Below are 143,238 nucleotides of genomic sequence, written 5' to 3'. Positions count from 1 at the left end.
TCGCCAGCAGCCCGGCACCGTGCCAATTTAAAAAATGCTGGTGGACCACCAACTACGCAGACGGCCAGCTACCATCAGGCAGCTAGTGGGGACCACGTGTCGGATACTCACCACTGTATTCTCCCCCCCCCGCATGTTGAATTTTTCCGTGTGAAGGCAATAGGTTTAACCATGACCACGGCCGGCTGATGATCGCCTGCAGCTGGGCGTACGCGCTGGTGTTCGCCTGCTCCCCGCTGGCCCACTGGGGGGAGTACGGCCTGGAGCCCTACGGCACGGCCTGCTGCATCGACTGGGCCTCCTCCAACACGCAGCCCGCCGCCCGGTCCTACATCGTGGTGCTCTTCCTGCTCTGCTACATCCTGCCCTGCGGGGTCATCGTGTCCTCCTACACCCAGATCCTGGCGACCGTGCGCGAGTCCAGGAGGGCCGTGGAGCGTCACATCTCCGCCCAGTCGCACATGAGCAGCATTCAGACCATCATCGTGAAGGTGAGGCGCCCAGCGACCGCAGCGGGGCTCTGCCCAAACCTGCTCCCGGAGATCTGCGGCCCTGCAGGTTCTCACTCCAACCCTAACATGGCACACCTCATTCAACAGATAGAGGGCTGGCCAACCCTGTTCCTGGAGATCTACCATCCTGTAGGTTCTCACTCCAACCCTAACACGGCACACCTCATTCAACAGATAGAATAGGGCTGGTCAACCCTGTTCCTGGAGATCTACCATCCTGTAGGTTCTCACTCCAACCCTAACACGGCACACCTCATTCAACAGATAGAACAGGGCTGCCCAACACTACTCCTGGAGATCTACCTTCCTGTAGGGTCTCAACCATAACACAGCGCACCTCAATCCACAACTAGAGATCTCCTTGAGCTATTGATTAGTAGAATCAAGTGTGGCAATAAAAATAAAACCTACAGGATGGTACTGTAGATCTCCTGGGACATGGTTGGGCAGCCCAACTACAACAACAAAAACAATAATGATAATAATAATAATAACAAGTAAATGAGTGAAACTGTGGAGGGTGAAATTACATTACATTATTGGCATTTGGCAGATGCTCTTATCCAGAAATGCATGGCAGCCATGGCGTGTCTGAATACTCGCCACTTCTCTGCCGAGGTGAAGAGGGAAATAGCATTAACCGAGTGAAACTGTGCAGGGTGAAATGCATGGCAGCCATTGTGTGTCTGAATGCTCGCCACTTCTCAGCCGAGGTGAAGAGGGAAATGGCATTAACCGTGTGAAACTGCAGGGTGAAATGCATGGCAGCCATTGCGTGTCTGAATGCTCAGCTGAGGTAATTGACATTAACCGAGTGAAACTGCGTCGAGTAAAAGGCCCGGTTCTGAGAAACCAGTCTGGGAATTGGAGCAGGACACTGGGGGGCTGCTGTACCCTTTGCAATAAGTGCTACTGAATCTTTAATGACGCCAGTGACTCAGGACCTAGCTTTTACACCTCGCTTTAACAACTATTATTATTATTATTATTATTATTATTATTATTATCATTAATACCTATTCCCAGAAATTGATTCTGAGATGGTATCTAGCTGCCTCGGCTATAGATTACCATCTCCGGGAGATGAAGAGGAAAAAGTCATGTGTGCTGAAATAGGTGGCAGATAACAGCCTTTGAGAAAAAAGAAATCCCTTGTTTACTAGAGCGTGATTATGTTATAGCTTTGCCTTTGAGGTGTGGGGATTGGAGTGCACAGACAGAGCACAGACAGGCTACCGTTCAGAATCCCAATGAGTCAGACCACAGCTTTGCTTCAAAAGGAGATCCAGCCATCTGACTTGGGCAGGATATAGCTGACATTGGAAAAGCACAATAAGCTGTGGTGTGTGTTAGAAAGCGTGATGTGCAGCTGTATTAATCTTAGTGTGAAAGTTGGCATGAAAATCTAAGAGTGTTAAAGTTGGTATCTCTGACACTATACGCCTGACTGGCGACCAGATTAATCCATTCCCGTTCTCGACACACAGTCTGTGTGCCAAGGACAATGGCCATGTTTACATGCACCGTAATATTCCAGTGTTAACTCAAATATCTAAGTAATCTCACTACGAATATGAATTTGATTATCATCTGGAATAGGCTAGTGTCACAGTTATGTGAAATATAACTATCACAGTAAAACAGTGTCACAGTATATGAATTGTTTAAAGAATTGTGCATCATAATTCACTTTTACCCTCATGTCAAACAAAAAAAAAAGACATGGAGACATGGTTTTGTTTTTCTGTTATGAAACGTATTTGTATAATGCCATTTCAGGGCCAAAAGAATGCCTACCAATGGTGGTGTATTGAAGACAAACAGCAGTATCTAGTGGATACTGAAGGACAATGAGAATCCGCTGTTTTACAGATGCGAAAAAAACACAATATTCTGTATAACACTATATTTCTTGGTGCACATACACATCTGGAATAATGTAGGTGCTGTGTATATATTCACTCACTGCATGACATTGTGCACATTGTGAAAGTAACACTGCTGAAAGGTCGCATTTGAACCCTTCCTCAGTGAGTAGTGCTGTGCCCAGCTGAAATGTGATCAAATGGTAAATGGCAGGCATTATATATTATCCAAAGCGCTGTACAATTAATGCTTCTTATTCACCCATTCATACACACACTCACACACCAACGGCGATTGGCTGCCATGCAAGGTGCCGACAAGCTCGTCAGGAGCATTTAGGGGTTAGGTGTCTTGCTCAGGGACATTTTGACACAGCCTGGGCGGGGGATCGAACCGGCAGCCAACTGCCAGACGACTGCTCTTACTGCCTGAGCCATGTCGCCCCTGATCAGCTGGGCCCTGTTGGAAATAATTGAGAGATTGCACGGATCGATTCTGCAAATAATGGGATTAACGTCCACATGGGGAAACACAAAGGCACCAGGAAGCCATTTCATTAGTCTCCCCTTGGGGCTGTCCCTTTCCTGGCGGGCGGCATGGACCCTAATGGCTCGCTAACCCCGTGTTCTCACTGTGAGCGACTTGGTTAATGAGTCGCTCAAGTGTACCAGGCTCAGGGAGGGGAGAGAGCTTATTGTTGTTCCTCTTTGTGGTCTCCTGCAGATACACATTTCCTGCTGAAGTAAAGAACGGCAATACACTATATAACATTTACCATATAAAGTGCCAGTGGTTGTGCAGTGAAACTGATCATTATTATTTGTTTTCGCTAGTTAGCAAATTATCTTTCTCAGTTGCTATTTTACCAGCTACTGATCATCCCTCAATAAATAGATCTCTAGTAGACATCCAGTGCCATTTAAAACTCAGTAGCCTATGAGTATTGGGGTTGGTGCGACTGATTTTGGCAGAGCAAAATACATACATACCCGGCCCTTGTGTTATGACTGATTATTATAGAATGACAATTATCATGTATGCCTGATTATACTAGCTAACATATACTAGCCTTCCAAGCAGTTAAGGGGTCTGCCCCAGCTTACCTCCATTGAATCATCAGCCCTTACACCCCTGCCAGACCTCTTCGTTCAGCCTCCACAGGCCGCTTGGCACCTCCCTCTCTCCGAACTTCCACCTCACGCTCACGACTACTGTCTGTTCTGGCTCCACGGTGGTGGAACAAACTCCCCGTTGAGGTCAGAACTGGAGAATCTCTTCCCATCTTCAAGCGCAAACTGAAGACGCACCTCTTCAAGCACCACTCGCTGTCCCTCCCTACCTCCCTGTGAACCTTAATTGTTGTCTTTCTGTGATTTACTTGTGTGTCAGGATGTTTTAGTTTGGCTAGGTAAGCAGTGTTTGGCTAGTTAAAGGGCTTGTTCATACTTACGTTTGTTTGTTTAAAAAAAGAAAAGAAAAAAAGAAGAAAAATAGGCCCTGGTCCTTTTCTTTGTTGTACAGGTAGCAGTTGAAATTGTACTTCCCTCTAGGGTCTTTCAGTGCATTTATCCTTGGTTATGGGTATGCACTTTGTTATACGTCGCTCTGGATAAGAGCGTCTGCCAAATGCCATTAACGTAATGTAATGTAACTTTAGTGCTGCTAAGCCGATTTTGCCCGGCTATGCTGTTTAGTTTTTTTCAATCTATTAATAACAAGCTATTAAACTTGCCAACAGTCATTGCATAACAAGCATAACTCACTTCTAACATTGTATCATATCAGGTGGACAAATATGAAACCTGAGATTCTGATTGGCTGTTGACATGATGCCCATGGAAAGTTAAGCTATAGGAAACTTTTGTTGTTCAGTTGTCAAGTTGCTGGCCTTCGATCAGCTTCATAGAAAATTAATGGACTTCCGGCCACTGGCCGACCAAATTGTGAATTTGAACTACAACATTGGCTATAGTCTCCCTTGGTGTTTAGCAGCATGAACCTAGAGGGGTTTACTAGCTCGCACCATTAATACGTCCATTTAAAGCCACAACGTTATTACTAATGTTACATTTTCTCTGTTTCCTTCTTGCTGCTGCTCTGCTTCCTTCTTGCTGTCGCTCTGCTTCCTTCTGCTCTGCCTCCTTCTTGCTGCTGCTCTGCTTCCTTCTTGCCGCTGCTCTGCTTCCTTCTTGCTGCTGCTCTGCTTCCTTCTGCTCTGCCTCCTTCTTGCTGCTGCTTTGCTTCCTTCTTGCTGCTGCTCTGCTTCCTTCTTGCTGTCGCTCTGCTTCCTTCTGCTCTGCCTCCTTCTTGCTGCTGCTTTGCTTCCTTCTTGCTGCTGCTCTGCTTCCTTCTTGCTGTCGCTCTGCTTCCTTCTGCTCTGCCTCCTTCTTGCTGCTGCTTTGCTTCCTTCTTGCTGCTGCTCTGCTTCCTTCTGCTCTGCCTCCTTCTTGCTGCTGCTCTGCCTCCTTCTTGCTGCTGCTTTGCTTCCTTCTTGCTGCTGCTCTGCTTCCTTCTTGCCGCTGCTCTGCTTCCTTCTTGCCGCTGCTCTGCTTCCTTCTTGCTGCTGCTCTGCTTCCTTCTTGCCGCTGCTCTGCTTCCTTCTTGCTGCTGCTCTGCCTCCTTCTTGCTGCTGCTCTGCTTCCTTCTTGCTGCTGCTCTGCTTCCTTCTTGCTGCTGCTCTGCTTCCTTCTTGCCGCTGCTCTGCTTCCTTCTTGCTGCTGCTCTGCTTCCTTCTTGCTGTCGCTCTGCTTCCTTCTTGCTGTCGCTCTGCTTCCTTCTTGCTGCTGCTCTGCTTCCTTCTTGCTGTCGCTCTGCTTCCTTCTTGCTGTCGCTCTGCTTCCTTCTGGCCGCTGCTCTGCCTCCTCCTGGCGGCTGAAGCTGAGCGTGGCGGTGTGCGTGGGCTTCTTGGCGGCGTGGAGCCCGTACGCCCTGGTGTCCATGTGGGCCACCTTCGGCCACATCAAGAGCATCCCTCCGCTGGCCTTCGCCGTGCCCGCCGTCTTCGCCAAGACCTCCACCCTCTACAACCCCGTGGTCTACCTGCTGCTGAAGCCCAACTTCCGGCACGTGGTGAGCAAGGACCTCCGCGCGCTGCAGACGATGTGCTTCGGCCTGCGGACCCGCAGCTACAGGTCGGCCGTGGAGGTGGGCCTCAGGTCCCTGAAGAGGAGGAACGAGTGCAGCTCCACGTCCACCCACCTGGGGCCGGGCTGCTCCAACTGCACCTGCGAGAAGTGCAGCGACGCCTTCGAGCGCTTCAGGAACTACCCCCGGGGCTGCCAGGTCAACGTCAACACTGTGCACTTCTGCCTCCAGGAGGGCGGCGCCGCCGGGCCAGAACAGCAGCGCAAAGGCCGCCAGGCGGGGAAGAAGTCTGTGAGGGTCAGCGTCCGGGGGAAGAAGAACCCCGAGATCGACAGCCTGGAGATAACCCTCGAGACGGTGGCAACACACGCCAAAAACTGAATGTCCGTAATGTTACGTTTGTTTGTTTTACAGTAACAGTGTTTTATTTATTTTTAAATTATTAATGTTTTTTTTTTATTTTTTAGCAAAAAAAAAAAAACACTTACATACCTCAGTACTTAAAATGTGAATTTTCCATGGGTGTGTTTTTTGCAATCTAGGCCAGTGTTGATCAGTTGAAAGAATGGTAGAACCAGAAAAGTGTGGTCTTCACTCAGGACAAATTCAACAACACCTGTATCTCTCTTAAGAAAAAAAAAACCATTTGTAGAACACGTGATCAATGGTGGGAAATAACGGATCGCACTACATTTTTTGGAGCTTACAGTATACACTCAGATAGCACTTTATTAGGTATTTATTAGACCAATTGGTCTCCTGCTGCTGTAGCCTATCCACTCAAGAGGTTTGACTAGTTGTGTGTTCAAAGATGTTCTTCTGCATACCACTGTTGTAATTTGTGGTTATTTACATTGCTGTCACCTTCCTGTCAGCTTTGACCAGCTTTGACCAGCTCTTCTCCTTGGACCTCTCTCATTAACAAGGCATTTTTGTCTGCAGAACTACTGCTCACAGATCAGCAGATTTCTGAGATTCTCAAACCACCCCGTCTGGCACCAACAATCATTCCACAGTCACAGTCACTTAGATCACATTTCTTCCCTATTCTGACATTTGGTCTGAGAGACACCTGAACCTCTTGACCATGTCTGCATGCTTTTATTAATTTACTTGGTGCCACATGATTGGCTGATTAAATATTTGCATTAACAAGCTGGTGTACAGGTCTGCCTAATAAAGTGCTCAGTGAGTGTATAATTGCAAAGGAAATTAAATATGTTTATGTGTACATATATTTATGTTCAAGGACACATTTAATGCAGTCATATCTGCAGCCTTATTGTTATTAAGATGAAAGCCCTGTTGTTTCACCGTTTCATTGTTCTGAACGATAGATGCAAAAACAAGTCCCTTTCAAAAGTGTGTGTGTGTCAGACTGCACACTATATTGCATATGAAGGGCCCTTTACAGACTACGGGTTCACGCAGAATGTGCCCTGCTCAACACAGGCTGCCAATGGAGCTGGCCTTTCTCCATCTTTTTAAAATGCCTTTCATCATATACGTGACAGACAAGTACAGTACACAACCGTGAAGCACTTTGTTTGGAAGCCCACGCTGAAGTTGATTTGTTGATTTGTGTCCTGTTGGTTGTGTTACTCAGGGTGTAACAGGCCTTCAGATAAACCAGAGGCTGCTTCACTGGGTGACAAAATAACTATTAAGCTATGAAATCATTACAGGTTAAGGGAGCGATGTCACAGTACATTTTGGGCCAGTTTTGCAGACCTAAACTAAATTCAATTTTGAATGGAGATTCAAGACCAGTTTAGACCAGGACTAAGGTTAATCTGTGTCAGTGTAACCGCCCCTTTAAAATGTAACATGTTTCCTTCATTTAACTTCTTCATTCGATTTCATATCTAAGGTTATGACCTCATTACACAAAAACCTTTTTTGTCTGTTAAACATGACCTGTTTTAACTTCATGTTCATGTGAATTTCTCCGTTCAGGGTTTAAAAGATTCAGCACTCATTTCCTCAGGTGTGCGGAGTTGTGGGTTTACACGAGGCGATCATCTTGTTCTTACTTTCTCCGTAAAAATAAGGTCTTTTCTCACACAATAGTGTGCATTTTAAAATGTTTATAGGCTGTGCAATAGTGTAAATGTTAATTTTATATAAATGTTCATGTGCATACCTTCTCCAATGGAGGAACAGATACTATTTCACATGTGTTTACTTGTCAGTGTTGCTGTACACCACATAATGTGAAGATATTATGTTATTTCATTAGTTACCACACCTTGGCGTTGTTAAGGGGATGTGTAAATGAGGAGGAACAGGAAGCTGTTAACCTTCATTAAGTGTATGGCTGCCGTGACAGTTTCTTCTGTTCTGCTGTGCGGCGTTTATGCTTGTTATAGAAGCGACTGGGTGTTGAAAAGCAATGGGGGTAATCCAAAGGCACAAATTCTGAATCTCAAAAAGGGATTGTTTGCCTTCTTTCTTAAATTTTAATCAGATTAAATCATTTTATCGGACCTCTTTTATGTTTACATTAACCTTAGTGTGTGTATATGGGCATTGTAAAATTGTCATTATTACGCCATTATCACAGATGCTGTATCATATCTTTACAAACTCCGTTTTATGTCTCAGTTAAGAAAAATAATTAAAATGGTTGGTGCTCCTATACATTTGGTACATTAAAGTTACAATTCAGTTAGTGTGATGAATTAAGTTCACATTAAAACAAGGTGCTCACAGCAAATTAACTTTAGCAAGGAAGTTCAGGATAAGCTCCCTGCTCAAAGTTACCTGAGGCTTGTCCCACGCAGATCAACGTTTTTGGTTCCTTTCCCATTTTCCAAACGACTCCATGCCACTGCCCTAAACATCACCCTTACATTTAATCTCACTGACAGAGAAGCAGCTACCAAAGAACAAAGGGTGTGCTCAGAGTTATAGAACCACTGCTGCAAACAGCAACTGCATATACAAAACAAAACTCTGTGGAAAACTCTGTGGAATTCTTATTGCATTACATTACATTACATTATTGGCATTTGGCAGACGCTCTTATCCAGAGCGACGTACAACAAAGTGCATACCCATAACCAGGGATAAGTTCGCTGAAAGACCCTAGAGGGAAGTACAATTTCAACTGCTACCTGTACAACAAAGATAAGGACGAGGGCCTTTTTTTTTTTTTTTTTTTTGAGAACAAAGAAACAAACAAACAGAGCAAAAGTGACCAAAGTTAACTATCCAAACACTGCTTACCTAGCCAACTAAAAATACCGATACATAAAGCAAGTCACAGAGACAACAATTAAGGTTCACAGGGAGGTAGGGAGGGATGGGGAGAGGTGCTCTAAGCCCTTGCATTTCTCTAAGTTGAAATGTATGGTTAGAGTCAATTTTACTAGAATAAATGATGTAATGGGTGCCTGTAGGATAAGAGACCAGATTCTTCATCATCATCATCATTGTATTCTTCATAAACATTTTGTGACAGAATTATCACACAGTGTAGCCTACACTCAGTGATCACTTTATTATGTAGACCAGCTTGTTAATGCAAATATTTAATCAGCCAATCATGTGGCAGCAAGTAAAGGCATAAAAGCATGCAGGCATGGTCAAGAGCTTCAGCTGTTTTTCAGACCAAATGTCAGAATGGAGAGGAAATGTGATTCAAGTGACTTTGACTGTGGAATGATTGTTGGTGCCGGACAGGGTGGCTTGAGTATCTTGATAACTGCTGATCTCCTTGGATTTTCACGTACAACAGCTTTCTGCAGAGAATGCTACGAAAAACAAAAAACATCCATTCTGAGGGCAAAAACGTATTGTTAATGAAAGAGGTCGGTGGAGAAGGGCCAGACTGGTCAAAGCTGACAGGAAGGTGACAGTAACACAAATAATGCACATTACAGCAATGGTATACAGAAGAGCATCCCTGAAGACATAACATGTCAAACGTCTAAGTGGATTTTTTTACAAAAAAATGTAAAAATGAAAACCAAAAAGTAAAAAATGTCTAATAAATACGTAATAAAGTGCTCACTGAGTGTATGCATCCAGATTAATTTCCATCGCAATGTGCACTGAAGCTTCATGGGTATGTGTGGTCACACAGCACTGCAGAGCACACAGTACACTCATGAGAACAGTGAGAACACTGTATACCTTACCATGTCATTAACAAAATGGGCATGACAGTTTGAAAAACAAAACAAATGTGAAATTAAATGGGTCTTCCCCTCCTCCTGTATTTCAACATGTTACTAAGCCAGAGGGCAGAAGATCTGTCATTTAAAGAATGAAAACTACGATAAGTAGTGTCATCTGAACTGGATAAATTCTGCTAACTCAGCTCCTTACAGACTTGGATAATTGTATAATGATTGTGATATTTTAGCTGCATTTATAGGAATATTTAAGTATATTTATAATAATAAGAAGAATTTGTTATTCAGCTGGTGCTTCTATCCAAAGTGACTTACAGTTAATGTGACTAAGGAGACAATCTCCCCTTGAGCAATGCAGGGTTAAGGGCCTTACTTATTGTGGCTACACCAGAGCTTGAACCACCAACCTTCTGGGTCCCAGTCATGTGCTTTTGCCACAAGGCTAATATTGACTTGAATTGGCTCCCAATTCTTTCATTCAAAGACTACATTTTCAATTAGGACTGCTGTATTAAATAATATGAAATAATACAGTCTTCATTGAAAATTAAGATAAAAATAAATAATAAAGTTGCATAGATTATACAATTTCAGACTTAAGACCAAATCAGAGACATAATGACCTGTAGGAACAGAGACTTAAATGTCCCACAAACTATTTTTATTATGTAAAAACCAAATGCTTAACGAGCCAATCTACACCAATTTTTCTGTTATTGTGGTGAGGGACAGATACATGCCCTGAGAGGACTTGCCCAGATTGATCTTTCACCTGCACAGTAAAATGTTCAGTGTTAATTCAGCACCAACAGAGTACGCAAGTTCACACATCACCTTCAAATTCTGAAAAGGGTCCCTCCCTCAGTGGGCCACGATACAGCCAAATATGCACAACCCACTGGCACCCAGCCAATCACCACCACTTATGCCTGCCAATGACACCATTAACTGGAGTCAGTCCACAAACTAGACATCCTTAACACGATGAGTCAGCCCTGATATTCCCTAAAACTCAATGCGGACAGCACATGGTAGGGGTGAGTCAACCAACAGCACATTGCAGCCCCACAGAGTCAGTCTACAAGAGCCTGGTAACTCAGTCATGTGCATGTGGGATTAAAATGTGTTCTAGGTATTATCTGTCTTTATTTAGATCAGTGTCATTTTTATGGTGCTTGTGTAACTTTGGTCTCCATAGCATTGACCTCCCCAAGACAATGACCAAACATTATCAGAGACCCACCTATCAAATATCGATATTTTACTCTGCTTTACAATGCCTGACCACCACTGTTCTCTCATCTCCCTCCACAATGTATTTTCTTTTAGCTAGGTAGGACATGACAATAGACATGTTCAAAACGCCTGTCTCCAAGGAGACCTGGATGTTTGCTCAAGCCTGTCATTTTCACCCCAGAGCTGACAGCAGGTTTTAGGAAAAGAAAAATCCAGAAAAAAATATGCTTCCCATAAATGCAACCTCAACTTAATTCTGAAGCTCTGAGGACAGCAGCACATTAAGTGGATGTGAAGCACTCAGTAATATGACTCATGTTTCATTTCCTTTTACATTAAATAGGGCATGGCCCTGCATTCAGATCTAAAATGTACCAATATTTGCAAGAAAAATAAACACGAGGTTGCTTCCCGTTGCTTGATTGCTGGTTTTCATTGAGCTCAGCGATGAAAAAACAACAAAAATGGAGACACCAAGGAGGGCCCTGGGATGCCCGAAGGAGTATTAATGAGCAAAACGTAAACCTACAGTATCTTACAGTCCATAATCTTTTACAGACAGAGAGTATGGTGTACATGTACATTGCAATATATTTAGGCAACTAGTACAGTACTGCAGTTCACATATCAATAGCAATGTAATTTATATTTGTTCATCTTTGTTCATTACATCTTTGTTCATCTTGGTTCATTACAAGGGCTTATTTCTAAGATCCCTCAGAACACACCACTCACCCTGCCCCACCCCATCCTACCCCATCCCACCCTGGCCTTGACCTTCCGGTTTTCCCCCCGTCTCCAAATATTCAGTAATCAGCTGCTGAAGTGCCGATCCACGGCCATCCTTTCAATGTTTTTGTTAGTAATTCAGCAATAATGTTCTCGAGCGTGGATTTAAAATAGACAAATCGATGAATAATGGAAGAAGCGCGCAAGATATTGCGATGATTATTCTCCTCGCTCAATGCCCCTGTTTTCTGTGCGGATGCGGGCATTAAGCATTCACGTCAGAGCCTTAATTGCGGATTCGTACGGGGGAACGGCAGCGGCCGGAGCCCGTTTACCGCCAGGTCTGCGAGCTGGGGCTGCTTTTCATACGGACGGCTGTGACGCGGAGGTTCACACTCGCCCTACTTCATCCTCAGAAGATAATTAAGCTGAGAGAGAGGAGAGGCGGACTCTTACCTCAGTCACTCGACTGAAGCTCACGTGCGGATAAATATAGCTGCTGTCGAAGCGAGCAGAGCAGAACGTGCCTGCCCGCCCTTGCAACGGAGGTTTTCGGAGAGCCGGCTGTGGGGCTCCATCTCCTTTTTAGGACAGGAGGAGCTATTCCTACTCCTTTCCTTTACCAAAGGAGTTATACTCAACGCACCCGGCCAAACACACGGACACAGGGCCAAAATGCTGGAACCGAACCAAAAACATGCCCAAAAGAGATATTTTCCCCGTTTTTTTTTTTTTTAATCCGTGGGAAATTGACAGGGCTGAGAATAGACCTAATCTAATCTAATAGCCCGCATAGTAATAATAATAATAATAATAATAATAATAATAATAATAATAATAATAATACATAATTATAATAGTGGGCTTTTTTTTTTGCAAATGAGATCAACTCATGATATTCAACTCATCTCATGTGCAAAAAGCCCTCACACCAAAATGCAATATCCTAGCACTTACACCTGCGTGATGTAGGCCTATAATGTGTATACCGGGGGGATACCACAATTCACTTGAGTTTCATGAGCAAACAGGGTAGGGTTAAAACTTAACTTCCAACTGTGGTGGGTATTGGTGATTTGCAGGACATGTATGAACTCCCATGGGTATGAGAGAGCTCATCCCAAAATCTGGGGGCCTCTTGGCAGTTCCGGGTGGACTTGGTCATTTAATTGCACTAACTACGCGTGTCCACTTAGGTGAAGGTCAGGATTTATTCTGCCAAAAATAGAGGAAAATAAGATGGGCAGATGAATGTCATGAAGGACATTTTTCCTGCCCCTGGGATCTCAGTATTCTTTTCGAGGAATACAGTACGACTTTTACCGACTACAGCAAATCAGGAGCTTTGTTTAATACACTTCACCCAAAAGGCATTGATTCATTTCCACCGAGGAGAAGGCTACATAAACTCGCTCAATGTTTCAAACCACCCATTTCTCCTGTCAGAAACATTAGTAGAGAATGGAAGATAAATGGAACAGTTGAAGTCAAGGCAAGGTCTGGAAGTCCAAGAATTTCAGATAGAATGGCCCAAGAACTGGTGAGAAATGCTCAGAAGAACCCACGCATCACTGCAAAAGAACTGAAAAAAGAGTAGCAGATCTAGCTGTTCATAGGATAACAATACAACATACTTTAAACAACAAAGACCTACATGGCAGAGTTGCCAGAAAGAAGCCTTTCCTGCAACCTCAACACAAAATTAAGCATCTGAAGTATGCAAAAGAAAACATTGAGAAGCCTGACACCATTTCAAACAATGTGCTTTGGACTTCCAAAACCAAAATGGAACTTTTTGGCCACCACCAAAGAAGGTATGTTTGGAGAAAAAGGGTGTAGCCTTTGTAGAGAGGAACACCTTGCCAACTGTTAAGCATGGAGCTGTAACCCGTATGCTTTGGGGTTGTGTGGCAGCTGTGGGGACAGGAAAGTTTATATGAGTGGAAGGAAGAATGGATGCCACCAAATTTCAATAAATTCTAGAGGTTAATGTTTGAAGTTGCAGAGAGGTTGGGTTGTCCAGCAAGACAATGTTCCAAAGCATACCTCGCAATCAACCATGAATGAAATACCTCCAGGAAAGACTAGAAGATTGGTCTTGGAATGGTCACCACAGTCCCCAGATTTGAATATTATAAAAAAATCTGGAAGTAGATCTGCAAGAAGACCTTAAACATGCAAGGAGGCCAAATTATATTTCTAAGCTAGAGGTGTCCTGCCAGGAAGAACAGGGAAAAAATCCAGAAGTGAAAAATGAAAGACACAAAGCATTTACAAGCTGTTATAGTTGCCCGAGGAGGAGTTAGGGCTAGTTTAGGGTTAGGATTAGTATTAGGTTAGGATTAGGGTTGGGCTTGGGGTTAGGATTAGTGTTAGGTTAGGGTTAGGATTATGGTTAGGTTTAGTTTAGTATTTGGGTTAGGGTTAATGCCTGGACATAATACAGAATTAAACAATATTTCCTAGGTTTCCACAGTAATGTTTTGTCTTTCTATATTCATCTAATTCATACTGTAACTACCTTTTTAATTGGCATTCTCAACTGCTTTCTTATTCACGTTCTTGTCATATAGTACTGTATGTGTATATTTAATCAAACAACCCAAAACAACCATTCAGAGACACATTTATTTTTTGTTACTGTTAGCACTACGTCTCAAACAAGCTAGAGACGGTGACATGTTTATTTGACTATGAACACTGTGTCTTTCATTGTTCTCTTATAAATGACTTATAAGAAATGCACCATGCGTCTCAGTTGGCCCATTGTGGTTTTGGGCATTCAGCCATTCACTTTTGACTTGAATGGCTGCAAAAGCATTGAAGCCAAGAAGAGTTCCATTCTGTAAATGACAATTGCTACATTCAGCCAGATAAGTATTTATTGACTTGTAACTATGGCACAATGGAGGAGAGTCCAGTTGTGGGTTCATGATGTTGTCTTGCTGAAAAAGTGAAGAATAGTTACTGTATCTTCTTCACTTCACAAAGTTATGACCTTGTTTCAAAACATCTTGTCCTTTTTCCCCCACTTTTGAATAGCTTGTGCTACAGAATGAAGGGGCCATAGTAGACCGAAGGTGACAGCCACATCAGTTGTTGCATTTTGTTTAGTTTTCACAAGAACAGGTTGCTGTGTGTCTGCTGTTTCTTCTGTTAAATTAGCTTTGTTTTAGAACCCAATTGCTTTCAATCACCAGTTCTGATTGTTATATCATCATTTTTGTGATCTTACAATAAAGGGTTTTAAGCAAACCAGCACCTACATCACAAGTAACAAGCTCCAAGCTAGTATGACTGTGATACAGCGAACTGTGTCAACACTACACTGAGACAATGAACACTACTTGGGTTGATAAGGTGCACCACGGTCAACCAAACACTTCCCTGCTGAAGAAAACAGCTCAAGCTAGGTTTTGAAACAGTTTGGTTGACCAGTTAGACCAGCTCCATACTCAACATGATTTGACCAACGTCATGTTGTCCTAGTACCAGTCCCAGACTCGGTGTTCACCCCAGTAGGGCCTCTCTTGGGTTGGCCAGAGAAGCTCTCCATTCCCCTGCCAGACGCCTGATAAGCAGCACACACTAATGACCAATATGCAAGAGGCTGTGTAGACATGGTAAGAGTGAATGATCAGTAGCCTACCGGTTCACTGTTTCTGCAAATCTCTACTGGATCAGAACTACTGTATACGAACACCTAACGCAAGGAATAGAACATGTAATAACATACTTAAAGCACTGACTTTTTTATGGTGTGCTTTTATACACAAATCATGTAATGCATATCTATTTATAATCATACTGGAACATAAGCCATACATCAATAGAGTACATGTGTGGCGACATGGCTCAGGCAGTAAGAGCAGTCGTCTGGCAGTCGGAGGGTTGCCGGTTCGATCCCCCGCCCGGGCTGTGTCGAAGTGTCCCTGAGCAAGGCACCTAACCCCCAAATGCTCCTGACGAGCTGGTCGGCACCTTGCCTGGCAGCCAATCGCCGTTGGTGTGTGAGTGCGTGTATGAATGGGTGAATGAGAAGCATCAATTGTACAGCGCTTTGGATAAAGGCGCTATATAAATGCCAACCATTTACATTTTGATTATTGTGCATTATTAATACAGTCCATTGGCATTGATAACAAGAGTGCTAAGTATACAAACTTTGAATATTAATTTTCTATTAACATAATGCCTTTCTGCAATTGATGATGACCAAGCATAAGTGATTTAATTGTTGAGTGTAACCTTGGAGCTGGTAAGTGGCAAGAGATCAATGGATCATTTTCACCGTTGTCCTGGATTTACAAGCTTGTGCACTGTGTTCCTGTGATTTTTCACTCAATGCGGAACTCAGCCTCATGCAAGAAGACAGAAACAGAGAAAGGAAAAGCCAATTACCATCTGACTGGTTTCACTGGACACAGTGATGTAAAATCAGGCCAGTTTTGATCATGAGAGCGGTTTAATGGCCTTTGGTGGAAACAGCTACTGTGCACATCAAGACTCCTCTTTGGAAACAAAATTATAAATATGAATTATTATTATTAAATTGCAAATCTCTTTAGGGTTATATATTGACTTATGAATGTCATTTTTCGTCCTCGATGTTGGTTTAAGAATTCTTTAAACGACTTTTAAAAAGGGTTAAAATGTGTTTGAGTTACTTCTATGACTCACCACCAACAGCAGCAGCTAAATGGCAAAACAAGATCTCTGGAGACCCCAGCAGGACAGTGAGAGGTTGTGCAGGAGAGTGAGAGTTTGTGCCGGAGAGTGAGAGTTTGTGCAGGAGAGTGAGAGTTTGTGCCGGAGAATGAGAGTGAGAGTTTGTGCAAGAGTGTGAGAGTCAGAGTTTGTGCAGGAGAGTGAGCGTTTGTGCAGGAAAGGGAGTTTGTGCAGGAGAGTGAGAGATTGTGCAGGAGGAATTATTGATTGCGATTCTATAGTTCTATAGGCATTGTGAATTGTGGCACTTGTGGTTTTGGCATACAGCCTTTTACAGGATAGCTCCGCTCAATGAAGTAGGCCTGTCTCACTTCTGGGGCAAATCTTTGTGCTCTTTCTGATTCTCTATGTACAACTGCTAAAATCCTTTCATGATTTCAGATACATAGGGTCTATAATCAATTAAATAATATGATTAAATGAGGTTAATTCGAAGGCTTTTAGAGAACAGTGCCCGCTCTATCTATAGTGTAATAAATTATTGTACATGGCCTCTCATACTGTCTCCACCCCCTCCTTTATAAAGTCTCCAGGCGGTCACTGTACCTCTGTGGGGGGTAAGGCAGAGTCTATCGATTCTCAACTGTGTTTCAGTACGTCTTGTTTTAATTGCATTGTTGTCTATTTGTGTGGGAACAGAAACAAAATAATCTGCACTAATTTAGTCTTTTTATTTGTCAAAAACGTTTCAGCATATTGCCTTCAGCAGTGGAACCATGTCAGGTACTGGGAGCCTTTTGTGACCATTTGTAACACCATTTATTAAATGGAAAAGAAACAAATAAAATTTATAAAATGAGAGTGAGCGAGGAGGCTGCCATAAGCCCAAATTTCAATAAAAAGTTTTTCAGTCACATAAACAATGCTAGCTAGCTCCTAGAGTCTCCCCTCAGAGCTGAAAGCACACGTGGCCTGAAAGGAAAGCTGAGAGGGGATGTGTCCTCATTGTCCTTGCTTCAGAGATGAAAAGCCACCATTAACCTTGAAAAAAAAAAAAAGAGATTGAATGTCAAAGATAATGTGAAAATTGGCAGCGACTTCGTTTATTCTCTTTGTCCATAAATGATCTTAACCTTACCGCGTAAACTATGCGCAAATTGAAGTGGACAATGGTATCAAAACCTCTGACCTGAAGAGTATGGTAGAAGCATTAGTTTGGAGATAGAGACAGGGAGGAAAACATTGCATTGTTCAGCAAGTTCACAACATCCAGTCCAGAACAGGGAGCAGCCTTGTGGCTTAGGTGCTTGACCGGGACCTGGACGGTTGGTGGTTCAAGTGCTGGCGTAGCCACAGTTAGACCAGTGCAGCTGTTGGGCCCTTGAGCAAGGCTCTTAATCCCACATTGCTCCAGGGGGGATTGACCCCTGCTTAGTCTAGTCAACTGTATGTCTCTTTGGATAAAAGTGACAACTAAATAAAGTATTGGATATCTGGATGAGTTGAGATATGTTAAATATGACAAGTGTGGTTCAGGAGAGTCAATATAATCACTGATAAATGTAAATAAATAAATATCATGTAAATAAAAACAATCATAATCATAATAATAATGGGCACCTTGTAAAACACCGCCATCTAGTGGATTACAACTGAAAATGGCTCGCTTCCATACAGCTGAAAGTCTATGAACTCATGAAGGAGCCAGTGTGATCTGTGTACACTGTAATGAGGTTCTTGCAGAGCTGTCTATTCATATTTTGGATTGCAATTGTCCATAAATAATCATTTATTTTATTTTGTGTGTAAAATTAGCATTGCAGGTTTGCTATCACATTTTTATTTTTGTCCTGAATGTTTGATTCCTAAAATTTCCATAAAATTTGTTTCACATTGAAAAACATTTATTAAATCTGGGTATGAATACATATTTTATATATGTATGAGCACACACACACACACACAAGCACACACGTGTACAACTTATGCATCCATATCCATGGTAATGTCCACAACTACAGTACCATAACCAAACACTGTCACACTTTCTATAATATTGCATATGCTCAGTATATCACTTTAACAACAGGGGACGAAAAGAAATGAATGAGATGCAATGACACATTAAATACCATCAATCATCTTTTTAAAAGATAAGACTGTTGGAAATAGTTCTGGGGATAGCATTTTTGGCCTTTGACTTTAGGCAATGTCTCACATTCCCACATAAACTTAATTATATATGCTCGAATAATAAAATTTTAAATAGTAGCAGCAGCTGTTGTGTGAAGAGTGGAATTAATCATGGGTATCAGGTAAGACTTGTTTTGTTGCTAACGTGCAGCGTGTAACCCAATCTGGGGACGCTCAGGTGTTATAACAGGTCACAATGCCGTGCCACCATTCATTTAGTACCAGCCTGAGGCAGGAGCCCATTGGATGAGCTCAGCTCAGCAAAGCAAACAGAAAGCCTAGCTATAAAACCAGATGGAAAATAAATAGACAAATGCTGAACAAGCTAAGGAAAAAAACATGTTTAATATTGCACATTACCACTAGGACCAGTCTGTATCCTAGTAACAAATAATATTTTGTTATGGTGAACTTAATTAATTAATATATAACCATGTATTGGCTGGCTATATAGTGCTATGTAAAGCAACAATATTGCCGTGACATTAAATAAACCTGTCTTGGGTATGACTGAACAGATCCAGATATGCAATAGTGTTACTTTTGTCTTTAGATGTACTACCAAGTCCCATTAGAGGACTACTGTAGGAAACTGACTTCAGCGTTCAGCACATACACAGCAGATGAGATACCACCAATACGCACACATACACACTGCACTGGCAACTGTGTCAATGTAACCTGTACTTGTCCCTTGGCAATTGCTGCAATGGCTGACTGCTTCTGTGATAAAAATACATCAGATCTGTAGGTGGGTAATTTGTCACTGGCAACATACCACAGGTTCCTCAGCTCTTTTTCAACTTTGTTACTTGATGTCACACTGACACAAACATACAAATGCACGCAGACACATGCACATACTCACCCCCCCCCCCCCTTCTCTCTCTCTGTCTGTCCAATTCAATGTGCTTTATTGGCATGAAATACATACAGTAAATATTACCAAAACAAAAAATGCTCACACAAAAATACAAGAATTCAAGAAAATATATATCTCTCCCTCTGTCTGAAATAAATTACACACAGGGTATAGCGCATCCAGCAAGATAGTGATGTTGGAACTTAAATAACAGGTCAGGCTTCAGCGAAGGGTAGTCTTTAAGCTTAAAGGGCCACAATGATAGCACTTCTGGCCCATGCTTGTTCGTCAGTGAGGTTATATTCTCTCTAGTTATTATCCTTTGAGGGCTTCTTCTGTGTGTCTGATTCAGTTTTTACTTCTTCTGCTTACTACAACAGCATATAAATGGAAGTGTTCGCAGTCATTTCAGCTTACAGTGTACCATGATTAAAATAATATACTAGCTTGGCAAAACTGTTGTAAGCTGTTTTTTTCCATGTTTATTCTGCATGCATTAAGACCCTATTCATATCTGGCATTTAAATTATGGTAATTGGTACATGGGAAGCCATACAGTCACCCAATGCAAATACTCCTTTTTTGATGCATTTGCCTTTGGCCATAACCGGGTCTAATGCATCTGCCACCATGACGGGAGGTGGCCACAGACACCTGCCCAGCAACACCAAACATCGCACATTAACAGGTGTAAAAGGTCCTATATCAGCACAAGAGCACAATTTCAGAGCTGACTACATGAAAATATAAAAGATGAAATCACAGTCGATGTATTACCACCATTTTAAGCACTAAGATTTGCATTAAAACAAAAGTCTATATACAAAGACTATGTACACTACATCTGGCTGGAAGCAGGTGGTATACCAACCTTTCATTGCCAATGCCCCCCCACCCCACCACAGCTCCAGCCTTCCCAAATGCTCGTTTGCATTGTATATCGAATTGAGAGGTGTGTTTCTATAAGTGATATTCAATCTGCCCTTTTGTGCACATACCTGTATTTGGTTATGGCTATTTGTGTCGTTCAGGAGAGAAACACCACCCCACATGTCCACTTTTGCTTTTGATAAGTGAGTAGGTTCAGCTGAACCTATGCCAAGTTTAACAGAATTATAATTCTGTTAAAGCACTATGCCAGCAACCAGCTGACTGCATAGCGTTTTAATTGGGGCAAACCTGTCATCGCAAGTTAGAGTGCCCTCTTCAAAAGAGAAAATGCAAACGATGCTAATTTCAATGGGGCTATTTTGCATAAAAACAGTGATAAAGACACACAAAATATGCATAAATGCATAAATAGTATACATATCTTGACTCAATCCATCAAACCAACTTACATAAATCATCTGACTGGAAAATTCTTGAAATTGCATTTCTGGGAAACAGATCCAGCCAATGCACCATGGTTTTTAATGAGACTTCAGTCTTCTCTTCTGCTGTGTTGAAAGAGAGCCAGGGCTGGCATTTATATAGCGCCTTTATCCAAAACGCTGTACAATTCAAGCTTTCAATTCACCCATTCATACACACACCAACGGCAATTGGCTGCCATGCAAGGCACCAACCAGGTCCTCAGGCGCATTTGCAACATACTTATAATCTTTTTTTTTTAAAGGCCTTTTTCAGCTTTATTGGACAGTATATAGTATAGAGAGACAGGAAGAATGGGAGCGAGAGAGAGGGGAAGACATGCGACAAATGTCGGACGGTCGGATTCGAACCGCCGACGTCAGTGCTCTACAGGCTGCGCCACCGAGACACCCCATACTTGTAATCTTTTAACATTACCAGTCACACCAAATTTCTCCTTTCCTACAATATTTGTGACACCCAGATGACTGACTCAAGGATTTAATAAAAGGCATAAAATGATCTACATAGGTCAACTAATGATTCTACCCCCAATATTAATTGCATTGCTTTCCTCTCAAGAGATAAACTTGTCCTATGTCTAGTATCTAGTGGTCTTGAAAGAGCTGCTTTTGCTAATTTGCTCTCATTTAACTTTTCCTTTTTTCTCCTCAACAATGGAATGTCTGTTAGGAGACACGATCTGCGCGTGACACATGCGATCCGCTAAATCTATTCACTACCTGAAATTCCCAGGATTCTTGTAAAACAAGTATCCCCCCGCAACAGCCATCTTATCGCTGCCATGCCTCCATTTTTCTGAACTCCCTCCTCCAGCTAAATGTATTCCATCCAAACCTCGAATCGCCGGGATAACATTAACAACAGTTTCTTCAGCACCATAGCCGACTGGTTTAACACAGGTGTGCTATATTTCTGGGCAATAGATGGGCGTAGGCCCACGCACCGTAAATGTGCCTTTGTAAAACTTAGTCAGATCTCTGTACTAGCTTGCACTCTTCAACCAGCAACTCGGGTTTCTGCAACGAAGTAAATTGTCTGGTCCTCCTAATCACAGTCCCGTTGGCTACATTGATGATGCTGGATATGGGGCGGGGTGATTTGGGCAGGGTACACCCACCGGAAACCAGGTTTGCAACGCCAGCAAGAAATACGTTGGGATAAAAAAAAAGTGAATTTATTTTCGGGACTGTGAGCTAAAGATGTTAGACTAATATACTTTTTTTGGGTTAAACAATTGTAAGCTGCGAAATCTCATGAGTGTAGACCATTTGCCACAAGCAATACGATCTGAAAAGAATACATTTCATTTCGGGCGTGTTTGCGCTGTGTGGAAGTGTGCGAGTGTTTTGGAAACATCAGCGAACCAGCGAGTGGGAGGAGGCAGTGCAGATCCGTTCTCTCGTATTCAATTTTAAACCTTCATTGCCGGCGAAAGAATACAATCCTAAATGAGAAGCAAAATGTTTATTTATGAGAGAGTAACGTTAATAACAATATTTTTGATATTATATTCTTAACGCTTGCAGCATGGCTTGACGACGATGTGTTTGGAGGATTGACGGTGCTTGATTTTAGGCCTGTCTTTCAATCTGGAAATTTCTTGTCCAGGGAAGCAGTAGCTCTAGCTAACGTTTTGCAGTCTATTAAACCCGCTAGCCACAGGAGCTCACATAGCCAACGTTAGCATTTTCGCTGCATCCGCTCACCACAACGATGCGGACACCATCTGTGATTCTCGGATACCCGAAGTAAATCCAGCTTTCAGCATTTCAATAGACGCTATCTGAAACGAGATCGTGTATGGGATTGTTTGCTAGCAAGCTAGCTATCTCGCCTTAACCCGTGGATCTACGCAAATATGATGAATTGGAGGCGACTGCTGCGGATGTCGAACCGCTCATTCCTGGCCTTCATCTTTTTCTTCTCTATGTCTACATCTTGCCTTTATTTCATTTATGTTGCCCCTGGAATAGGTGAGTGGGAGTGGTAAATCTATCTCTTGTTATTTATTTATTTATATATTTTTTTACATTTATTTCAGCCTAAATGAGAATCGCATTTGTCTAGCACAATTCTATTCTACAGACAAGCTTTTTGAGGTTCTGATATTGGAAAATGCACTTGCCCCACCTTACAGTGCAAATTGACTGGCTAAGTTAACGTACCGTTTCTGTTACTGTGTAACGTTAGTTGGCTAACATTAGTTAACCTGACGGCACCGGTAGACAAAATGGTAATTCAACTTATTTAATTGGAAAGCACCTGTACATGCTCGCTTTCCGGCTAATGTTCTTATCACACCATACATTTAAAATCCATCGCGCATCTAGTTAAGCTAACTCTTGAGAAGCCATTCAAAATTAAGTACTTTTTTATATGAATGTATGATACGGTGGCGGGATGCAATGTGTGGTTACAAATGTAATATCATCTGGTTCAAGGTTTAGCTAGCTGGCTCCTTGGCAATTCATGTGGGCACGTGTATCGCAATGATCTTAAGTGTTGATTGGTCTCTAATCTGCACACTGCATAGATGATTATAGTATTGTATCACACATTCATAATTCCCGTCCATGCACTAGCTAACTCCGCTTCAGAGAGTCGGACTGAATATGGCTTAGCTGGCTACTTAACGGAAAGCCGTTTCTTCCACCGTGGTAGTAGCATCTTAATTCTGTTTAGTCTGTCTGTCATTTATGTTTCAAATGAAGGTGATGTGACTATCAAGGTACAGTTTTATGAACTGACTTGCGTAATGCACAAAACGACTCGGGTTAAAACAAATCGCAAATTATGCAAATAATGCTTGTATTTTCTACAAGCCAGTGATTGATGTATTCAGCTATGACCATTGAAAACCTTGTTGGATGCGTGCTGTTTGTCCCTGCACCAAACCAAATAACCCAATCTCTAACCATCAGGTTTGGTCCGCCATACCACACTGCTGCCTACATTTATTATAGCATGGATCATTTAGCTCTTGCACACGTAGGCTAATTCCCCACCCCCCCCCCGATCATTTGTCCTCAGACGTTTAAATTTCAAACTAATCGTGTTGGACCAAACCTATCGTGGTGAGAATCGCCAAAAGGCAAGCAAGGAAAATGTTTTGCGCAAAATAAGGATGAATATGTTAAAAGTTTGAATAATGTTCCTAGTGCGGTTATTAATGGGAACATACATTATGAGGAATGTGAAATTATGACATAACTGAATTCTCTATCTGTGGTGAATGTAACAGGAAAAATCATTGGCATTCCACATGCTTAGGACTTTTAGCATAAATTATTGCTATGTCTTGGCAAACGCAGCTGTTGGGCCCTTGAGCAAGGCTCTTAACCCCACATTTCTCCAGGGGGGGGATTGGCCCCTGCTTGGTCTAATCAACTGTAAGTCACTTTGGATAAAAGCATCAGATAAATAACTAATGTAAAACAGCGTCCCTGGACTTTTTCCATGGCTTTCTGTTTGTCTGTGTCTCTTCCTGTGGCTAAGAAATCAAGGTTTTTTTTTCCAAGCACTTTATTGTACCCCGTGGGGTAATTTGTCCTCTGCACTTCAGCCATTCTAGCTACTCAGGAGCAGTGGGCGGCCACTGTGCAGCGCCCAGGGAGCATGGCGGGGTTAAGGGCCTTGCTTTAGGGCCCAACAGCTGTGTAGATCTTATTGCGGCTACACCTGGGCTTGAAATGCCAGCCCTCTGGGTCTCAGTCATGTACCATAGCCTCTATGCTACAGACTGCCACTTTCAGTCGTTTCAGAATCTGTGGTTTTGGCCTTCTTAGTGTTTCTTTAAACTACCTTACTGAATCATCCGGCTGTTTGTGTAGTCGGTGAGGCGAGTTGCAGCAAATGGGTGTTTGTGGTGCGCCTCGTCTCCTCCCCCGCTCTGTGCCTCCGCGATGCACCGGTTGATAAGGCTGTCGCTGTGCCCTGTGCACTGTGGTGCTACACTGGCTGCGGATGTTCACTTGGGCCAGGACCTGTTTCACACACATCCATGAGCTGGGAAAACCAGCACACTTTATCCTGACCCGTGAAAACCAGAACACTTTATCCTGACCCATGAAAACCAGAACACTTTATCCTGACCCATGGCCAAACTGATTTGTCTTAGTCAGTGCTTAGGTTCCGATATCTCCTTTTTTTTTTTTTTTTCCTCGTTTGTTTATTTCGTTGGTTGCACATCAACCGAGACCTTGTAATACAATAATTGCAACACTTTTGATTTCGGATGTGGGATGGTGAAAGACGCATATTCACCATTAATTTTCAGTTTTGTCATTGCGTGGGCCAGAAGTGCAGGGGAATATATATATATTTTACAGGCCCTCCATTAAGTCGCGTTTACAGACACAATACTTTTGGTATTATGTAGCATTTGTCACCATTCAAGATGGCAACTTGCTTTTTGTTCTTTCTGTGTGTGTTTTGTACTCGTGCAAAAATATCAGTGGCGTAGGTTTAGTTTCTGTTGATCCAATAATTTTTTTCCCGTTTAGTGTTGATAAATGATGCCTGAATCCACCTGGCATAAGCTGATGTGCTTTAATGTGTCAGCATGTCTCTGTGGTTTTGGCTTGGATGTCGCCTAAGGTTAACATTTGTAACTGAAATATGTAATGTTTTGAAAGGGATTCTGGAGATTCACATTGTGTGTGACATTGCAGATATTTAGTGAGGAGGGCGTAGGTGTGGATCTTTAAGGCATGGCAATGTAAAGTAAACAAGTTCAGGGTTTGCCCCAGGTTTTGATGGAAGCGGCGCTGCACCTCAGCTGAATACATGAACACCTCGGCAAACATCAGAGAAAGATAAATAAAACCTCAGAAAGGCGGTGGGGGGCATTGTGTAATCAGGTGTTCACCAGGTCAGATGTAGGTTATAGCTGCCATGAGAAAACCGTGGTTTGCCCCTGCTGCTTCCTTCCTGAAGCACTTCCCCTTCCACTAACTACTGTATTGTCCTGGGGAAAACCCTTGAAATTGGCTGAGAACATTGGCATCATCCGGCACATTTTCTCTTACATTTTTTATACCCTGCGTCTCATGCATGGGTAAGCCCCGTCTTCCCTTATTTTGAGTCGTTGTGGGACTGCTCTTGATCCAATCGGCTTCTTTCTGTGATGCGGTCCTCGCTGGTATTTCGAAGGAAATGGGGTAAGGAGGGAGAAATGGCGTACGGATGCAGTTAAGTCTGTATTGGTAGCCAGGAGGTGTGGCGTGTGAAGGTGGTTTCACTGAAAGCTCTCGCCCGTAGCGCGATGGCACAATTTATGTTGTGTAGACTGTTTTCTACTGGTGACATGCGCTAGCGTGAGAAACGCTTAGTCTGCACACACACATAAACGCCCTTGCGCCTGCTTCTGCCGTGCCGCTAATAAATGATTCACTAAACTGAGGACCGGGCTTGGCTTCGCTCGCTCACTTCCCGGCCAAGAGGAGATCGAGCCTTCCTGTAAACGGTACACTCGGCCTGGTTAGTGCTTACTAATTTATGCTGCGCTTTACAGTAATGCCCATCGAGTGTGAAAGTTGAAGGGTTAAGAGGGGGATCCCACTGTGGGCTTTTCTTTCATTTGTCGAAGAGTAGCCGTCCTTATCAATGAAATGCGCTCTCGTCCAGACTCTCCACCTGTAGTGAGTGGAGCGACACAGCCCCAAAGTACTGTGTGTGCTCCAGATACCTGCTTTACTGTACACTTGTGCTGGCTGCCTATGACCACACCAGTCAAACTGAATGCAAACTGAGGCTTGGCTGGCCATGTCTACTTTTACATTATTGGCATTTTGGCAGACGCTCTTATCCAGAGCGACGTACAGTTGATTAGACTAAGCAGGAGACAATCCTCGCCTGGAGCAATGCAGGGTTAAGGGCCTTGCTCAAGGGCCCAACGGCTGTGCGGATCTTATTGTGGCTACACTGGGATTAGAACCACCGACCTTGCGTGTCCCAGTCATTTACCTTAACCAGTACACTACAGGCCGTCCCCTTGGCATGGAAGCTGTTCTGCTATCTGGCCACTATGGCAATGAAAATGCAGTTTTATGACGATCCTCTCACTTTACGCTCATGTGTGAATGTTTTGTAAGCTGCACGTTCACTGACTTTGTGGGCCTGTAATTGCATGGCAGGAGTCTTGTGAATGCCCTTGGCAGTGCTTTTTTATAAACGTAGGTCCTGCCCCAACAAGGTTTAATTGCTTTGTACATTTCTTTCAGTTGTGCAATATCAAATTGGGTTTTTCTTCTTCAGCAGATGCTGTTACCCTGGATGACCTACTCGGGCTATGCATTTTTCAGTTCCCATTTTAACTCTGTGTGCCTGAGTGGGGGATGCCTGTGGGTAGCCCCTGCCCTGTGTGCAGTGTACTTTCTCGGTTGTTAGGGACACGCTCCATAACGGCATCTTTACAGTCTGGGACTTCCAACCCTGTCGACCAATCGGCTGAGTGGAAGTCTGTGCGTCTGTGGCAGGCGGGCTTTCATTGGCCAGATATAACGAAGCGCTCAACCGCCCTGGCCCTGGTCAACTGCAGCGCCTGATGCATTTTGCTCCCACTCAGAATTTAATTCATTCATTGAAACTTAAGCACTTATTCATGCAGTTGGCTGTGTTCAGTTTCTGATTTAAAAATAAATAAATAAATAAAAGCGTTTTCGGTTTTCTACTTGAACATAAACCGGGTGGGTGTGGGTGTGGGTGTGGGTGTGAGTGCGAGTGATGTACAACAGCATGTATTTTTAAAGCGGGTCATGTTCTATCTTGTGGTGACATCCCTTGCAGTATTACTGCAGGGATTCGGGCCATTACCAATGAATATTTCAGGATTGTCTGGCAGGGGAGCAGAGCGCTGTAAATGGGTTATATTTTCACTTTTTAACGTTGTTCTTGTTTCCAGATTCTGGGTCTCTTCTTGGCTTATCTACGTTTTTTTGCCGTCAGAAATGGCGAACGAGCGGCGGAGAGGGCCGGCTCTGATCTGCGCGTCTCTGAACGCGCGCGTGTGTGTGTACGTGCACAATCGGCCATTGTTGCGTGACGAGCTGGCAGCGCGGGGATGAATAAAACATGAGCGCCGCTAAACCTTGTGCGCCGCTGTGTCCACAGCCAACACCTACTACTTCATGGTCCAGGCCCAGGGCATGATGCTCCGGGACAACGTCAGAACCATCGGCCACATGATCCGGCAGTACACCAACAAGAACAACACGCTCAACGGCACCGGTGTGTATACTGTACGCCTCGGGTTATTCATTGCTGAGGCAGCGCTGACTTCATTTTAATGACTAACTCTAAACTCGCATTAGGGCCGATTCTGCACTCACGTTTGTGTTGTTCATTTGTCATGTCTGTGGACTGCCCAGAGAATGTACTGTGGTAAAGGAAATGTCATGGGTTTTTAGACCGTAGCCTTGTTGAATGCTTGTGATTTATGGAATAACACTTCCCCCCCCCCCCCCCCCCCCCCAACAATGAAGCACCAAGTCTTCAGTACACAATATTGCAGTCAGTGGTGAATGTGTATTATTTGGTTTGTAATGAATGTAGTCTGTGAGATATTACATTACATTATTGGCATTTTGGCAGACGCTCTTATCCAGAGCGACGTACAGTTGATTAGCAGGAGACAATCCTCCCCTGGAGCAATGCAGGGTTAAGGGCCTTGCTCAAGGGCCCAACGGCTGTGCGGATCTTATTGTGGCTACACCGGGATTAGAACCACCGACCTTGCGTGTCCCAGTCATTTACCTTAACCACTACGCTACAGGCCACCGAATAAAGGAGTAAAGGGGAGAGCAGTGTACTGCATCTGTGTTGGCCAGTTTGACCTGACTGTTGGAAATCTTGTTTAAAAAAAAATATGCCAATGTCAGGGGCCTCCGGTATTCAATTATGTGTTAAAGAATAGCAAAAGCGCGATTGTGTGCAGGGTTATTATAATTTCTTTTATATGCATCATCTGTATCTTCATTACAGATTACCCCGATGGCAATAACTCCAGCGAATACATCGTTCACCCCACCACGTATCTCCCAGAGAACTTCACGATTGCGCGTGACCTCCCGTGCCCAGAGAAACTACCTTCTATGAGTAAGTGCTCCGGCTTCACCCAGCCCCCAGGCTCCCAAACGTGGGAGAGGTGCTGCAGAAGAACCGGGCCGACGGTTTGTCCCCCCCTGCGCTTCGCGTCCCCTGGTACTTTTCCAGGCTTCCTCGTTACCGCGGCGAAGAGCGTCGGTGATGACTCAGGATAATTCGGTTTTCTCACTACATCCGCACGTGCTCGGTTACCAGGTACCTTCCCACGCGGAAAGGTGCGTTACCGTACGTATGCGTGCTCGGGGCCAATTTCCACTGAAAACATGTTAGCCGTTTCGTCTGGCCGGGCGCCACGCTGGTGTTGGCAGGACCTTCATTTGGTATACAATCTCCACATGAGTACAGACTAATTAGAGCAGATCAAAGGGTGGCCCTCTGCCGCTTCGTTAAAGAGGCTTAAAGCGAGCGCTTGATCCGGTTAAATTTAAATGACTATTGATCCGTTGGCTCTGCTGTCACGGATAACGAAAAAAATGCAAGTTCAATTTTAACAACCTATATCGACCGGGGGGACATTGACCGTAAAGATTTTTCCTGAATGTATTCTGAAAATCGACGGAGAACCTTCTCTGAGACCGTATGCGCTAATTTGCATGCTAAACAATTGAATTAATTATTGTGCATTATTGCATGTTTCGCAGTGGCATAAGTGATGTTTTAACATTCATGAACTCATTTTAATATTCATGGCATTACTAATGTCTTTATCCTATGTCAAGATCGAAACCTGATCTTTTCGCCCACTCCAAATTAGGCTGCATGGCAGAGATCTGGTACTGCTGTGTTGTCACTAATGCCCGTTTATTGACAAACGCTGCATTTCAAACGTTTCTTGGCGTAAAACGTGAGTTTGTGGCCCGATGTGCTCGCTCGTCCGGTCTCTCTCTCTGGGAGAACGTCCCCGCATTATTCCATGGTATTCCGCGGTATTCCATTATTCCGGCTTACCCCGTCTGGCCCTGAATTTCCTTATCGGCTCTGAGTTTTGAATAGATTCAAATCAACGCTGTTGAGGTTCTGTCTTTAGAGCTCACGGATGGCCTCCGCCTTTGTCCTGTTCAGTTGCACCATGCTGCTTTCATGCATTATGTAGGCCGGGGCTGTCGGCCCCTGCCCCTGCCCCTGCCCCTGCCCCTGCCCCTGCCCCTGCCCCTGCCCCTGCCCCTGTCCCTGTCCCTGTCCCTGTCCCTGTCCCTGTCCCTGTCCCTGTCCCTGTCCCTGTCCCTGCCCCTGCCCCTGCCCCTGCCCCTGCCCCTGCCCCTGCCCCTGCCCCTGCCCCTGCCCCTGCCCCTGCCCCTGCCCCTGTTGGTGTTTCATTTCGACCCTAATTTGGCAAAACCTGATTTGGCAAAACCTGATTCTACTAATGCGTGAGGCCCCTGGCTGTTGAATGAGGTTTGCCTTGTTAGAGTGCATACCTACAGGACTGTAGATGACCGGGAACAGGGTTGGGCAGCCCTGCTCTAGTTGATGAATGCGGTCTGGTTTGTTTGGGTTGAGGTGCGAACCTACCGGTTTTGACCTGCCACATCAGTTTAGGGCGTGGCTCTAACTTCAGTCCGGGTGAACGTGCATGTCGTTGTTGTATAAAATGGCCTGGCTCTGCTTAATTATATCTTTTTATTTTTTAAACAATAGGACTAATTTTATCTATGAAATGGTGGCAAGACTTTATGATTTGCAAAAGTGATGTAATGTCTATTTAACCCTTTTTTTGAGCTGATTTACTGTGGAGTGCTCGTGTTTCAATGGTGTCTATTTCCAGAATGTCCGACTCTCTATATTTGGTAAAATCAGCAATTTATTTTTCTGAGTTTATTACTCTATATTAACAATATCAGAGGGACAAAACGCCTTTAATCTATTTTATTTATTATCGCCCGTATGTTCATAAAACACTGTTTACAAATTCATATTCTGTTGGAGGATTTAATTATTAAACAGGTAATTATTTCAGAGAGCTTGTAGATGCTTTTTTGCAAGCACTGTAAGCCTCTATTGATGAGGTTCTGGAATGTAATATTTAGGAAACCCCTAGGGCTGTATTTTCCGTAGCTTAAAGGTCTTCTGTGAACATGTTTCCCCTGGTTTCGCATTACAGAGGGTCATATCGACGTGAACATGACTGAAATCCCGATGGAGGACCTTCAGCTCAGGTTCTCCAGACATCTGAACATCCAGTTCGGGGGTCACTGGAAGCCGAGTGCCTGTAGACCACGGTGGAAGGTCAGCGCAGTTTACACGTTTTTCTTTGCGTTAATATTTCGAGTTGGGCTTGAAGTAATAGAATTGTTCTGTTGCTTAAACGGAAATTGTGCGCACGTGCAGAAGCCATTTCAGTGTCTTAACGCTTGGGCACCTGCTTGCGCAACATCGACTGTTACAGATACAGCGTAAACGCTGCCGTCAGATCGTTGTTCGCGGTATCGCATGCCAATAACAGGCTTGTCCGTTTGGATTTCAGGCGTTACCTTGTGGTTGTTTCCTGTCTGACTCACGTGACGCAGTGGCTGAACTGCTTGTTTGTTGTCAGGTGGCTGTTCTCATTCCCTTTCGAAACCGCCATGAGCACCTGCCGGTCCTGTTCCTGCACCTCGCCCCCATGCTGCAGAGACAAGGCCTGCAGTTCGCCTTCTACGTCATCGAGCAGGTACTTTCCCCTCTTTCTCCACACTGCGTTCTACACCATCGAGCAGGTACCTTTCCCCTCTGTCTCCACTCTGTGTTCTACACCATCGAGCAGGTACCTTTCCCCTCTTTCTCCACACTGCATTCTACACCATCGAGCAGGTACCTTTCCCCTCTTTCTCCACACTGCGTTCTACACCATCGAGCAGGTACCTTTCCCCTCTTTCTCCACACTGCATTCTACACCATCGAGCAGGTACCTTTCCCCTCTTTCTCCACACTGCATTCTACACCATCGAGCAGGTACCTTTCCCCTCTTTCTCCACACTGCGTTCTACACCATCGAGCAGGTACCTTTCCCCTCTTTCTCCACACTGCATTCTACACCATCGAGCAGGTACCTTTCCTCTCTTTCTCCACACTGCATTCTATACCATCAAGCAGGTGCCTTTCCTCTGTCACCACACTGATTAGTAAGGGCTTCCTTTTTCCATTATTTATTTTTTTCTGATTTCTAAAATGTATTTATTACAGTACTAGAGTACTCCCTAGTTTATTTTCTGCATTAAAGGTACAATAGCTCATTTCGGACAACGGTCAAGAGGGGAATTGCAGCAACAACCGCTCTCAAACCACAACACTGTTTATTCCTCTCCTTCTCTGTGAACTATGCTCGGTGCTATACTCACATTGGCTGTGGCAATTAGAACCAATGAGCTTGAATTACTGTACAGCTATACCATGTTTTGGTACAGTGTCGTTCCATCAACTGTATATTTTAAGGACTATAAACACCGGCAGAGGGTGAGTCAACATTCTAGTGGGTCTTTTTCAATGATAAGAAGGGATTTACAATGGTCTTGACACAAAAAATCTTCCTTTAATGTTTTGTCTAAAGACCTAACATGTTTTGTGTAGCAGTGCTGCCATCTGCTGGTCTTTTTTTGTCAGGCAGTGCAGGTGATTCAGTTTCCAGACTGGTGATAGGATTACACTCTTATGTCTATCGTTGTGGTTAAAGCCTGTTTCGCCTGTTTACTCCTGTCGTAATCCGGTCCTGTTTTTAATCTTACTGGACCTCCGCGGCAGCTTGTGCAGCTTCTCTGTGGAGATTGGGTCTAGTCGGGTTTGTAAATGTGGTCGTGTCACGTCTGCAGACGGGCACCCAGCCCTTTAACCGAGCCATGCTGTTCAACGTGGGCTTCAAGGAGGCCATGAAGGACCTGGACTGGGACTGCCTGGTCTTCCACGACGTCGACCACATCCCCGAGAACGACCGCAACTACTACGGCTGCGGTCAGATGCCCCGCCACTTCGCTGCCAAGCTCGACAAGTACATGTACATGTGAGTCTCTCCTTGTTTGGCTGGGTTTGAGGAATATATAACGCACATGCGCACGCACGCACGCACACACACACACACTCACACGCACACACACACACGCGCACGCACGCTCGCAGTGGCTTTAGAACGTATTCGGACCCCTTCACTTTGTGTTGTAGATTTAATTTGAAATGTGTAAAGTTGCCATTTTTGTCCATCAGTCTGCACTCAATGACCTATTATGACAAAGTGAAAACGTTTTTAGAAATGTTTGCAAATTTACGCAAGAGTGGCTGCAGTACTAGCGACTCTCCACTACTCCAGTCAAGCTAGTTTGGGAACAAGGTGATTGCTGCCCCCCATTATAATATGCCTGTTTGCAGGACCCACGCACCATTCGCTAACACATTCATACCTTCGTGATTATTTAGACTCTCCAGTTAACATAACCTAGTCTTTGGACTTTGTGGGAGGAAACCAGACTATGTGGCGGAAACCCAGGCAGACACAGGAAGAACATGCAAATATGCTGACTCCACGCACGCGCAGTCACACGCACGCAGTCACGCAGTCACGCAGTCACACGCACGCAGTCACACGCACGCAGTCACGCAGTCACGCAGTCACGCAGTCACACACGCGCAGTCACACACGCGCAGTCACACACGCGCAGTCACACAGTCCCACACGCACAGTCACGCGCACGCAGTCACACAGTCACACACGCGCAGTCACACAGTCACACACGCGCAGTCACGCGCACGCAGTCACACAGTCACACACGCGCAGTCACACAGTCACACACGCGCAGTCACACACGCGCAGTCACACACGCGCAGTCACACACGTGCAGTCACACACGCGCAGTCACACAGTCACACACGCGCAGTCACACGCGCAGTCGCACAGTCACGCGCACGCAGTCACACGCGCGCAGTCACGCAGTCACACGCGCGCAGTCACGCAGTCACACACGCGCAGTCACACACGCGCAGTCGCACAGTCACACGCACGCAGTCATGCAGTCACACGCGCGCAGTCACGCAGTCACACGCGCGCAGTCACGCAGTCACACACGCGCAGTCACACACGCGCAGTCACGCAGTCACACGCGCGCAGTCACACGGTCACACACGCGCAGTCACACGGTCACACACGCGCAGTCACACACGCGCAGTCACGCAGTCACACGCGCGCAGTCACGCAGTCACACACGCGCAGTCACACAGTCACACACGCGCAGTCACACACGCGCAGTCGCACAGTCACGCAGTCACACACGCGCAGTCACGCAGTCACACACGCGCAGTCACGCAGTCACACACGCGCAGTCACGCAGTCACACACGCGCAGTCACGCAGTCACACACGCGCAGTCACGCAGTCACACACGCGCAGTCACACACGCGCAGTCACACAGTCCCACACGCACAGTCACGCGCACGCAGTCACACAGTCACACACGCGCAGTCACACAGTCACACACGCGCAGTCACAGTCACGCGCACGCAGTCACACAGTCACACACGCGCAGTCACACAGTCACACACGCGCAGTCACACACGCGCAGTCACACACGTGCAGTCACACACGCGCAGTCACACAGTCACACACGCGCAGTCACACGCGCAGTCGCACAGTCACGCGCACGCAGTCACACGCGCGCAGTCATGCAGTCACACGCGCGCAGTCATGCAGTCACACGCGCGCAGTCACGCAGTCACACGCGCGCAGTCACGCAGTCACACACGCGCAGTCACACACGCGCAGTCACGCGGTCACACGCGCGCAGTCACACGGTCACACACGCGCAGTCACACGGTCACACACGCGCAGTCACACACGCGCAGTCACGCAGTCACACGCGCGCAGTCACGCAGTCACACACGCGCAGTCACACAGTCACACACGCGCAGTCACACACGCGCAGTCGCACAGTCACGCGCACGCAGTCACACACGCGCAGTCGCACAGTCACGCGCACGCAGTCACACACGCGCAGTCACACACGCGCAGTCACGCAGTCACACACGCGCAGTCACGCAGTCACACACGCGCAGTCACGCAGTCACACACGCGCAGTCACGCAGTCACACACGCGCAGTCACGCAGTCACACACGCGCAGTCACGCAGTCACACACGCGCAGTCACACACGCGCAGTCACACACGCGCAGTCACACACACGCAGTCACACACGCGCAGTCACACACGCGCAGTCACACACGCGCAGTCACACACGCGCAGTCACACAGTCACGCGCTCAGTCACACACGCGCAGTCACACACGCGCAGTCACACACGCGCAGTCACACAGTCACCCATGCGCAGTCACACAGTCACACACGCGCAGTCACACAGTCACACACACGCAGTCACACACGCACAGTCACGCAGTCACACACGCGCAGTCATGCAGTCACACACGCGCAGTCACACACGCGCAGTCACACAGTCACGCGCTCAGTCACACACGCGCAGTCACACACGCGCAGTCACACACACGCAGTCACACACGCACAGTCACGCAGTCACACACGCGCAGTCATGCAGTCACACACGCGCAGTCACACAGTCACGCGCACGCAGTCACACACGCAGTCACACAGTCACACTCACGCAGTCACACACGCGCACGCAGTCACACACACGCAGTCACACAGTCACACACGCGCAGTCACACAGTCACACACACGCAGTCACACACGCGCAGTCACGCAGTCACACACGCGCAGTCACGCAGTCACACACGCGCAGTCACGCAGTCACACACGCGCAGTCACACAGTCACGCGCACGCAGTCACACACGCAGTCACACACTCGCAGTCACACAGTCACGCGCGCGCAGTCACACAGTCACGCGCACGCAGTCACGCAGTCACACACGCGCAGTCACGCAGTCACACACGCGCAGTCACGCAGTCACACACGCGCAGTCACACAGTCACACACGCGCAGTCACGCGCACGCAGTCACGCAGTCACACACGCGCAGTCACGCAGTCACACACGCGCAGTCACGCAGTCACACACGCGCAGTCACGCAGTCACACACGCGCAGTCACGCAGTCACACACGCGCACAGTCACGCAGTCACACACGCGCGCAGTCACACAGTCACACACGCGCAGTCACACAGTCACACTCACGCAGTCACACACGCGCAGTCACGCAGTCACACACGCGCAGTCACACAGTCACGCAGTCGCACACGCGCAGTCACACAGTCACGCGCACGCAGTCACACGCGCACGCAGTCACACGCGCACGCAGTCACACGCAGTCACACGCACACACAGATCCACTACACCTTCCTGCTGTGAGGCCACAGCACTCCTCTCCACACCAGCTGATTACACGACCTGCTGAATTTGACCACTGAGTGGTGGGGTCGCCGAAGAAGTCTGACCCGTCGCACATCATAAATCGTAAATAGTGTGCTCTAGATCAAGATCGTGGCGTTCTGCGGTATTTTGAGTCGATGTTGTCTTCGGAATAACGACATGGCGAAGGTGCGCGTCGCCCTCGTCTCGTGGTTCTCCGCGGGGACGTCCTGACGTTCCGACGTTCTCCTCGCAGTCTCCCGTACAGCGAGTTCTTCGGAGGCGTGAGCGGACTCACCGTGGAGCAGTTCCGGAAGATCAATGGATTTCCCAATGCATTCTGGGGCTGGGGCGGGGAGGATGACGACCTCTGGAACAGGTCAGTGACCGATCAGACACCGCGGGCCCCAGGACTGCTCAGCCTGTCCTTTGCAGTGGGCGCCTCAGCCCTGTACTGTACATCATGGTGCATCATGTTACCCTGAACATAAATTAGACGTGTGTATTTGTCAGGTTAAAAATAAAAATGTAATTAAAGCCTGCTCTCTGAAGTTAACCATTTTGTATAAGTCATAAAGCAATGGTACAGCAAAGGCCGTGTATATACTGTGTCTGAAAATCTAATTTTATATTTGTTTTCATTTTTAAAAAAGGTAATTTACAGCAATGGTGCTATCAAAACATCTTAGAAGAATTCTCAGTTATTCACTTTTTAACTGCATTGCTGTTTTAAAACTTATCTGTGTGTGTGTGTACATACACACTATTTTGAACATAATATATTAATAATATAATATATTGTATTAGTAAAGGTGTTTATTGTGATTATTTTTAAAGCCTTGGTTCGTGAACGCAGTAACACAGACACAGGAGGGTCTATAGCTGAGGTTTCCCAGCAACAGGAGTACCGATTCGGGTGTGCCTCCTTACAGGAGAGACCAATGCTAAAACGCTTCCTCAGCATGTAAAACGAGTTGCCATTAGTGCTTTGGGGCTTCGTCTGAATTACATTAGCAAATAAGCAGCCGTGACCGCAGCCGGGTTGAACGCGGACCGTGGCAGGAGTGGTTTTTCCTGTCGGGCGGTCCTGTGTTGGGGTGGGGCAGGCGTTGTGGTGGAACCCGGCCTGAGAGCGGAGCGTGGGGGACTGGCCTGAGACCAGAGCGGGGGATGGAGTCAGCCGCCGTGCAGGGATGCAGCGAGATGTCCCTGAAGGAGTTTTATTTTTCAGGGTGCACTACGCAGGGTTCAACGTGACCAGGCCAGAAGGGGACATGGGGAAGTATAAGTCCATCCCGCACCACCATCGAGGGGAGGTGCAGTTCCTGGGCAGGTCTGTATCCTCTTTCTGTTCGGCAGCTGCGGCTGGGGATGGGTTATGTGCGGGGGCGAAGCTTCAGTTCCTCGTGGGGGAGGGAGGGGGGGAGACGTAGGGGTGTTGTGAGTGCGGGCCGTTACAGCTGTCTGAAAAAGTGCAAGAAACATGCCCCCCCCCCCCCATCTGTATGGAACACAAATCGAAAGCTAGGAAAATGAAAATCTCAAAAACACAAAAAATAAATATACGTGGGCCTTTAATAAAAGCGGTCTGTTGGTGGACTTCGCTTTGGCTCTGGTTCCTCAGTGACCGTGCAGCCCAGCTTCTTCCACAGCTCATGAGGAAACTGGAGAGCCGTAATGGCTACAGCTGAAATGCATATCTCCTGGAATGATCTGGAATGGCTGCCTACTATGCCTTTGTCAGTAGTATGGGTGACCAATGTGACCCCCTGGCTGCCACATAACGTTTCTTTCTTGTGAATTGGCCCCGAATTGTGGCCCAGAGAACATTCTTGTCGGTGAAATGCTGTGGTTGAAAAGGAAAAGGAAAAGGACACGTAGCCAAGCCACATTCATGTAAAAAACCTGAGCTCTATTGCGGTTAATCTGGTCTATTTGTCAAAATGTCTCCCCATCAATGCCTTGATTTCCAGCCACACATACGTCTAGAATCCAGATTTCACTCACTGAGGGCCGAGTGGTTTCACTTGTCCGACACCTGGTTTTGTGAGCCCAGGGTAGGCGTTATTTCTGACCCGTTGCTATATCACAGACCGCGTAGTCGGGAGAGTTCCCACACACACTTGTGACCCACAGTTCATTGGCCCCTGACTGTCATCACTCTCTGTTTGCAAGCATGTCGCCCTTCATGGTAATACCTGTTCGGTCATGTCTGCTGTTTGGACTGTCATGGAACATACTGTATGTGCTGTACTTTTCCCACCCTGTACTGATGATGATGATGATGATGATGATGATGATGTGAACTCCTTGTTCATGCTCAAACGCTTCGACACATCCTGCAGCTACAGACTCACCCCCCTCCCCTCTGAACTGCAGTCTACGTGCCTCCATGTGCACTTTCTAGTTTAACCTGCTAGTTTAATACCTGAACCGGGTTGCACTCAAAACTCCCTGATGGGGGGACATCTCTTCTCGCCCCTGTTTGAGGGTTTTCCCTCCTACTAAGGAGTTGTTTACCTCATGCTATTTGGGGGCTCTGGGCTGAGATTTCTCATTTTTCTTCCCTTCTGTTACTCTGTAAATCGTCTCTGGGACAGTCTGCTGTTAAAAGCACTTTACAAACATAATTGATTTGAATTGAACATTAACGGTGGGAAATGAGTGTTACTGTGTGTAATTTGGGAAGAAAAGTGAAATTAAGAGATTTGTTTTATTTTATTTTTTTTGTACTACGGTGTATTTTGAGCTCGTGCCCCTGATGACCGTCCGTTTGACCTCTCCAGGTACAAGCTGCTGAGGTATTCTAAAGAGAGGCAGCACCTCGACGGCTTGAACAACTTGAACTACACTCCTGAGATCACTTTGAGCAGCCTGTATAAAAACATCACAGTCAACCTGTCTCCAGACCTGGCGCCCGTGGAAGACTACTGAATGCTCCGTCCGTGCGGGTGAATGAACCTCAGCCCCTCGTCCGCTAACACCTTCTGAGGGAAGGCCTAACGTCGGCATGAACTGGGACACGTGGGAGCGCTGCCAACTTACCATGTCTTTCCAAAAGGATTTTACTGGAGGAACTGGGAACTGTGTAATTAAAAATAATCTGTGTGTGTGTGTGTGTGTATGGTGTATGTGTGTGTTGCATGTTGAGTGTGTGTGCTGGCTTCGGCAACTAATTCTACATCATATTTCAAAGTCAAAGGGGTGATGGCATCAAGAACTATGATGGTCACAGCAAAACCTTAACAAATGCATTTAGGCTCGATACTACATTTTGTAACTTATTGAATTATTTCAAAATGTATCAAAACTTCTGTTTGTAAAACGTTTCACATTTACCTTAAAATCCATCTTGTCTTTGTCCTACCATAAGGTTTCGACGCATATCTGCTTATCCCCCCCCCCCCCCCCCAGGGCAAAGTTAAAAGGTCAAAATTTGTACAGTGTATGTCTGATGTAAATTTCCAAAAAAAGTTTTATTTTTTATGTTTTCAAAATTAAGTTTCACAAGCACTCCTCTTGTACTGTATGTATGATAAGCTTTTTCCAATCGCTTGGCTGTATCATACTGTATTGGTGAGACCATTTGCATGAATGCAACATGTAAATATTGGCTTTTAAATTTGCCTAGCATATTAGAATTATGAAGTATGTTCCACAATATCTTTTGTTTTCGCAGCTGTATATTTTGCCGCCCTTCCCCTGTTGGTGTATGAATGATAAAATTGTTACAGGCTTTCTGTAAAGTCTGGGAAGTCAAATTCATGAATATAATGGTGGCAGAGCACTTGAAGGAAATCACAGTTGCTCCTGCATGCCTTAATTTATTTTAACAAGAAAAAATAACCAACAAAATCTGTTTTTGCATGGGATTTTAATTTTATTTTTTGAAGAAGTGCACTGGGTAAAGATCTACTGTTCAGAGGTGGGCATGCTAGGTATGGCTGTGATTTATTTTTATTTTTTATTTTTTTATTTTTTTCCTTGCACAACTGTGCCAGTGCTGCTAAATGCCAGAACGTTTCTGACATCGATATCACAGGTTATATTGTAAGTTTTGGTTCTGTTTGTAACTAATTTGCTTAAGAACTTAAGTGTGCGCCAGATCATTTTAAAAAAACTGGCTAAATGATAGAGCAACCGGTTTTGTTCTTGAACAGCGTGGGAAAAACTATCCTGGGTCATGAAGACTTTATTTCAAAGTTTTGAGCACCAAAAAGTTTAGGAAAAGTCTGCATTGTACTTGTCGTCATGTTGGTGGTGTTCATATTTGTATTTATTTTTTTTACATTTTTGTGATTGTTGTGCTTGTTCATTTGCCGGTGTATATGTTTAAAGCCTTCTCTGAATAGAACCGCAGTGCTTGGTTGCTCGGTGGTCTCGATTGCTGTCGCAGCAGAACCCTAACCTAACCACTGACCTCCAGTTATGAGTGAGCGGTACGGTTAACTGTTTTTTGGACTGTCCTGGGCAGCGAGACAAACAAACAAACAAACAAACAAACAAAACAATAACCTGCCCCCAGTGTGGAGCGTTATTTCAGATAAACTGTGAGTTGAGTCTTTATTTGATTTCCCCCCTTCATTTCTGTTATGCAAGCCTGGATGTACATATATGCCCATAAAACTGAAGGAAAAGAAAATGCATCCTAGCAACGGTAGCAGTGCCAAAAATCCATGTACTTATTTCCAAATTTCTAAAAGTTTAAAATGGGCTTAATAAATAAAACAAAATTAAGAAACCATTGTAAGATACTGTTACATATGCTACATGATATGAGCAAAAGAAATCAAAAATACTTACTCCAACATTAATAATTACGTATTTACATGGGGACTATCAAGTTGGGTAAAGTGCTTTTAGTCTGACTTTCGCATATTTCAGTGTTGAGTCCTGCTACCTGCAATAGTAGTCAACGTTTTGTTTGTTTGCCTATTTTCTGTCTACACAAGGAGCAGAATAAAATGCTCATTTTAGAATCTGAACACTTTGGAGAAGCTCATATCAACCTTTTTTTTCATTTTTTTTTCAGAGTAATGTTTGCTATTTTGCAGTAATGGCTGCCAATAAACTGATACTGAAAACGGTTTACATGTGTCCCCCTGCTTAAAAGGGACACCCTGACGTGTCTCTGCTGTGTCTGTACCTGAAATGTCATAAATGATTTTTGTATGTATTCACCATTACAATGTTGTAATGTGAATTATTGCAGTATTCTTGACTGTGCCTTTATTATTATTTTCTTTCAGATGTTTTAGAAATGCTCATTTTTTTACATCATTGGTTGTGAAGTAAAGGTTGGGGTGTTGACATTTGAGTGTGGATTTATTATTATTTTTTTTATGGTTTGATTTTGATTCATGAACTATGACCTCGAAGAAGATCTGATTGAATACAAAAAATAAAAAAATAGTTTTATGTTTTTGTTGTTGTGGGCTAACATTCCCAGTGAAGGTCTTAATGGAATTTTGATCAATTTGTTCCAAATTACCAGGACGTATGCGGTTTTTGAACCCGTTCACCACCTGCTCTGTAATGACGGGAGTTTCTAGCTAAGATGTTGGACTTTGTGACCTTGTTTTTCAACAAAAGTGAATAAATTCTTCCGTTGCCATATTCATGAAGTTCTTCTCCTAGGTTTGTCTTTTGTCCCTCATTCATGAGAAGCTCCACTGTTCTCGTATGAAGTCGTTTGCACTTGCTTAGTGATATGGTCTTTTCAGAATGAGCTTGAGTCGACAAAATAAATTGGAAGTTGCAAAGACGATTGTGAAATGTATTATTTTGTATTTATTTGGTAAAGACACACAGAAATGCAATCATGTAACACGTATATTATGCCACAGGGTCGAATGTAACCCGCCCTTGTCAGTTAGACCCCCTAGTCTATGATAAAGCCACTTCACTGAATTATAAGCACAAATATTTTTCATGTAGAAACCACCATGTATAATTTTGTGAATAACCTTCACAGTTCGGAGACTTTATTTCTTCTCCACACCTAATTTTTATACATTTTTTTTGCTGTTATGTGTGGCAATTTACTATAATATTTGTACCCAGATGGTGCGCTTATAAAAAAATATAAAAAGGGCAATGCGTAACTTCTAATCATAGGGTCACTCCAAATTTAATTCTGAGAAAAATAATTTAGGAGGGGGGAGGAAAGGGTCCCCCTGAGGACAACTGGGTATTGTTGCCCGTTTATTTGCATAATAAAAAGGTGTGCGTTGGCATTACTGAGCTTTTGTAATGACGGCGGTTGTTGTGTGGGAGAAAGGACTGAGCAGCAAGGCCAGAGTGTAGTGATGCCGTCCATCCGCGTGCGCCTGGAACACCACCTGCAAGCACACAACACAACACAAACGTCATGACGACGGGCGCCAGCGAATTTTCGAACAAACAGGAAAAAAAAGCTCAGAAAAGCGCAAAAGGTTACCACTGATCGTTACTCGTGTGGCCCTGTTCCGAACTTAACATTAATTAAATAAGGAAGACGCTACGGATGCAGACTGAATTGCTTCTACTATCCGTTCCCCTGTCAGTTATGCTGCAGAACAAATGGGCACTGTGACCCCAAGCCAGTTGTGGTCGTTTGAAATGTCCCGTTGCTAACTATAGCATAAACTCTGGCAGTGGGACACTAAAGTTCAGTGCTCTTTGTTTCATTGTGTAGTCGAGACATTGCCCTGTAGCCTCGGCTTGTTAATGTAAACAGTGGCTTTCTATTTATATCCCAAACAAATTACCTTGTGGAGACAAGAATGTTTTATCTTATCACTGGGGAGATACTACCCAAGCAATGCTAATTATGCTAATTTGGCTTAAAATTTAATTTCAAACGTCAAATCAAGCTTATAGTATAGGCCACCAGCAATGTCTTTTTTGTGCATAGCTTCTAATGCCAAGTCAGTACTTGGATAGATAGGCCTACTCTGTAAATGATGACTTCAAAAAATAATAAATAATACAGGAGATTGCTGTATGCACCATCCATGATGGTGAAGTTTTGTTTGAATTTTTAATTTAATTATCATTAGGGGCAGTGTGACTGCTTTTCTGAACCCCATGTTAATAGCAGCAATAATTTCAGCAGCACACAATCCCCCACTTTCCGAATGAGCTAATGCATAATTTACCAGGACAGATTTGCCTTGTTCATGTTTTTTTGTTTTTTTTTGTCTGGTTTTGCTACTGGAGCTTTGGACTACCAAAGGGCGACATGGCTCAGGCAGTAAGAGCAGTCGTCTGGCAGTCAGAGGGTTGCCAGTTCGAGCCCCCGCCCGGGCTGTGTCGAAGTGTCCCTGAGCAAGACACCTAACCCCTAAATGCTCCTGACGAGCTGGTCGGTGCCTTGCATGGCAGCCAATCGCCGTTGGTGTGTGAGTGTGTGTGAGTGAGTGTGTATGAATGGATGAATGAGAAGCATCAATTGTACAGCGCTTTGGATAAAGGCGCTATATACATGCCAACCATTTACTACCAATGGCCTGTATGACGGCATGACGAGGGTGGTGAAGACTGCGCTTACATCCGCCTGCTCGTGGAAGGGCGTCCTCCCTTCCGCCTTCCAATACGCCTTTGTGTCGAACTCCACCTTGTACACTCCCGCCGTGAAATCCTGCTCAGAAATCAGGCCGTGGACTTCGCCCGTTGCATCGGTGGCTCTGCGCAAGAGAAACGTCGTTTAAATAGTTAAGCGATCATTGCACTCGGGTGATCTGAAAATGGATGTATGTATGTATTCCATTTATACTTCTTGCACTATTTTCTTCAGCTTTAATCACAGTCCCAGGCTATAGTTTTGCAGTATTAGGCTAAATGTAAAGAACCGGGTGACGTTCAAACATCCGGGGAAGCCGGCAGGGTTCTGCTCCAGCGCTTTGTGCTTACCCACGCGTAACCTCCGCCCACGATCCGTCCTTGGCCTTCCGGAAGACCTGCAACGTCACTCCCGCGGCTGGCGTCCCGCGCACAGCGTCCAGGACTTTGACGGTGAGCGGACATTTAGTGTCCGATCCCCCGTGTTTCTCGTCCTGTGGAGCACAGAAACAAATACAGTGGTCTAATGTTGCGAAAACTTGCAGAGATGCATTTCATGCCAATAGAGGGCATAGTAGGCCTATAATAATAATAATAGTATTTACATTGTTCCTCGATCCATTTGGAATCCATTTCAGTTCTATTATTCATCGACTTCGTTATGTGAAATTATCCTGATACAGATACATTCATATGCTTCTATTTTAACAGTTAAGAAAAATATTTTCCAAGCATTTGTTTTGTTGTATTTTATTATTATTATTATTATTTTTTTTTTTACATTGGATGATCCTTCAAACAACCAACTACAGCCTATTGAGGTCCAATAAATCATGCATGTATTTATTTACCATCAAACTTCTAAATATATATTTGAATATGCAAAGACCACCTGTGGCATATAAAAACCAGCAGCCAAGAGAACGTAGGAAATGCAGGACGTTGTCTCAGCCCTGGTGGCATTCACGTGTGCTGGCTCAGAAATGCACAAAATGTACATAATTGAAGGACATTTGGACCATATTAATCTATTGAGGCCCCATGATAATTCGAAATAATGACAAACACGTTCTCATTTTGATAAACTAAACTGCGGCTTTTGTGATATACTTGAGAAGAAAGCCCATGCAATTACTTGGTGTGTTAATACCTTTGTGTGCGGTTTTGAATGGTCCTCTGTTCAGTAATGTACAGTCGCATGAAATACATAAATCATTAAGCAAGACAGAAATCAAGAGCTGACTAATTTTAATCTAGTATGGGTCATTATAAATGCTTGGCATTGACATCAGATGAAAAATAAAAAAGACATCAAAGCTTACCACACCCACTGTAAAAAAAAGAAGAAGGGTGATTCATTTTCACGAGATGCGTATGAGGGATTAGTAAACAACCTGAAACCAGAAGGACAGAGTGAGATTTCGAGCCCTTAACCCTTGTGCTGTTTTGAGGGTAAAAAATGACCGGCCCAATGTTAACAACAGAGAAAACCCTCTAAATGATATTTTTTCAACTTGGAATTTGATGACAAAGTCTGTGATGAGTGACAGGTTTTTTTTCTTCATGCAAAATCGATTTGAAAAATGCAATTTATTTTAGGGGTTTAGTGAAGGCGGGTCATTTTTGACCCTTAGGACACGGGGAGTATACCGAATGTTAAGACTACACAAGGGTTAAACAAGCTCCGGCACTTACCACAGGTATGGCACCACACAGGAAGACGGCCGCAGCCAGAACAAGCAAAGCTCCTGGGTGTCTCATTCTGCCGTTCCAGTAACGCAGGACCCTCTCCAGTGTTTCCGTCTTTCTGACCATAACCCCCGACGTGGGCCTTTTATACGCAGACCCATGCCAGCCGTGCCCAATCAGATGACCGGAGACCTGCTGACTCCGATTATTGACCAAGTAAATAACAGGAGAATAAGTAACCTCAACAAAACTGCTTTGTAAGACTCACAAAAAAAAGGGAATTAGCTGCGTCTTTACGGGTAATCCGCAACACCCAATTTAATATGAGGGACACAACGGGGCCCGGCGGGGGGTTTCATTAAAATTATACTTCAGCTTCACCCAAAGAAATAAGAAAATAAGACGATATAAATAAACAACACGCAAAAAAATTGCAAGCTATATTAATGCAGACGATTTTGATACCCCCCTCCCAAAAAAAAAAAAAAAAAGAAGTTTTTTTTTTATCAATGGTTTTTGACCATTTCTCCATACAGAAACTTTCTAGAATCCTCGGTTCTTACTACTACTTACTATGTGAATTGTCTTTTTCTGTTCAAACCGCAGTTTGTTTGATCTGGTTCTTTGAGTGAGAAGCCTGCTCAGCCAGTAGGCGCTGCTAGAGGGGGATGATACATGCACCGACCCCGAGCTGACTGAGTTGTTTTTAATAATTGTCATTGTACTGTATTTAATTAAAAACAAATATGTCAGCATGATGTGGAGGGTGTACGCGTGTCGGGCTGCATTTGTGTGTGTGGGTGTACATGTTTGTGCGTATAAGTGCCTGCACGCGTATTTGTGTGTGTTTGTGTGAAATCATGTTACAGTTGTAGAAGCATTTGATTTCAGTTAAAAAATATATTTTATTGCTTTCTGCTGTAACTGTTTTTATGTTAACATATGTGTTGCAAAAACACCACAGCCAATTTGAGTATTGTTGCTGACCATGTGCATCCCTTCATGGCCACAATGTACCCATCTTCTAATGGCTACTTCCAGCATGATAATACACCATGTCAGAAAGCAAAAGTCATCTCAAACTGGTTTCATGAACATGACAATGAGTTCAATGTTGTTCAGTGGCCTTCCCAGTGACCGGTTCTGAATCCAATAAAGCACCTTTGGGATGTGGTGCTAATTGAATATGTGGTTTAGTATTATCAGAGAATACTTTAATTTTGATTAACAAAATATTAAATAAATAAAATGTATTCTTCTCTTCAAATATGTTCTTCATACTTACATTTCAAAGTTTTTCCATGAATCAACTATTATTGTTACTTTTTTGGCCTTTGGGTTAAAATGCTTGTGTTATTCGCAACATATTATTTATACTTTCACAACATATTATTTCTCCAAACATGATTTATTGGAATAAGCATCACCCCTTTTAAGATATTATTTTCAGTTGATTTGTATTATAAAATGTCTGTATTACTGCTGGCATGGCGCGGATGGTGCAGTGGGTAGCACTGCCGCCTCACAGCAAGGAGGTCCTGGTAGCACTGCCGCCTCACAGCAAGGAGGTCCTGGTAGCACTGCCGCCTCACAGCAAGGAGGTCCTGGGTTCGAATCCCGGTCGGCTGGGGCCTCTCTGTGCACGGTTTGCATGTTCTCCCCGTGTCTGTGTGGGTTTCCTCTGGGTATTCCGGTTTCCTCCCACAGTCCAAAGACATGCAGGTTAGGCTGATTTGAGAGTCTAAATTGCCCATAGGTATGAGTGTGTGGCCTGTGATGGACTGGCGACCTGTCCGGGGTGTATTCGTGTATTCCTGCCTTTCGCCCAATGTATGCTGGGATAGGCTCCAGCCCCCCTGCGACCCTGTTCAGGATAAGCGGGTTAGGATAATGAATGAATGAATGAATGAATGAATGTATTACTGCCAGTTTGAAGGAAAAATGTGACATGCACAGGGCATTTTTCATTTTGTTTACAGACAAAAACACATACAATTGTGTACCTCAAACATTTCTAACATAATTTATGTTCCTTACATATACTATTATGTTATTATTAATTCTTTGGAATGTAATCTGGACTTCACACAGTACATGTACAACAATTGCTAATAATCAATCAATTACCAGCTTTTATGTTTCGTGGTCTAAAATATATCGGGATGAGAATTCAAGCATGTAGATTCTTGTTGGAGGTGAAGTCTGGGAATATTTCTTTCAGACCCTGCGGCATGCACATGTGGGTGTGCAGTCGTAGCTTCTCAGGTTGATGACTGTGGGATCATTTTGGAATACACCAGAATCATGATGAATATGCAAATGTATTAATGCAGCAGCCCGAATGGTTGAGAGTTCCAAACATTGAAGTGTAATGTGGTGCAATGTGGTGCTCAAGGAATTAATCATGACGAGGTGGCACTGACTCATTTTCTGCTGGCACTAACTATTTCAGGCCATTACGGTGGCTACGAGTGTTTTTTTAATCTTGGTTAAATTCAAGGTTTTAAATTAGGCTTAAATTGCTTTCGCCATGGTATAATTAAATATATTCTCAGTTTTATTCTCAGACTTCCTGTGTTTCATTCTGTCTGTATAACTGGTGCTCACGTTAAATTCTAAAACCTACAGTTGAAATATTTTCATAGAAGAAAAATTGAAAAGTAGATGAAATCTTTATTTCGAAATAACTGCAAACATATGACATGTTACATGCTTTTTCGTAGTATAATAGCAGGTTTGAAAAGTTGGAAGCATAGTTGAAATGTTACTTTATAAAACAATTCTGCCGCCAAATATGCATTGACAGATCTGTATAAAAAAGATGATTACAGGGAATTTAATCAGTTTCCCCCCACAGAAAATAATACAGAATAGGTATTACACAGTCTCACCCTTTCTCATTTAAATGCTATAATGTAATGAATATGTATATTGACATAAATTGACAATGCAATTGATTTCTCTTTGCAATTCAATGCAAATCCAATTCATTTTCTTAACCTTTGAGAATATGCAATGTACATTTTTGCCTTTTCCCTGTCCAGTATTATGACATCGTAATCAACAAAAAGCAAGAACTACTTATTTTCTCACAGTACTGATGAAGCTCTTGAAACTCAAAGTTCTTGGCTAGGTATTGTGTTCATGCAAAGTTGTGAAAAACTTTAAACGGCCAATAACTTTTAATTTTGTTCTTTTGCCATTATATTGGCAACCATGTTAAAATAAAATGTCTTTTATCTTGCATTCTAAATGTATTGTGATACAACTCTGAGAGGAAGCTACAAATTTGACATAATGATAACGGTATTTAAAATTGAATTGTTTTTCAGGTTTTAACATGCCTCCTGCTGCATCATGACTTGTCACAACTTAAACAACCTGTTTAGTCTTTATCAGATTAAATCCTTTAATCATTCTGACACTTTTCTTAAGCAGACTAACTATGACTAACAAAACAAACAAACAAACAAAAAAACAAAAAAACACAATAATACTTTCTACCTTAACATTTTGAGCTAAATTAAAAAATTCAAACAATAAAAATAGCAAACACAAAAAAACGCAATAATTCTTTCTGCCTTAACATTTTGAGCTAAATTCAAACATTCAAACAACAAAAATTGCATTGCAAGAGATATAAGCGGAAAAGACAAAGGAGAACTTAATATAACAGCAATGAGTGATGTGGATGTCAGTGTATTCCCCCCTCAGTGGTTTTCGTGATCCCTTTCCAAAGTATCCCTCTCCACTTCTAAAATATGTTGTGAGAGCCACAGGTGCCTTGTTATCAGAGGCATTAGCAGAATGCCTGACTGGAATCTTCCACCATACCACCCACCTTTCACACAATTAGCATAATTCCAGTCAGTCATTTCACCCTACAGTACAGTCCCTTGTGTTCACTTCACCCCCCCCCCCACCTCCACTAAAATGAACTTCTCCTCCCTGTTGCCCACCTGCTTTTCCCAATTTTGCTAGGAGCCACCCAAGCCTCACTTCCATTCCAATAATTGACCAGAACTTATCCTTTTACTGTAAGTTCTGTGATCCAAGGATATCAGTTTTCCCGCCCATGGGTACCTCTATGGTAGGAGCAGACTTTTTTTCAGCATTTAGTTTTCTTTGCTCAGTGATCATGCTAGGTCATCCCTTCAAACTCATTGCTGTTTGCACTTTGCCTTGGGACTTTTGAGACTCTTTTGACGCTTAGCTTTGCCTCCAAAAGCTTTACTTAAATCTCCCAATGGTTGACCACCAGATGCCCGCCTCTCCACAGCCTCTTGGACCTTTGTCTCTAGTGTTTCACCAGCTGTCGGAGTCTCCTGGGTTTGCGCTGGAGGGTCTTCCTGTACTACCTGGAAAGAACCAACATCACTTTCTACATGTTTAACATTCTGGGAACCGGGATCTGGAGTCCCTTCTAAGGTGTTCCCAGCACTGAATGGACTTTCCTCTGACTCTCCATGCTGTGCACTTGCTTCAACTGTTAAGCCTGTTACAGGCTTTGCATGGTGAAGCTCAGCTTCTGTCTTGACTACATCAATATTCTGCGAGCCAGACCCCAAAATATCTTCTTTGAGTATTTGCTCAGCAACGGCTTGACTTTGCTCATTCAGTCCACTGCCGAGTTCTTCTATTACATTTTTTTGCATTAATGCAAATACCTCCTCTTTCGTTTCATGAGAAGACGTGACTGCTGTCTGTAACACAGCCTCATTGCTTGAGCCAGACATTTCTCCATCTATCAATGCATCAATCAAACTTAACTGATTCGATGCTTCCACCTGGGTCTCTCCTGGATCATCTCTGGTCTCCTTGGGTATCTCCTCTTTATCCTGTGACTCAGATAACTCACTGTCCTCTAATGCCACTTCTTTCAGCTCACCCTCACAAGTGTTCTCCACTATTATCTCTGTGTCTGCAGTATCTACTCTCTCACTGTTCAATGACTCAGTCCTTGCTTCATCCTCCTCTTCTTGGTCAGGAATAACCTCAGTCTCTATGAGCTCATTGTTTTTTAATTCAGTCAAATCTCCCTCCTCCAATGTGTGCTCCCCCATAGCTGTCTCTACCTCCACCCCACCCTTATTCAGGGATCCAGACGATTCTCCTGCCTCGGACATCACTTCATCTAGCCCTGAGGTATCCACCTCCTGAACAGGGACAGAACTACTTTCCACAACATCCTCATTCAGAGGTTCAGGAACCTCAATCTCCTCTGAATTTCCTTTGGTTAATTCAGATGGGTCATCTTCCTCAATGCAATGAGACACAACCACCTCCTCTGCTATCTCCTCACCCAGAGATCCAGATAAGTCCTCTTCTACCATTCTTTCAACTACCTCTGACATACCCTCTTCCTGAACTTCCTGGACAGAACTAACTTCCACTTCCTCATTCAGAGATCCAGAAATGTCTCTGTCCCCTAATCCAGGTATGTCTTCCTCCTCAGCGGATTGAGACTGAACCACACCCTCTGCTATCTCCTCATCCGACCCAAATGTGTCTTCCTCAGTCCCTTGTGATGTATCCTCCTCCTGGTTCTGGGTAGAACCAGTTTCCATTTCCACAACATCCTCCCTCTCCACTGTCTTTCCTGGAGTTAATTCAGGGGTGCTTTCTTCTTCAGCTGTGTGAGTCTGAACCACCTCGTCTGCTATCTCATCATCAGATGTACATGGTTCTTTTTCTAATGCTTCCTCAGCTACAGCTGATGTATCATCCTTCTGAACATGGTCAGAACTTATATCCCTTTCCATACTTTCCTCAGTCAGAGATTCAACATTTTCTAACTCTTCTAACCCAGTCAATTCTTCTAATTCCCTTTCAGTTACAACTGATGTGTCCTCCTCCTGAGCCTGGATAGAACTAGCTTCCATTTCCACAACTTCCTCATTCAGTGAGTTAGAGACGCTTATGTCTTCTAACCCGCTTTCCATCGGTTCAGGTATGTTTTCCTCAATTGGCTCATTTGCTATCTCCTGATCTGGTGACCCAGATGATTCTTCCAAAGTTTCCTCAACTGCCTCTGATGTATCATCCTCCTGAACTTGGGTAGAGCACATTTTTGTTTCCATAATTTCTTCATTAAGATATTCTTCTAACTTTCCCTCAGTTAATCCAGATGTGTCTTCATCCTCAGATGGTTGAGGAGACTCAACCGCCTTCTCTGCTATCTTCTTATCTGCAGACTCAGGTGAGTCATCATCTGTCATTTCCTCAACTACCTCTGATACATCCTCCTGATCCTGAGTAGAACTAATAATTTCCTCATTTAGAGATTCCTGTAAGTTTCCTTCAGGCAATTCTGATGTGTCTTCATCCTCAGATGGTTGAGGAGACTCAACCCCCTTCTCTGCTATTGTCTCATCTGCAGACTCAAGCGAGTCATCTTCTAGCATTTGTTCAACTACCTCTGATACATCCTCCTGAACCTGAGTAGAACTCATTTCGGTTTCCATAATTTCCTCATTAATAGATTCCTCTAACTTTCCTTCAGTTAATCCAGATATGTCTTCATCCTCAGATGGTTGAGGAGACTCAACCACCTTCTCTGCTATCGTCTTATCTGCAGACTCAGGTGAGTCATCATCTATCATTTCCTCAACCACCTCTGATACATCCTCCTGATCCTGAGTAGAACTAATAATTTCCTCATTTAGAGATTCCTGTAAATTTCCTTCAGGTAATCCAGATATGTCTTCTTCCTCAGCTGGTTGAGGAGACTCAACCACCTTCGCTGCTATCGCCTCATTCAGAGACCCAGGCATTCCTTCCTCAGTTTCCCCAGTTATCTCTGCTATATCCTCCTGGGCCTGGACAGAGCTAGCTTCATTTTCCAATATTTCCTCATTGGCAGACTGATAAACTTCTATTTCCTCTAACTTACCTTGACTCAGTACAGTGGTGTCTTCTTCCTGATCTTGATTCTGGAATGTTTCATCCTCCTCAAAAACTGTTTCCATCATCTCCTCTTCCAAAGATCCAGACAATTCTTCTGGAGTAAATTGATGTAACATTGAACTCTCCTGAGCTAGCTCCTCCAGCTCATTGTCCTCCAACAACTGGTTTGAAGCAACATGGCTTTCCATGAACACTTCATCTACTTTTTCACTATCATCCTCTAATAGTTGATCACTAATAAGTGCATCCTGTCTCAGATTCAGATTCTGCAATGAATTTAATCTTTCTGCAGCTGTCATAGAAACACCCCCCTCCTGTCCACTGCTCCTATGTCTCTGGGAAAGAGATATTTGTTGTCCATGTGGATCCGACAACATGTCATTCTCACCGCTCTTCAAGGTACCCTCCTGCACTCTAGACATGCCACTTTGTACAACAGGATCTGGCTGTACTGTGGCATCAGGGGCTAACCTCATTGTGCCTTGCCCACTTCTCACCTGCCTCTCATAAACAAGTACATTCTCCGGGTTAGTCATCTGCACAGGCTCTGGAGGTAACCCAGCTGGACTTGTCACTAATATCCGTTTAGGGCTAACTGGACTCCCCAGAACCTGGCCTGCAGACCCCTCTCTCTCCACTAGCAGGATCTTCTGAGGCCCAGGAACAGCGGCTCTCTGTAGGGTACCTTGTTGGATCCATGACTGCCCCCCCTGTAGCACTTGCCCTGCACCTACCTGACCCTCCACTAGCACCAGCCCTTGGTTGAGCCCGCCTACCCCCTGTTGCAACACCTGACCTGAACCCACTTGTCTCTCCACCAGCACCACATTCTCGGCCCTGTTCAAGGTGCCCTGCTGCACCCCGATCACCCCACCGTGCACAGCGGCACCCCCGATCATCGGAGCGTCGCTCAGCACGTACTGCACGCGAGGCTCCATCACGTACTGCACCGGCTGCAGAACCGGAGCCGCTGCGTAGTACATGGGCTGCTGAATGAGATACGTTTGACTCGGAACCATTACATTCTCATAGGTTTTCTTTCTGGGGAGGGTAGAGTAATGACTTGTCCTGGCAGCATGCGGGGCGGGGCTAGATGGGACCGAACATGAGAAACTCTGGGTCTTCGGTGGGACCACTCTTTCGCCTCTGGTACTGGCGTAGGCTTCCGATCTGCACTCGGCTCTGGGCTGTGGTGAAAAACGGAATGAACTTTCAATTTCGGTTTGTGGCGGCCGGCAGATATTAGCCAGGGTTTTAAATTTTGGGTCCAGATCATTGAGGAACTCCAGGTCATTGTCCATGTCAAGGAGGCTACAGCAGCCCACCGACCCGGCCGGCGACCCGCTTCCTTCCTCCTTAAAAGCCAGCAAACTGTCTTTCAGGTGACAGGCTTCAGTGATACAGCTTGCTTTCTGAAACCAAGAAGCACAATGGATTATTAGTGCTTTTAAAAACATGTTCATTTTATTAAAATAACCACCATGTGTTTTGCCTTGATTAAACATTCTGTGTTATTGTTTGGTGAAGCAGCACTTAAAAGCATGTCATTTTCATTCATCCTTCGTTTGGGTTCTTTCTGAATGAGTAATAAATAGCTATTTTAATGATTGTAATGCATCTACAGTAGCTATATTTAGCATCGTATGTGTACAAATGCCTCAAAGCACTTGACACTGCGATGAGGAGTTCACTTGGTTCAGCAATGGCACAGTAAATGCTCTTACATTCTAAAGCTCCTGCTGATGCCATTCAACCTTTTGCCCAATATAATTATTGAGAAGGGCAGCAGTGAATTTTAGGGAATCCAGGCCCTTGAAAGCTTCTAATCCTCTAGTGGCAATGCAAACGCTCCAGTTGCTCACCTGTGAGTAATAGTCCTCCAAGAATTCCTCAGGGAGGGACATCGGACCGTACGGGCCTACATTTTCTTCGGCAAAACCGGAGTGCAAGCGAGCGCTCTCGTAATCCTCCCTCTGTGCGGCTTCCATCACCTCTATCTGCTGGCTGGTGCTAGCCTGTCTCTTCAGACTGGCAGTGCCAAAGTCCAGACCCTCCGTCAGGTCCAGTCCGAACCCCATGCCTTCCATTAGGGTTGCTTGGGTTCTGGCGGCAGAGGTTTTGGAGAGCGTTTGCGCTACTATTGGCGCCTCTTGGTTCGATATCGGAAAAGGTGCACTGAGAAGAGGGACCTCCTGCAGAGAAGAAATAATTCAATGCAAATTTAAAAAACTTTTAAAATGAGATGGTTTATTTAGCCCTTTCCAGTTTGATTTACTGTATGTGAACCCATTTAAGAAAAATAAGCAGTTTTAAGAATGTAAAGAAAGGATTTAAGTGCTGAAATCAGTGCAGTCCATTACAAAATGCATCACAGCACACTGCTTCCCTGCTGAAAAAAACAGCTGAAGGTTTTGAAACAGCTGGAAGCTGGTTGACCAATTAGACCATCTCCATGCTCAACATGACTTGACTAGCTCAAGCTATGTTTTAAGAAGCTGGTAGCTGGTATTTCAAGCTGGTTATAGTTTGATTCTACATCAGGGTTTCCTTACCTTATCCTCCCCTTTTCCTTCTGTGTGGTATGGAATCAAATATTCCTTCGCATCCATAGGCAGATCAGCGAAGCCGCCTGGGATCATACCAGAACCAGCTTTCATCAGCACGAGAGGGACCGCTGTTGGTACAGAGAAGGAATGGGGGAATTAAACACCTTAAAAATCACATTTTCTTATAATTCAGGATCCACCTAATTCTTGAGGGGTTTTTTTTAGCCAGGGTCCACTGTAAAATGCACTGTGACAAATGTGCTGTACAAATACATTTGATTTAAGAGCTGTAGTTAGGAAGCCCTCAATTTGTCTTTGTTCTGAAACACCTAGGCTTGCCATTCTATGTGCTGTTGTTATTTCTCCGGGCTGTAGCACTTGACTCTTACCCATCAGTGCCAGGAAGCCAAGGAGGAGTACAGCTACACCCAGCCCTGCAAGCTTTGGGGAGGCGGCTGTTTGTAGGAGTAGTGTTCGGGCACCACAGATTCCGCCCTCCAAGCAGGTGCATGCATCCAGCTGAAGAACTTGTTTTTCAGAGCAGGCCATACCTTGCTTATCCTTAATCTCAAGCGTGATTTCAAAAGTACCTGGCCACAAGGACTCCTGGGACGTCAACATTGCTGTTGTGTCTTCAAGCACACAAAAAAAAATAATTTCACACCTCAAAAGCAAACATTTATACATGCGTACAGCAATGCAGATCATGTCATCAACAGGCATTCGGCGTTAGCTATCTCTATATGCTGGGTTTGTGTTCTGAATGTTGTATAGACTTGTCTTATCACGCATATCTAAAGACTGTGAACTGTACCTTCATTCAATAATTAATGTACTTTTTCAGTGAGTTCTCTTTTTTGGGATGTAAATGTCCTTACATTAGTCCTGTTTAAGGTTTGTTTTCATGCATCCTAGTGCCAATGCATGCGTTGGTTACAGTGTGTTGTGTATGAAAGATTGAAGTGTATGAATGAGTGACTGAGAGGTACCTGAGTGCACGAATGAATGAACAAATAAATAAATATCCAGTGTAAACTTTTTTTAAAAGTGCATTTAAACATCCAAAGTTGCTCTTTACCATTTACATGTTCCACGATCCAGTCTCCCTTTGTTCCCTCGGGTATTATTACGAATTCAAATGGGGCGCCGTTATTATGGTCGTCCTCGTCGATGGCGGTAACGTTCACTGATTTCTGATCCGTACAGAGGGACTCGTACGTGCTGGTGAGGCGGGGACAGTGATCATTGGAGTCCTGTACATTCAGAGCAATGGTTCCTGTAGCAGTTTTGGGAGGTATATCTGGAAAGAAAAATGTATATTAAAATGTATATTAATTTATTAATTTATTACTCCTGGATATTTTTGCTAACAATTAGCAATCTTGCTCAAGAGTACAATAGTTCTGGGGGCCTAATCTTTTAAAATGGTCTTATTTTACATATAACATATTTTACCTTTAAATATTGCATGCGGAAAACCACGTAGTTATTTATAAAATCCCACTTTTGACGTGGATATGATCATATCTCAACGTAAAGTTTACACTAGTCATACAGTAGGCTCATTGCCTCTTGGCTACAGTACAGTATGTGAGGGTACTGGACATTCCACCCCAGAAGTGGCCTGTGCATGTACTTTAACAATAGCAGGTGCATAAGATGGTAAATGGCAGGCATTTATATAGCACCTTTATCCAAAGCGCTGTACAATTGATGCTTCTCCATTCACCCATTCATACACACACTCACACACCGACGGCGATTGGCTGCCATGCAAGGCCCCGACCAGCACGTCAGGAGCATTTGGGGGTTAGGTGTCTTGCTCAGGGAGACTTCGACACAGCCCGGGCGGGGGATTGAACCGGCAACCCTCCGACTGCCAGACGACTGCTCTTACTGCCTGAGCCATGTCGCCCCCAAGATGCAGATACTGTGCTTTAAACCAAGGTAAGGAACTTTTTTCGGTTATTTAAAAGAAGCATACAACTTGGAAAATTAAGTCTGTTAAATAAATTTGTTTAAATCCAAGACATTGCACATGTGGCCCCTGGTCGATCTTGGAATGAAACCTACAACCTTAGCAGCCACAGGCTACGCTGTCACCCAAAAGTCATGCATTTTGAGTCACAAGGAGATGAGTAATAACACTGCTTGCTGGTCTAGTTTTGCTAGATCTGCACAAAAATCTTCGTAAAATCTGCACAAAAAGACCTTGGCACTAGAGAGCAGTCAAAACCTAATTTGTTGTAGTTTCAATAAATCCCAGGCAAAAAAAAAATCATGCTGACCAATTTGAAAAAAAAAACAAACAAACAGAAACAGACAGAATTACAAACATTTACCTTAAAATGCATTCTTTCATTCTTAATTTTAATGAAAATCTAATGACTTGATACATTTTTTTCAAATCCTTTTAATTGATTATTTGATACAAATTTATGGAACTTGCCTTGTGTCAAACAGAGAATTTTTGCATAGTATACTCCATCAATCAGATGCTCAGACTCCCGATCTGGCCTTTTGATGAGTTTTATCTCTGCAGTCTTTTCGTCGATTGATAACCAGTTGTCAGGGTCGTATCCTTTTGCATACCTATCATAGAAATAACAGGCGTGATCATGTTGGTTGTGCACATATACACACACATATACATGCATACGCAGAGACATACGGACACCAAAAAAAGGTCTATACAAACAATGCACGTGACCTGTCATTTGGGGAAAATGTCATTATTCAAATTAATCACTTTCAATTCATTTAATTTTTATTATAACTTATTTAAGATTCTTTAAATTAAAGCTGCGTGGAATCTTGAAATAACAATTTACAACCTGAACTTGTGCAAGAAAGATTGAATGTTTGGTATGTAAAAATATGATTCCCTCAACTAGGACATGTGCAAACTAAACACGTTGAGGCAAACACATTTCTTGGCAGATTAAAAAAAGCTAAACGCCATAGCTCCAAACTATTGGTGATTTATTTTGGAAGAGTGCTTTAACCCACACGTTCTAATAAAATAAAACCTACCCCATAAGTAAGCAATTACTCAATCTAAGAGTCGGCAAAGTAGACGAGCACAAAGCAGTAAGAAATATGTGATAATGAGATCAAGCAAATAGACTTTGTACCTCTACTGAATTAATTTTTCCAGCTGCGTTTTTCAAATTATAATACTTTTGTTTCCGTGTTACAGCTAATTATCTCTCAGTGGCAAAGTGTCACATAAAATTAATATTTTGTCGACCTACATCACTGGATATTTACATGATTAAATGTAAATTTTGTATGAAACAAGACAGCCAACATTTTAAAGTACACTACCACAATTTAGCTGACATGTTTATCCAAACCGACTTACAGTTGATTAACCAAAGCAGGCGCCAAATCCCCCAGGAGCAATGTCGGGTTAAGGGTCTTGCTCAAGGGCACAACTCTGGGGCTTGAACCACCAATTTTACTGGTCCCAGTCTAGCACCTTTGCACACTGCTCAGTACCGCTGGTTGTAGCACCCAGAACATCTCCCCTACACATGTGCATCATTACCTTTGAACGGAACACCCTGAAGGTAGCTACAGCATTATTAGGAGTAATGATGATTATGAATAATGATGATTATGGAACAAGGAGTCTGCCTTCTGGGTGTAATGAAAATGGTGAACCCCGTCACTAAAAATAGTCCAACTTTCTTGGTACTGAATTTTTATTTAATGAATGGTTTTTATTTGTGAATATTAGTCAATATTCCTACATTTATTTCACTGATGAGTATCGCCTTTTCTGTTGCTAGAATTGGGCCCTGGGCCCTCAATAAAATTGTTTCTTTTAACACAAAAGTTATAGTTAAGCTATATAGTTCTACACAAATTCGGATTAATACAATGTAATGTACTGTCATTTTATGTGTCTTAATGCAATGTAGAATTTTTGGCTTTTTATAATTTCATTAATTTATCACATAATGCAGAATAGGACATTCTCACAGTTGAAAATATTTATGACTTGTTGGGTAATTAGATTGACAACCTGTGCTAGTTAGCTATATTTCCTTCTCCACCGACCTGACATTTTCAGCGAGCTCTCCTGTATCTCCATCCAGCGCTGGGAAGGATGCGATCACACTGGGGATTTCGAGCTCCTCCGGGTCTTCAGAGACAGGAACCGGCTTCACCGTGGGGCTGAACGTCGGGCCGTCGGGCAGGTCGTTCACCTTGATTTTAATGGGGTAGCTTTTGGGCTTTTTCTTTTTGGGTTTTTTCTTGCCTTTGCCGGGTCCGACTCCGGGGCCAACTCCGGGGCCTACTCCGGGGCCAACTCCAGGGCCAACTCCGGGAGCAACTCCAGCACCGACTCCAGCACCTGCCCCTGCACCGGGCCCCCCTCCTGCCCCTCCTGCCCCTCCTGCCCCTCCTGCCCCCGCCCCTGCCCCAGCCCCTGCCCCTGCCCCAGCCCCAGCCCCAGCCCCTGCCCCTGCCCCGGCTCCGGCTCCTGCACCACCTTCAAGATCAAGGTCAACATCTGCATCGATATCAGTGTCCAGGTCCAGGTCCAGGTCCAGGCCAGCTCCAGGGGCCGTCCCACTGGCGAGTGGGGCCACATTCTCCACGGACAAATCCAGATCCAGATTCTTCAACTTCTCATAATCTATTGGCTTCAGGGGGGACAACATGAACGGAGCAATGGAGTCAAAAAAATATGGGAAGTCATGGTATGTTAAAGACCAAGCACTTTACACCTCCCCCCAACATTACACCTCCTCAAACAGAAGGACAACTTTAAACTATTTACCTTCACCAGCTTTAGGATGCCTTCGTTAGTCTCAGGGTCTGTCTCGATAGTGAAAAGGCCGTCTTCGTTGCCCTTCAGGATCTTAAAGTTTGCCAGCCAGTTGTCGGTTTTTGCTATGTCATCATCCAGAGCTTTAATTCTCATCACCTCCACATCGGCAACGTTCTCATCGATGCTGGCGGAATACTGGCGCAATTCAAGAAAAACAAAATGGGATCAAACACCACAAATGTGTGCAAATATAATGCTATGTAGTGCTGAAAATTGATAAGTGAGGCAGTCGAGAGACATGCATTCCTTACCATTTCTTTCTCTAACCTTGGAGGGTTGTCGTTGATGTCTAAGACCTTAATTTCAACTGTGCCCGTGGCAACGTTTCCACTTGCCGCACCATCCAAATCCGTGGCTGTTATTATCAAAGTGTAGAAGTCAACGACCTGTTGAGATGGAAACAACAGTGGCACATGGAGCTACATGTGTGCATGTAGCAGGCGACATGTATTGTTCACGTTGCTGTGCATGTGCACAGCAAAATAATACACACAAGAAACTTTGCTTTTTTTGTTTTGTTTTTTTGCAATTTCTTATGTTACTTCAATTGTGTCATTTACAAAACCTATGGCCTGGATCCAATGAAAATTACTTATTATTTAATGAATTAACAGCAACGAATAAAAATTATTAACACGTGTTCAATTATAAGTTTAGTCAATCAGTGTGTGCATGTGTGAGAGTATGTGTAGGGTGCATGTTATAAATGGTTTGTGGCTGGACAGTATGCACTGATTGTAAGTCATATTTTGCCATATACTGTAAAAGGGATATTTTTTTGGACTGCATCAAAGTCAGATCACAATGTACTGACATACTTCTCGGTCAAGTGTCTGTTCTTTGACAAATATCTTCCCGGAATTTTTCGCAATGTAGAATTTCATCCCGTCCTCTTCAGGATCCTGTTTAACGATGGCGTACGCAATTTTCGCATTGATCGTTCCCTCTTCATCGCCATCTACTGCAAATACTTCCGTGACAAAGGTATCTTGAATGTTAGGGAGACATGAAATAAATATGTGAATAGGAACGTCTTATATTTATACATATGCAATTACTCTTCAGTTTTTAAAAAAACGAATCATGCAAACAAAAATGTAAACTAAAATGATTCTTATTTTTAATTACATAGTTTTATCATATAGCCTAAATAGCCTACTAACCAATACTTTGACAAACAGACTTTTACATTTCTATTCTAAGAAAGAACGTTTAAGACTATGCAATTCAAAAAAAGGTTTTAAAAACTTGCCTGTAGTACTCGATTCATTCACACTTCCAGTAAATGTCCTATCAAATATTGGAGGGTTATCATTTTGATCAATAACTCGAATGCGCAGGTCAATGTCTGTCTCCGCTAACGAGCCATTCTTATGTCTGGCTATACCTGTCAACTAAAAAGGGAAATTAACATTTTAATCGTGAATGCAATGTTTAAAGATGACAACATTATTGAGAGTTTTATTATATTGCAGTTTTAATACAACAATTATTGTAAATAATTTTAATTTACACTTACAAGGTACATTGCACACTTTTCCCTATCCAAAATGTCAGTTACTCTAACGTTTCCAGTTGTGGAATTGACAACGAACAAGTTATATGGTGGTGAGTCAGCTCCTGCTCCGGTCAAAGAATAAACCACAGAGTCCATGTCGTCTTTGTCAGATCGAATCTGAAAAACGTGTAAAGATGGTGTCAGTTTCAGACATGCATTAAGAAAGCCATAAATAAAATATATATATGTTGGCGAGTTACATATTTTCACACCATACATGGTTAACTGTAGGCAGTGAACGTTAAGAGAAAGGAACAACTATTGCTTCAAATGATAGTGGGATAGACGATCAGTTTTATCTTCCGCATCTACAGTATATCAGAAAGTTTCATTCCACCGAAGCTAGTAGCAATTAAGCCATTATGGCTTGTATCCAATCAACATGCTGTTAAAAAATTGCAAATAAATATAAGTTAAGTTTTTTTTCGTTTCAAACGCTGTTTAGTGAGCTCATGTTGGTGATTGTAGAACTAAAAAGTGGAATAAGGCTGAAAAGGTAATCTAAGTATAAATGCAGATGTAAGTCCATGCTGCTCACACTTTGGCCTGATCTGTTTTCATTTTAATTGTGTTAAGTAGCCTACTTACAACGTATTATACTTACGCTGTTCAACATGTAACAAGTTTACTTAATATCAGTTTGCATTTTCCAAGCTTTTGAAGACTACTCTAGACAGCAATGGGAAAATGTCCAGTTGCTTTTTTTTTGTTCAGGTACAGTTTGCCAAGTTAATGTTTTCATGCATTTTATTTTTTATCAGGAGTGAGCTAAATTATATATTGTGTTCCTCTATTCAATTTTATAATAAAAATAAATAAATAAAATCAAAATAAGGAAAGGCATACCTTTTTTTAAAAGCTTATGTGCACCATTAAAAATAAATATTTTTAAAGCCTACACATTCTTTCATGGTGAATTGCTCATGTTTTTCACTCATTTCAGTCCAGACATCCATATTTTGGAAAGATGCCAATGGCAGCCAAAGTATAAAGGTTACTGGCTGAAAGCCAAAAGCAGAAAATCAGGTCTGGGGTACAAGATGTTCCAGAAAGTCTTATTTCTGTTCTTGTAACTGCCCCTGCATAATCCCACAGTAAACAAAAAGATTAGCCTGTTCCGAAACCCGTTGCTAAGTAGAATCATTCATATCACAGAATTTGAATCACTCTTACTTTCGCGACAAATTCTTTTTTTGTGTAGTCCACGTTCTCGACCAACTTTGTCGGTGGAAGGATCCATTCTCTTTTTCTCCGTTGCGGTCTCACGCGTCTCCTGGCTTCGACTTCAGCTTCGAAAATCTTAACATTGGAAAAAAAAGAAGCATTTATGTTGCATGAGAACACATTCTACAAGAAGGCACTCATTACATTACATTACATTAATGCCATTTGGTAGACACTCTTATCCAGAGCGACATACAATAAAGAGAAAAGTGCATACCCATACCAGGGATAAGTGCGCTGAAAGACCCTAGAATCAATTTCACTCAACTGCATCATTACAATGAAGGACCATGGTGGCAATAGACCCAGTTACAAATTCAAGGGAGTACATTTATGCTGACATTTGGTACTGCTAAGTCCTGGTACTGGTAAATTCCAAGTCAGTGTTCTAGAACTCCATTTTAATTTAATTAACGATAGGGGCAATAGTATCAGCAATAGAATGTGCAGTTAAAAACATCCCCTATAAGTGACTTCACTCCTGAAAGGGTTAATATAGATTTTCTTCCTCACTGCTCAAGTTCATGCAGTGCATTCACGTTGTTCTCCTGTCTGCGTGATACAGAACACATGTGTCATGGGTACATATGTCCGCATGCAAATGATAAGCTAAGAAAGCACCAGTTTTACCAACGATTCAGTGCCACTGACTGCATATCCTGCTGCCCTATCCTAACATGTCTCTTCATGTCAGTCCCATTTTAAAGCCAGTCGCAGAAATCATGAATAAACTAAATCCCAAGTTAATTGTGTCAAGGCAAAGATCACACTGCTGTCCTTTCAAAACTCAAGCAGGGCACATTATAAGAACTCTCCCTCCCTAAACTAAACTACCCAGGAGTAAAATGAAGGAAGGTTGACTGGAGTAAAAAAGCCATGCTGGATACTCCGTATGACATCCCAGTATTCATCATTTTGTGAAACTGACTCATTCCTCTCACCATGGCCACCTTGGTCACGCTTCAGACAGGATATTTGGGTTTTCTGGAGCTGTGACATTTCTGATCAAAATCTTATTTTTCATCATGTAATGCAGTGGATGACAGTCTTGTTTTTTCCTCACTTCCTGTTCATTTGGGGGGGGGGGGGGGGTGTTTGGAAGGGGTTCAGGCCAGGTCATAATTTTCCTATTTTTATATATCCACCTGAGAATAAAAATATTTCACAATTTAATTCTTTTTTTTACCTCTTGGAGGAAAAAACATGTTAGAGTGAAATTATATAGATATATATAATTTCACTCTAACATGTTTTTTCATCCAAGAGGTAAAATAATTTAATTGTGAAATATATTATATATATACATATATCTTTTTTTTCCCAATGAAAATAAAATATTATATGTATATTAAATTGTGAAATATATTATATATATATATATATATTTCACACTTAATATATATATACAATTTTATTTTCATTGGATGTCCCCTGTAGTGTAGGTTTCTGCATAGTGAGGCTTGTGAGATAAGACCAGAGACTCCTCTTCCCTTAAGGGGACAAAAATGAATAGTGGTATCTCAGCCGGATAAATCATTTTTGTGACAGTGTCTCTACGCCCGATGAAACTCCAGCGGAAGTTGAATTGAGTTGAGCTGAAGCCTTTCTGTGTTCTGGCCTTTCACAGATGAACCAATGGGGGAATCTCAATGAGCACTTTTTTACTTTTCTTCATATCGCTCAGTTTCTATGTTTTTTCACAGAGCTGGTCACCAAGTGCCATATCCATTTCTAGTTTTCATGCCAACTGAATTAGGCCTTCATTAATGAATTAGGCCTTTTTTTGCCATTTGCCATGCCATTTTAGCTGCGTTCCGTGACCTGAAAATTAGAAGGTTCTATATGTGTTCTGTGTAGTTTTGATATATTAGGCTTCAAATATTCCAAAGGGAATGGGTTCCCAGCAGAAATTACTTTTAAACTTTGCATTTTTTTCATACTTATAAACAGTATTTTTGTATGAAACTTCAGACATTTATTTGGTGCCCTATTACCAACATATTTGTGACACTATCTCATTTTTGTCCAAAATTTCTGTTAAAACCTTATCATTCTCTGCTGATGATTTATTGATAAAGCGCATGAAGGACAACTAGTGAATGTTCCTATATGAAGCAATTTTACTGTGATCTAGCGAACCAGTGTTGGTGTATACAGCCAATGAGCTCATTTAGCCAGGGAAAGAAAACCCTGTCAGTGAAACAGTGAACAGTGAACGTTTTGTGCTGGGTCTGTAGCGCAGTGGTTAAGGTACATGACTGGGACACACAAGAGCGGTAGTTCGATCATATTTCAATTTGGCACAACACAATTACTGTAAGTGAACTGTGCATTGCACATGGTTTCTTTTGTATCCTTTAGAGTAAAATCCAAAGAAATGTGTGGTGATGATGGTGGTGGTTCTTGTTGAGAAAAACGGCCTCCACAGAAGAAAGCTAAACATTGTAGTTCACTCGGCCGTACCCCTGCGTATTCTGGTTTTTATTCCGACCACAGTTTCAATCCCAGAACTATAACTCTTGGTTTTACTTAATTGGACACATTTAATATTCCAGGGATTATGCAAACAGCAGAATTTCAGAATTAGCTAAGCATGTCAGGAAGAGCAGAAGGAGCTGAACCAATTTCAACTAATTTCAGAAAATGTGGACATTAGGCCACTGAAACTAACCACTTGGTGGATAATGAAGAATTGAAGGACAATGCAAATGATAACAAGCCAAACCTGCATTGTGCATACATTATGAAAGCATTGTGTTAAGAGGTTTCAGGAAAAACTAGGAAAGAACCTGCGTTCAACCACCTTAATTAGGCAAGAGATTCAGCTGCAGCAAAACCCGAATACACAGGGGGTCCCAGGACTGAGATTGAGAAACACTGGCTCACGGTCGTTGCAAGGATTCCAGGCAGGCAAGCGTGAAAGTACATGCCATAATTAAGCTTTGCCGCGGGCTTTCGTCTGTACTGCAGGGTCAATACTTCATGGAGCCACGCCCTTGCGGTTACACGTTTTTCTCTCACAAAGAAAACATTGCAAAAAAAACTGATTCAAATACCTCAATATTGAGTTACTGTGCTTGCAACATGTATGTGTGTGTGACTGTTCTGCTTCACCATGTACATACATGTTTAAGCAACAATAAAATCTTCCCCAGGCGACAGGTCATATGAGTTTGTATAGACACAAGTATTTTGGAACATTTTGCTTCTTTTGTTGGTGTGTTCTGTTCTCAATTTTAGATTGGCAAAGCAATGTTTTTCACACAGTCACACAGTGTGTGTTCAGTATGTGTGTGTGTGTGTGTGTGTGTGTTTGTGTGTATGTGCGTGCATTGGTTCTGCTTGCATAATGTATACAGAAACTACACGAATTAAAGTGTTATGCTTAAGCCAGTGTCATTATTACATTGGGGAAAAGACTACGCTTGCTTAAATGAAAATAAACGGGGGAGTCAAGTCATCAACACATTGCGGTGTATTGTCATTACCTTTAATTTGCAATTCAAATGCCATGAGTCATCAGAAGTGTGTGACTTGCACTGCTAACATGACATGCCAAATAAACGGTTCTTACTCATATCACAAGTAAACCCCTGAAAAGTGACACATACTTAACTATGTAACTTAAACGCACCGGGATTAGAAAAAAACAAACAAAAAAGAACAAACACATTTTTAACTGGGACTCTGTGTCTGTAGAATTACTGCAAAGCAAGGTCCAGAGCATCAGCCTCGTTCTTTTAACTGGAATGTACATAGCCTATGCAGGCCCGGCTGTCGGACCACACGTGAGCTGTGCGTACTCACCAGCAGCGTGAGAAGCAGGAAGAGGCCGATGGCGGCGAACGCTGGCCGAGCCATGGTCAGCAGGACGGCGGTGGAGTCCCTCCTCAGTCCCTCAGGTCTCCGTGCTCGCGATACAGGCCAGCGGGGAACGGAAAACAAACGTTAAAAGCAGCAGCCCTGTCGAGAAGCCCAGGCGTGCTGCTGGAGGAGGTGCCTCGTGTACCTTTTCTTTCGACAGAACACACCCACACCTGCAAGGCACGCATGGAGACCCCCGCCCCCCACTCCCTTCTTCTTTCTCTCTCTCTCTTTCTTTCTTACCCTCTCTGTCTTTAAGAATATTTATAATGTGCTTGACAGACACTGCACTGCCACACCTTTGGCAGGCTGAGAAAAGGAACATCCAGCAATCGGGGGAGGGTGGTTTCCAAATTCTGGGTGGGACAAAGGCCCTGAGCAATGTACCGGGATCTATTGGATAGACACCTGTCTGCCTATATTTCCTGACAAAAATGAAGATGTGAATATAAAACAGTCGAGAATGCATAACAGCTGAGGTCAGACATAATGCCAGTGTACAGTCATATTGTCATGACAAGGCAGATTATTGTGACAAGGCATATTAAAATAATAACAACAATTCAAACGATACCTTTAAATGATGATGAGGATCGGTGGGAAAAGTCCATCTCTGACAGCGTGTGACTCTGTGACATGATCCACTCTGAAGGTTATTTGATTATGTAAAACCACAGCCGAATGAACAACTGTATGTGGGTGTCTCATGCGATAATCTTCAGCTTCGATTTGCAACAGAAATGCAAATTCCTGGACAGGTTTAAAATGTTTTTGAGTAAGTTTGAGAGAGAGACGCTGGGTCATAGTGTATGTGGGGCCAGTAACGAGTACGGTATCATCCTGCCCACCCCCTCCCTCCCCTCCAACTCGTCCCAAAATTCCCAGTGACCTGACTGTGGTCCGTTAGGCCCAAGTTCATGCCAAGCTTCATAACTTTGTGAAAATGGCCTGAAAGCACATTCTAATTTGCTCCCCAGTTTTTTGACATTTATTTTCAGTTTCTCCAAAAACCCTGAAAAATTGAGTCACTGCTAACTCCGGTCTGGGCTATATCATTAGCTAAGTTAATTATTTGAATATTCTCTCATGGCTTTGTAAGCATATGCCTTTATATGGCCAGCCTGTAGCCTAGGGGTGCATGACTCGGACCCGGAAGGTTGGTGTAGCCTTGATAAGATCCGGCTGTTGGGCCTGTGAGCATTGGGGTCACTCGCGGGCAATAATACGCTCCTAATATTCTCCTAATCAAACGTTAATAAAATCGTCGTTTCTCAAGGCATTTTCAATCTGTAAATTGCATTTAAAAGCTAAGATTGTCCCAGAGTCGATGGTTACACTATAAAGCAAGCCAGTCCTTGCATTGGAACAGGGGTGGGGTTTACCATAAATCCACCAATCCAAAGCAAAGCTGCATCAATGTATAACTTGGATGGACAAGATTGTAGAGCCAATCGGATAGTTCCGTTGAGAAATGTATCCTCGGAACCTTCTGTAGACACGCTACCCTATCAAGAATGTGGGCAGTCCAGCTCCAAGGAGTCTCCCACTCTGCCTGTGTCAAGAAAGGAGTTGGTGGAGTGAATGACGTTTTAGGAGTATATGTTGCGTGTATAGTACAATTGCGCATATATTTTTATAGTTACCCTTGTTGTATATAGTTTAATACTTGGCACAGTTTTGTTTTCCAATTTCTGCTTATAATTATATAAATATTTTATGCTTTCTGTGATGTGTGATATTGTTTTTGCTTCTTTTCTCTTGCCAAGACCTTGGAGTGACAGAAATATGAATACTGTGTTGGCTGTGTGTTATAAAATACAAGAAATTCACATACATTTTTCTCTTTTTCGGGTCTCAGTTCACGCGCACATAATACAATGAAACGACTGTTTCATGGTTTGTTCATGTAGGTGTGCCTGTTCTGAAAAATACAGCAATGGCTTGATGGTGAAGGCAGACCAAAAAACTAGTCATGAGCTGAAAACTAGGGGAAAATCAACCAAAATATGCTTAGATCTCTGGGAGTTAACCCCACATTGCTCCAGGGTGGATTGTCCCCTGCATAGTCTAATCACCTGTAAGTCACTTCAGGTAAAAGTGTCAGCTAAATAACTGTAATGTAAAAAAGCCTGAAAGCAGAGGCATTGCTAACTCCTGTCTGGGCTAGGTCAGTAGCAGGGCAGGGCAGGGACTTGGTACAGTTGAAGTGTTCTCATATCGCTTTATTCTTGCATGGTCCCTTGTAATAAAATGCAGTCCATTTGCCACTTAGAAATGCAATCCATTGTGTTGAACTGCTTCGCATGTAACCCACTCTTCAGGTTACCAGTTGTTTTCATCCATTGATACTTGGTATTGCTACTTGGACTGTTCTGATTATACTAGGAGAGTTAATTTTTTTTATCTACAGTACGTGACTTGGAACTGTACTTACCTCAAGGGTTCTCAGTGCACTGGTTATGATTTGCACTTTATTGTAGGTCACTCTGGATAAGATCATCTGCTAAATTACTATATTATTACTATATATTACTATAGTGAAATGTGTACTTGCAGTTTAATGTGCAGTTATCCGGTTAAGACCCTGCTTTGTGGACAGTAGCCTACTTCGGACATACCCTGAATCAGGCAAGTGTGCATTTGGCTGCTGTGCTGTTGTTCTTGTTCATTTCCTCCAGGAGGTCTCTTCAAGTCCTTACCAGGAGTCAGCTCACCGATGAGTGCACTTGCACAATAATATTCTGTGCTGTATGTACAGTAGTTCTACACAATGTGTATTTTTCACTTTTGATATGCAATGAGAAATACGTTTTTGTTAAAATGACAGCAGTGTTTATTTGAATCCTGCAGGGGTGAAATGCAGTCTATGTCTATCAGTGTCAAAATGCGCAAATTAATTTCACATTGTGCATTTTACAGTAATATGTATTATATTGTATAAAGCCCTGACTGAAACAAGTCAAAAGCGGCCTGTAGCGTGGGGGTTAAGGTAAATGACTGTGATACACAAGGGCGGTGGTTCTAATCCCGGTGTAGCCACAATAAGATCCGCACAGCCGTTGGGCCCTTGAGCAAGGCCCTTAACCCTGCATTGCTCCAGGGGAGGATTGTCTCCTGCTTAGTCTAATCAACTGTATGTCATCTGGATAAGAGCATCTGCCAAATGCCAATAATGTAATGTAATGTAAAAGGTTGCATGAATAATACAAGTGGTTACTCCACTCATAACTGAAACTATATATACATTTTTATATTTTGTTGTCGACTACACCACTATTTGCTCTACTGTTCGATATGTAAACAAGATAATTGGCTGTAATTAAGTTGTGGTTAATTATATACACTTGCCAATGAAGTCACTAGGCAATGGAAAGAAAATGGAAAAGCTGTTATCTTGTACAATCATGATTCAGAACTCTGCAAACTGCAGATTATATAAGTACATGATATCAATATCAGATCAGAACTTTTCTTTGCTTTCTTGGTGAATTTTGTATGATTTATGAACAATAAACAACAACATTACAACTTACAACACCATTCTATCATTATTTTATAGCTATTCTATAAAGACAGATTGTAATATTTAAGTAGTAACATATATAATGAATAATACGTCTTTTAATTTTAATCCATGTAAAAAGCAAACAAATCACTATTTGACAAACCATATTATATTATTAGTGACTGGTAATGTATTACTGACGAAAGTAAGCTCTGCTACATTAAATTCATAAGTATGTGAAAACAGCCTGTGCCAGGAATCATAATGCATATATATTCAGGGGCTAATAATATAATTCAGAAACATCAGGAGTATGAATGTTAAACTATGCTCAACATCATGCTGATGCAGCATCTTTAATGTGATTCATAAAACATACTGAAACAATGTTAATGTACATTGCTTTTTTTATTTGATTAAAACAACCACTCATTGAGACCTCTGGATTTTCTGTAGAACCATGTACAACCAGCCAGCGAACCAGGAATTGACATTTATCCCATAAAATAAAGACTTGAGTTGTGGAGGCAGAATTCACTCACAGAACATGGTGCCTCCTCTGACATACAGTGTAACAATGAATTACAATACCAACATAGGAGGTACAGTACTGTGCAAAAGTCTTAGGCACCTGTATAACATTCTGTACAGATAAGATTCTTTCAAAAATAATACAATGACAGGTCCGAAATATACGTACTATCTATTTTACATTACATTTTAGTAATTTGACAGAATAGTTCAAAACTGAATCAAATCAATATTTTTTGTGACCACCCTTCGGCGTTAAACCGGCATCACTTCTCTGAGATAGCCAACGCTGTCCTGCAGTTCTATAAGACAATCAGCAGGGAGATTGTTCCAAGCATGTTGGAGAACTTGCCACAGTTCTTCTGCAGACTTTGGTTGGCTCCTTGCTTCTGATCTCAGACAGCCTTGATCAAGTTTTTATGTAAAAAGTAGTCAATTGCTTACAGTAATATGTTACTTTTAGAAAAATAGAAAAATGTCTCTGTAAAATTAAATATTTTGGAATATTCTCAAATGTGTTCTTTTATACTAACACACACAAAAAATAAACAAATATATAATAAAGTCTAGGGTGCCTAAGACTTCTGCACAGTATTGTATATCCTCCTGAGAACCGACCCAAAAAAGTTTAATGTTTTTAATGTTTACTGAATAGCCCTTTTAGCATAAGGCTTCAGGATAGTGGAATGAGATTAAAACCAGGAACACCTTTTCCCTATAGAAGAAAATTAGTGCCATCCTCAGGAGGATATCAGTAGCACATATAATCAAACTATTATTGCCTTTTATACTTAATGACAACATGCAGCTGCTGGTAGTTCAATTCTTCAGAAGTATAAACGATATTGCACACCTATAGCCATTACGTTGCATGAATGACCAGGTGTGAACGTCTTTCGGTTTAGAGCTTCAGTTGAAGCAATAGAGAGAAGAGACTGCATTTGCCATTGTCACAAATTCTTATCAGTTCTGAAAACCCCACACAATAATAAGACATTGAAATTAACCAATTTTTATAAAATACTACCAATCTAATTTTAAAGAGTTCTAATACTAGCTGTTCTGTAGGAAGTATGGCTGGCAGGAGAGCTATGTATCAGCTTTATTTAAAGTGAAGCTGCACCGTGTTTTCCATGCTGGTTTATTAGCATTAATGTGCCAGGGGAATGTTTTCCGAGCAAAATGTAATCGGACTGGAAGAACCACACCCTTGCATACTGAGAAGTCACACCTTTGAAAAAGGGAGACCTTGCACTAAGAGTGCTATAAACCCCACAGTGTATTTCTCCATTGCCTCAGCTTTTTAAAACAGGAATAACAACAACAACAACAAAACTAAGACATTTGGAACCAAATGAAAGATGTTTTAAAGACCATTCAAAACCACAATCTATTTCCAGCAGGATTTCCCTTAATACAGGATTAATACTTGACTCCTGTCCATCTGATAATGTCAAAGGCAACCATGTTCTTAGGAGCTCTTTCTGTTTGCTTTCTGACACGGAGGATCTTTGTATGAACATCATGCGCATCACAGCAGCTGAAAGGAACGCTGAGCTAGCAGTTTTAGACTGAAATGCTTTCCTTCCACCTTCATGCACCTATTTCCAAATATAAATTGTCACAATTTTATTACAGTGTACTTATGAGTTATTTGAACCTGAATTCCTTATACGGAAATGCAGAAAAAATGCAGTACTTTGATATATTTTCTTCCCAAAGTTGACCAATAAAATTAGGTATCAGCAGAGAATGAGAGTACAGTGCAAATCAAAACAGTACTGTGTTGCATATAATAAAACTCATTCAACAACTTCAACAAATATGCACTCAGTGAGCACTTTATTAGGTATTTATTAGACTTTTTAGACTTATTGGTCTTCTACTGCTGTAGCCTATCCACCTAGAGGCTTTGACACGTTGAGTGTTCAGGGATGCTCTTCTGCATACCACTGTTGTAATGCGTGGTTATTTGCGTTACTGTCAACTTCATGTCAGCTTTGACCAGTCTGGCCCTTCTCCACTGACCTCTCCCATTAACGAGGCGTTTTTGCCCTCAGAACTGCTGCTCACTGGATTTGTTTTGCACCATTCTCCACAAACTTTAGAGACTATTGTGTGTGAAAATACCAGAAGATCAGCTGTTTCTGAGATACTCAAACCACCCTGTCTGGCACCAACAATCATTCCGTGGTCAAAGTCACTTAGATCAAATTTCTTCTCCATTCTGACAATTGGTCTGAAAAACAACCTAATCTCTTGACCATGTCTGCATGCTTGTATGCATTTAGTTGCTACCACATGATTGGCTGATTAAATATTTGAATTAACAATCTGGTGTCCAGGTCTACCTAATAAAATGCTCACTGAGTGTATTTCCACCAGTGTTAAAAGAGCTACATGCCAAGACAAGTGCAACTGGAAAATAAATAGAACCCCAAATCAAACCGCATTTATTCCAACTTAAAAATTAAGAATTGTTCTCCTTACTACAGAATTTTCCAATCCTTCCACAAACATCCTACAATTAACCCTGGCAACCCTGTGAGGTAGCAACAACTACCTGAAATCTCCAAAATCAATATGATACAAGTCAGTTTGCACGCAGTTTGGGTTGGTTAGATTTTAGAAGCCAGCTAACCAATATGTGATGTATAGTAGGTTCTTTTCTCATTTCATGTACATGACGTACATGAGATGACAGATCTGAATTTCAGCTTTTATTTCCTGGTATTTTAATCTAGATTTGTTAAATCCTTAGGTGAGCGAAAGTATTGGAACATGTGACTGACAGGTGTTTCTTGTTGCCCAGATGTTTCCTGTTGGATTGATTGGTTAAAGATCTGAATGTCTACTCTTGGTTTTAGCCTTGGGTTTTGCCTGGGAACACCAGAGAGCTGTCTTTTTGAAGAAAAGCAAGCCATTTTGAAGCTCAGAAAAGAGGGGAAATCCATTGCACAAGCATTGGTGAAAACTTGGAATGTCATCTAGGAATGTCCTGAAAAAGAAATAAATCACTGGCGTACTGAACAACAGGCATTTAACAGGTCGGCCAAGGAAAACAACAGCAGTTGATAACAGAAACATTGTGAGAGCTGTGAAGAAAACCCCCAAAACATCAGTCAGTGACATCACAAACAATCACAGGGCAGGGTTGAAGGTATCTCATTCAACCGCAAAGACTTAGAGAGCAGCAATATAGAGGCTATTCCACAAGATGCAAACCATTCATTAGTAGTAAGAATTGGCAGATTACAATATGAAAAGAAATACAGAGGTGCACCTCAAAAGGTCTGGAACAACGTTTTATTGATTGATGAGACCAAGATTAACCTCTACCAAAGTGGCATGGCGGAGGACCTGTCATGGTTTGGGCTTGCATGGCCGCTTCTGGAGGGAGTTCACTAATCTTTATTGATGATGTAACTCAGGATGGTAGCAGCAGGATGAATACAGAAGTCTACAAAAAATATTCTGACTACCAAATTATGGAGAAATGCATCCAGACTAATTTGGAGGAACTTCATCATGCAGCAAGACAATGACCCAAAACACACTGTCAACACAACAAAGGACTTGATTAGGGAGAAAATGTGGAAGGTTTTAGAATGGCCAAGTCAATCACCAGACGTTAACCCAATTGAGCATGCATTTCACCTCCTGGAGAGGAGATTGAGGGGAAAAAATCTCCCGAAACAAACAACAAGTGAAAGTGAGGCTGCAGTAAAAGCCTGGAAAAGCATCACAAAAGAAAAATTGCAGGCTTGATGCAGTTATTACAAGCAAGGGATATGCTACCAAATATTAAGTGTTATTTGCTTTCATTTACTTAAATAATCTGTGTTCCAATACCACCTAAAAATTGGGTGGTCTGATACCAAAGGTGCTATGTTCTAAATAGTTAAACACATCTAGGTGTAAATACCATTAAATAAAAGCTGAAATTCTGAACCTTTTATCGCAACACCAAATGTATTCAGTGTATTGAAAAAACAAATTAATTGGCCTTGCAGTTCCAATACTTTTGGAGGGGACTGTATATCTAGTTTCTCTGCCTCCTCAAATTTCCTTAGAAAGTTCCCTGTGTCGGGAAGTAAACCACTTATGAATTACCCTCCCATACTCCCATCACTTTATATGGCAGATTCTTGCTTCACTGGGGCCTTTGGGTTTAACTTCTTTTTACCTTGTCCAGTTTTTACCCGTTTCTCCGACTTAGTCACAGGCCCAGGAGATAACCCGGCTGGACCTGTCACTAATATCTGCCGAGGGCTAACTGACCTCCCCGGCACATAGCTTGCAGTCGCCTCTCTCTCCACAAGCAGGATCTTCTGAGGCCCGGAGGTGGGGCTCCTCGGCAGGGTCCACGACCGCCCGGCCTGCAGCACTGGCCCCGAGGCCGCCGGTCGCTCCACCAGCACCACGTTCTCCGCCACTTTCACGGCCTCCTCGTCACCAGGCTTCCTCACCAGCCTGAAGCTCTCTCTCCTCAAGGTGCCCTGAGGCACCCCGATCACGCCCCCGTGCACGGGAGGGTCGTTCACCACGTACAGGTGCTGCTGGTTGTCCGGGACGAGCACGGATGGCTGAATCTGCGGCCGAACCACGTACTGGGCCTGAATGACCGGTGCGGCCGCGTAAAACACAGGCTGCTGGACCATGAAGGCCTGGTTCTGCACCAACACATTCTCACGGACCACTCTTCTGGGGATGGTGGATGCTTTGACTTTCTCCACGTGGACTTTCTCCATGTTGACTTTCTCCACGTTGACTTTCTCCACGTTGACTTTCTCCACGTTGACTTTCTCCACATTGACTTTCTCCGCATTTACTTTTTTCACCTTGACTTTCTTCACGTTGACTTTCTTCACGTTGACTTTCTTCACGTTGACCTTCTCCACGTCGACGCTCTCCAGGAAGACGTCATCCACCAGACTCGGCGGGGCTGTTTTGATCACACAGGCCGGGGCGTCGGTCGTGTCCTCTGTCACGGCTTCCTGCTGTTTGCAGATCTCGGCCAGGGTTGCAAATTTGGAGTCCAGACCATCCAGGAAATCCAAACTGAAGTCCACTTCTAACTCACTGATGCCGCTCACGGACCCTGCCGCAGAGCTCCCTCCTTCATACTCATACTCCCGCATGCTGTCCTTGACTTCGGCCACACCGCTACACTTCTGCCATAAAGACGGAGGGACACAATATATTAGTCTAGAATATTCATAGGATATTACACTATTAGATTCATATGACGGTTAACGGGCCAGTTTAACCAAGCTAAAATGGATAAATTATCCCGTTATCCATGGCATTCAAAAGTATTTAAAATCTGTTAAAACTATTTACTTGTTAAATATGTGCGTTCCACCCCCCCCCCCTCTTTCTCACTGATCTTTTATAAGATCTTACCCTGTAATGCCATGGTATGAGTATATACTCTATATAATAATATATAACAATATATATTGTTATATATATATATATATCATATATATATATCAGCGAGCAGTTTATTAGGTATTTATTATTCTTTATTTTTTTACTTCTACTGCTGTAGCCTATCCACTTACAGTTATGATGTGTTGTATGTTCAGAGATGCTCTTCTGCATACCACTGTTATGTAATGTGTGGTTATTTGCATTACTGATTTAATTTCAGCAGGAACATTCATCACATAAAAAGTCTGATCTTAGCTTGTTATGTGTCTTGTACCATTAATTCCAGCGGTTTTCTGCCTGTATGCTCGGTCTGACCGGTTTTTGTATACCCCTTACCTCTGCTTCTTGGATTATCCTTCTGCTTGTATTTGACCCGCTGTTACCGGGCCTTGACTGGACTTTTGTGCACCGAGCACTGGATTTACTTTTGTACCTCTGCCTGTTCTGATTGCCTTTCTGTATCCAAACTTTTGCCTGTGACCTCGGCTGCTCTGGATTATCCCTGCTGTGTCCGGTATGAACTTTTGCCTAATCCTCACTACGAATTTGTTAATCTCTGAAACTCCCGTCTGCTCGTGTATGACCATTGACCTGCCGTCCAATAAATAAAGGCCCTTGTTCAGTCTACTTGTCCTGTTCTGAAGCCTGACAATTCCGTATCAATTCCGTGCAGTGTACAGTTGCATATTTGACACAGGTCTGTCTTCAAGCAGGCCTTCCTGATTAAAGCACAGCTGGATTAGCATTGGATAAGCAGTAACATATCAAAGCACATACAGTAATTAGCAGCAAACGCAAGTTCTTTTCAGTCCCTCACCTTCCAGTAGTAATCTCTGAAGTACGCATACGGAAGGGCGTCTTCTTCGTCGGCCCTGGACGCCTCCAGACGTTCGGTTTCATATCCCTGGACGATCCTGCTTTCAAGCCGCTCGCTAACTTTGTGTAACGTGCCACCCATCGAGGAGTCTCCATACAGGTTCCCTCCGTGTAGGTTCCCTCCTTGCAGGTTCCCCGTTCTCACCATCGCCTCTGTCCATACGGTTCCAGTTCTGACCGAAGAAACTGTGTTCAGGTTCTCCACCCTCGTTACGGAAATGGGCGCATTTGCTGCACACATTGATGCAGCGTTTGCTTGTATCATAGAGGCAGCGAGTAGATGCACGTCCTGTTAACAGACAGACGGACACACACACACACACACACACACACACACACAATTTAATGAATAATTGTAAACACAAAAATGGAAGAATAATCAAACCACTGTATCAGTTAGCAGGATGGCCATCTTTGACTGTAAGGCGACAGACTCATTTTAGGGCATGTTTGTGTATAAAGCCATTTTAGGGCAACTGCCAACTCACCCAACAAAGAAATTGACGTTATAGATTAAGCTCACAGAATTGTATTTTATATAATCTTCCCAACTCAAGGACAGAGCATGCTTTTAGCTCTGCTGCCCCATCCTCTTGGAACACTTTGCAAAATGACCTGGAACTTGCCCATTTTATTGATATTAATGTTTTTAAAGCAAAAATTGGGAGACATGCTTTTGATCACTTTCTGGATTTGTTGCTTTTTCTTCAGCTCTTTTATACACTCTGTGCTGCTTTTACCTGTGAATTTGTGCATTGATGTTGTAATGTGCTTTTATCTGAATTTGTGCATTGATGTTGTAATGTGCTTTTATCTGAATTTGTGCATTGATGTTGTAATGTGCTTTTATCTGAATTTGTGCATTGATGTTGTAATGTGCTTTTATCTGAATTTGTGCATTGATGTTGAACTGCGATTTTATCTGTGAACTTGTGCATTGATGTTGTACTGTGTTTTATCTGTGAACTTGTGCATTGATGTTGTACTGTGTTTTATCTGTGCATTGATGTTGTGTTTGTGTTTTTTGTATTGTGTAACTATATGGATGCAGCCTTCTTGGCCAGGGCTCACTTGAAAAAGTGACGTTAATCTCAAAGTCACTTCCCTGGTTAAATAAAGGATAAATAAAATAAAATAAAAAGGGCAGGGAACACATGCCCTGGAGAGTCAGAGATGTTTCTATGTTTTGCTCCATCTGAGCTCCTGACAGTGTCAGTGGATAAAATGGTTCCCTTAAATGTGACCATGGAGGTGTTGCGCAATACCACTGACATTTTCGGGCTCTCCTCCGTTTTTACTCCTTCTCCTTTTTAGTGTCCCGTGCGCCCTCCTACAAAGCATGCAATGTTGCCCAGCACTTCTCATCCCACCAGTCTGGCTTGTACAAACACAAGCCAGCAGAGGGCACCTGTCGTTCGGCTCAAGAGGAAGACTTGCAGGCACCTGACGGGCTTAACGTGTGTGCACATGACTCGCGTCACTTGGGGCTACACGGGGGATTTTGAAGATGGTAAAAGTCCCTCTGAGTACGCTCCTGTACTGCAGTGAGCTATGTTGCTTGGGTCAAGGCGTAGGTCAAGTACCGGGGCGTAAACCTCACAGTATGTACAGGATGTTTTTAGCAAGAACGATCATGTTTGCTAAACATAATTGCTGAAGGAGATGAAGCAATTAATTGCCTTGCATGTTGACTGGAACGGGCAATCTTCAATAAATAAATAAATAAATAAATAAATAAATAAAATAAAAAATGGATTGTGTGTCGCAAAGGATAAGAAATGTAGGTGGCGTACCTTGTCTTCGCCCTTGCCTTCTGTGTGAGATGGTATCAGATGCCCGTTAGATGTCTCAAACGGCAGACTCACAAACTTCTTCGCCAGCAGACCGCTCCCAGAGGAGCAGGCCAGGAGCAGCAGAGGAACCACTGCAGCACATTACATTACATCAGCTTATTTTTATCTCTTGCTCTTAACTTTGTGCTATGTCTAGCAGGTCTTTAGAACTTTCGGTGGTCTTTAAAGTCAAATAAATGTCTTTTTATTTGGCTGGTTGTTGTTGTGTGGAATTACAGTATATATTCCCACAATCAGTGTCGTCTCACTTGAGGGCCCCAAAGTGTTGTATTTCCACAATGTTTATTATTTTCATTTGTGTTGTCTCTGTAATTCCTTGCAATTGGCTTAATGTGAAGCACTTAATGTAGGTGCAATATAAATAAAATGTATTATTATTATTATTATTATTATTATTATTATTACATCCACTCCACAGCTATGAAATCTGAGCACGGTGTAACCTCAGACATTATGGAAGTACACTCACGCAGAATTAATAAATAAACACGGTGTAACCTCGGACATTATGGAAGTACACTCACAGGGAATTAATAAATAAACACGGTGTAACCTCGGACATTATGGAAGTACACTCACGGAGAATTAATAAATAAACACGGTGTAACCTTGGACATTATGGAAGTACACTCACAGAGAATTAATAAATAAACACGGTGTAACCTCGGACATTATGGAAGTACACTCACAGAGAATTAATAAATAAACACGGTGTAACCTCGGACATTATGGAAGTACACTCACAGAGAATTAATAAATAAACACGGTGTAACCTCTGACATTATGGAAGTACACTCACAGAGAATTAATAAATAAACACGGTGTAACCTCGGACATTATGGAAGTACACTCACAGGGAATTAATAAATAAACACGGTGTAACCTCTGACATTATGGAAGTACACTCACGGAGAATTAATAAATAAACACGGTGTAACCTCGGACATTATGGAAGTACACTCACGGAGAATTAATAAATAAACACGGTGTAACCTTGGACATTATGGAAGTACACTCACAGAGAATTAATAAATAAACACGGTGTAACCTCGGACATTATGGAAGTACACTCACGCAGAATTAATAAATAAACACGGTGTAACCTCGGACATTATGGAAGTACACTCACGCAGAATTAATAAATAAACACGGTGCAACCTCGGACATTACGGAAGTACACTCACAGGGAATTAATAAATAAACACGGTGTAACCTCGGACATTATGGAAGTACACTCACGGAGAATTAATAAATAAACACGGTGTAACCTCGGACATTATGGAAGTACACTCACAGGGAATTAATAAATAAACACGGTGTAACTTCGGACATTATGGAAGTACACTCACGCAGAATTAATAAATAAACACGGTGTAACCTCGGACATTATGGAAGTACACTCACGCAGAAGCAGTAAAAGCGCGCCCACGAGGATGCCGATGGCGGGGCCGGCGAACGAGCCATGGCCGCTTTTAACCCCCACGTCCGGGGACATCCTCGGATCCTCACGCACGCAGGCCCGGTCGCCGGCGCAGAGGCAGGCCGTCAGCTCGAGAACCTCAGGCTCGGTACAGGCGTAGCCTAAGCTGTCTCTCACTTCGAAGGCCACCTTGTGGGTGCCAGGCTGGAGGAAATCCTTGGCTGTCAGGACGACGGTGGTGTCTTCAAGAACCAAGGAAAAAAAATAGTATTTTAATTCATTCTTTCGTTTCTTCATTCACTCAGCAGATGCTCTTATCCAGAATTTCACAGCATAAACAGCATGTTTAATCCAACCATTTATACAGCTAGGTATTTTACTGCAGCAATTCAAGCTCCTTGCTCAAGAATACACTAGTACACTGACCTAGGAACTTAACCTACAAACTCAACAAGTTACAAGCCCAACTCCTGGTACAGTTTTAGCCAATTTTTAACAAAGGAATCATTGAATTTTGAATATAAACATTAGTTGGCTCACAGTGTAGTATAAAACAGCTGGTAACCCCAGGTAAAACAGCCCATAACCCCAGGAAAAACACCTGGTAATCTCACGTAAAATAGCTGGTAAACAGCCAGTAACCCCAATTGTTAAAAATGACACATTATGAGCCTTATTATCCAGCCAATAAATCAGTGCAAGTCTGCACCTGCCGCAAAAAAACTTTTTGGAAGAAACACCTGCCTTATCCTTGTCTTCCATTCTATTCGTAGACACTGCGGAAATTGCCAATACAACCTGCGCAATTTGCATGGATCTTAATGCCAATGAAAAGAGTTCATTTGATTGGATAGGAATGCAGCCCACATTCCACATGCACCATGCACCTTGATCTGTGCGTCCCTTGCTTGCCTCTAGCGAAATGGCCACGCCCAGTGCACCACGCACCTTGCCAGTTGATTCTGGGAAATATGGCTGTATGTGTTATTTCTTTTTCTTTTTTTATATACATTTATTTCTAATCTTCCCCTTTTCCTCCCAATTTGGTAGCCAATTGTACCCCATTTAATCCAATTAGAGTTAGTATTAGATACACCGCTCACACCCCATCCCTCGGCGGCCCGAAGGAGAGCGACACGCCTTCTTCAAGCCGTCTCGTCTCATGCTCGTGACCGTGATTCACCTGTTGTGCACAGTGATCCGCTAACCCGCCAAGTCCCTCCCTCTGGAGCAGTGAGCCAATTACGCCGCTCCACGAGAGCCGGCCAAACTTGGCTTTTGGCAGGACCGGGAATCGAACCCCGGTCCTCGGCGTGCAACTGCAGCGAACTGCATCTTAGCCTTTGCGCCACCGCGGCTCCCCTCTACGTGTTATTTCTATCACAGCCGCTTTAAAACTGCACGTTTGTGTCCTTGGCAGAGGCTTTCCTCACCATTGAAGCGTGCCATGTTCCAGGAGCCCGTGGTGCCCTCGCTCAGCAGCTGAAATGTTAAGGGCAGGCTGTTGATGAGGCCGTCCTCATCGTGAGCGGTGACGTACACCGCAGTGTCCTCCAGGCACAGGTCCTGATAGCTGGTGGTTAGCTGGGGACAATGGTCGTTGACGTCCTCCACTGCAATAGCAATCGTCCCAGTGACTGATTTTGATGGCAAGTCTGTCGAGAAATAAAGCAAAGAAATAAAGAAAATTAAAACTGAAACAAAAGTATTGTTACAAGGCTCTGGAAAATCTTTAAAGAATCTTTATTCCTTTTGCAGCTTTCCTTCATCAGAAAGAGAAGAAGAAGATGTACTTTATTGAAGATTTATTTAATTTGACCCATTAGTTACTAAGGAGTAGAGAGCAGGGCCTTGCTGAAGGGCCCAACAGCTGGGAAGATCTTATTGTCGCCACACTGGGGCTTGAACCGCCAACTTTTCCTGGTCCCCATCATGTACCTTAGCCACAAAGGTTGCACCCTCAGTTTGGAGTCCAGGTGCTGATCACCTTCCATATCAACTTCTGCACCTGCCTCCATTTTGCGCTCCCTGCCTCTGCCATCACACCTCTGCATCTCATCCAGATCACTGCCACTCATCTGCTCTGCAGTCTCCCCAGCCATGTCACTCCCCTCCACCTTCCTCCACTGACTACCTACATCCTCTCACTTACATCTGTAGGATCCACATTTCCCACAATCCCACAGGACAATTCCGCGACGTCCACCCCGCATGACGTCTAACTCAGTTCAGCCAATCCCGTAATGGCAGGAGCAATAAACTTTTCCGTATAAGAGCAAGACATGTTCTCAGGATCCCTTTCTTCTTCTTTTCTTCCTCTTCTTCCCACTTATTTTCGATGCACCCTTTTTGGCCATTCGCTTCAGCTCATCTGCTCTGAGACTCGGACAGAGGCTGAATGCTGCACAGTGCACTACCAGGCCTACGGACACACCTAGTTACCTTGCGGTAACTTTGTGGCCTATAGCGAGTGGAAACTGGTGTACGTGGATCGCTACATCAGTTTGCCCCTGCAAAGCTCACCAAGGAACAACAGCAACAAACTTTTCCACCCGGAAAAAGGACCAGCGAACATCCTTCCAGCAACCGAGCGGACCAGACGACAACGTGCGGCTAAGACGGGAACACCCCAGCTTTGCGCACCTCTCCAGGACATCATTCACGTTACCATCGGCGCTTCTACAAGGACAGCACGTTTTTTGGATCTAATGCGTATGGACTCAGTAAGACAACACACATTCAGGCATAGCCAGTGTTTAGTTTAGTCTTAACTGTTTTTGTGAATCTGTGTTTCCAAATTTGCCGTCTTATCATTGGAATGTATTTTGTAAGCTATATATATATGTACGTGAATTAATTCGCCGTCTTTTGCGCATATATAGAGTAAACTACGCAAGTAGTCTTCTCACAGCTAACAATAACTCACTTTTTGAGCACTTTTACTTTGTTCAAGGGACACGTGCGTACACACACACACACACACACGCACACACACACGCACACGCGCACGCACACGCACGCACGCACGCCCACACGCACACACGCACATGCACGCGCACACGCGCACACGCACACACCCTACTAACTTACCCTACTAACCCGTTAGTTTATCTGTTCTGTGTTTGTACGTTTGTTAAAAAATATATTTTATGAAACCCAACTTCCAACCTTCAGGTTATCAGTATGTTTAATCATTAATATTGGTTATTTTAATTATTAATTAATTATTAATTAAATTATTAATTAATTATTAATTAAAATACTAAATTTGTGGTTAGATATTTCTGATAATAATAGTAATTTTAAAGAGACTGATTACTTTTTGCAGTTATACTGCTACATAACATTAATTGGCGCCCCGGTTTCGTAGAGAGTAAAATCCCTACGTTATTTGGCGGCCCGTGCGAGGACCATACACATCAAATTCAAAAGCTTTGTGCTAGCCTAGCAGGTACTTTAGCTAAAGGGACTGCTCCATCATGTCTCCACAAGATCGTCAGGTACCTTCTCTTGCTGCTACATAAATCGTTGTTTTTTTGTCTGCATTACACTTATTGACTATAAATGGGCCAGATGAAACACTACATTACAAGCATTAAGCAGATGCTATTATCCAGATTGATGTAGAACACAAAGAACATGCTTATTGGAACACATATTTTATTTAGGCTATTGTTGGTTCCACACCAAAATGCTGAAATGAAAATGACATGAATAACCAAACAAAACACTGAAATAGTCATATGGTTGACTTTTTTGCTGCAACTTGCAATGCATCTGGCTCGATCGATTTTTTACTTACCATCTGTCATGCAGAGTACTTTTGCATAGTATACACCATCAACCACATTCCTAGACTCCCGATCTGGCACTCTTGTGAGTTTGATTTGTCCTGTCTCACTATCCACTGCTATCCAGCCCGCAGGATCATAGATCTTTGCGTACCTAGTGTAATAGGGAAGAGGACAGCCTGGTTGATTGCAATATTGGCCCGGTTACTCTAAACACAATACGATTCATTGAGACATTACCTTATCCATGAACTGTGTTCAACAAAAGACATTTTGCATGGAAAAGGTGTACTTTTACAATAATTCTAATCAAATGTATTGAAAATTAACACCACAAATGACGAAACCAAGCAAAAATAGTAATAGTGAAATAACAAGAGTAGGGACAACAAACCTGACATTTTTGGCGATCTCTCCACTGTCCTCATCAACAGCTGCATAGTCTGTGAGCAGCATTGGAACAGTGATTTTGTCCTTGTCTTCGGAGACTGAAATGGTCTTTGTGTTCGGTACAAACCTGGGACCATCCGGCATGTTCTGGACCTTGATGTTAACAGGGTATTTCTTACGACGTTTGCCTCTCCCTGCACCTTTTCCCTTACCAGCACCTTTTCCCTTACCAGCAGCTTCTCCCTCTCCTTCTCCTTCTCCTTCTCCTTCCCCCTCTCCTTCTCCTTCCCCCTCTCCTTCTCCCTCTCCTTCTCCGGTTGTCTCATGAGCAAATTCATATTCTGCTTCGTTATCAACAGCTACTTCCAGGTTGATCTCTTTCATGGTTTCATAATCCACTGGCTTCAAGACAAAAAAAATAAATAAAAATAAAAATAAAAATCAATCAATAGTAGTGTAAATGTGCAAAAGAGTGTCTGGAGCCTTGGCCCAAATAAAAAAATAAAAAATTTGAAATCCTTAATTTTCAAAAGAGTACCTTGGTTACGGTTAAAACGCCCTCGTTGGTCTCATGGTCAGTCTCCATGCTGAAGATCCCATCCTCATTTCCTGAGAGTATTTGGAATTTTGCGCGCCAGTTATCGGTGTCCACTTCATCCGCGTCCGTTGCTTTAAATCGCATCACTTCTACACCGACGGCATTTTCCTGGATTTGGCCTGAATACTGAAAACAACAGGTAACACATCAACATGAGCAAGCAAACGCAGGGCGACAAACCGGGTGCACTCATTTTCTTTTCACACCGTAGCTGTAAGATCATGTGTGGACCGTGTGTTTTCAGTGGAGAACATTTTCCTACCGTGGCATTTGTTAAGACGGGACGGTTGTCATTGATGTCCAGGATCTTAATGCTAACTGTTCCTGTTCCGGTCCTGCCAGATGCTGCACCACCCAGGTCTGTGGCTTTTACAGTCAACGCATAGGTGTTTTGCATCTGTTAGAAAAATTAATAACATGAAACCCTTTGGTCTGTGGTTAAAATTCTGTGGTCTTAGCTGTTTTTAAGTGTTGTAGCCCTAGTCTTCCATATAGCCTTACATATTTAATAGCTTATTTTAGTACTTTTGCTGTATTTATTATGGTGTTGGATTTCGGGAGATTGAGGAAAGGAATATTAATTAAATTCTTGAAGAGAAAAAATCCGCATAAAACACTAGGAATAGTCGAGCTTAGCATTTCCTCATCTGAGAAGAAATAGATCGCACCCAAAGCAAGGCTACCCATAGAAGACTGTAGGATAAAGGTAATCAAGCATACCTCTCGGTCAAGGGTTGGCCTGTTAACTTTAATTTCTCCTGTTTTTGGCTCGATGTCGAACATCCTCGGTTTGGATTCTGGTTCCTGCTTAATAATTTCATATCGAAGGTCTGCGTTAGTGGTCCCAGGTTCGTCAGCGTCTGTGGCACTCACTTGTGTGGCTACAGTACCTGAGGAGTTTAAAAGAGCAAACCGGCATAGATGACACATTCATGGGCGGCCTGCACCGTAGTGGTTAAGATAAATGACTGGGACATGCAAGGTCAGGGGTTCGAATCCCCGGTGTAGCCGCAATAAGATCCGCACAGCCGTTGGGCCCTTGAGCAAGGCCCTTAACCCTGCATTGCTCCAGGGGAGGATTGTCTCCTGCTCAGTCTAATCAACGGTACGTCGCTCTGGATAAGAGTGTCTGCCAAATGCCAATAATGTAATGCATTAAAAAATAAGAAAGTTTTTTCTACATGTTGTGGACTTGGAATTCAACGGTCAGTTAACGTTAGCCTATTGGCCGCGAAAATATTTTACCTGTGATAAAATGGCAAGTAAATACCATCAAAGGTGAGAGTCAGGCAGAATAATTAGATGAGATTAGTAAGTTTAAATGCGATAAAGCACTAAACCTTTGGCAATCAATTTTCCCTCTGCATATTAAGCCTATATTGAGAATCAACAAAATCTGAAACAATCCCTGCTGAAAATTCCAGCTAATAAAGCACAATACGTTGTTGGAAAATAAGGCTGTATTATTTAGCAAGAGTGCCGATATTTCTGGAGCCCACTGTGTATGCTGTATATAGTCTCATTAATTGTACTGGATACTCATTTGGGACTCCCCTACTCATGAGCATGTATAGTATTAGTAGTACACACTCTGCAAAACATAGACCACATTTTGCCAGGATATTAATATTATAGCACTGTCAGTAGGGGACAGTAATGCAAATAACCACGCATTACTACAGCGTGTATGCAGAAGAGCATCTCTGAACACACAACACATCAAACCTCTTAAGTGGATAAGCTACAACGACAGAAGACTTAATAAGTCGAAAAAATAAGTCTAATAAAGTGCTCAATGAGTGTAGATGTGTGTTAAAAAAATAACAAGCTATCTGTTTTTGAGAGTGAAATATGTGCATTCCGTCAGTGTACAAAAGAACAAACAAAAATAATGCAAATAGAAAATCGCACATCACCCACCCTTCGAACTTGACTCATAAACAGAGCCAGTTGGCAGGCCTGATTCCTGAAATATAGGCGCTTGATCGTTTATATCAGTAACACGAATACTCATCGTTAGATGGTCTTCTGCTAATGTCATGTTCCGGGCAAAGCGCACGGAGGCATATAGCTGCAAAGCAAATGAAAGGATTAATGAACAGATGTTTTAGAAAAATAACGTAGACAATATATATATATATATTTTTTAAATTAAAAACCAGAATCAGAACTTAAACATACAGTGTAGTTTTGCATGACTTCTCTGTCCAAAATGTCAGTAATTCGAACAAAACCAGATGTTTGGTTGACAACAAACAAGTTAATCGGTGGTTGGTCGGCACCATGCCCATGTAAATAGTAGAGTAATCGTTCAGTTGGTTGCTCTTTATCAGATCTTACCTGAAAACAAAAATGAAAGCAATTGTATTGTTATTACGTTCAAGTAGAGATGTACCTATAAGCAAATTTCATTTTAAGGAACAGACAAACACGAAATTAGAAAATTGAACATTGGACTAGTCTAGCGTAAATATTTTACACTGAATTAACTTAATTTGTTAAATATCCCAAAGGGTTGCATTTTTCAGGGATATCACCCTATAAATAGAATTGGGCCATTCCTTGAAAGACCTACCCGAGGTGTTGGGGGTAACCGCTGAAATTTTGCTAGAACTTTAATGTGTGGTTAATGTTCTAAATATATATAATACAGAACATGAAAAGCATTAGCCGCATTGGATATTGACTCTTCGAGGGGTCATCCAAAGACATTTGTGACGATTTTAGAGAGTTTTAGAGAGTTTGTAATTAAAGCAGGGAAAACCTGATAATGTGTACACTGAGACAATAGTCTAGTCTCAGATTATTTGCTTTGATTTTCATAATACTGGCAAGGAAAGAAGTTATGGTAATTAAAAATGGTACATCACTCCACATTCATTTTCATATTTGATGGCTTACTACATCAGCACCACTTTGACTAGTATATAATTCCGGAGCATTGATATTTTTTTATTTTTTTATTTTTAAATACATTTATTTCAGCCTTTTCCCTTTTTTTCTGCCAATTTGGTAGCCAATTGTACCCCGTCTGATTCAATTAGAGTTAGTATTAGATACACTGCCCACACCGCATCCCTCAGCGTCACGCCTTCTTCAAGCCGTCTCGTCTCATGCTTGTGACGTGATTCCGAAGCGCCCAAGGTGCTTTATTGTGCGGCAATCTACCAACCCTGCCACGTCCCTCCCTCTGGAGCAGTGAGCCAATTACGGCTCATAATTGGCTCAACTTGGCTCAACTTGGCTTTTGACAGGACCGGGAATCGAGCCCCGGTCCCCGGTGTGCTACAGCAGCAAACTGCAGCCGCAAGTCTGCTGCATCTTAGCCTGTTGCGCCACTGCGGCCCCCCGCATTGATAATTCTATATCAATTTCTTTTTTCTATATTTGTGGTTTCCACCTTGCTCGTCTCTCATTAATCATGAATTAAATTATTTACACTGACATTAGCTAACATTATTAGACTATTGCAATTCTCTGCTGGCTGGCCTTCCAGCATCTGCCATCACAACTGATCCAGAATGCTGCAGCCCGTCTGGTATTCAATGTTCCCAGACATTCACATGTCACCCCCCTACTCAGCAACCTCCACTGGCTGCCTGTTATGGCTCGCATCAAATTTAAAACTTTGGCGCTCGTGTACCAGGGAGTTAAGGGATCAGCCCCTGTATATATTCAATTACTCATCAAGACCTATACACCAGCAAGACCCCTCCGTTCTGCCACTTCGTGCCGTCTGGCGCCTCCCCCTCGCCACAACTGCACTTCTCGCTCACGACAGCTGTCTGTCCTGGTCCCACGGTGGTGGAATGACCTCCCGGTGGATGTCAGAACGGCAGAGTCTCTGACCCCTTTCAAGCACAGACTGAAGACTCATCTCTTCAGGCTACACCTTTCCCTCCCTAACTCACCACCATGATTAGCCTTATATATGCCATAGACTGTAATGGCACTTATATAGTTGTATAGATATTGTTGTTTTTTGTATTAGTTATTGGTATTGTTGTACGCGGGGTATTCTAGCTGCCAACTGTGGTATGCTAGTCTGGAAGTTGACGTAATGATGTATTCTTCAAGAGTTCCGATTATATCTGTATGGTTACACTAGGACTCGGAACTGTACTGTCCTCTCAGGTCCTCTTCGCACTTGTACTTGTGTTTGACCTGCACTTTGTCGTACGTCGCACTGGATAAGAGCATCTGCTAAATGGCATGTAATGTAATGTAATGTAATAAATTATTTGACGAGTGAAAATTATTAAAGTGAGAGATTGATATAAAATTGTAGAAAGTGCTTGAAAATGCTTGACGGCTAAATGTGCATCAAACAGTTACAATTAAGGGCGCAATTACTTTTTCATGGGGGTGATATAGGTGCTTCATTTTTTTATTTATTTTTTTATATACTAATATGATTTTAAATTAATTGAATTTTAATAGTACTTCCTTTTTAATTATAAATTGAATTGCAAGTTTGGATCCTGTTTTTTGGCCACAATTCTATTACAATTAGCAGTGCTGTATAATTATAATGAATCCCCATGTAGAGTCTACAGTTGATTAATCCAGTCAATCAGTTGGGAATGTCTTGCCCTGACAAATTTACAAACACAAATGTAATTATTTTTTCGAAAAATGAAGCATTCTTACTTTGGCAATGAATGCCCTTTTGGTGTAATCCTTGTGCTCCATCAGAAGCGGTGGAGGAACGACCCACTCTCTCTTCCTCCTTGGTTTCTGCCATTCACGTCTGCCATTCACGTCTTGCACAACCTTTAAAATATAAAACAGATCACAGCTGGCACCGCGGGACTGCCTTGGAGCTTGGCCTGTTCAGGCAATGTTCCACACCCGGGTCAAATACGTAACGGATTCAAATACTTTTCTGTGCTAGATTGGTCTTGGAATTTTATGACATTGAATGTTTTATGGCTTTATTGAAGGTAGCACCATAAAATTTTGTATGAAATCGCCTCATCACACCACAGCCAACAGTCCAAACCCCCTCTCCCTCGTTAGTCAGTCAGGTGCTGCAAGTCGACCCGGTTAGCCTGGCATAAGATACCAAGCCATGCTTGTCCTATCCTGAATTCACTGTGGAGGTCGGTACAAACAGTACATTCAGCACACCAGAAAAACAGTAGGCAGGCTTTTCAACAGTTCTCAATGTCATTCTCGATGCTTCAAAATGTTTGAATATTATTGTTGCCTGTGTACTTGTTTCCCTGTGTGCATCCGGGTTTTCTCCCCAGAGTATGAATGGCATTGGCTACATTATTATTGTGTAAATGTTCCTGAATGTGTTGTGTGTCGGTATCTGTACAGTTCTTTAAAAACACAGTTACAGTATAATGGGGAAAATGAACTTGCTTTCATACCGTAGAAAATCAGCACACCAGACACATAATTGCCTGAAACCATTTTGTGCCATCATGTGATAAACTTCATTCCCTCAGAGAAGCAGACACAGAGCTCTTGGAGATCACTCTTAGCTTTTTAACATCACATGAATATCACAGTAAGAAGATGTAGAGTCTGTTGATCCAAGAAAACCTACAAGCTTCTCTTGTAAATCTCTTGCCTTTTTCTCGCAGCTCCAATTTCGGCTTTCCTGTTTACTCCTGACTATTGTTGGAAGTATTCATAAAGTGGAGATCTTAGTCACCCAAATACCGTTCATATTTACCTCATAGAATTTTAAACTCATGCCAGCCTGGTTTTAGGCCTGGGTACAGTACTTTGACTCCCTTGTGAAAAGTGATAATATAATTTGTTTGAGTATTATTTAATGGCAGGACACAAGCAATAGTTGCAGATGAGCATCAGTCCAGTTTTCGTGAGATTTTCAAAGGGGTACCCCTGGGTTCTATATTAGGTCCCTTGCTCTTAACTTCATATATAAATGATCTTGGCTCACTGATTACAAATAGTTCTGCTAATTACTATACCGATGATACCATCACGTACATAACCGCACCCTCAGTTGCTGAAGCTTTCAATAATGTACCGGCTGACTTTCATGCCATTCAAAATGTACTCAGTCAAGACAAATGACATGCTCTTTTGCAGATTTAATATATAATTTAATATACATATGATTTTCGAATTCAGAGAGCCCGCTTTATCCAGGTATCTGGTTCGATTAAAATTTATCTTTTAAAAAGAATGTTGAAGAAAAACTTGTGGAAAGACTAAAATATAAATCTGTTTTTTTTTCTACCAGAACAAAGATTGTTTAACAAGGGCCTCTAGATTCAAAATTATACAAGCATTTTCATCTGTTTGATTATGCGGAAGTAATTTATATGCATGCATCTGATGTCAAACATAGTACACATAGTATGCTGAATTACTGGAGGTAGCTTTAGAGCACATCACTGTACTGTACATTGTATGAGAAAGCCAGCTTCTTGTCACAAATAGAGCTGAGATAATAGCACTGCCTTATGTTCATTAACAACGCTGTGCTAGATAAGCTACCATCTCACCTGATATATACATCCCATTTTTCAGCATAGATTTATTACACAGCATAGTCACTCTCATGGATATTTTGCTCTCCATAGCCCTCAGTATGAACACTGAATTAAGGAAGATTGCATTTACCTTTTATGTACCTTGGAATCAGCTACAGCCCTTTGGCTGATAAGCATTGAGGGCTTCTGGCTTCTATTATATTATGCTTTTCAGGAAAATTGTACTAGCTTCTTCTATTATTATTCTATTTGCTTTTACATTTTCATCTTGTTTACTGTACTTTTCTGACATTAAAATGTATTGTTTGTTGTATATATTACATTGTATTCTCAGGTTACCATTGTAAAACAGATCTCCTCCTGGTCTCTCTCTCCTGGTTATAAAAAAGGTCTCCTTCTATCTCCAAGTGCCTTACATAGCATTTAATAGTACATTATTCTTTAGACGACCAAAATGACCTTAAATGACCTAGTGGAATTGGGAGCAGTCACATCCATATATACACTGCATTCGAAAGTTAGCAGGTTATCAAAAAGGGCAACACAGTGATTTTGAAGCAGCAGGTGATGGGCCCTTTGCTAAGTCCTTAACCCAGCATTCCTCCAGGAGGGACTGTTCCCTGTTTAGTCTAATCAACTGTAAAACCGTCAGCCAAATAGCTGTAATATAGTGAGAAAGCTGTAGACAGATACTGGACTGTCGAGATATTCACACATGCAATGCTGTGAAATGGGCGACATTGGCTTAGGGACTAAGATCAGTTGTCTAGCCATTCGTAGGGTTGCCGGTTCAAGCCTGCCCTGGGTGTGTCGAAGTGTCCCTGAGCAAGAAACCCAACCCCCAAATGCTCCTGATGAGCCTTGCAAGAAAGACAATCGCCGTTGGTGTGTGTGTATGTATGAATGGGTGAATGAGAAGCGTCAATTGTACAGCGCTTTGGGTAAAGGCGCTATATAAATGGCAATGCTTAAGAACCGGATTCATATGAATTTAAAGGGAGAACGAGCCTCGTCTTGTGCCAGACCTAAAACAAACTCGTATTTAAATGTAAAATCAATAGATACAAGTAAAAGCAAAAACAAAAACAAAAAAGGCTGATGGAGATTTGAAGCAGAAGAGACGGGTCTTCACTTACCACTATCATGAAGAGCAGAAGAAGGCAGCTTCCGAGGAGGGGAAAGCGAGACATTGCTGGAACTGCACAAGCGGCGTTCTCCTCAGTTGTATGTCAGCACACGTCCGATCGCAAAATGAATCAAAATAACAATGGTGCATAATGTATTTGATTAGATGTAACCACAGAATCTGGAGGAGTGAGATTTTAGCTTTTGTTTTTGGAACACACAGCCACGCCTGATATTTCATTTTCTATGTTTCATTAACTCTAATCCCACCTCCTTTCATGTTCCGCACAAATACATATAATACAGTTGTGTTCAAATAAATAGCGGTGAATTAAAAAAAGTAAATCAAGTGCAAATACTTTTTAATCCAAATCAAAGTTTTAGCAAATTGTATCAAGTCTGCGTTATTCTTTTACAGGAAGCAAAGAAAAGGAATATTAATCTGTTCGAAATTTTTCTTTTCAAACCGTATAAACTGAATACATTTTTCAAGATTTAACTTCACTTATATTACTGAACTAATATTTAGTTACATATCCATTGTTTTTGATAACTGCTGCGCATCTGCGTTGCATTGAGTCAACCAACTTTTTGCACTTAGAAACTGGTATTTCAGCCCAGGATGAGTAAACTACATTCCACATTTCCTGTGAATTTTTGGGTTTTGGTTCAGAAACTGCATTTTTAATGTCACGCCACAAGTTTTCAATGGGGTTGAGGTCGAGGGATTGAGCTGGCCACTCCATTACCTCAATCCTTTTTGTCCGGAACCAAGATGTGTCTTGCTTACTCGTATGTTTGGGGTCGTTGTCTTGTTGAAACACCCGTTTCAGGGGTATTTCCTCTTCGGCATGCGGCAACATAATCTCTTCAAGTATTTTGATGTATTCAAACGGATTCATGATCCCTGGTTTACGAACCTGATTGAAATTCTGATATACGTTTACTCTCATCAGTCCACAGAATGTTACGCCATTTCAATGCGCCAATGCAATCTAATGAAGTTGGTCACTGTTAATAAGGTAAACACCCCAAGTCTAACTAAGAAACTGGGAAAGAATCCAAATTAAGTGTTATTAAAGAAATGCAGAGCGGTTCTAGAGAACGGCACACTTCTTGGTTTTATCTTTTTTAACCTGTGATACATCATGGTGGGTTCAGTGCTGTCAGAATTAGGATTGCATTTCCTTCTAACTCCAACACAGACTACGCACAGACTATGCACAGACTACACACGACACGACTCCGATGTGAAGAGAGAGGATCTTTATTGTTCTTGGTGCTTACAGGCAAACATTGATCAGTGTAAAGCGTGAAACTTGAACCATTTTCATATTTTTATTTTTGACACATGCAACACATTGTCAATTCATCAGTCTGCTGAAGGATTGTGATACACAGGCAAGCCTTTCAATGGGCAAGGCTTGAGACAGCGATGTACTATTTCAAACTCGAAAAGGAATAAATCAACTTTCTTTAATGCAGCACAGTTTATGAAACAATCTTTCCCATCAAAACAAGTGACAAATCAATCGTTTTACAATAAAGGCAGTAACTAAGTTCTCTAAAGTATTAAATAGAAAAAGTATAAAAATCATATCACCCCATACTGACCCCCCCCCCCCAAAAAAAACAAAAAAACAGAATATATACAATGCTGTAACACCCAACCCCCCCCCCCCTCCCCTCCCCCTTACAACACACAAATACCATTCATAAACAAGTGTTCAACATAAATGTTGTGTTCAACATCCAAATATCCTGCGCACTTGGACACTTGTATCCTGTATATTCTAATTTCAACAATATGTGGTGACTTGGACAGATTTTGAAAACAAGGTTTTTTTATATACTAATACTAATGTACTAATGCAAATCTGCTGTATGATGAACAGGCGGAAGATTATACAAATTGTGTAATTATGTGATCTTTACCATCCTTATCACTTATTTTTCATCAGGAGACATAATTACCTTCATGACTAATAATGACATGTTGTGGCAATGCAGTGCATGTTTTAGAAAGCTGGATGGTCTGGTTTCTGGGTTCCAGTTAACTCCTCCTCATTCGAAACAATTATGCCTTTTGTGCTTGGCTCAGACAAGATACACTTTCACGCTGCTGTTGGTGAGGCAGCTACATTACATTATTGGCATTTGGCAGATGCTTATCCAGAGCGACATACAGGTGATTAAACTAAGCGGGAGACAATCCTCCCCGGGAGCAATGCAGGGTTGAGGGCCTTGCTCAAGGGCCAAACGGCTGTGCAGATCTTATTGTGGCTACACCGGGGATCAAACCACCGACCTTGTGGGTCCCAGTCACGTACCTATAACCACTACCTTAACCGCCCTATTAGTCTCTAGTTCAGAATGCCCAGCTGTGAACGAACAACTAACAGGAGAACAAGCAAATACTACATCAGTACATGAGAAATATCCCAGAGGAAAAAATCTGCTGCTTACAAAAGTCTTTTCCATATCCCAGATTGAGCCCCCACCGCTAGGAAATATGAAGAGCAAGGGCATGTATCAATCTACGACAAATCATGAACAATTGAGAAGAACAGAACCACGAGAAATGGCAAAAAGACAAAAGGACTTCCCATTGTTTATATATTTCTCATGGGCTTCTCCTTAGATCTATCTCATTAATTTTAGATGAATAAAAAGCACTTAAGTTAAAGTTAATCAAGAACATTGTAAGAGCTTATCTTATCTTAGTGAGACAAATGAAGGGTTATTTCTCAGGAGTTGAATTTGAGAGTGAGAAAGTATGAGAAAATAATAAAAATCTCACATTGGTGTTGAATGGAGCTCATTTTCGTTGAGGAAAAGTAAATGGCATATGGAAGAGATCTTATTTTGACTGCCATTCCTCTGGGATGAGATGTAACGCAGATATGGTTAAGAGAACAATACCATTGAAGACTGAGTGCTTGTGTGTAAGGCAGACTCCTTTTGTGTGCTCTGTTTGCTCACAAGTTAGAGCTTCATGTGCCATCTACATTCCACTATAAGCAGCAGCAATCTACCTTACGAGAAGAAAACTTCCTAAAAATATGTTGAAATAAAATGTATGACGACGGTCAAATGAAGAACAAATACAGAAAGTATTGGCACTTTCACATATTGCTCTCTCAATCATAAATTTACTCTCTGTGCACATGGACTGTTGTGAAATATGTATTTTACTCAATTTCGACATTTACAATATATTGCAGTATATTACATATCTGTAAGGTCTTACAGAGCCCATGTTGAAGAATACTTTGAACCCTCAATCCCTGCGAAAGAACACCTAATGGCATCGCGCCGGTTCCAAGGCAATGGAGTCGACGGGATCCCTTCTAATGGCCGAGAAGTAGGAAACGCCCGTTGCTAACGCAACGGTGAAAGATCACCGCAAGAGAGCGGTGGAGGAATCTTTCAATTCGGTGGCTCTACGAAGGCACGCGCTCTCGGTGTGAACTAGAGACGACCCGTTTCTCTTGCACCACCACCTTCTGCGACCCCGGCGGCCCGCTGACCTGGATCGGGCCCGTGTTAAGGCTCATCAAAGACGCGGGGCCTCGTAACGTCCCCGTCTCCCTAAAGATCTCCTTCCCCTGTGTGATGACTCCATTCTGCACGCCCTGGCCTGTGGCCCCCTCCACTAGCAGGATGTTCTGGGAGCCAGAAATGGGGCCCCTCTGTAGGGTGCCTTGTTGGATCCATGTCTGTCCCCCGTGAACCACCTGCCCTGCCCCCATCTGACCATCCACCAGCACCAGCCCTTGGTTGATCCCGCCTACCCCCTGTTGCAACACCTGCCCTGCCCCCATCTGACCATCCACCAGCACCAGCCCTTGGTTGAGCCCGCCGACCCCCTGCTGCAACACCTGACCTGAACTCATCTGTCTCTCCACCAGCACCACATTCTCGCCCCTGTTCAAGGTGCCCTGCTGCATCCCGATCACCCCGCCGTGCACAGCGGCACCCCCGATCACCGGAGCGTCGCTCATCACGTACTGCACGTGAGGCTCCATCATGTACTGCACCGGCTGCAGGACCGGAGCCGCGGCGTAGTACATGGGCTGCTGCTGCACGACGTAGGTCTGGCTGGGCACCACCACGCTCTCCTGGATGTTCATCTTGGGCAGCGTCGCGTAGTTGTTCTCCACGAAGACGCTTCTCTCCATGCTGGCGGCCGGGGCCGCGGCGGCCATGTTGACCGCGCTGGACACGTTGAACGCGCTGGACGCGTTGACCGCGCTGGCGGAGTGCTCGCTGAACATGGCCGCGGAAGAGCTGGACTCGACGGGGGCGGGCTTCGGCGCGGCGACGGCCACCTCGGCCTCGGACACGAGCGTCCGGCCTCCGCAGATGGCGGCCAGGGTCTTGAACTTGGGGCCCAGGTCGTTGAGGAACTCCAGGTCGTTGTCCGCCTCCAGGAGGCTGCAGCAGCCCACCGACCCGGCGAGCGAGCCGTTTCCTTCACAGTCGTACAACAGCAGGCTGTCCTTCTGGTCGTTAGCCACACAGCCAGCTTTCTGCAAGACACAGGTCACGTACATGGTCCGTGTTGATCAGCGCAGAATAAGATATGTCACGCTAGTAATTTTCTACAATGGAGTCAATAAAACGTCATTGCTTGCCTTGACGTTACTGAATGCCCTTACCTGCGAGTAGTACTGCCCCAGATAGTCCTCAGAGAGGGCGATCCCGTCGTACATGCTCCCTTCTGTCATTTCGTAGTTGGCGCGGGCGCCAGCCAAGCGTTCCTCCTCCAGCATCTCCTCTCGGGACATGTAGTCCACCTCCATGCCCCCTTGGTGGTAGTAGCTACCTCCGCCGCCGCCCACCGTGGTCTGAGAGGCCAGAAAGGCCCCCCCGCCGGCGGCCGCGCCCATGCCCATGCCCATGCCCATGGCCCCGGCAGCCGCGTACTGCCCCGCCTCCGCCGCGGTGATGTACCCTCCGGCCATTTCCACAGGGGCGCTCAGCACCGGCACCTCCTGAGGAGAAGCAGAGAGGAGTCGCTCGGTCAGAGGAACCCGCAGTTTCCTCTCTCGCCTGACGGTGAGCGAACGAGGCGCAAAGCACACGGCAGCCTTAACGGCTTAATAAACGGAATGAGTTATTGATTAATTACTTTAGAGTATATTACATTACATATTACATACGGGACCTGTAAAAAGGCCAGGTTTACACAATGCTGGGTGCACTCCAGCCTCTAGGCAAAAGGAGGACTGCGGTCAGACAAAATAGCTTCCATCCTTATTGTATTAATTACAGTGAACAACCACAGAGATGCATTTGAAACATAACATGGCATAAATTGATTAGAATTAAATTATTTAAAAAATGGAAAATGCTGCTCGAACACCTATATCTGGAGAACCACATGCCTTCTACAAGCCGTATCATCTCATAGCCCCACAGTGGTGACACCGAGGTGATCAGGGCTGCGATCCTATGAGTCCCTCCCTCCACCCTCAGAGCGGTGGGCCAATTATGCTCCTCCCAAACTCGGCTTTGGCAGGACTGAGACACGAACCCCGGTCCTCGGTGTGCAACTGCATTGAACTGATACCTGCCTCTCTCTCTCTCTCTATCTTTGTGTGTCCCTTTCCTGAGATTCAGGTGTGGAGACAGTCTAGCCAATCAGTAGTATTAATCGTTCAAATAATTACGTGGGTGAAAAGAAAACCAGGACTGGATTTGGATTTCAGGTCCGGCTTTGACGATTGCTGCCACAGAGCATAGACTATGTTTCTGATCTGGAAAGTCATGCATATTATCCTTGATATAAAATAAACTGTGAACTATAAAAACAACAATTCCATGCCAACAATTTCAGCAGCTGTGAAATACCACATGCAATTATCTGCAATGGTATGAGGTATCTAGCAGTACATGGCAGGTCCACTAGAGGGAGCTGTGTCTTGGAGTGCCATTTGTTAACCACGGTGGTTTTCAACCCTGATCCTGGAGTACCACTGTTTGATCTGTTGAAACCCTTCTTACCATTCCTGAAGCATCAAAAGTTTTTAATTGTTTTAATACTTTTAAAGACTTTTAAAGTCGAATGATGGATGATTACGCTCACAAGAATGGCATATCTCAATTATATTAATGTTAAAAATAATTAATATTCCATATTAACTATATTCCATATTAACTTCAGACAGTCAGATCAATTTTCGATAACTAATAACTTTTTGTTACCTGCCATAGTAAATGGAAGAGGCTACATTTTCGATTGATTAACTGACAGACTTGCAGCAGAAATCAATGAAGTTTTAAAGCCATTGTCACTAAACCACAATGGAAAATGAAGAGTTGAAGGAGAAAGCATATGGTAATGAGCCAAACCAACAAGAGAACATGCTTTTCACCTTAGTTAAACTCAAGATTAGCTGGAACAAAAACCAGCATACACAAGCTACTCCAGGACCAGGGTTGAAAACAAGTGTTACCCTATTATTACCAGATATATATTTTTTGTAAGTAAGGCACACAATACAAACAATACAAATATGAAGAATGGGGTAACAGCTCCCTCTACAGGGAAAAAAAACCTACTGCGCACTGATAGATACAGATAGCACTGGAATGCATTGCAGCTAACCACCACAAACAATACAGACTCAAAGAAATGGAACGGGACACTGGTATTGCTCTTCCAAACCGTGTTATTTTTCTCCCTCTAAGAGAAAGGAATGCAGAATCACCACATTTCTCACTGTTTGCAGAATAGTTTTATATTGGAAATTGAACATTAAATATCGCAACCATTCTGAAAATGCTAAATTAAGCCACTCCAGACCAACATCCCACGGGACTTGTTCAAATTGCCTTTTGCTACGAAAAACTAAATAAAAGTAAAAACAAAATTGTTTTGTTTGACGTTGACAGCTTCCAGAGTCAGCTGTGACGTCAAAATGGAAGTACGACCAGCGAGAGGCTACAGGGTACTTACTTTGTCTTCTCCCTTCCCCTCTGTGTGGTAGGCGATCAGATGCTCCTTGGTGTCAAAGGCTATTTCGGAAAATCCGGCCCCGCCTGCACCCGCGCCCCCGCAGTTGCATAACATGAGCAGGAGGGGTATCACTGCGTTTGGGGGGGAAAGGAGACCACACTCAGCCTCTATCCGACCAATCGACACTGCTGGGTTTACCGTGCGGTTTGTGCGATACTCTGTGGACGTGGAACTGTTTTTCAGATTCTACTAGTCATATGAGCTCAATGCCAATGTTAAATGAGTATTTAACTAAGGTTAAATATCTCTCAATATCTCTTTCTCTCTCTGTCTCTCCCTCTACCTCTGCCTAATACAAATTGAATTTCTGGAATTAACTTAATTCATGTTACATCATTGAAATTAAAACTATAATTGTTTTTGGACCCACTCTGTCATTTGACATTTGACATAAAAAAAGAAAAGAAAAGCAGGTTTTGAAATGGATACTTTGTGATGGTCTTCCAGATTCTAAGATTTACAAGTCTCACATGAAAACCTGCCCAATTAGTTCCAGCCTTTTTTACATGAGCTGTCTTAATCCACCCAAATAGAGTTGTCTTAATTGGCCCTAATGGGGCTGATTGAGTTGGGGCGGAGCGGAGCCGTGTGTGTACGGGTGGTGATAATGCATCTGGGCCCAGCAGTGGCACACTCACACAGCAGCATCAGCGCTCCGAGGATCAGCAGGCCCACGCCCGCACCCCCGAAACTAGCCCCTGTCGACCCTGCGCGATCGCTGCAGTCCGGCGTGGAGGGGTCCTTGCAGGTGCACACCTGCACCTCCATGACCTGCTTGTCCGGGCAGGAGTGGCCCTGCTGGTCCGCCACCTCCAAGGCCACCTTATAGGCTCCGGGCCACAGGTTGTCGTGCGTCCTCAGGATCACTGACGTGGCTTGAATAGGAATTTAAGAAATAAATACAAAATGAGTACTATTTTACATTTTAAACTAATTTCTGAGGGCACCGAAATAATTGGATAGAAGTGGCATAACTTTGAAATTGAAGCAATCAATCAATCAATCAATCGCTCTTTAGTTCCGCTTTGCTCAATTTACAGCGGAGACCGTCCAGAGTACATTCCAGAAAAAACGGTAAAAGTCCCCTTCCCCTCGGCCCCTCAAAATACGATCAAGCCGAGACATAAGAAGTGGAACCCGGCGGCTAATCCCAAGCTGACGTTAAACGTTCTTGCAATGTTGCTGCAGTCATCGTGGCAATGCTATACAACGTTGGGCAAACATTGCGCGGACATTTGTGCGCTCACCGTTCAGGCTCTCCACCACCCAGCCCCCCGTGGTGTCCTCTGGGATGATGGTGAACTGGAAGGGGGCGCCATGGGGGTCGTCGTCCTCGTCCTGGGCCGTGGCGTACACCACCTTGTCGTCGGTGCACAGGTCCTGGGAGGTGGTGGTGAGCGTGGGGCAGTGGTCGTTGAAGTCCTCCACCTGCAACGCTATGGTCCCAGTCGCCGTTTTTCCGGGCATGTCTGCGACGCACAAGAACAATCGCTTGAAACGTTTAACGTCAAGACACAAAACTTTTGACACTTTTTTTTTTTTTTTTTACTCTCAGTCATCTTAAAAATAAAAAATAAAAAAATAATAAAAGAAAAAATAAAAACACCATTTATGTTTTGTACAATACAATTTTGGCATGCTCTTTCTGCAAGCTACTTTTAAATGAATGAAAGTGAAAGTGAAAGGATATTTACATTTGTCTACTTTTCACACAGAAATTTAAAAATCTCTGGAAAATCAACCATGGTGATAAAATTACGATAACAACTATTTTTGCTTTAAATCTTTCTACATTAATTGGAGGCAACATCTACATATTCATATGATTTATAAGCTACTTACAGTACATGCAACAAAAATAATAATGCTTAATATGAGATCATGTTTAATGTTTGCGAACAACACTTTCTGCTAAAACTCAACAACTTTAGTTAATAATCTGCTGTATGGATAAAATATTTTCAAAAAGAACAAAAAAGCTTCACAATGTGTAAGGGTGTCTACGAGGCAAGAAAAACTAAAATGGAGAACTTACCCTGTGATATGCAAAGTACTTTTGCGAAGTAGGTTCCATTAACAAGGTACTTGGACTCCCGATCAGGCAGTTTGTTGAGTCGGACTTCAGCCGTCTCTTCATCGATCACCAGCCAGTTGTCTGGATCGAAGCCCTTTACATACCTGAGGTCAAGAACCACTGTCACTGATAGACGCATTCATGTAGCTGATAATATGTCATGCTATAATTGGTGGAATACATGGCAACAAAAGCGATCATTTCGTAGATAATTCAAAGACCTAGCAAATGATAACAAGCCAAATCTGCATTACAAGTTTAAGGGAAAATGACAAAAGAACTTAAACATACATGTTCAACAACCTCATTGGGATCCTACTGCACAATTATACAGCACAATTGTGAATGTTTCTGCCATAATGGAACAACCAACCATGGTCTGGTCGTGACTGTGGGTGCTAACCTGACGTTTTTTGCGTCCAGCCCAGTGTCCCCGTCGATGGCCGGGTATTTGACGATCACGTCTTTGAGGTTAACTGATTTGCTGTCTTCAGAAATGGGAACAGCCTTGACCTCGGGACGGAACCTGGGACCTTCTGGCTCATTTTGGACCTTGATCTTGATGGGGTAGGTTTTGGCCCCGGAGCTGCTCCAGGAAGAGCTTCCTCCTCCTCCTCCTCCTCCTCCTCCTCCTCCTCCCCCTCCACCTCCTCCTCCTCCTCCTCCTCCCCCTCCTCCTCCCCCGTCCCCTCCTCCTCCTCCTCCTCCTGCTACAGCAATATCTACTCCTGTAGCACCACCTCCAGTGACCGAAGGGTGGAACGGGGCCTTGTTAGCGACTGCCACCTGGAGATCAAGCTCATGGATGTCCTCATAATCCATTGGCTATGAGGGAGGAAACAAAAATCTTAGATTAATGTCTATTTTGGCTATATATACACACATATATATATATATATATATATTGATGTATCTTGTTGCTGGCTTGTCATCATACACAGAATGTCCGTACCTTGACAAGCTTTAAAATGCCCTCATTTGTCTTCGGGTCGGTCTCGATTTCAAAGTAACCGGCTTCATTTCCTGATTGAATTTCAAAATCTGCCAGCCAGTTGTCCGTGTTTTCAATATCATCATCAAGGGCCTTGAATCTCAGGACTTCCACACCCTGGGTGTTTTCCATGACGCTGCCTTCATACTGAACCAAAGACAGTGGCTGGTTAGGGTCTTCATACAGGCATTTTAATTCTGCTTTTTTCCTAATTTGGAACGGCCAAGCTGTATTCACTAGCCACGCTCATTGCTGCAAAAAGGCGCTGCCAACTTGGAAAGTGCGCAAACAAGCTTGCGCTCTCCTCCACTTGGCACAGGTCGGAGGAAGACACTTAATGAGCATCTTCAGACAAGCAGACTGCAGGCATTTCAGTGACCAGCAGGGGTCACCAGCGAGCGCTCGGACGCTGGCTGCGACTCAAACCGAAGGCAGTTGCATTGTTGCCTCGCTGCCTGATTGGTCGCCATCCTTCAAAGGCGTCCGCGGAGGCTAACTAACGCGAGAAGCGCTTTGAAGGCAGGACGACGTCAAAGTAAGGTGATTACGTGATTGCAAGGAATCTACAAGGCATTTTTTGCGGTTTGAGACGCAAGCACCGTCCATCCCTAATCTGGAATTTGCCCCTTCATGTGTGATGCTAAAGCCAGTTCGGTGCGGCCCTGTGGGGGTTAACGGGGCCAGTTAACGGGGTCAGCAGTGACACATATCAGACTGTGGCACTCAACCCACCCACTAGTACCCTGACTTCACAGGATGAACCAACATGGGAATAACAGCAAAACCACAGATAAGTCTTTCAATTACATGGTCTAGCTCCAGTGTAGGGGGGTTGTCATTGACATCCTTGACGTAGATGGTAACAGTTCCTGTGCCAGTATTTCCACCCGTGCGACCATTCAGATCTTTTCCCCTTAAAGTTAAAACATAAGTATCTTGCACCTGAAAAATACAAATATAAAAAAAAAATCATTTTGAATATAAAATAGACTCCTATTTTGATTTAAATGCATTTGTTTGTGCAGTAAATAAATACTGAGAGATACAAGAAATAATAAATAAATGTAAAATACTACTACTACTACTACTACTGATAATAATAATAATAATTATAATTATTTATTATTATTATTATTTACAATGAATTAATATCATTATTTCATGAAATAATTTATTTTAAAGAAATATGCAGGATTTAATATGTAACATGGTATATATATATATATATACACATATACACAATGACTTTCACAATAAAAAAGCAATTTGATATGTATTGCATCATTCAGTAGTAGAATCACTTTCACAATCACAGAGGAGGAATTATTTTAATGCTCATTGGTTTCTCTTAAATGAAGTTAATGAACCAATAGCCTATAAACCTTACTCGATGTAGCCACTACAAACCCCACTGATCTTGGTGGCCATTACAAGCTACCACAAAAACTATCTGCTCACTGAGTCATCTCCTGGTGTCATAAGTCATTTTTCACACATTTTTCTAATTTCAGGGTAAGCAGCAAGTGCTTCAGCTAGATGCATTTGATAAATTCATTTTAACAATTAATTTAATTGAATGGATAAATATTTATTCAAAATGATTTCATACATGGAACTTATTTTTGCTGATACATTAGCGGAACCACTGGTTGCCTCTCCTTAAATGGATACTCAAATATATTGCAACTCACTTCTCGATCCAGTTTGCCAGCGACGATAATATTGCCATCTTGAGTGATGTCGAACATATTTTCTCCCCCTGGTTCCTGATTTATAATACTGTATGCTATTTGTGAATTAGGATTTCCAGGTTCATCATCGTCTCTGGCAGCTACTTTCATGACAACTGCGCCTAAAATTTAAGAGAAGAAATACACCAATATATAACTATAATATATAAATTAAGATATTCATTTTATAAGGCACCATTGCCGTAAGCATTTATATTCCTTACCAATGTTTCATATAATGTTTGAATTACGAAAATAGCAATCCACAAGTTAATAAAAATAAAAGAAAACTTGCCACCAGGACTTAATTCATCCACCTCCCCATTAGGTATTGCTTCAAATACAGGGCTGCAATCATTGTGATCTACGACTTTAACACGCAATTCAATGTCCTTTTCTGCGTAGTCCCCGTTAGCATATCGTGCAACTCCAGATAGCTGCAATGAAACGAAATGAAGAGAGGTTGTGCAACAAAACAGTTAAAAATGGGACAATTTTTATTAATAATTAAGTTTCTGTTCCACTGAAAAAATAAAATTTTCAGTCAAATGTACCCTTTTCTGTTTACTGCTGCAAATGATTCCTCAACTATTCAACTTTCAGGATAATACCACCTTTTGAATGATTACGCCATGTGCATGGTGAAATTTGTATAATTATTTTGAGACAGCTGACTCAGGTTTTGAAAAAATTGAAGTTTGCAGTCAATTTTCTCAAAACCTGATTTTGGACGATATTACGCCATTTTTCTCAGTGCGTTGTCATCCTATCATCATGAAACTTTGCAAACCTTTACTCTATATCCACGAGAGCCAATTTTCTTGTTATAAGCCTACAGCTTGCAGGTACAGCATCATAAAAAATACCAAATATCTAGAAAAATGACTCAAATACAAAACAATCTTCAAACATGTCTTATTTAGAATCTAACAGAATTATAACGTATCTTACTTGGTTCAGATTCTAGACTGCTACAAAAATGTTTGAATTTGTAATTTCCGCCATTAATAAAATATGCAAATGAGCTAATTTACATATTTTAATTTACATATTTTGTTTCAAGTCCATACCTCATGGCAAAGATGTGTTTTCGGTAGAACATAACCTTAATATTTAATGGTACTTCCTAATAAACATAAAGCTTATTAATGTGGTCAGTTGCAAATATATACTCACGTTGTACATGGCGATTTTCTCTCTGTCCAGAATGCCCGTTATTTTAACAAAGCCATTGTTTGGATTAACAACAAATAAATTAATTGGGTCTTCTGAGGCACCTATTCCTTTGAGAGAGTATTTCAGGGTCCCCTTCCATTTCCCCTCGTCTTCAAGATCAGATCGAATCTGGGGGAAAGAAATGCAGTTTTAACAAACACTGAGTCTTCGGATACAGACGTATTTCCACATCTGATTAAAGTGCAGATCTTCAGCTTTTATTTAAGAGTATATTTGTATTTGGCTTCACCATACAGCACATTGTACACATAGTGCCCCCCATTGCAGTGTGCCATAATATTTGGAACACTGCACATGTGTTTCCGATTAGTCAGATGTGTCCAATAACTTCCTAAATGCAGGTGTATGAGAGCTTTCAATATCTCATTTTGATTCTAGGCTTCTGAATTCCTTTCCTTTGGTTATGGTTATGTAAAAACACAATCTTACCTTGGCAATGTATTCCCTGTGTGTGTAATCTGTATTTTCCTCCAGCTTCTGCGGAGGGATAACCCACTCCCTCTTCCATCTCCTGAGGTCGGATGATTTTGTTCCTTCGGCCCCTAGTTTGAAAACCTTTGGAAAGGGGGGAAATGTAGAAAGATGTAATAAGCGTATCTGTATTGCATTTTTTGGCCAGTTTTCCAGGGAACTGGGACCTGTCCACACACTGTTTGGTTTGTGTATAATCAGTGTCTTCAGGGTGGACCCACATGAACAATGTTTTTTTCATGTAACATTTTTGATGGAGGGTGGGAATTGTGAGTGCTAGAGCAGCAGCAGCAGCAGTAGACTCATTTTTTAGACTTAGTAAGTCTAATAAATACCTAATAGAGTGCTCACTGAGTGAATGTACTAATATAATATGTATATATTCTACATTCCTACCCTAACTCATATTGTTAGTTACCCTTAGATAAAATTGTATACTCTCCAGCTAGAACATGATGCGTGAGTCCTACATAAAGTAATCATCCTGTAAGCCAAACCCTGCTCTCCTAACTCAATCCGGAAAGCCTATTTATGTTAAAAATAGCTGTGTTTTATGTCCTCCAAAATCCTTGTGAAAAAATATGCATGGCAGTATGCGAAATGGCATCACTGGTGAAATGGTGGGAGCGAGAGGTGCTGCCTGAGATTAAATCTCTGAGATTGTATTTCTAAGACCAACAGCAGTATATGCCAAACATTAGGCCTACGTAGGTACACTTCTGCGAATGTAAATCACTTTTCATCTTTTGCATTTCATTAGCACGTAGGAGATTGCACATTGAGCAACACACATTCAAAAGGCGTGCACATACTTGACCCTGTACACAGTGCTGGCAGTGTGTGATATGCCAGATCAGGGCTGGCGGTGTATAATTAAACTAAACAGACGTGCAGTCATGGGCTTAGGGCTTCCCGGAGAAACGCATGTTATGACAGATATAAAGGGAAAGATCCCTTGAAATCACCACCAAAAAAAAAAAATGACTGAAAACAGTGCCATTCAGCCCAGTGATATTCCATAAATAGCAGCCACACCCAAGCTGACAAAGACAGTGGGCAGGAGAGAAGGCCGTTTTCCCACGCCAAGGCAAGACATAACCTTTTAACCAGCTTCATCGAAGACACCAAAACCAAAATGGAAATGAAAAAAAGGTGATGAACATCAGTAGTAAAATGGTAAAATGGACTTATTTATATCACACTTCCATCCAAAGCGCTTTCCAATGAATGCTTCTCATTTACCCATTCTCACACACACACACACACACACACACACACACACACACACACACACACACACACACACACACCAACGAGCGATAGGCTTCCATGCAAGGCAACAACCAGCTCGCTCTTGCTCAGGATACTTTGACACACCCAGGGTGGGGATTTAACCCGCAACCTTCCGACTGCCAAGTAAAAGACTCCTTACCCAGACTCCGTCACAGGGACAAGCCCGAACTAGCGTTCCTTATTTTCAGCCTAGTCCCTGTGCCCTGTGTGAAGTTTTCGATGTAAGGAGTCTTACATCCCACAAACGATTCGTCGACCTGTGTCACGTCTACACTGCTGATTGACATCGAGTCATGATGCGATCATATTCTACCTAGAATAGAAAAGCGTTTGGAACTCATTTCATTGTCAACTGTTAATTGTTTCATTTCTGCCCCACTAATGGATGTAATATTCCCTCCACGGTCATCACAGCTTGGTCAGAGGAACCATTTTCTCATTTCGTTTTGTAGATTTAGACCAGGGGTCGGCAACCCTGGTCCTGGAGAGCCGCAGGGTGTGCTGGCTTTCGTTGTTACTTGGCATTAATTGATCAGTGAAAGCCGTTGATTACACGGTTAACTCACCTCACCTGGTTTCTTGGGTCTGAATCGGTTGCTTATTTTAAAGTGGAGACGAAAGCCAGCACACCCTGCGGCTCTCCAGGACCAGGGTTGCCGACCCCTGATTTAGACTAACCCCTGGATTCCATGCGTGACCATATCACAGTGTTCTTTTTTGTTTTTGCAACCTCTGTTTTTTGTTGCTGATTGGTGTTGTGTTTAATTATTTTGAAAAACAATCATTTCAATTGCCATTTTTTGTATTTTCACAAAATGGGCAGTTTAGATCAGGGGTGTGCAATCGTCAATCGTATTCAATATGGGGGCAGGGTTTTTTTTTTGCTGGCACTACAACACCTGATTCAACTAATGACCGAATCATGATCTTCAATAAATACCTTGTTAAGAAGAATCAGGTGTTTGTACGGATAGGATTGGACCTCCTGGTTTTGATCGTGTTTTAAAGTTTTGTCCGTTCCTGATATTCATTTTACAACCCTAACTGCTTTAAACATACTGCATTCAAACCAAAATGAGCAGAATCTGAAAACCTACATAAGCAGTGGACAGCACTGGATGTGAACATGTAAAGCAGCATTTCAGGACAGATGTACAATGTTTTCACTGGCACCTCTGGCAGAATAATTAAAACAAAGAAAACTGAAGAATTCTCATAAAGTATTAACTACCATTATCTAGCTTGATTCAGGCTTTGGCAAGCATGTTGCTTGTATGAATTGCTCTGGCTGTTCCCAAAACAAGCCCATGTTTGTGAGTCAGTTGTTTTTTTCGGGTATGCTTCAGATGTCTAACTGAAAAAAGAATCCATCTTTCCTTTTCTCCTGTAGTGAATACTTCTGAGCCGGGACTTTTGGGCCAGAGTCTCAACACAATTTTTTTTTTCTTCATTTCTTACTGAAGAACATTTCCTCTTGTTTATAAAGGATAAAGGTGCTATATAGATGCGGACCATTTACCCGGGTTAATATTAATCTGATGACAAATAAACCAGAAAACACACACACACACACACACACACACACACAGACAACTGCAATGCTATCGCCCAGTATGGGTGGGGGAACAACTGCAGTGGAAACTTCAGTTGGGTCGTGCAAACCAAATGATGCAAAATGATGTGTTCGCAGGGAAAACATAACTCTGTCTACAGGTCACACTCAGCACTGGCATGGTTGGAATTCAACCCCAAAATGGAGGGCCCATTCACTAGAACTGCCTCAACCGGACAATCCACTTCCCCTCTTTTTTCTACAATCTGCATCCTTGGGGCAAAATCTCACAGCAAATCCTACATCTCTGTCAACCGTTTCTGCACAGTCTACACTTGCCACCTAGAGTAATGCAGGTATTTACAGTAATGCAAAGAATATGTGAATTCAATTAACATTATATAATTTTGTGTTAAAGCCAGCTTCATTTTGCTCAGATGGCCAGTGTAAAAGCATTGAAAATATCAAAGCCAGCCACAGTGCAGTCAGGTGCAATTCTTATGACAGTATGAACAATAACACATCTGTGCAAAATAAGACTTTTAAAGATCGTACCAACCGTAGGTGTTGCTGAACTATTTGTTTCTTAAAACAAATTTCATAAACTTGTTTCTTAAACTTTTAAAACTCATATACATGAGCCATATATCTGAGCCACCTTGACAAATCATAATGACAAATCATAATGACCTTAGTATGAAGTGTATAAATGCTCTTCCCAACTGTTAAACAAACAGGGTTAAGGGCCTAATAGGGTTAAGGGCCTTGCTCAAGGTCCCAACGGCTGTGCAGATCTTATTGTGGCTACACTGGGAATCGGGGGGGTACCAGTCATGTACCTTTAACCACTATGAGAAGGAAACGATATAGTGAAAAATACTTTGTTATTTCAATGTGATCTATTTTTCAGCTTGGTGAAGTGTGTTATTGGAGTCAGTTCAAATGGGTTTTAATGGCTAAAAAGCTTGAAAGTGATAGGTGGGGCAGACACAGGCCTTACAACCCTCTCCGCCCAAGCCTTTGTGTTTTACAGACAAGTTCCATTCCTTTACAGACACGTTGGCAAAAGAGGAAAAACAAGATGAGAATAATGCTTCTACTCAAACGGCAAAATGGCTGACGAACTTCCGGCGCTTGTGAAGCAAGGCACCAGCAGAAACAAAGAATGGAAAACGTTGAGTGAACTTGCACGTTCACATACCAATTTCAACTGAAATCACGTTAGCATATGATATGAGAAAATTCAAAGATGATTCCTGTTAGATTTGCATCCGCTTACACCTGCACCACTTTAAAAACCAGTCAATGATGCCTGGTGCCCCAGGATGTGTACGAATATTGACAATTCAATGACCCTATTATTTTCTGTCATTGACAGGGACAATAAACAATACTTTAACATCAAAGTAAAAGCGTCCAGGGTCAGCCAAATTCCCTACTACTCTCTCAGACAACGTTTCTTTGGCATGTCTCCTTAGAGGAACCCTTTTTAGTTCTTTATGGAAACGCTCTAACACAGGTGTGAAGCGTGAAAGCTCCCAGACAAAGAAAGTGGAATTAGAGAGTTCCTTCTGGAAACATTCTTTTCACAGAGTGTGTTTGGTAGTTCCAGTGTGTACCAGTGTGTTCACTGGTAGTTCCCGGGAAGGTCAGACAAACAATTTTACAGATATGTTTAAGCAGGTCAAAGCGGTTAAGCCCCAGTGACCCGGACATCCGTGGTAATCAGTTTGATGAAGCGAAACCAAAAAGAAACCAGTGTCACTAGTACAATGGCCAGGGAACACAACCTGTCAGACTAATGTAGATGTTTCTTATTGTATATGCCTCAAAATGTATTCAGTGTGAATCCTGATAAGATATGAGTATGAGACAATATGATATGATACAGGTGTGCACTAAAAAGCTGAAATGGAATTAGAACTGCATGCAATGACAAAGTAAACACAAGCAGTCAAGATCCTTAAAGCTCTCAAACAAGAAGCAACTAAAACTTGTGTGTCATGATGTTTAACAACCAATGCTGAACAGACCACCACTTTAATGCACATGTACAATATGAAACCCAACAGATTTACTTAAGCTATAGTCTGTCACACCTGGTGTTAACTTCAGTGCTTCAAATTTGTAAGCATGGCTTTAAGAAAAACTGCATTTCACTAAAACTCATTGTTTACTGTAGATGGGGAAAAATGCCCCCACCAAATAAATAAGTAAATCTATAAATAAATAATAAAACAAATATGACATTGAGCTCCTGTTTCTCGCCATCTCACAAAGAAAGTTTTGTTCCCCAAGGCATCATTCTGCTCTTTCCTCCTTTTAATATTGCGGTCATTTGAATATTGCCGTAGGCTGGATGGTACAGCAATACGCAGAGAGGCAGAACTACTGTTCTGTGCAGGGTCGTCAGATTTTAAATTTCTTTCTTTAGTTGGCACTGAAAAATATTGGTATTTTCGCATATTTCTGGCATGCTCGTGACTCGAGGCAAATTGTTCACTTGTCTTTTTCGAATGTTTTTTCAAAGTTGTGACTTTAGTATTCTAGAACTCCATGGCTTTCAGTTACCAGTAGTGATTGTTATATCAGCATTACGATCTCCAGTTAAAAACTTAACGTCTTAAAATTCCTGGAGGAAAAAGAACCATTTTAGCTGGCGAAAGGCCCTTCAACCAAACATGCCAATCCTGTTCTCTTTGATTCCAGCTTTTGCTGTCCATTAGAATTGTTATTCGTTCATTCTAAGATATATATGATTAGATAAAAAGCAGGCATTTTACTCTTTCACTGTACAGGTTTGTTTGTCATTTTAAATATATATATTTATCCAGTTTGCATCCAGCCTTTCAGGAGATCTGACACCATCGTTTGAAAGGTGGGGGGATTGCTTGCCTCAACACGAGAAATGACCTCACCCAGGTGACTCATTCGACCAACCAGTGACAGCTATCCAAAAACAGAACAATTCCTTAAATTATTTGCACTGAAGTCCATCGTTAAGCATCAAACAAATATTACATTGGCATATGTAACTGCACAATGCCCACAAATAAAACGAAGGTATGTCATCGAAGTAATGCAGATTTTACACACAACATCTTTGAAATTGGAATCGCAAAATAACATATCTAAACCTTTGCATCTTTTAAATGAACAAAGATCTACATTTATATCGTTACAGTCATTTATGAATGCCCCACCAAGGCATGTTGGCAACGGATGTCTCCGTTGTTTGCTTCATTAAATTGATATTGAACTTAGTGAAAACTGGCGCAGTTCATCTAAGTTCACACTCCGTTTACTGCAAGAGCCCAGTATGGACTAGATTTTCCTGCTCTTTTGGCATCAACAACTGATGGGCCTATCTGCGTTTCACTTTTTATTTATAAACATTTAATTTCCATAATGTTTACGACGAGACATTTCTTGTGGTCATAAAAAAGAGTAGCCTAACTACTGAAGGCACGTCTAATGTTTCCCCAGATGACAATTTCCGCTTTATGGCTTCCATTCTCCCTGGGAGTCTCGACAATTGAATTAGGTACGATTGAGCACCGTGAGAGCAAACGGCAATACAGTAGTTTACTGCCGACACCACAATAGACCACTCAAAACACATTTTGGTCGAACATGGTCTTCATGGAAAACAAAAAATAATTCAAACGAATACAACAGCAAAGTAAAAAAACGATAATAATAATAACCCTTTACTTACCGCTAAAAAGAGAAGCAAAAGTAACCCGATGCTTGGCAGGGCAATCCGAGCCATTTGCTTTCACAGCAACTTTGATATCTGCTTCAAAATCCGACCCGGTCTATGCGGCGACTCCTTGGTGTCTTATCCAGTTATTAAAACAATGACAGTATCCTTGAATGTTACAGGCGAACTTTTTGTATTGTGTAAGCTGTAGCCAAAGGAGGTTCTTATGATGGTGTTCACCGCGTCAACACCCATACCTACAGGTAGGAGGGTCTACAGTCAGTATTGGCGTGACAGAGGAAGTGTGGAATGACACCTCTTTGAAAGGTAGCCTAATTCTGAAACAGCATTTTAAACGTTTTAAATGAGTACATTTCACTGTTCGAAACGCAACGGCGTATTAGGGCATATGACTGTTTTTCGACTGGGAATAAAAATGAGCTAAATACACGAAAACTACGTATAAGCTATACCCTTTTTCGAATACAGAACTCCGGCTCCTTCCATTACTATCTAGCCTACCACTGAAACTTGAACACACCCCATTACCATGGTGACAGGTGGCGCGGAGTTCTAGACTGGTGACAAACAAACAAACACACGAACAAAATATGTTCATGTCAGCGTGAAAATGTCCTCTGATCAGTCAGGTTTCGGGTAATTATTTTTATATAAAATTGAAAACAGTCTCACATTAATAACAAGTATGTCGGCGACAGTGCATATATCAAAATCTATTATTTGTATAATAATATATATATTTATTGAATTACTAATAGGCATAATATGAATAGGAATAATAATAATAATAATAATAATAATAATAATATATATGTGTATATATATATATATATATATATATATATATATATATATATATATATATATATATATATATATACTAATTATAACACAAGTTAAATAATTATAAAATAAATCATATGTAAAATATATGGAACATGAAATGAGAGACAAAGGAATGTGGAATAGAAAAAAAAGAGATATAATGGAAGTTACAAGTATCAAATCAAATGCAAATCATTTACCATAAGTAATTATATGATATTAATATTAAGCCTTTGTCATAAGCCGACATAATGTTTATAAAAAAATGACAAACTTTATTAATGAAAAAATAATAATAGTGTTACTGTGAGACAAAATTAATGTCTCACTGGTAGCGTGGTCAAGTGCCATAGCCAAGCCTACAAAAACATGGAAATGCAACTGTGCATTAACAGCGCATGTTAAATGCTTCATGCATTTCTGTCATGGCATGAGAGCGTTTCAATAATCTGCATCCAATGTCTGTGGGGCTGCCTTTCAGGATGGCAGTGCCAGTGTCCACAGAGAAGGAGTGGTCACTGGTAGGGAGAGGAGACATAGACACATGACACAGACATGTCCCAGGTCTGATCGTATGTGCCACTGACACTGTGTAACTCAGACACAGGGACATTACATTACATTACATTATGTAATGGCATTTTGGCGGATGCTCTTATCCTGCTTAATCTAAATCAACTGTACAGAGCGTCTGCCAAAATGCCATGCAATGTAATGTAATGTCTCTGTGTACGTCTCCAGTCCTCCCCTGGAGCAATGCAGGGTTAAGGGCCTTGCTCAAGGGCCCAACGGCTGTGCAGATCTTATTGCAGCTACATCAGGAATCGAACCACTGACCTTGCGGGTCCCAGACATGTACCTTAAGCACTACGTTACAGACCGCCCCCGTTCTACTGTTGTGTGTGACATCAGAGCTGGCCAATAGAGCAACCGTGAATGTGGAATGGACTCTCTGTAGACCAAACAGCACTGGCTGACCAAACTGATAGAAGTCCAATACATACAGTTGCCTGCTCTCTTTTCAACAGAGTGCTTTACAGCTCTCTTTGTTCCTGACGGGGGGCAGACTCCAAGGCCCTGCACCAAGCCTGGACTGCCCTTGTGAGGAGACCATGATTGGAGACATTTTCAAATGGGCTAGGACTCGACTCTTTACTCATGATGAACAATTCTGAGGTCATGACATTGGTTTCAGTAAAAACTCCAAACCAATAGCCCTTTGCTGCAGTCTTTTGAGATTTTTATGGTAAAAGTCTGTAAAATAGCAAAGAAAAACAGTAGTACATAACCATAATATACATAATATACTAAATTCTTAACATATTGTTACTGTTGTTTTTACGCTGTATACATACTGTAAAATACTGGCAAATAAAATTGCCAGAAGTTGTCTGTATAAATTTCACACCTTTGCTATTTTACAAACACATGTAAGGTAAAGTCACCATATGGAGGAAGGACTGATCTGTGAGTTCCAGCTTAACGACACCATCACAACAACGGTGGACATATATATATAGCGCCTTTGTCCAAAGTACTGTAAAACTGATGCTTCTCATTCAACCAGTCATACACACCAACGACAATTGGCTGCCATCCAAGGCACCGACCAGCTCGTCAGGAGCATTTGGGGGTTAGGTGTCCTGCTCAGGGACACTTCGACACACCCCGGGTGGGATCGAACTGTCAACCCTCCAACTGCCAGACGACTGCTCTTACCGCCTGAGCCAATATCACCATTTCTTTATGACAGTGGCTTTCCAGACCCGGCAAAGGACATCACCACAAACCTGCTTGAGTCTTCATTATCAACCAGGCAGATTGAGCAAAATAACTTCTGAAAACAAAGCAATATGTTTATTTAGTGTTTACTGTATGTAATCCCACCAAAATAGTATCCACATTAATAGGTTAACTGCTTTTTCAGAGATGTCAAACACTGAACCAAACACCAAACATAATAGGAGGGTTAAACTTGGGAGAGACTAAAAACAATGTAGTTCTATAAGCATATTTTTTTCACATGACTGTTTCAGACATGTGTCATGAGTCAGGAAGAAACCAGGAAGAAAGGTGCCCTGTGAAACAATCCGACCAAAACTACAACATCAAAGCAATTCATATTAATGAATAATTAATTAATAATTACTCAAATAAAAATGGGTTTCACTTCAAAATAAGGATACATGAATTGGCATTAACTACTGTAGTTGAATTGTTAACATAAATTAATTGATGTAAAAATAAATAAATTAAGCATGAAATAAAAATTTCAGTAGTTCATATATTTGTTCACTAACTAAATTATTACTAACCGGAATATTTATACATTTGTATACCATAGGATAGACAATTAGTTAACTATATAGATAGATCACAGATCACATGTCTTCAGGAGGGATTTAAAGACTGTCACTGATTCAATTGCTCAGTTGTTGGTGAACTACATTAGTTCATGCCAGTTCATGTAACCTCATTGTAAATGTTACCAACCTTTCTAATTTAAAGATATTTTACAAGCCTATATGCACTGTATTAGGTTTTATTAAGACTTATTATATTTTTTTCTACTGCTGTAGCCTATCCACTTAGAGTTATGATGTGTTGTGTGTTCAGAGATGCTCTTCTGCATACCACTGTTGTAATGTGTGGTTATTTGCGTTTCTGTCACCTTCCTGTCAGCGTTGACCAGTCTGGCCCTTCTCCTCTGATGTCTCTCATTAACAAGATGTTTCTGTCTGCAGAACTGCTGCTCACTGGATTTTATTTGTTTTTTGCACCATTCTTTGCAAACTCTAGAGACTTGAGTGCGTGAAAATCCCAGGGGATCAGCAGTTTCTGGAGATACTCAAACCACCCTGACTGCCAACAACAATCACTTAGTCACTTAGATCACATTTCTTCTGATGGTTGATGTGAACATTAACTGAAGCTCTTGACCTGTATTACATGATTGTATGCATTGCACTGCTGCCACACAATTGGCTGATTAGATAATCGCATGAATAAGTAGGTGTAATAAAGTAAAACATTTTCCTCATAAAATGAGTGTAGATCACAGTCAGGAGGGATTTAAAGTCACTGATTCAGCTGCTCAGTTGTTCATTCCCGTTCAAGTAACCTCACTGTAAATGTTACCAACCTTTCTAATTTAAAGATATTTTACAAGCCGATATATCTTGACACAAGCACTGCTACCAAGGATTTAAAATGTCGGACCAGTTCAGAAGGCCTCCAGGTCCCAGGCGCCACAGCTGGGAGTTTCCGGGTGTTTCCGAGCTCCTCGTTCCCAGCCCAGTCTCCGGCTTTGGGCGAGGGCTGGGGCGTGATGCAGGAAGTCAGGGCCAGGTGTGTGTGTGATCCTTTCTCTCAGGTTGCCGCCGGCAACGGCCTTTCTGGAGGAATGAGCTCAGGGGTGGAGTGGAGTTGAGTCAGCGGCTGCCACGCCCGTTTGGGGCCGTGGTGTCTGTCTGTGCAGAGGCAGAGGCACATATTTTGGCGGGGGCTAGACACACCCTGTCCTTGCCTGCATAAACAGATCTGTCACTCTCTGGTGTAGCGATAACCGGTCCTCCCAGACACTCTTGTCCCAACAAGGTGGAGAGACAAACACTGGTATGCTGGTACGGACACGTTTCTGACGCTGCACTGGTTCATACTGCAGCGGCCTAATTAGTCACTTCGGAGTGTGAAAAGGAGAAAACAGTTGCGACACAAAAACTTGAAAACTGTGATCAAAAAGGCAGTGATTATTTGGACATATTACTGTGTTGACAATTAATGGGATTCTCTACCTATTAAGGGAGAGGTAGAAGGAGTGGTGGACAGGAAAAGGGGAGGTAGAGGTAGAGAATGAGAGAGGGAGGCGGGTAAGAGAGAGCACTGTGAGTGAAACCTGCTGTCGTTCAGGCAGGGTGTGTCTGGTGATGTCAGAACCTGAAGGAAAAAAGAAAATAAAGTTGCTAGGGGTGTGCCTTGCTCTATCTGATAAATCATTTTTAGAGAGAGAGAGAGAGGAGAGGGAGCGAGAGAAAGGGAGAGAGAGAGGAGAGAGAAAGAGAGAGAGATATATGCTGATTGTGGGACAAAGTGACATGTATTTTGTACCTATTCCTGCAATGACTGCACTTTCCGTGAGTGTGTGTGTGTGTGTACAGTGTGTGTCTGTGTGTGTGTGTGTGTGTGTATGTGGCAGTGTCTTCTAGCCAGTGTTTGGGGTCCATGCAGAACACCAAACATTACAGGCATATAACAAATATTTGTCCAAATGATCCAATTGGGGTAGTTTCCTCAACCTCCATACAAATAAATGCAAAAAATAAATATACATATATAGAGAAACTTAGAAACTTATATAGAGAAAATTTGGGGAACATTTGAAATAAAGTCTTGTAGAAACACTACAATTAAAACATAAAGAAACATAGACCTAGGGCAACACAGAAATCTACGGATAGTGTATTTCTTACACTAACGTAAGACATTTTGTTGAGTTCATTTTGCTCCAGGAAATCTGCTGAGTGGTTTTTTGGTCTGCAGTAGAAGTTTCGGTACGGACAACAAATAAAAGACGACAAGTGCCAAGTTCTTGGACTAGGAGCCAAGCCGCAAGGCGTGTGAGAAATGGGCGCAGCTCTTTCATGTTGCTCAGAATTGGGTTCGCCCCGAAAAGGCCGTGGGGTGTGGCTGTGGTTACAGGTGAATGAGCATTCCAAATCGCGGTGGGAATCGGCCAAGCTCGGCCACACACAGGCTGGCAGAAAAAGAAAGAAAAAGTTGTACGTTACGTAAAAAAAAAAAAATAATAATGACGTAAAATTATTTTTTATTTTTTTACATTTACCAAAGAAGGTTTGATTTGGTTGTCCAATGTCACCCCAGAACACTTTGTGCATGGACGGGAAGGTCTCGGAGCGAAATGGCATTCCCAGGGAAAATGAGAGGCTCTTCCTTCTCACGGTTGTGCTTGAGGTGACGGGCAGACATCCAGGCTGGCATGTCTGCCAGACACGCGCATAATGAATATGTGTCGCCACCTATGTGTCAGTGGCGGTGGTGGAGAGAAAGAGTTGCATCGAGGCACGTACCTTGACTGTGGCCGTTTTTTTTTAAACTGTCACTTTGTGTATTTCTCGCATTTGTGGTTTCAACTTACTTACACGGTATGTGCTCACCCGGTACTATGTGCTTTTGTGGGTTGCTGTGGCCTACAGTATCTGCTAAGTTAAGCTGTAAATTATTCAGTGAAAGAGAGAGCCAGGGACAAAAGAACAAAGAGACAACGAAAGAAAAACAGACAGATCATGCGCTTCAGAATAACATGGCCCTTTAAGTTAGCATTGTTGAAATGTTTATTTTTTTTATTTTTAAAGCTGTAATTTTTTTTGTTTTGCTTTCAGTGGCGCATATCTGACAGAAGCTATTGTCTTATATGTAATATTTGTTTGAGCGTGTATGTGTGGGTGTGTCTCACGATTGAATTTGTTCAGTTTCGTAAGGTGAGGTGACTGAGGGTGTGTGTGCATGAAGAGGGGGGGGGGGTATGGGGTATGGAAGTGTACTTTTGTAACAGTGTTAATTTTTCTGCTGGGTAGGGGTGGTGTAAATATCACCTTGCCAACAATGTATTCACAATGTACACACACATTCTCTTGTCAAACAAATACGCCTTACGAATACACTTTCTTTTATTTGAATCCAGAATTTTACAGAAAATTTCTCTTTACACAAATATTTTTGCCGCTTATATTTATGTTATTCCTCTTGTGGAGAATAATGGAACTGGATAGAATGCAATAACATGTCCTTGATTGTTTTTGGCTCTCCCACAGCTTTTCAGCCCTCCATGTCCTCAAGGGCATGACTAGCAGCAGTGTCATAAGTAATGCATCACTGTCACACTCAATGTATCTTTGTAAAAAGTCTAAATAACTTTATGAACTTAATGAACAACAGTTCAAAACACATAGTCAGCAACTGCTCCATAAAAAAGCAGTCTACATAAACACAATGATTTTCTGCTACTGAAAAGCTATGATATAACACAAATTGACTACATGCATAATACACTAATAACAATAAAAACAGACACTTATCCCCTTCAACAATAATAAACACAGCTCATGCATACGTGAAGATAACGCTCAACTCAACAAATGAACCTACACACAAAATGAAGGATCTGGTTGGGACAATGTGACATCAACAGTCACACCCAGCCTGGAAGAGGGCAGGTTTCATTGTTGTCTCTCTCTCTCTCTCTCTCTCTCTCTCTCTCTCTCTCCCCCTCTCCCTCTCTCTCCCTCCCTCTCTCTCTCTATCTCTCTCTCTCTCTCTCTCTCTCAAGTGAAGTGCAGTAAAGCAACTACTGTAATACGGTAATTAATTGCTATGGCAACCACTTAACTGAAACATGGCAAACAGGCAGAGCCAGTTTTCCCTGGAACATAAGCCACACCGGTGTGATTTTATTTGTTATTTATTTACCAAAACACAACAGTCATCTATCAATGATGTCTGTAATCATTTTTGGACATTTACTATATGAATTTCATTGGCCCAGACTGTTTTTTTGAACATTTGAGATATTTCCAGATGTATCTGACAACTTGTTAGATTGAAACTGGCAGGTACAGTGGCATTGGGGTGTGCAGTAAAAAAGAATAATTACTGGTTACTGTGAGGCCAATGCTTTACACACACACATGCGCACACACACAGACATTTACGTGTAGTAACATACACACCAGCGTACAGTCTTTCATATACGTACAAAATGAACGAGATTAGTCGGACATAATATATGGGTGTCTTGCACAATGTGCTGTTGAATGTAAGCACATGAAAGATTGATTGAATGATGACAAGAGTCATTCTCACAATGTCATTTAGTCTCCATATAATTTAATAATGACAAACAGCCTGGGGAGATATGACTGAACTGTAGTTTTAGATTTATTTATTCAGGAAGTTGCTTGCTTGCTTACTTACCTTAATTACTTACTCATTTCTTTGGAAATTATTGCCAGTTAGATTTTATTTTTGCTTAATAAGAAAAAGAAAGAGGATCATAACATATACTCTATTTATTAGACATATTTTTAGACTTATTAAGTCTTCTGCTGCGTTGTGCTGCGTTGATGCGATGTGTGTTCAGAGATGCTCTTCTGCATACCACTGTTGTAATGTGTGGTTATTTGTGTCACTGTCACCTTCCTGTCAGCTTTAGCCAGTCGAGCCCTTCTCCTCTGACCTCTCTCATTAACGAGGCATTTTTGCCCACAGAATTGCTGCTCACTGCAAGTTTTTTATTTTCCGTACCATTCTCTGCAAACTCTAGAGACTTGTATGTGTGAAAATCCAAGGAGAGCAGCAGTTTCTGAGATACTCAAACCACCGTGTCTGGCACCAACAATCATTCCACGGTCAAAGTCACTTAGATCACATTTCCTCCTCATGTTGACATTTGGTCTGAAAAATAGCTGAACATCTTGACCATGTCGGCTTGCTTTTACATGCTGCCACATGATTGGCTGTTTACATATTTGCATTAACAAGCTGATGTACAGGTCTACCTAATAAAGTGGTCACTGAGTGTACGTGCATAACATACACACTAGCGTACAGTCCTTCACATATATACATAATCCTGGGAAATGAATTGGCTTAGTAGGACATAAAAAATATAGGTGTGTTGCACAATGTGTTTTTGAATGTAAGCACATGAAAGGTTGATTGACAAGCCCTGTTACTGATGACAAGAGTCATACTCAATTCTCACGATGTCATTTAGTCACAATGTCATTTATTAATGACAAACAGCCTGGGGAGATATGACTGCACTGTATTTTTTTATTTATTTAATTATGTGCCGTGCTTGCTTACTTACCTACCTACCTACCTAACCTAACTACTTGTGTTTTGGAAATTATTGGCAGTTAGATTTTTCTCTGACTTAGTAAGAAAAAGATAAAGGATCATAGCAATGAATCATAATTCAGTGTTATGAACAGTTGGGAGTAGGCTGGGGCAAATTTCTGTGAAATTCAGTTCATGCATCCGATAGATCTAGCACATTTCAAAGACCAACAGAGAACTTTCCGGAAAAAATGCAACAAAGTTCCCGAGGCTTCCCGCGCACATGCCCGGGCATACACGCTGTGTGTGTCAGCTTCATACCAATGCGTTAGGCAAGGAGTGAATATGCCCTATGCCCTACTTTACAATGCTTTCAACAAGCAGGTGAGATATTTAACATTTCATAGTGATTAGGTGATAGTGAACTGATGATACTCCTCTCCCAAATATAGCCATTTCAAGTTAATTGGCTGTAGGGTGTGGACCCTGGGAAGTGTACCAGGGAATGCCACCCCGGGACGTGTACCAGGGAATGCCACTGGCATGGAATGGGAATTTATGGGCGGAAAACACACAAAGGAGACATTTCTGCCAACCAAATATTTTTCAGGTAAATCATGGCATCATCATGACTGTCGATGATTTCTCAGGAATAATTAAAAAAAGGCCGTGCGCAAATGAACTTTGTCCCAGAGAGGGAGCTTAAATAATTTGATACTTAGAGATGTGAAAAGAGTGTTTTCACTAATACTTTTCAGCAAGACATTTACTGATTACAGATTCTATAGTCCAGTGGTTTCATTTAAACACCAGAGCAGCTGTGCATTCTTGTATTCGTATTTTATTTGAGAGTCTCAAATAAAAGGAGTCTCTGACCTCCTTCAAGCGCAGACTGAAGACCCATCTCTTCAGGCTACACCTTTCCCTCCCCAACTCACAATCACTGTGATTAGCCTTAGACCGTAATGGCACTTATGTATAGATATCGTTACTTGTATAGGTATCGTTGTTTTTATTGGCTGTTGTTGTATTCTAGCTGCCAACAGTGGTATGCTAGTTTGAAAGTTGATTGTACTCATCAAGGGTTCTGAATTTCTGTATGTTTACACTAGGACTCGGAACTGTACTGTCCTCTCAGGTCTACTTTTGCACTTGTTCTTGTGATTGATTTGCACTTTGTTGTACGTGGCTCTGGATAAGAGCGTCTGCTAAATGCCACGTAATGTAATGTAATGTAATGTAATTTGTTTAAGACAGTACGGTACATGTACACGCATTGCCGAGTTTGTGTTTTATGTGTGTCTTCACCCCCCCTCTTTTCTGGCTTGTCGTCCTCGTCGTTGTGAAAGGTAGTAACAGCACACGCAGCACGTTCACACAACGACTCCTCTTCACTTTGATATCAGTGCTGTTTGATGGCAGAGAGTCCACCACAGTCATCTGTTCATCCTCCAGCCAGCTGCTGTGCTAAGACTGTTATTCTGTTATGCTGCAGGCTCATAGCACCTGGAGACGTGGACCAATCCGTTATATATAAATTGGCTTTGTGGTTTAGCACACCCGCTGTTGGTTGGCACACTCTGCAAACCTTGGACAACAGTCGGATAAGTCTAAATGTGTTTATTTAGGGTTTTTTTGGGGGGGGGAGGGGGGCATTTCTATAACACTCCATAAGTGTTTTTTGTTTTTCCTTTTGGTAATCACATGGGGCTTGATGACACAGCCACTTGATGGCAAAAGTGCAGATTTAACAGTCAGTGTCTCTATGCAGAATAGGCTTTATAGAAAATAAATTCAAACTTCCTGGTCTTGCATTTCATGCAAAAACCAGCCACTATAGTGTTATTGTACGGCTGCAGAGGTGGACTGTGATGCTGTACTAAATGTTTGCATGAAATAAAAAGGCAGTGAAACTGCTGCCCCCAGCAGCACAGCAGTGGGGCTCAGCAGTGAATCCACCAGACTGACCGCTCGCTGTGGGTTTAGATTCCAGTTGGAAACTTCATGCCGTGCTTGACGGCTTAACCTAATTCAACCTGCCTCAGATCCTGGCTGTAGGAATGTAAAAGATGTATGCAATGTTACGTGGAAAGGCATACAAGTGTGTGCTTGTAAAAAAACAAGAAAACTCAAGAACTAGACGAAGAAGAGATGTTAAGTGAAAAATGATTTATTTCGATTTGAATTCACATGTGGTTAATATCATATGCAGATTCTCAGATTCAAAAAAATTTTTTTACCATGTGTAAATTACAGCATTTCTTCTACATAATGAGTTTTTCATTGCGTAATTGTTGACTGCCCAAGTCAAGATTTAAGGCGACTAGCCCCCAAAACTGAAGCTGAAGATGGCTGCAGTACAGGCCAGGCACAGAACAGAAGATCCTCAGCACCCAGTGATGCCTATGGGTCACAGACGTACATACAGTCAGCTTTTTTTGTTGTTGTTGAGTCACCACATTATGAGATAAACCAGACAGGCATCACAGTATGACATAAACCAGACAGTCACCACAGATATGAGAAACCATCAATCCCATGTGCTCATTGTCTCGTGAAAATTATTCACCCGAGCAATTGCTATTTTTATGACTGGTAACATTGAAAAAATTCACTCCACCCTCTTAAATAGAGCATGACGGATCCTGCTTTGTTTCAAGCTCTTGATGAGGTGGGAAAGTGATACCTGCGGTGATACATTAAGCCCATCAGCTTGCTTCTCGCTATCTTACTACGCTTATTATTATTACCCCATATCAAATTCACACCAAAATTAATTGTAATATTACTTTGTTATTTAGCTGCTGCTTTCCTCCAAAGTGACTTACGGTTGATTAGACTGTGCGGATCTTATTGTGGCTGTCCAGCAGTGGCTGGAGTCGTTCCAAGATAAGGGGCACTACCGCCTCTCAGACTGGCTGGATTCGGCTTGGTGGCCCAACAGCCCCTTCCTACTAGAGGTTTCTGAAATGGGCCTTTTTATTTATTTATGGAAACCTCTGTGGTAGGTGTGAAAAGGGTGAAAGTTCCCAGATTGAACCGCTCGCCTGACAATGAACCCTTGAACTTACACAGTACATTCCTAACACAGGAAATGACTTACGGTAAAAATGTATGCCAATGGCATTTCAGTATATCCATGAGTATTGTGTAGTGTTATGTAGTGTAGTCATAGTAGCAGTAGTAATATCAGTATTAGTGTAGTAGCAGTAGTATCAGTGTAGTAGTAGCAACAGTATCAGTAGCAATATCAGTGTAGTAGTATATTACATTACATTAATGGAATTAATGTCTTATCCAGAGCGACGTACAGTTGATTAGACTAAGCAGGAGACAATCCTCCCCTGGATCAATGCAGGGTTAAGGGCCTTGCTCAAGGGCCCAACGGCTGTGCGGATCTTATTGTGGCTACACCAGGATTAGAACCACTGACCTTGTGTGTCCCAGTCATTTACCTTAACCACTACGCTACAGGCCGCCCTGTTGTAGCATTAGTAGTAGTCGTATCAGTGTAGTAGTAGCAACAGTAGTAGTAGTATGAGGGTAGTAGAATTAATAGTAGTAGCATTAGTAGAAGCAATAGTAGTATTAGTAGTAGCAGTAGTATTAGCATAGCAGCAGTAGCAGTAGTATCAGTGTAGTAGTATTAGTAGTAGTAGCATTAGTAGTAGCAGTAGTATCAGTGTAGTAGTAATGGTAATAGTACCAGTCATTAGCAGGGCTGGCAGGTTAAATTCTCAGGCCAGGGACAATAATATTTACCAGAAGTTCACAGACAATTGCCCATCCCTTTCTTCCTCCAGGGCACCCCTCCCCGGGTGTTCCTTATACTACACCTGTGCTCAGCTCTGTGCTAGTTTTGGGAGAGCACTACCGCAGCGTGCCTTTGGCCCCGGCCTGAGAGAGGCTCCCGCAGGCCTGTGTGTGAGCGGTGCGCCTGCCCAGCCCCACTCCCTCTGACGGGGCCGTGCCACATTCCGGCACGGCTCTCCAATCAAACCCAGATTCTGCACGCAAGGCACTTTCCCCACTGCGCTCTCTCCCTCACCACTGCGCTGAAACAGATGGGGCCTGACATCGCTGTGGTCCTTCAAGATCAGCTCGTTAATGTGCTACCCTACAGCCATGCGATCCCCTCCTTTCCCACCCTCTTCCTCTCATGGGGCATCAGGGTCGTCATCAAGTTGACAATAACAATTAGGATTATTGTTACAGTATAGCTGTTATGTGCATACAGTGCACTGTTAGCATGATTATTATTACATTACATGACATTTTATTAAGTACAAAGCAGTGCATATCAAGGTCATATCAATTATTATTACTTTGTTTCCATAGCATAATGTTCAATCAACTCGGAGTTGTCAACTGTGACAAAATGAGTTCTGATAGATGACACTTGATCCACTTGGGTTCATAACCTGAGAGGAATTAAGACTGAACATTTTCTATTATAATTATTTTAATGGTGAACAAGGTCTCATATTTATAGCTGCTAGTTTTGAATTGAATTCGTTTAAATTGCAGTCGGTGTTTTTATCCAACTCTGGTTTGGAGTGTCAACAATATAAATGGCTATTCAATAAATACATTTAAAGTGTATATGTATCTAAGATACTGAAAAAGGTGAAGGATTTCTTGTTCTGAACAGACAGTGGTGTGGCAAGTGTTCCCTCCCACATTCCTACCTCAACCCCAACCCCCCGCCCAAAGCATTCGCTCTTATCTGGTTTTGAACTGAGACAGTGAAACAGGAACTCACAACACTGGCTATGGGCTTAAGCTTCTATAACCAAATATAATCTGCATTGTCTGATTCTGAGTCAGACCTTTTCCTTGAAATCAAGTTGAAAATTCTCAAGAAACCACGGGACTGTTTTTAAATCTTACCTACCAACAAGAAGTGCAATAGACTACTAGCTAAGCGCAACCGATAATAAGCTTTAAAAAGAAAATAAAACAATGTACTATGCTAGGTATGTGCTATATAGCTTTATATTAATTTATTATAATTATACAATATATTGTAATTATATTGTAATTATACAATGTAATAATTTGACACATATTTGGTAGTATTTGCTTTTGAATAATTAATTGAGCTATTCATTGAGTGTAGCCAAAAAAAAAAAAAACTATAGATGTAACTGTCTGTGAATTATGCAGAGAAGCTATGTGCATATTATTAGTAAGCTGTGTGTACTCCTGCCTTAGTCACCTATGTGTGAAAAAGAGATGTCGGCTGATTCATGTCTGGTGGCAAATCAAGGTGTTATTATTTCTGACAGAGAAGTTTCACACCACTAAAATACAGACTGAGCCAGACTCATGTAGACACACACATTTTCTGTCATTGATTCTGCAGTATGCGCAACAAACTTCATTAAAAGCCCTAATTCCCTTAATATGGGCTGTTATTACTGTCACTTAACTGAGTTCAGGTTCTAAATTAAAGTTAAAGTCTAAATTAAAGTAAGGCCACAATTGGTTTCCTATTTTGTATTATTTCAATTCAATTTAAATAAGTGAGCTACAGATCTGGTGCAAAATAATAATTACAAAATAATTACAATATTAAAAAACTGACGAAATGATATGATAATCCACAGTGAATTTAATGTATACATTATTGTCTATACGGCAATATTACTACACTCTGCAAAAACAAACTAAGTTCTTCTATGGCTTTTTGACAGGTCATTGAACAATGTTTTCACCACACACACAGGCACACACGAAACGTTATAGGGGGTGGAGTTGAAAAAGGGTACAACTGATTACAAATTTCTTTCTCATGTCCCAATCGTCTCAGGTAGCCTGAACCGTATGCCTCCATGGATATAGTGCCGTAACCCGTAAAACAATCAACATAATCGACACACCTTTGAACGGGACTATCAACCACTCATTTAATACAACCTCCTCCCTTCTACCGCGCCCAGAATGCTTCTGTCATCTCATGTCTGTTAACCACCATAGGTTCAGCAGGATTGCAGGGGATTAACACGGTTACCAAGTTTATTATCGTCCCAAGCGACGAAACATGGCCGGAGGCTTCTTTTTCCTCCGCAGTTTCCTTTGCGTGGTAAGTAATATAACTAATTTCATTGCTTTATGTTTAACATTTGTCTTTTGTAAAAAGAACTGCGTGTTGGGAATATCTAAGAAACGGCAAAGTCCAATGAAAAGGGTTAAAGTGGCCTTCAGTGTAGTTATGTTCAATATGACAACAGTGCAAAAAGGCGTGCACTTAACTTACTTGAACGATGTTTGAAATAGCAGAAATAATCTTTCATGTAGCCTACATATAAAAACACACCAGTATAAACCGTTACTATTATGAAATTTGCTTACCATCGGTGCAGACTTCGACTCAGCCTCCGGGCTTCGCAGTTAACTGTTTTTGTACTTGGTAGCCTGCATGTTAATTATTAGTTCACAGCACATTGCATTTTTAAATGTGCTTTGTGCTAATAATTGTTCTTTTGAATAATATCTCCCTGAATGTAGTCTACCGCGTATTTTTAATTTGATTGTCCATGCGAGCTCTCTTCATGACTGCTTAATCTGTAGGGAACCTTAGAACACTCAGTGCTGATCAAGTACAGATGGCATGTATTCATTCATTCAACACTTACTCTTCATTTGAGTTACAAGTAAATGTTACATATTTATTTCATTAACTCGAGACTGGCGAGACAGTGTTCGTAGTTGCTGAACTTGCCAACTGTGTTTGTGAAAAAATATAAAATAAATAAACAATGTCTTGTTTTTAATAGTAAGTTAAGGACTTAAGTTAAGGATAAGTTGTTGATTAAATTTCAGCTATTGTGTCTCATAGTATTTCTGAGCTCTTATGTAGTTGGGTTTTAGAGGTCTCCCCCTTTCTGTGTGATCTGTATTGCATATGTCAAGAAAGCTAGCCTGCTTTTTCTTGTAGGAAGCCACAGTTGGAATTTTATTTTGGAATATATCTCTGTTTTTTTTATTTATTTGTGGCCCTTATTAGAAAACGTTAAAAAAATAATAATAATAATACAAGTGAAAAACTTTCACTTTCATCTTTCAAATTCCAGCACTCAACTGAATGACTATTCCTTCTCCGACAATTAGATTTTACACCAGAAGTCAATATATACAATGAAATTTCTGTACTTTTTTTTGGTTGCTTGAGCACAGTCACAGGCAAACATTTATTTTATTCAGTGATAGCCTATGTCCTGATATAATAACGTTGAGGAAGTCAGAAGTGCATTGGAAACTCAAGGGGGCTTCAGCTAGGGGGATAACTACATGTTTTGTTATTGTTCTTAAACAAATGCAGAGTAAAGCCTGGCGGTCATGAAAAACTGCATAAACATAAATCAGCCCAAGGGTGGTTGACGGTAAAGATAAGAATGGACGTTGCATTGCTGAAGTGGTAAACACACGTTCTCCTGCCTCTTCAGGTGCTTTCTGGATCCGCAGGGTCTTGTATCCGACATTCCATTCAGGCTGAATCTCCTGAGCTGGCGGGGGCTGGGAGCTACCTCTCAAAAGGTGCAGGAACGCTGATCAATTTTAATGAATGACTGTGTCTATGTGGACCTGGTCTCCACAGGAACCTGGTCTCAACAGTTTGCATCACTGTGCTCCGATGTGTATTTGTCAAAGGGGCACGAGAGCAGGCTGACGACATGTGTGATCGTTATATTTCTAGAGCATATTTTGACAGTCCAGTTTTACTCAAAGTGGAGTATGCTATGTTTTTCTTTTTTTTTTTCGATGGGGGTGGTGGGGTGGTGGTATGTGTGTCAGTTAAAAATCTTCTGGAGAAAGTGACCTGGTCTCTGTCTATTGCACTTGTTGGCAGGTAAGATTTAAACACAGTCCTGTGGTTTCATGAGAATTTTCAACTTGATTCTAAGGAAAATGTGCAGTCCCTCTGAGCTGAAATTCACATCACTTGGTACTTGGTGTTCATCTTCATTTTAGTAAATCATCATTCCATTTTAATAAGGTTAGATTCAGTGATCGAGAGAGACAAAGAGAGCCTGTTTATAAGCAGACCCCATATGGGACTTAGGAAACCTACATTTCCTCTGGTTCACAAGTCTAGGTTCCTGACCTCTCCATCACACTGTGTTGTAACACCAAACTGAAGTGGGGATTAATCTAGATTACTGTAGAGGTGAGCTTTTGCATTATCATAATGATTTCTTAGGGCATGTGTGGGCATCGCTTCTGTGTTCAATGCCAGGCTCTCCTCCCATTTTCCTGGCCTGCCAAATATGCCTTAAGACCAGAACACCCTGATTTGCTTTTATATATGTTCTTTTTTCAGCTAGCAGAATACTAAAGGCAGTGCATTCACATGCACACAGAATGTACGAGGGGTCTTGTCAATGCCTGAAGCCTAGTGGCTAAGGCACACCACTGGGACCTGGGAGGTCGGTGGTTCAAACCCTGGTGTAACCATGATGAGATCTGCACAGCTGTTTGTCCCCCGAGCATAACCCTTAACCCCACATTGCTCCAGGGGGGGATTGTCCCCTGCTTAATCTAATCAATTGTACGTCACATTGGATAAAAAAAGTGTCAAATGATCTATAATTGGACCTTATCTGACGTTTTCAGTCGTTTGTTCTCTCAACTTGATGTGCACTGTTTTGTATGTCACTTTGGATAAAACGTAATGTCATACTGTAATGAGTTTCTGAAACAGCAGCGATATCACGAGTCGATATCGCAAGCAATGGCAGAGAAATGTGAAAGCATCGCTGTCGACTTTCAGGCTCCGTGGCGCAGACTGACCTGACGGGATCCTCGGCTCTGATTCCGGACCGAAATGAGAAACTGAGAGCGGATGAGACGCTTTCTCTCCAAGCCAGTGAGGTAACAGCCTTTCCTGGCACACCCTGGTCTCTGCAAGCCTTCGTTTCCAGCGGTAATACCTTAGAACGGGGGTGTCCGGTCCTGTCCAGTCCTGTCCAGTCCGAAAGAAAAGGTGCAGCTTCTTTGCTTTAGCCCTGCACTAAGACACCTGACTGTAGTTCACGGTCTGGATTTAAGATTGTAATTACCTGGGGTGTCTCGGTGGTGCAGCCTGTTGAGCACCAACCAAGTGTTTATTGCAAGCCGTGACGTTGGCGGTTTGAATCTGGCTGGCCGTCGTTCGTTTTCCCCTCTCTCACTCCCATTCTTCCTGTCTCTCTGCACTATTCTATCCATTAAAGCTTAGTATAATATATAGCATTAAAGATTATGATTAGTTAAGTATTTGAAGGTGTCTTAGTGCTGGGAGAAAAAAAACAAAAGCTGCACCCACATCAGCCCTTTTTGGACACAGTAAGACGGGACACCGCTGCTTTAGAAGCTCTTGTGCTCCTGCTTTTGCTCGGTCCTCACCCTTTTTCGGCCCAGTCCAAACGCGTCGCTCTCCGTTCCCTTCCTTAAAGCACAAAGTTCTGAGACGCACAAAAAGACGCTGGAGTCCCCTGCCTTTCAACATAAAAGAGAACGAGCCACCGCCTTTTCCAAGGGAAGTGGAACTGGTGAGTTTCCTGCTGCGTTTGCCACTCAGATCTGTAGCGTATTTACGTTTGGCTGCAAGTTTTAAAATGAATTTAAAACGTTCTGTTAAACGTGGCATTTGTGTTAGGCTAGTATTAGTTCTGAATATACTGCCTGGAATGTTCTCAAGTATTTGTAATTTAAAATGATGAGTATTTGTATAGCCTTCTCAGTTGTTTTATTATTATTATTATTATTATTGTTTTATTATTATTAATAATATTATTATCACTCGATGTTGTTTAACCCTTCAAATTCTGTTTAACCCTTCAAGTTCATTAATGTGAAATCCTTATGTGTTGTCACGTGTGTCATGTCTGGCTCGATGGTTTTTTCGCAGATCGGGTCCGACAGTTCGGCGAATTACTCGGTGTACTACCAGATCAGCGGCCCGGGGGTGACGGAGCCCCCCGTGGGTCTGTTCACGGTGGACCCCGACACCGGGATGCTGAGCATGCACCGCACCGTGAACCGGGAGGACCACCATCAGTTTGTGGTGAGCGTTGAAGCCTGGGTATTCATGATAATTCATCTGCTCTGGTGACACACGGAGGGCGTGCTTCAGTGGGCTTCAGGGCCCGGCCCTCCGCCAAGCGGCTGCAGCTCGGCCTAGCCTGGGCGCGGGGCTGTGTCTACGAGGCGGTCTGCAGTCTAGTGGTTCAGGCGCGTGACTGGGACCCGCAAGGCCGGTGGTTCGATCTTGCCACAATAAGATCCGCGCGGCTGTTGGGCACTTAACCCCACACTGCTCCAGGGGGGTCTCTTTAGATAATAGAGTCAGCCAAATAATGTGTAATATGACTAAGCGATTGTCTGCCTGTGTGTATGTTGTAGTGTATATCAATCAAGAACAGCCAACAACAAGCTCTTCTTGATTGACAGAAAGCATCGCGGCAATGGGGTGGGACTGCAAGGTCTTATTGGCCAGCGCAAATTTAGATGAGAAGTAAACAGGAGATTGACTACGCTGCCGATCGGTGGTGTCCTGGTAGGTTATGGGCACGCTTAACTTATGTTTCATTATCGTAGTTCATCGCCAGAGTGTATGACCGGAGAACGAAGGAGGAGACTGATCGCCCGCTGCCGATCACGGTGAACGTGCAGGACATCAACGACAACCCTCCGGTGTTATCCGGCTCCCTCTCCATATCCATGCCGGAACGTTCCAGTGCAGGTGAGAACAGCATTCGGACGCGTTCCGTGGGCACAGCCGCGCAATTCTTACACGCTCCCCTGATGAGGCAGAATGTCAGGCGTTCGTATTTCATATGATTATTTCACCCACGATGCAGCTGGATGATCACTTATTATGTGCACTGTTTGTTGCCGAATCAAATTAATGCTTTGGCTTCCTTTGACCTTTTTTTGTAAAAGCCAAGAATGCAACATCTCAGTTGTTTTTCTACTTTTTTCCACAGTGTTTTAGTTCTTGTTTCTTGCTTCAGATTAGCAAACGTAACCCACTATTTCTGTCGTTGTAACATTTTCATTCCAAATTTCAGTTTGGCAGCTGTGTATTTTCTCATTACAGGAACGAGAGTTGGGAAAATAAATGTTACTGACACTGATGAGCCAGGCACACTTCACACAAAGGTCCGGTTCACACTCCTCGACGAGACAGATCTGTTCAGAATCAACCCTGAGACTGGGGAAGTTTATACAAAAACCAATTCTCTTGACAGGGAGGTAAGGGACTTATTTTATACTTATTTATAGTATTTATACTTATCATTGTTTATATACACTGTGGCCAAATAGACTTGGCCAGTCTGGACATTCTCCTCTGACGTCTCCCATTAACAAGGCGTTTCTGTCTGCAGAATTGGTGCTCACTGGATTTTTATTTTTGTTTTTTGCACCATTATTTGCAAACTCTAGAGACTGTGCATGAAAATCCCAGGAGATCAGCAGTTTCTGAGACTCAAACCACCCTGTCTCCCACCAAGTCTCATTCCATAGTCAAAGTCACTTAGATCACATTTATTTTACTTACCATGTGAACTGAAGCTCCTGACCCGTATTTACATGATTGTATCTATTGCACTGCTGCCACACAATTGGCTAATTTGATAATTGCACAAATAAGTAGATGTAATTAAGTAAAAATGTGCCAAATAAAGTGCTCGGTGAGTGTATATATACTGTCATATGCTATTGTCATTTCATAAGAAATGTAATTTAAAATGTACAAACCAAATTCAAAACCGGTTAGATTTCACTGCTCATGAGCATATGATGGTTGAGGGACACTGTTGATTTAGTTGGGTTCCTGTGTATTGTGTTGCAGGTGCAGGACACGTATTTGCTTACTGTGGAACTACAAGACATGGACGGAGCATCCGACGGACTGTCCACCACAGGAACAGTCACCATCATATTAACTGACATAAACGACAACCCGCCTACTTTCAAAGAGAAAAAGGTATGACTTCTTCTTCCTCTTCGTCTTCATCGTCTTCTTCATCTTCTTCTTCTTCTCCTCGTACTCCTCTTCTTCTTCTTCCTTGTCTTCTCCTCCTCTCATGTGGCGACATGGTTCAGGCAGTAAGAGCAGTCGTCTGGCAGTCGGAGGGTTGCCGGTTCGATCCCCCGCCCGGGCTGTGTCCCTGAGCAAGACACCTAACCCGTAAATGCTCCTGACGAGCTGGTTGGTACCTTGCATGGCAGCCAATCGCTGTTGGTGTGTGAGTGTGTGTATGAATGGGTGAATGAGAAGCATTAATTGTACAGCACTTTGGATAAAGGCGCTATATACATGCCAACCATTTACCATCCTCTTCTTCTCCTCCTCTTCTTCATTGTCTTCATTCTCCTCCTCCTCTTCTTCATTGTCTTCTTCTCCTCTTCTTCTTCCTCCTCTTCTTCTTCTTCTTCTTCTTCTTCTTCTACTTCTTCATCATCTTCATGAGGCGTCCCTACCTCTAATCAAAGTGGAAGTTGTATGTTGAGGGTTTGTCACAGCTTGTTTTGACTTGACAAAACAAGTTTGGCTTGTCTTGACTTGAATTCTGAACTTAATTTTAATTCATCTTTTAATATTATTTGTCAGAGAATATAATGCCTTGAATCTTCTCATGGCAATATACTGTACAGTAATACATTTACTAGTCTTTTTCATTCATAATGTAATGTAATTTCTTGTAAAAATATTGTTGATGCTCGTGTAGTAGAACATTAGAACATAAGAACACAGAATGACAAGATTACGTAATTAATTTGCCCTCATCTGAGCAACGGAATGGCTTCAGCTGTGAACTGTGCTGAGAGCTATGCAGAAGTTATCCGTGCACACACACAGCTCATGTTATCAGTCTTATCTGCTTTAGTCAAGTTATACTAAAAGTACCAGATGTGCCTTTTGTAATATAATCACTGTGCTAATCTGGGTCTCTATGCACAACAAAATGCCTGAAGAAGGAAGAGGAAATGTCCTTTTTTAGATTGTCTTCAGGGACAGAGGGGATGGCTCCCGGGTTTAAGGGTGCCTGGTTGTTCAGCTTTTCAATTCTGCAGAGTGAAAGGAGCAATTAGTTTAACCTGGGGGCTTGAATTACCTGTGACCTGTTATGCAAATTGCTGTTGCAGATCAGTAATACAAATTCCGTATAATCTCATGTTGACAAACGTAAAGGGAGGCGAAAGAACATAGGTTTTGAGATGATCTCACCTTTTGATCATCTCCCCAGAGGAATGTCACACGATAACCACTTATCGCACATGCTCTGTCGCATGCTGAGAGCAACACCTTGTGCAACTAGTGTGGCTGAAGGCTAATAAACAAAGAAGCCTTTGTCCCCTGCTGTCCGCGGTGCCCGTATTCTGCATAACTTGTAGTCATGAATGATTGATGGCTCGTGACCAATATCCCAAATGTTTGTGGTCTATTGTCATAAAAGCACAGGTGCATAAGAAGATTGGTGTGTTTATTTATTTTTAAGCCCCGGTATTTTGCCGGCAGTCTTTATGGTGTTGACAGCCGGTGGTTGCTCACCCACACAACCCGCAGGTCCTGACCACTGTGTCTGTTGTTCCTCATGCAGCACACGGCGACGGTTAAAGAGAACACAGCAGACGTCTTGGTTCTCAGAATCCCAGTAGACGACAAGGACCTGGAGAAGACTCCTAACTGGAACGCGGTGTACAAGATCAAAAAGGGGAACGAGAACGGGAATTTCAGGATGGAAACGGACCCTAACACTAACGAGGGACTTCTTTACGTTATTAAGGTGACTGAAATCCCTGATGCATGATCAGTAATGTACTGAAATATGGAAATCAAAAAAAAAAAATGAAATATTTTAGATTTACACTGATGGGATGCTTTCTTTTCAAGTATGTACAAGGTATATGATTGCACAATTATTACCTGATAACTTCTTCTTTTTTTTTTCACAAAAGTTTCTTTTTTACTTTATTTTTCAGTCCCCATTGTCTGGCGAGTAAAATCATTGTAACTTACTTACTGCCACAAATAATTTGGAGGTCATTCCAATAGTGCTCCCGGACAGCTATGTTTACCATGGAGCTGGCTTTGTTATCTGTAGTGAAGAGGCAAAGCAGAAGTGGCACTATTAATAGTGAAGTGAAGCACTGCTTATTTCATTCTCTCACTGTTGGTGTCAAAAATGTAGATTATGGTGCAGGCAGCCAAACAAGGATTTGATTCCCTACATTTCTGTTCTGAAATACTTGTGTATGACGAATGTACTCCTCCTCCACCACCTCCTCCTTCTTCTTATTCTTCTTCTTCCTCCTCCTCTACCTGCCACCTGTCCAGCCTTTGGATCACGAGGTCAGTAGTAATGTGAAGCTGGAAGTGATGGCTATGAACGAGGCGGATCTCGTTGGCACCAAAGCAACGTGGGCCACGGTCCCAGTGGACCTGACTGTGATAGACGAGGACGAAGGCCCAGAGTTCTCCGCCCCCATCCTGAGCCTCCGGGTGAAAGAGAACGTGGAGAACGGAACGGTCATCGGGACTTACGTAGCGACTGACCCAGAAACCAAGAGCAGCGAAGGCATTAAGTACGTGAGCTACATTCCTTGGTGTCATTTTGTGTTGCATGGACATTTTGTCGTTTTCCATGACAGTGAAGCCAACGGAAACGGGGGACAGGGGAAAAACTAATGTACCTTATATGTTTCAATCAAATCCTAGAGAGTTGGAAAATGTAACGTATGAGTGAATAGAAACCAATTCATTGTTTCAAAGTGTTGGTAGCAATGCCAACTGTCATTATGTTTAGCTACTTAGAGAGTGTTGGAAGTCACCTGCCATTTGAAAGAATGATTAGCTTAGTTTCAGTTGTATATTAATCAGGTTACGATACATACACACACTTCCTTGTCTGTGCCCTCCAAAGCTACGGGGACAGGAGAGTGAAATCTGATTGAATTTAGTGTCATAGGCATACACCACCATGAAGATCAGATGATTAACTATAACTGAAAAACAATTAATCTGTAAGCTGAGAGGACAGCATAGCATAGCACACCATCTGGGCATATCAAGCAACGCTGTTTGGAAAGTCTTGAAAAAGAAAGAGACTACTGGTGGAAATACATGCCATACAGGTTGGCCAAGAGACAACTGCAGTTGATGACAGATGAATCCTAAGAGCTGTGAAGAAAAACCCTAAGATAACAGTCAGTGACATCACCGGCAGAGTTAAAAATATCACAAGCCACCGCATGCAGCTGACTTGGACAGCAGACGACAGACTTGATCAAAATAAAGCGTTAGAAAAATGATGGAAAGCCAAAAGCGTGGATAAAGAAAGGAACAGCCTATGATCCAAAGCACCCTCTTCATCTGTAAAATATGGAGGAGGTATTGCCAAACTTTGGCGTGTATGGCTTTCTATGGAACAGGCTCACTCATATTTATTGATGATGTACACTAACAGAGGATAGCAGCGGTAGGATAACTGCAAAGTTTTGGACTTGTCAAATCAGTCGCCTAATTTAAATCCAATCAAGCATGAATTTAATTTGCTGAAGAGGAGACTGAAGAGAGAAACCCCCCGAAACAAAGATCAACTGAAACCGTCTGCAGTGAAGGCCTGGAAAGGCCTTTCCAAAGAAGATAACACACAGTTGGTGATGTCAATGGATTGTAGATTCGATGCAGTTAATTAATTAACTGTAAGGGCTATCTAACCATATGTTTGACTTTAGTGCTCTCATTATTATACGTTTAGGTTGATATGTTGATTTACTGTTGTACAGCTAAAAATAGGGGACACACAAACAGCTGTTTGTAAATACCATGAAATGAAAGCTGATTGCCTTTTGTTTCATATTCTTTTGTTTGATGTAAAATCCAAATGTTCTCATAGTTTTGGTATACAGTATAGCGTAGAAAGGGACGGCATTGAATTTTTAAGCTTCACTTTTCTGAATGCCTTTTTTTCTTTTTATGTGTACTGTATTGTGCTTGCTTGGTCAGGTACTACAAGATGACAGACATTGGTTCCTGGATTGATGTGGATGAGAACACAGGAAGCCTGACCACCCTCACCACTTTGGACAGGGAGTCTCCATTGGTAATAGACAGTCTGTATAACATCACAGTGAAAGCAGTCGACGCAAGTAAGTTTCATAATGTCTCCCAATTACAGTTGAAATAGTAGTGGTAGTACTAGTAGTGGTAGTATCAGCAGCAGCCGTTGTAGAAGCAATAATTCTTCACAAATCAAAAAACAAAAAAAAGCAGGAATTAAGGCATAATATTCAGAGACAACCTGTATTTCCATACTGTACACAAACAAGGTACGAATGGAAGTAGTCAGGCACTCCCGTGACATACACCATGGAGGGACAGTAGACCTGTGGTAACTGCAGAGAGATCCCATAAACATCTTCTTCCTTTCCTCTCTCCTATACGACATGCATACAAATGAGTGAATACAGTAACAGTGTTTGCATGCATTTTATTCATGTCCACATACAAAAGTAACATCAAAGGACATAAACCATACAGACACACAGTACAGAATAATGACATGGACGCTTGCAGGTTCAGACACACACTGTAGTCCAGACAAGTTTCCACGACATTATAGTAATGTGCATCTGGTACATAAACACCGGTTGTTAAACGGGTGTTTGCTGTGCGCATGGATTTTAAAACACCATGCCTATTACAACGACACACACATATGACACTGTCATGTCATAAGGTGTGCTAGTTCTCTTAAGCTAGGGTGTGTGGTATTTTGGGTGTGCCAGTTCTTTTAAACTGTAAGGCGGGCTTAATCCTATTTTTGCACCCAAGGTTGCGCCGTAAGTTACGTAACGTCACGTAATTTGATGGTGGGGGTTCCCAGAGCACCTTGTGAACATGAAATGTGTTAGTAATGCCACATAAGTACCTTTTTTCCATTGATGACTGCGTGATTAAGTTGCGTGTTTATGTCATGCTCTGTCGTTTTTTTGTTTTTTTTGCTTTATTCTCAGATGAGAACTTCAACTTCATAATTTCATGAGAACAACTATCCCATGTAAAGATCTATCAGACAATACTGTATATAGATAGATAGATAGGTACTTTATATGACGATATCACTTTTTCCTTTGGGCTTTTACTTTCTTTGAAAAAAAAAAAAAAAAAAAACGTTTTTCTCTCTTGTTATTTCCAAGGCTCAAAGACAGGCACAGGGACCGTCCTGATCCAGATCGAAGACATTAATGACAACGCGCCGGTGATCCCGGCAAAGGGCATGGTCCTGTGTGAGGGCGGAGACACAAGCTCGGTGCTGGTGGAGGCGGTGGACAGCGACGCTGACCCCTTCTCCGGCCCCTTCAGCTTTGCCCTCCCCAAAGGGCATGATGGGAAATGGAGGCTTACAGATGTGACAGGTAGCCTACAGGAGTTTTCTAATGGTGGTTTCATGGTGTGCTGCTGGAACATTATAGAAGGCTCTTATTTCAGGAGCCCGCGTTGTATTTTGCTGCTAAAGAGGGGTTGAGGGTGCTTTCGTCATTTAACCCCTGGAGGTCATGCTCAACTAAATACATTAAAAAAAAGAAATTTCATACCTTTTGGCCTTTTTTCATGAAAGAAAACAAAAAAACTTTATGTAATCTATCATCGTTACTGCTGAGTTCTTTGGAAATAAGTAGTAATACAACTGTGACTCAGAGTACAGTGTTGTTGTTGGATTTAGGTAATCCTATAATACCTGAGCATTGCCAGGACATGTACTCTGGCAGTTAAATGTTAATGAGAATTATGTAAATGTGATGCAACTGAAAAATATACTTTCATACATAAATAGAAACGTTCCTCTTTCTTTTCATTGGCAGAATGAGCAGTGTTGGTCAACTCAACCTTTCTAAAAAAACTTTTCAAAAATGTTTTTTTTTTTTTTTTCAAACAAAGGGATTACATTTGGAGTTGTGTTCAGATCCTGTCTTTGAATGTTTTTTTTAAAACATTATTTCGCTCAAGGCTGAGCAGTTATGGCGGGACAATAATACCTACAGTGTTATTCTCTATCAGCTTTCCCCACTGCAGTAAAATCAACTCTTAAACTTTGAATACCAGTAGTGTTAAATCAGCGATGTTGATGAAGTTAGCATTAATGGCCCTAGTCAGATATGAGCCCCAGTTGGACTCGGATTAACACTGGCCATTTCTCTGTGTGCATGTTGTTGCTGTTGGACTCAGTGTCAGAGTTGATTTAACTCTGTTCCCTGTGCTCAGCCACCTCGGTGAGGCTGGAGCCGGCCCAGGACTTGCCGACGGGCGTGTACAGCGTCCCGCTGCGGGTGGAGGACCTGCAGGGCTTCGGGGAGACGCAGACGGTGACGGTGCGGATCTGCCACTGCCACGGAGGGGAGTGCCCCGCCCGGACCAGCTCCGTCTCCCTGGGAGCGTGGGCCATCCTGGCCATGCTGCTGGGCCTGGCCCTGCTCCTGCTCCTGTGTGAGTGCCCTCTCTCCCTCTCCTGCTGCTGCTCCCCTTTCTCCCTCTCTCCTGCTGCACCCCTCCCTCTCTCTCTCCCTCTCTCCCTCTCCTGCTGCTGCTCCCCTTTCTCCCTCTCTCCTGCTGCACCCCTCCCTCTCTCCCTCTCTCTCTCCCTCTCCTGCTGCTGACCCCCTCTCTCCCTCTCTCCCTCTCCTGCTGCTGCACCCGTCTCTCCTTCTCTCCCTCCCTCTCTCTCTCTCTCCCTCTCTCTCTCTCCTGCTGCTGCACCCCTCTCCCTCTCTCCCTCTCTCCTGCTGCTGACCCCCTCTCCCTCTCCCTCTCTCCCTCCCTCTCTCTCTCTCTCTCCCTCTCTCCTTCTGCTGACCCCCTCTCTCCCTCTCTCCCTCTCCTGCTGCTGCACCCGTCTCTCCTTCTCTCCCTCCCTCTCTCTCTCTCTCTCCCTCTCTCTCTCTCTCTCTCTCTCCCTCTCTCCTGCTGCTGACCCCCTCTCTCCCTCTCTCCCTCTCCTGCTGCTGCACCCGTCTCTCCTTCTCTCCCTCCCTCTCTCTCTCTCTCTCCCTCTCTCTCTCTCCTGCTGCTGCACCCCTCTCTCCCTCTCTCCCTCTCCTGCTGCTGACCCCCTCTCTCCCTCTCTCCCTCCCTCCCTCTCTCTCTCTCTCTCTCCTTCTGCCGACCCCCATGCCTCCATCAAGCAGTTTTACAGCCATGTTTCCCAGCCAGTTTCAGACTTGAATGCGGTATTAGCCTAGCTAGATAGACCTTTGATTAGCCTAGCTAGATAGACCTTTGATTAGCCTAGCTAGATAGACCTTTGATTAGCCTAGCTAGATAGACCTTTGATTAGCCTAGCTAGATAGACGCTTTACAGTGATGAGGGGGGGAAACTCACCTCGACCACCACCAACCAGCATTGTGTCTTTTCTCAAAAATTCAGCCTGCAGTGCACAAAAGCTGTCAGGGTCCAGAAGAATGTGTCTTTTCAAGGTTTTGGACTGGAAGTAATTGCGGCCTGTTTAGTTTCCCTCTTTTTTTTTCTTTTTTTTTTGATTTTCCTCTGAAGGCCTTTGCTGTGCGCTTGCATGTACGATGCAGAGGGAGAAAATATACATCGATGACGTCAGCACGGGCATGCTGCTGAAGTCCAACACTGAGGCCCCTGGAGAGGAGGTGGTAAGGGTCATTGCCTGCGTTCGCCATCTGAGCGGCCTGTAGCGTCGTGGTTAAGGTTAAGGTCAGTGGTTCAATCCCCAGTGTAGCCATAATAAGATCCTGCATTGCTCCAGGGGAGGATTGTCTCCTGCTTAGTCTAATCAACTGTATGTTGCTCTTGATACGAGCGTCTGCCAGATGCCATTAATGTAATGTAATCAAGCGCAATATTACAGTTGCCGACACTTTTATCCAATGGGATTTACAGTTGATTAGACAAAGCAGGGGACAGTCCCCCCCGGAGCAATGTGGTGTTAAGGGCCTTGCTCCAGGGCCCAACAGCTGTGCAGAACTACACTGGGGCTTGAACCAGGTCCCAGTCATGTACCTTCACCACAAGGCTACAGGCTGCCCTTGAGTTCACATTCAAGCACAATTAGGCCACCCCAGACTTTTACATTTACATTTACATTTTTGTCATTTGGCAAACTTCACCATTTGCAGTGACTAAACCATTGCCTCAGATGTCTGCTCTCACTATAATAGACTTAAAGCTGAGGTGAAGAGAGTTGTCTTGGGTGCAGGACACAGATTAAGGTATCTAGACAACCAAGACTTGAATGACAGTGGATGGACTAAGAAGATACAATGCCATATAATTAGGGTGACGTTCCCCATTATACCATTGAACCCAGAGCACTTCTCCAAATCACTTGTTATTATGCTGAATATGTGAACAGGGTAGTTCACTGTGATTGACAGGATTCATTGAGACTTTTAGCAGACACTTGCAATTAATATATATATTTTTACATAACATCCACTTTTATGACTTGATATTTTACTGAAGCAACTCAGGTTGAGTTCCATACCTAGGGGGTATAGTGGCAATACCCCACCTTTCAGAAGCTTTGAGTTAAATCCCAGGTCCTAAACCACTATGCTTCACTTCATTATCCTAAATTTTCCTGGTGTAAAATCCAACTATGACCACTTGAAATTACTAGCTAACAAACCATGTTGAGTATGGAGCTGGTCTGAAGTGGTCAACCAGAGTTATACTTGATTTTAGGTGAAAACATGTAGTGTTTTTTATTTAATACATTTTTTGAATGGCCCTGTGGCATTCCCCCGCAGAATTCCAGCATCATGGTGATCCCGGCTTCGGCTGTGGACGGTTCGGTGAAGATGGGCCACATGAACGGCCTGGCGACCATGAGCTCCAGCACTCTGGGCAAACAGAACCAGGTGTTCCAGGAGGGCATGGCCCAGTCCGCCGGGCTGCAGGAGGTCTCCATGATGGACACGCAGAACATCTACAGCTCGGCCCGGTACGGGTCGGGTTTCTACGGCTCGGGGAAGTACAGCTCCGCTCAGTACACCGGGACAATGCGATCGTCTCACGCTGAAGGGTACGCTCTGCATGAACATGCCGGATTCTCCTCTTTGGACACATGGAGGACAAACGACTTGTATCTACAAAAGGTGAGGTGGATGAATCGGTGGTTAAACTTGTTCAAGCTTGCAGAGTTTTTTTTTTTTTTTTTTTTTTGATAAATAGCAAGTTTACATTATGTAACTACTTTGTTCCTTGACTCAATTCCAATTTCATGAATATAGTTGAATATAGAAACTGCAGTGAAATTCATAGGTTTGAGGACCCAGAATGTAATATGATATCAAGCAGGGGTTTTGTGTCTCATTTCCTGCAGTCTTATTGTCTGATTTAGCTCTGATCTCTCAGAACTTCTGGAATCCATTCTCAAATCTGCTTAGTAGTTTTCTTGGCGTGGGCATATTTTCAGTATTTTTTTCACTCCTGTCTTCCCAGAAACTGGTGTTCCTCGCGGCAGAGGACGAGGGGCGGTACGCGGACGACCAGCCGCTGGAGTTTGAGTACGAGGGGCAGGGTTCCCCCGCGGGGTCGGTGGGGTGCTGCAGCGACCAGGCGCAGGACGAGAGTCTGGAGTTCGTAGACACGCTCGGCTCCAAGTTCAAAACGCTGGCAGACGTCTGCACTCAGGAGTGAGGGCCTTCACTGACTGTGGCTGGGTTAAAAAAAAAGTCTACTCAAAGTCAAATGTTACACTGATGTATTAACACGGTGCTCTGGGTTAAAAACTCTACTCAAAGTCAAATATTACACTGATGTATTAACACGGTGCTCTGGGTTAAAAACTCTACTCAAAGTCAAATGTTACACTGATGTATTAACACTGTGCTCTGGGTTAAAAACTCTCCTCAAAGTCAGATGTTACACTGATGTATTAACACTGTGCTCTGGGTAAAAATCATACTCAAAGTCAAATGTTACACTGTTGTGTTAAAACTGCTTTATGGAAAAAAAGCTCTACTCAAATCCAACCATTACACTGACATATTAAGACTACTCTCGGTAAAACCCCTACTCTACAGCTAATATTACACTGTCGTCATAAGACTGCATTGTGGAAAAAGCTATACTCAAATTCAGCCGTTACACTGGCATATTAAAAGTACAATAGGTAAGATTTTTAAACATTGTTACAAGACCATTTGTCATAAATCTCTTCCTATCATTGAAAAAGGCTCACTGACATGTTCACCCTCTGCCTGTGTTGGGTTTCAAAATAT

The 143,238-nt window shown here is 42.6% G+C and overlaps 8 protein-coding genes across 11 annotated transcripts in view; 3 read left to right on the top strand and 5 right to left on the bottom strand.

Moving 5' to 3' along the window:
• opn7a (opsin 7, group member a) overlaps nt 1-5,844 on the top strand; it is an 8,682-nt gene extending 2,838 nt beyond the window's left edge. The window contains exons 4-5 of the mRNA XM_061239032.1: nt 157-491; nt 5,256-5,844. Coding sequence (XP_061095016.1) covers nt 157-491; nt 5,256-5,843 — 923 coding nt within the window. The 3' untranslated portion in view covers nt 5,844. The remainder of the gene's footprint in view (nt 1-156; nt 492-5,255) is intronic.
• Nucleotides 5,845-21,430: 15,586 nt separating this feature from the next.
• Nucleotides 21,431-40,738, top strand: b4galt6 (UDP-Gal:betaGlcNAc beta 1,4- galactosyltransferase, polypeptide 6). Of its 4 annotated transcripts, XM_061240704.1 has the most exons (10): nt 21,693-21,793; nt 27,568-27,676; nt 27,777-27,893; nt 28,647-28,760; nt 30,871-30,995; nt 31,303-31,419; nt 32,555-32,742; nt 36,299-36,421; nt 37,274-37,375; nt 38,829-40,738. In XM_061240704.1, the coding sequence occupies exons 3-10, from the start codon at nt 27,794-27,796 to the stop codon at nt 38,974-38,976; spliced, it is 1,017 nt and encodes a 338-aa protein (XP_061096688.1). In that variant the 5' UTR covers nt 21,693-21,793; nt 27,568-27,676; nt 27,777-27,793; the 3' UTR covers nt 38,977-40,738. The 4 variants fall into 4 exon arrangements, with proteins under 4 accessions (XP_061096687.1, XP_061096688.1, XP_061096689.1 ...); XM_061240703.1 differs by lacking the exons at nt 21,693-21,793; nt 27,568-27,676 and adding an exon at nt 21,431-21,565; XM_061240705.1 differs by lacking the exon at nt 27,568-27,676 and having other exon boundaries at nt 21,729-21,793.
• A 1,071-nt stretch (nt 40,739-41,809) lies between these two features.
• ttr (transthyretin (prealbumin, amyloidosis type I)) lies at nt 41,810-45,410 on the bottom strand. The gene is made up of 4 exons (XM_061240701.1): nt 45,280-45,410; nt 43,936-44,078; nt 43,574-43,709; nt 41,810-42,383 (listed from the first exon to the last, which is right to left on the bottom strand). The coding sequence occupies exons 1-4, from the start codon at nt 45,397-45,399 to the stop codon at nt 42,279-42,281; spliced, it is 504 nt and encodes a 167-aa protein (XP_061096685.1). The 5' UTR covers nt 45,400-45,410; the 3' UTR covers nt 41,810-42,278.
• Nucleotides 45,411-49,436: 4,026 nt separating this feature from the next.
• On the bottom strand, nt 49,437-66,342 carry LOC133127753 (desmoglein-2.1-like). Its single transcript, XM_061240892.1, has 15 exons — nt 66,158-66,342; nt 62,300-62,425; nt 61,088-61,243; nt 60,821-60,962; nt 60,387-60,556; nt 59,820-59,954; nt 59,518-59,703; nt 58,791-59,380; nt 57,175-57,317; nt 55,804-56,025; nt 55,115-55,357; nt 54,732-54,853; nt 54,042-54,371; nt 52,166-53,591; nt 49,437-49,631 (listed from the first exon to the last, which is right to left on the bottom strand). The coding sequence occupies exons 1-15, from the start codon at nt 66,209-66,211 to the stop codon at nt 49,579-49,581; spliced, it is 4,098 nt and encodes a 1,365-aa protein (XP_061096876.1). The 5' UTR covers nt 66,212-66,342; the 3' UTR covers nt 49,437-49,578.
• A 7,561-nt stretch (nt 66,343-73,903) lies between these two features.
• Nucleotides 73,904-76,710, bottom strand: LOC133126696 (desmoglein-2-like protein). The gene is made up of 3 exons (XM_061239031.1): nt 76,504-76,710; nt 74,532-75,424; nt 73,904-73,910 (listed from the first exon to the last, which is right to left on the bottom strand). Exons 1-3 carry the CDS (start codon nt 76,708-76,710, stop codon nt 73,904-73,906), a joined length of 1,107 nt encoding a protein of 368 aa, XP_061095015.1.
• Nucleotides 76,711-77,856: 1,146 nt separating this feature from the next.
• On the bottom strand, nt 77,857-92,326 carry LOC133126695 (desmoglein-2.1-like). Its single transcript, XM_061239030.1, has 14 exons — nt 92,227-92,326; nt 89,265-89,387; nt 86,796-86,954; nt 86,535-86,685; nt 85,335-85,504; nt 84,877-85,011; nt 84,555-84,740; nt 84,347-84,418; nt 84,021-84,223; nt 83,638-83,780; nt 81,269-81,490; nt 79,820-80,077; nt 78,356-78,486; nt 77,857-77,892 (listed from the first exon to the last, which is right to left on the bottom strand). Exons 1-14 carry the CDS (start codon nt 92,278-92,280, stop codon nt 77,857-77,859), a joined length of 2,043 nt encoding a protein of 680 aa, XP_061095014.1. The 5' UTR covers nt 92,281-92,326.
• A 2,817-nt stretch (nt 92,327-95,143) lies between these two features.
• On the bottom strand, nt 95,144-112,524 carry dsg2.1 (desmoglein 2, tandem duplicate 1). The gene is made up of 14 exons (XM_061240326.1): nt 112,305-112,524; nt 105,700-105,825; nt 105,211-105,378; nt 104,330-104,471; nt 103,996-104,156; nt 103,112-103,246; nt 102,266-102,451; nt 101,717-102,138; nt 101,275-101,417; nt 100,487-100,708; nt 99,878-100,114; nt 99,180-99,310; nt 96,877-97,212; nt 95,144-96,747 (listed from the first exon to the last, which is right to left on the bottom strand). The coding sequence occupies exons 1-14, from the start codon at nt 112,356-112,358 to the stop codon at nt 95,659-95,661; spliced, it is 3,552 nt and encodes a 1,183-aa protein (XP_061096310.1). The 5' UTR covers nt 112,359-112,524; the 3' UTR covers nt 95,144-95,658.
• Nucleotides 112,525-126,844: 14,320 nt separating this feature from the next.
• LOC133127206 (desmocollin 2-like protein) overlaps nt 126,845-143,238 on the top strand; it is an 18,074-nt gene continuing 1,680 nt past the window's right edge. The window contains exons 1-16 of the mRNA XM_061239909.1: nt 126,845-127,077; nt 128,441-128,531; nt 129,766-129,866; nt 130,430-130,525; nt 130,885-131,040; nt 131,574-131,718; nt 132,076-132,230; nt 132,832-132,966; nt 134,585-134,770; nt 135,322-135,569; nt 136,993-137,135; nt 138,186-138,404; nt 139,252-139,473; nt 140,537-140,646; nt 141,763-142,110; nt 142,457-143,238. The exon at nt 142,457-143,238 is cut by the window's right edge and continues 1,680 nt beyond it. Of these exons, the coding sequence (XP_061095893.1) occupies nt 127,036-127,077; nt 128,441-128,531; nt 129,766-129,866; nt 130,430-130,525; nt 130,885-131,040; nt 131,574-131,718; nt 132,076-132,230; nt 132,832-132,966; nt 134,585-134,770; nt 135,322-135,569; nt 136,993-137,135; nt 138,186-138,404; nt 139,252-139,473; nt 140,537-140,646; nt 141,763-142,110; nt 142,457-142,654 (2,595 nt within the window). The 5' untranslated portion in view covers nt 126,845-127,035 and the 3' untranslated portion in view covers nt 142,655-143,238. The remainder of the gene's footprint in view (nt 127,078-128,440; nt 128,532-129,765; nt 129,867-130,429; nt 130,526-130,884; nt 131,041-131,573; nt 131,719-132,075; nt 132,231-132,831; nt 132,967-134,584; nt 134,771-135,321; nt 135,570-136,992; nt 137,136-138,185; nt 138,405-139,251; nt 139,474-140,536; nt 140,647-141,762; nt 142,111-142,456) is intronic.

This window comes from Conger conger, chromosome 4, assembly GCF_963514075.1.
Source record: "Conger conger chromosome 4, fConCon1.1, whole genome shotgun sequence".
Taxonomy (NCBI): Eukaryota; Metazoa; Chordata; class Actinopteri; order Anguilliformes; family Congridae; genus Conger; species Conger conger.
Note: the sequence above shows the minus strand (reverse complement) of the source record. Positions and strands in the feature narration are given on the sequence as shown.

What these genes read in the sequence shown, in the direction of transcription:
- b4galt6 (XM_061240702.1), top strand. Translation starts at nt 22,525, where the DNA reads ATGATGAATTGGAGGCGACTGCTGCGGATGTCGAACCGCTCATTCCTG. An exon ending in CCTGTAGACCACGGTGGAAG is followed by an intron (nt 30,996 to 31,302) that starts GTCAGCGCAGTT and finishes GTTTGTTGTCAG; the next exon opens with GTGGCTGTTCTCATTCCCTT. An exon ending in GAGGTGCAGTTCCTGGGCAG is followed by an intron (nt 37,376 to 38,828) that starts GTCTGTATCCTC and finishes TGACCTCTCCAG; the next exon opens with GTACAAGCTGCTGAGGTATT.
- ttr (XM_061240701.1), bottom strand. Translation starts at nt 45,399, where the DNA reads ATGGTCAGAAAGACGGAAACACTGGAGAGGGTCCTGCGTTACTGGAAC. An exon ending in TGTGTGGTGCCATACCTGTG is followed by an intron (nt 44,079 to 45,279) that starts GTAAGTGCCGGA and finishes TGTGCTCCACAG; the next exon opens with GACGAGAAACACGGGGGATC. An exon ending in TGGGCGGAGGTTACGCGTGG is followed by an intron (nt 43,710 to 43,935) that starts GTAAGCACAAAG and finishes TCTCTTGCGCAG; the next exon opens with AGCCACCGATGCAACGGGCG.
- LOC133127753 (XM_061240892.1), bottom strand. Translation starts at nt 66,211, where the DNA reads ATGGCTCGGCCAGCGTTCGCCGCCATCGGCCTCTTCCTGCTTCTCACG. An exon ending in AAAAGTGTGCAATGTACCTT is followed by an intron (nt 60,963 to 61,087) that starts GTAAGTGTAAAT and finishes TTCCCTTTTTAG; the next exon opens with TTGACAGGTATAGCCAGACA. An exon ending in GCATCCTAAAGCTGGTGAAG is followed by an intron (nt 59,381 to 59,517) that starts GTAAATAGTTTA and finishes TCCCCCCTGAAG; the next exon opens with CCAATAGATTATGAGAAGTT.
- LOC133126696 (XM_061239031.1), bottom strand. Translation starts at nt 76,710, where the DNA reads ATGGTGAGAACGGGGAACCTGCAAGGAGGGAACCTACACGGAGGGAAC. An exon ending in TCAGAGATTACTACTGGAAG is followed by an intron (nt 75,425 to 76,503) that starts GTGAGGGACTGA and finishes TCTTTATGGCAG; the next exon opens with AAGTGTAGCGGTGTGGCCGA.
- LOC133126695 (XM_061239030.1), bottom strand. Translation starts at nt 92,280, where the DNA reads ATGTCTCGCTTTCCCCTCCTCGGAAGCTGCCTTCTTCTGCTCTTCATG. An exon ending in AGTACTCTGCATGACAGATG is followed by an intron (nt 81,491 to 83,637) that starts GTAAGTAAAAAA and finishes ATTTCTCGACAG; the next exon opens with ACTTGCCATCAAAATCAGTC. An exon ending in CGCGCTTTTACTGCTTCTGC is followed by an intron (nt 78,487 to 79,819) that starts GTGAGTGTACTT and finishes AATGTGCTGCAG; the next exon opens with TGGTTCCTCTGCTGCTCCTG.
- dsg2.1 (XM_061240326.1), bottom strand. Translation starts at nt 112,358, where the DNA reads ATGGCTCGGATTGCCCTGCCAAGCATCGGGTTACTTTTGCTTCTCTTT. An exon ending in CTGGCAAACTGGATCGAGAA is followed by an intron (nt 103,247 to 103,995) that starts GTGAGTTGCAAT and finishes TGTATTTTTCAG; the next exon opens with GTGCAAGATACTTATGTTTT. An exon ending in TGGGGCAGTACTACTCGCAG is followed by an intron (nt 96,748 to 96,876) that starts GTAAGGGCATTC and finishes TGTGTCTTGCAG; the next exon opens with AAAGCTGGCTGTGTGGCTAA.